Source organism: Rattus norvegicus, chromosome 1 (assembly GCF_021556685.1).
Source record: "Rattus norvegicus strain SHRSP/BbbUtx chromosome 1, alternate assembly SHRSP_T2T, whole genome shotgun sequence".
Lineage (NCBI taxonomy): Eukaryota > Metazoa > Chordata > Mammalia > Rodentia > Muridae > Rattus > Rattus norvegicus.
Window position 1 is genome coordinate 244601918 of NC_141534.1, and position 144179 is coordinate 244746096.

The 144179-nt window shown below is 40.1% G+C and overlaps 1 long non-coding RNA gene across 1 annotated transcript; it reads right to left on the reverse strand.

Annotated features, from left to right (window-relative positions):
* Nucleotides 1-114508: 114508 nt before the first annotated feature.
* LOC147997101 (uncharacterized) lies at nucleotides 114509-118279 on the reverse strand. Its single transcript, XR_015653241.1, has 3 exons — nucleotides 118126-118279; nucleotides 117640-117962; nucleotides 114509-116483 (listed from the first exon to the last, which is right to left on the reverse strand). It is a non-coding gene; the product is annotated as an uncharacterized LOC147997101 (long non-coding RNA).
* Nucleotides 118280-144179: the final 25900 nt, after the last annotated feature.

Consider the following 144179-nt stretch of genomic DNA (forward strand, 5'->3'; position numbering starts at 1 on the left):
ACAGCGTTAGGCAATATAATTCACCTTTATATCCTTTATAAATCTCACAATTGGGCCTTTTCTTCTTGGGCTTTGAAATTGAAAGCAAAGACAGAAATGTCTAAAACACCCATCCTGTCATGAGATTGATGATACAATATGATGTGATATAGAAAAACTCATTGTAAATCATTGTCACTGGCAGCTTTATTGGGCATGCCATGCATCAAAATTTGATGCTTTCATGGCCTTGAGAAAAACATGTCTTAGCTTCTTCAAGAAAACCAAATGTGGGTGACTAACACACACACCGATGCTGTGATTCAGACAACCAGACTTGTCTTACGATGCTTCAGTTTGCTGTACTCTGGCTTCACATTTTGCAAGAATGCATTGGAAATGTGAGTCAAACATCTAAAAGCCTACCTACTCTTTATCCCAATCGTTTAAAATATTTTTATAGTATTATGTGCCACAAGTTTGTAAAAAGTTTAAAATAGCTGGAAAAATTCCAACAACCAATACTAGAATGTTATCAAATAGCTTGTTTGATTTTATTTTAAATATACCTTTAAGTGGAAGTTTAGTTAGATGAAAACCATCTTGGCAGTACTAAGACAAGGCATATATACAAGCATATCATCTGGTCCATACTTCAGAGTAAATTAGACAATATTTATGATTAATATATTAGATAGGATCACTTGCTTTGACCAATGAATCTCTCTCTTCTGTTGTGTCATCCACACCTGAGATTCTCTCTTCCATCTCTTGTATTCTGTTGGTGATGCTTGTGTTTGTAGTTCCTGTTCTCTTACCTAGATTTTCCATCTCCCGGATTCTCTCACTTTGTGTTTTCTTTGTTGTTTCTATTTCCATTTTCAGCTCTTGAACAGTTTTATTCATTGCCTTCACCTGTTTGTATTTTCTTGGATTTCTTGAAGGGATTTCTTCATTTCTTCTTTAAGGGCCTCTATCCTCTTCATAAGACTGGGTGAAGGTCATTTTCTTGTCTTCGGCTGTGCTGGAATATCCAAGACTTGCTGTTGTAGCATAGGTGGGCTCTGGTGGTACCGTATTACCCTAGCTCTTGCTGATTGAATTCTTACACTGGCCTCTAATCATCGGGGATTTAGGGGTGATTATAGGTTGAGGTGCTGATTTCAGATTTTCTATTCGTTACATAGATTTTTTTTTTTGGATACTTCCCCCTTCATTTCCATTTCCACTCTGGTCTTTCTTGCCTGAGTGTCCTGGGTTTTGGTGATCAGCGAGTCTTCAGGTCCAGAAGGGATTTTGAGGCCTTCATGACCTCCAAGGTTTTGGGATGCCAATGTTGTCTCTTGGGGTCCTGTGTGGCCTCTGGGGTTCTGAGCACCTCTTTGGTCTCTGGGGTTCCTAATATGGTGTGGCCTCCAGTAAAGCAGAAGTCTTCTACAGAAGTTGTGGACTAGAATATGGAGCTCAGGGGAGGAGTACAGCTTGGAGCTGTTGGGTAGGCTTTAAGGAGAGTTGTTAGCAGGTGGTGGATAGTGTCTTAACAGAGGTCCCCAGTGCTGGTGTGACCTCCAGGAAAGCAGCAGAATTGTGGGTGATGTTTGAGATCATAGCTAGTTTTATTACTTAAAATTTTATAATTTTTTTATTTTAATGACTGAATTTCAAATCATGCACCCGAGTCCTCCTCATCTCACTGTCCCCTCATATCTGCCTTTCGCTCTTGCTACCTTCCCACCAAAATAAAAAAAAACAATCAATAAAGCAAAGAAAACATCTCACCGTGGAAGTTGCAGTCCATCACAGCATGTCTCACAGGTGACCCCTCTGTCCAAACATCTTCACTCGCAAATGTTGATCACAATGAGTCACTGCCTGCTTCAAGATCTCTGGTTTCTGTGGCACCATCGATATTTAATCCTCACTGGGCTTCCTGATGTTTATCCTGTTGTTTCCCATGTCATGGAGTTCCTCAAGCTTTGGATCAGCAGGCCTGGCCTTTTCTCAAATCCCAACCATTTGCCAATGATATAGATTTTAGGATGGGCCAATTCAGAGCCCTGGATCTGGACCTGGGTAGTAGCTGAACTACACCACCAAGGCCAGCTCTCCACCAATGCTCCAGCCAGACCACCCAATGCCTCCATGGGCAGGACACAGCAACAGTTCTCCTGCTCTCAAGCCCTCAGGCTGGCTTCTGCACTTATGCTTCCAGAACCAGCTCTACTGTGCTTCTCAGCTGAGGTACAGGACCCACTCTCCCAAGTGCTACATCCAGGCAGGGAGAGGACCAGCCTCACAGCAGACACATAAGTGGTAGCACTGTCTTGCCTGTATTTTCTCTCTAAGTCATCTCACCTGTGCTCCCACCACCAGGGTCAACTCTGCTCTGTTGTCCAGGCAAGAAACAGGACCCATTCTCCTGTATGCTATAGCTGGTGAGGTGTGGGAACTGCTCTCCCTTGCTTATGACACTGTAGCAGCTTTTCTGTCTGTGTGTCAGGGGGTGGAACCCCTCTGACTCTCTACCACCCCACCACAGATGAGTGGCAGGGTCAGCTCTCCCCCACTTATGCTCTAGGGAGTTCACCCATACCTCTGTCAGCAGGGCCAGCTCCAGTGTGCCTCTGGGTGGGGCACATGGCCCACACTCCTGCTCTCCTGACCACTATCATTGTTGAGTGGCAGGACCAGCTCTCCATAGCGCCACAGCTAGAGAGGGAGGGGGCATTTCTATACAGTCAGTCCCTGGACATCCACATAATCTCTTGTGGTTGCCATGACCAGACACTGACCCCTGCCACTGTGCACAGACCCAGACATGATCCTCAGTGGCAGTTTGGGCTGGGACCTTACCATGGCTCCCGGTGGTGGGGCTGGTGATTTCTCTCAACCCTCGAGGCTCTGGTCCTATCTCTTTTCATAATGCTCAAGTCACTCCACTTATGTTTCTTATTCATCTGTCCACCACATACTCACCCATTGTGGTGGCTCCCATTGCAGACTGGCCATGCTACTGGGGGCAACCCTTGGTGACATACTCTAGCAAGCGGGTGCCTACCATCCAGTGGGGGGAAAAAGGCAGTATTTTCAACAAATGATGCTGATTCAACTGGTGGTCAGCATGTAGAAGAATGCAAATTGATCCATTCTTATCTCCTTGTACAAAGCTCAAGTCCAAGTAGATCAAGGACCTCCACATAAAACCAGATATGATGGATCTAATAGAACAGAAAATGGGGAAGAGCCTCGAACACATAGGCATAGGGGGGAATTCCTGAGCAGAACACTAATGACTTATGCTCTAAGATCAAGAATTGACAAATGGGACCTCATAAAATTGAAGAGATTCTGTAAGGCAAAGGACACTGTCAATAGGACAAAAATGGCAACCCACAGATTGGGAAAAGATCTTTACTAATCCTACATCTGATAGAGGGCTAATATCCAAAATGTACAAAGAACTCAAGAAGTTAGACTCTGGAGAACCAAATAATCCTATTAAAAAAAATAGGGCCCAGAGTTAAACATTTTAAAAATGGGGTACAGAATTAAACAGAGAATTCTCAACTGAAGGAATCTCAAATGACTGAGAAGCACTTCAAGAAATGCTCCACATCCTTAGTCATCGGGGAAATACAAATCAAAACAACCCTGAGATTCCACCTCACACCAGTCAGAATGGCTAAGATCAAAAAACTCAGGTGGCAGGAGATGCTGGCGAGGATGTGGAGGAAGATGAACACTCCTCCATTGTTGGTGGGATTGCAGACTGCTACAATCACTCTGGAAATCAGTCTGGTGGTTCTTCAAAAATTGGAGATAGTTCTATCTTAGGGCCTAACTATACCACTCCTGGGCATGAACCTAAAAGATGCTCCAACATACAACAAGGACTCATGCTTCACTATGTTCATAGCAGCCTTATTTATAATAGCCAGAAACTGGACAGAACCCAGATGTCCTTCAACAGAGAAATGGATACAGAAAATGTGGTACATCTACACAATGGAGTACTACTCAGCTATCAAAAACAATGACTTCATGAAATGCACAGGCAAATGAATGGAACTAGAAACTATCATCCTGAGTGAGGTAACCCAATCACAGAAATCATACATGATATGCACTCATTGATAAGCTTGTATTAGCTGAAAAACTCAAAATACCCAAGATACAATTCACAGACCATATGCAACTCAAGAAGAAGAAAGACCAAAATGTGGATGCTTCAGTCCTTCTTAGAAGGGGGAACAAAATACTCAAGGGAGGTAGAAGTTGGTAGGGACTTGGGAGGGAGAGAAAGGGGGGAGATGAGGATGATATACAGATCATGAATTTGAACAAAGGTGTGTAGCAATTGGTGATGGGGAACTGGGGGTAGTCACTAGAAAGTCTCAGATGCCAGAGACCCAAGAGATTCCCAGGACCCAAGAGGGAGGACATTAGCCAAAATACACAACAAAGGAAAGATAGAATCTATAGAGCCTATATCCAGTAGATATGCACAGCTCATGGTTGAGGGATGGGGCCACCCACCCACATCAAAAATATGAATCCAGAATTCCTCTTGTCAAAAGGAAATGCAGGGACAAAGAGTGGAGCAGAGACTGAAGGAAAGGCCATCCAGGGACTGCCCCACCTAGGGTTCTATCCTATTTGCTGAGACCAACCCCAGACACTACTGATGATGCCAAGAAGTGCTCACTGACTGGAGCCTGGTATAGCTGTGCCCTGAGAGGTTGTGTCAGAGCCTGACCAATACACGTACGGATGTACACAGCCAAATATCAGACTGAGTGCCGGAGCCCCATTGGAGAAGTTAAGGCAAGGACTGAAGGAGTTTGCAACCCCATAGGAAGAACAACAATATCAACCAACCAGACCCCCCAAATCTCCCAGGGAGTAAGCTACCAACCAAAGAGTACACATGGAGGGACTCATGGTTCCAGTTTGATATGTAGCAGAGGATGGCCTTATTGGACATTACTGGGAAGGGAGCCCCTTGGTCCTTTGGAGGCTCTGTAACCTCCACAGGGTAGTACTAGGGTGCTGAGGTAGGAGTGGGTAGGAGGGAGCACCCTCGGATGCAGGGGGAAGGGAATAGGGGGTTTGTGGAGGGGAAACTGGGAAGGGGAATAACATTTGAAATGTAAATAAAGAAAATAACCAATGAAAATGCAAAAGTAATAGCCTCAAACTTAAGGAAACTCAAACAACCTTCATGAGCAGGATCAACACAAGAGTTAGACATTTTTATACAGCAAATGTAAGGTGGAGCTGCATGGAACGTGGATGTTGGTTTTCCTCAGTGCAATAAATAAAGAGGTGAGTACTGCATTCATCAATCTTATAAGGCTAAGTATTGCTATAATTAGTAGTTTTTGGAAGAGGGATAAACAGATATAATGATAATGTTTTAGTTCTTTATTTAAGGGTTAAATTATGACATGTTCACTTATTTTAAAAACTAACTTATTAAGTCGACTTGTATGCGTGTTATATATTAGTGGAACTTATATGTTAGGAAAAGTGGTAAAACATTAGTGAATTAGAATGTGATGTTTTTCCAATGTGAGGGAAACGGCATCAACAGAAAACATTATGTGGCCTCAGACTTCTGTCTGTGAAGCCTGAGAAGCTCAGCGGGAGAACAGGGTTTTGATTTGCGATTCCTGATCTCTGAGGTGTCTCTACCAGTAAGTATTTGAACTGGTCCAGCCTGGTGGCCATCTAGTTATGAGGCCCAAGTCCTCAGGTTCCCGTCAGACTCCAGCTTGCGTCAAGCACACAGTGTGAACCCAGGTGTTCAGGCTGACCTTTCAAAGGGTCCTTTACTTGCAGTATCTTAAGTTCTTGGTCCACATGAGCAGTCTCAGATAAGGTTGCAGCCTGGGTGGATGAAACAAACCACAGATAGGAAAAAAACATATTAAAGCATTTGTTTTATAAACAGCAATAGATTTTTCCTCCATTCTGGATGTTATAAAATGACCAGAATAACAGCCTAGAACTATGTCTACCACAGGCAGTAAACATAGCAATGTAAGACTGAGGTCGGGAAGTTCCAAAAGATTGGCTTTTACACACACACATAAAGTATTAGAGGAATTTTTTCTGAACTACACAGCTTTTGGCCTAAATTTGAGACCCAGAGAGATATGTTTCATGTACCTACGTGGGAAAAAAGGTGCAAAAAAACTCACTCGCTGAATTTTTTTCTTAAGAATAAGCACGGACCACTGTGAAGGGCACAGTCAAACGTCCATCTGGGGCAAATGGTTGTTGTTCTGGGTTATATTGCAGAAAATGCAGACTTTGTATAAGAAGATTAGGTCTTACGTATTTCATAGAGCTTACATATTTGGGCAGCATTTTCTTGCTTTCACTTTTTTTACATAAAACAATTTTAAAGTTTGTGGAAGTCAGAAAAACCATATTCCTGGGGAGATTTGTCTTGGATTCCATTCATTTGTAGCCTCTTCTAAGTGACATATGTCCATTCACACACACACACACACACACACACACACACACACACACACACACACACACACACATACAGAGAGAGAGAGAGAGACAAAGACAGAGACAGAGACAGAAAGAGACAGAGACACACACAGACAGAGAGACAGAGACAGAGACACAGAGACACACAGAGACACAGAGACAGTGAGGAACGCAGAGAGACAGAAAGAGACAGAGACTTAGACATACAGAGAAACAGAGACAGTGACACAGAGAGACAGAGAAAGAGAGAGAGACAAACACAGACAGACACAGAGACAGACACAGAGAGACAGAGACAGTGACACAGAGACACAGAGAGTGAGCAAGCACAAAGAGCAGAGGCTCATTCCTGCTGGAAAAGGCTGCCAAGCCCAGTGGGATGCTCGAGTGTAGGACCAACCAAGATGTTAACTAGTTTTCTCAATTTGGGTAGCAGGTTCTGATAGATGTACCTCTTCAGCCACTTCATCAGTTTTCCAAGAAGCTTTCACCAAAGAGCTGGCTGCCAGGTGTATTTCGATTTGGTTCCAAGCAAGTGATTCACTTTTGGAAGCTCTGCAAAGGCATTAGAACTCCAAGCCAGAAAGGCTTTTTGTTGAGATCGCAACCCCCTGCATTTAAGACTCAGGGATCAGTGGCCCTGCTCTGGGAAAGCATTTTGGTTTCTGTTTTAACGGGAGCTATTTGGGGGCTAGTTGTGGGATCCAGAGGGAAATTAAAGATGTCTATGAAGGTTGAACTTTAAACTAAGGTCTTGTCATTACTTAATTCAAATTTAAAACAGTGAATCATAAGGGAGGAAACAAACCACATCCGACGGATGAGTTAAATAAATCAAATAGTGAAAACTGATATTTAGAAGTAAAAACAGAAGCTAGGACTAAAATCCCAACTAACAAAACCTCAGAATTCCCTGTGTACCTAAGTGGTTCCTCTGTTCTTCCGAGCTTGTTTTTGTTTTAAAGGGAAGTAGCATTAAGAATAAAATATAAATCTTCCCAATATCCACAACAAAGAATAATCATTTGAGCATTCTTCTTAGCTTTTCCTATTGCTCATTTTGTTGCTGTTACCATCACTGTGTTTCTAGTCTTCCCTCGAGTATACACATCAAACTCTTAACAAATATTTCCCTCCTCCCAGAATCACTCGGGTCACTCAGGAGCCCAGGCATCCATTGTTTTTAACGTCAGTGATTACCCGTGTGTACAAGTAGCTCTCCAAGCTACTCAGGGGCTTCCCAGAGAATCTGGAGCTGCCCCTCAAGCCTTGTTGGAGAAAGAGCCAGGCAGTGTGGATCCTTTCCTGGAACAGAACTTTGCCTTTCTGAACTCTGTTTACAGAACTCAATTCTATTCCCTTTAGTTCTAGCAGAGCTGGTGACAAAGAAAAATGAGCACATTCTTTAGAAATCTAGAGGTCAAGATCACAGGACAAAAGGGCCGGGTAGTTTATTTCGTCTTATCAACATTTTGTACAGAAGTAAAAAGACTGCTAAATTTCCCTGAAATTAGGCAGTCGAGTTGTTACTAATCCCGGGGGGTGGGGGGGTAAGACAAACTTGGACTGAGCTGTAATGGCATGGCCCTCATTCTTATTGGACAGGAAAGCGACACACTGGAACATGCTTTCTCCATGCTTCGGGAACTTACCAGCTCTGTTTCCCTCCCCTATGGCAGCTCGTCTGGCCCTGCACCTGCAGAAGTGTATGCCTAAAATGATCATTTGGTGAGGACATCATGTGAGGCCCTGCCGCCTCTCTTTCTCAGCTCTGTCTGTCTCTATAAGAAGACCATCTCTGAAGCCACCCAGAATTATGAAAAGACTTTGGACTGTTTATGAGATTTCTAGCTGGATAAATCCAACCAATAGAATAGTCATCCAATAATTTTCTTGTCTCTGGAATGAGGATAAATGTCCACATCACGTGACTGGAACAAGGATTAAATTACATGAGGGAAAGGAATGGTACATTATACAAAAGATGTTCCTAGTCGATGAAGGATTAATTTGAATCCTTAAGACAAATAGTTGATTACAAACTTGCTTGTAAGACTTTGAGGCATGGAGAAAAGGAATTGCCAGCTAATGTGTCTATTCTGAGACTGAAAAGGATAGAACACTAGAAAATATTTGTGCGGACTGTTGACTTTGTGCCGCTGAGGGCTGGCATAGGATGGGGCGGCGCCTATGATTGGACAGTGAGAAAGTAGGGAGGGACCAAGTTTTGGTCCTGAAAAAGAGAAAGGAAAAAGAAGAGAAGAACCAAGATGGAGGCAGAGAAGGATGACCCAGATCCGTGTGGCCTTAAAGGGCCACAGGGAGTTATGAATACTTCTTAAGGGATGGATTTTTATAGGTCAATTCATCTCATCTAGGTGGGCGGTTTATATCATTATCAATTGGCTCTGAGTTTATTGTGTGGACGTTTTGTGGAGTGTAAATTTACTGAGATAAATTACTGAGACAAGTCTGATTGCTAAATTACAAGCTCATTGAGTCTTGATTTTAAGGGGTTGCTGGGAGTGGATACTATAACCATAGAGGGCGGACCTGGGAATGTGAGCAGAGTTCATCAGCAGAGAGCCAGGAGGGCAGCCGCCGCTGGGACCAGAGAATAGCTAGAGGTAGCTTGGCGTGTGGTGTCATAGAACCGGCCACTGCTGAGAAGACTATACCCCGCTAATGCCATATGGCTCCACGATGCCAGCTAGCAAGGGTTTCTGGATATTTTTAAAAATTACTACAACATTTTTGTATTATTTCTAAAACATACACAATCATACCAGTAGGGATGCCACCAAGGGAGAAGCTATATACACCTTTATCTCCCAAAGGAACACAAAAAGAAATACTTGTTTCAAATTAAATTACAGAAGAAGTTAGGGTAAACTAAAATCAAATAATTTTCCAATTGAAAGCAGTGTTGGTTTCTAAAAAATTCAAACACTTGGAATTGAAAAGTAGGTAAATTATATTTTACATATTTACCAGAGTCTATCTAGTTGTTCTGTGGGCAAAACACTAGGAATCTAGCTTAGTTCTGTTTTCAGAATCATGAGGTTTTTGTTAAGCAAGATTGAACTTACTCTATATTCTAGATTCTCAGCTTGCACTTTTTTTTCTGAAAAAGTGCAGGAGAATTTAGGGATATAATTTTATAACTTTTGTGTCCAAATACAAAATGCTTATGGAAGGGTGTACACAGCATCAATATAAATCAATAAATTTTAAGAAACAAATGCACACACAGAATCAGCAGCATTTAAAGCAGTGGTTCTCAACCTGTGGGTCACGACCCCTTTGTGGGTTAACTGATCCTTTCACGGAGGGGGGGGGGTCACAGGTCAGATATCTTGAATATCAGATGTTTGTATTATGATTCATAATAGAAGCAAAATTACAGTTATGAAGTAGCAATGAAAAGAACTTTATTGTTGGGGTTATCCTACCATGAGGAATTCTATTAAAGGGTGGCAACATTAGGAAGGTTGAGAACCACTACCTTCAAGGAAAGAAAGGACATCACCATCTCAGAGTCCTCATACACCCCTTCCCGTCACAGCCTGTTTATTCAGTGGGATTTGTTAGAGTAGCTTACAGTCTGTGGTCCAGCTAGTCCTGTAATGGCTGTCTACCAGCAAAAGGTTCAAGAATCCAGTAGTGGTTCAGTCCACAAGGCTGGATGTTTCCGCTGGTCTTCAGTATATGTTGGAATCCCAAAGAAGTAGTTTGAGTGAGCAGGCAAGGAGAGAGCAAGCTTCTTTTACCCCATCCTTTATATAAGCTGTCAGCAGAAGGTGGATCTTTCCATCTCAAAATATCTGGATTAAAAGTGTATCTTCCCACTTTAAAACATCTAGATCAGTAATGGATCTTTCCACTTCAAATGATTTAATAAGAAAAAAATAATCTCTTACAGGTGTGCTTAGCCATTTGGATTTTAATTCCAGATCTAGTCAAGTTGACAACAAGAATAGCCATTGCAAGTCCACTTGACACACAATCATGTCACCCTATGTCATGCTTTATTTCCAAATGAAAACAATAACCAGGTCATAATTATGCCTAACACGATATAATTATCCCTAGTCCTGCTACAAACATATTACAAATTTTATAATAAGTAACAATATCACCTTGAGGGATATTTTAACATCTTAAACAAATATTATAATAATTGATATTCTCTTATTTTATGATAAAGAGATTGAGGAAATAAAACATAAATATTGGTGCAAACATATTCTTAACATTATATGACGAAAATACTTATGTCAATTGTAATCCTTATTTCTGCAACTGACCGCCTTAGCTGGTAATTATAACGATCTTATTCTGCTCCTTTTTTATTTCCCTATGAAATTTCACAAGCCAAGCTTCTGTCATCTGCACCGCTCTCAACATTTCTATCTTCCAAGTTCCTGCAGAATGACTAAACTCTCAATATTCAATGACTTCTAGCCTGCAGCCCAATCCTATGCAGGTATTAACTTGGGCTCTTTGTTTTCTCAGATGACTCTAGCTCTCATCAAGTTGACATAAAACTAGCCAGCACAACTGACCCCTTGTCAACTTGACAAGCCAATGCCTCACTCTTAAGCCCCAACCTTTCCTTTCTTGTCCATTCTTAAGATCACACATTAATATTGGCATTGCAATATAAACCATTTTATAAACTTAAAAAGTCCCATGGTCTTTAAATATCCAAACACTTAAACATCTGGTCTCTTTAGAATATTCAATCTTTTAAAATTTAATGTCTCTCAGTTGTGGGTTCCTATAAAATAAAAAAATAAATTAAATACTTTCTTACTTCAAGAGGGAAGAACCAGGGCAAGGTCTCAATCTAAACAAAGGAAAATCAAGCTTCAACTGTAAATAACTCAGTGTCCAGTGTCTGGGATCCACTCACAGTCTTCAGTGCTCCTCCATATGGCTTGGTCCAATTCTCAGACTCTGCAGAACACAAGCTTGTTTTTAGCTTTTTACCCCACTGCTGCTGCCGTTCTTGACAGTCATCCCATGAAACCAGCATCTTCAAAATTGTGAAATCTCTTGCTGCAACTGGGCAATGTGCTCATCAATAGCCTCTTACAGAATCTTTTCATGATGTCAAACTTTCTTTTCATATACCTTTCTATCCTAGAACTTCAAATGCTACTCTGACTGTATCTTCCTACACTTGATCTTAGCCAAAGGCCGAGAAGCGATGACTGTATCTTCCTAATTACCACTCCTTACATAGTGCCAAGCGTCAGCTTCTCTCCCAATGACCCACTCACACCTTCAAAGCCAGTATGACCTAATAGACTTTCGCACAGTACCAAGTTCAAATGTCAGCACAAAGTACAACAAAGGCCACTTCTAGAATACAGATTCTATGTGCTACCTCTCAGGAACCACTTCCTAAAAGATGTTACCTCAATGATGGTGGTGTCTTACTAATCATGGCTGATTTTTCAGCTCCAGCTGGTCAGCACCCAGTGTTCCAGCCAAACAAAGGGTTCTACTTTAGCGGTTCTAGTCTCTTGTTAATCATAGCCAAGACTTCTGCTCCAGGTGAGTAGACACCACAGATATTTTACACAAATTTCCTGATTGAGTTATTTTTTCTTTCTGAAACTTCATAAGGAAGGCCTTCATCATCTGAACTTCTCTGAACTCTTTTTAATCTTCCACCATCCTACAGAACAGTCCACTGAACTATCAACACTCAATAACTTTTCTCACCCAAAGTTCCAAAGTCCTTCTGCAGTTCTTCCCAGAACAACATAGTTAGTTCTGTTACAGCAATACCCCACTCCTGGTACCAATTTGGGTGTTTGTTAGGGTTTCTATTGCTGTGATAGAACACCATGAGAATAATCAAGTTGGGGAAGAACAAGTGTATTTAGCTCATGCTTCTATATCATAGTTCATCATTGAAGGAAGTCAGAGCAAGAATTCAAATAGGAAAGGAATCTGGAGGCAAGAGCTGATGTAGAGGCCATAGAGGGATGATGATTATTGTCTTGCTCCCTTACTTTGCTCAGCCTGCTTTCTTATAGAACCCAGGACCACCAGCTTAGAGGTAGCACTTCCCACAGTGGAATAAGCCATCCTACATCAACCACTAATAATTAATAAAATGCCTACAGGATTGTTTGAAGCCCAATCTTATTGAGCCGCTTTATCAATTGAGGCCTCCACTTAGGTGATTCTAGCTTATATCAAGTTAACATAAACTACCCACTACACTGACCATATATGGGGGAATCTAATATAGATTAGCCCTGGTAGACTATTTAAATCAAATAAAATGACTTACCCATTATGTGCTTATTTTGTTCTGACTTCTTTTACTCAATACTGTACAGATAAGACTAATCCATCTTTTCAATTTATGTGCATATCGATTGAATTGAAATAACACATTTTGTTCAGTAATTATCTTGTGTTTGTAGCCTATGTAAATGCTGCTACCATAAACATTCTAGCAACTATCTTTTGGTGACATACATACACTTGTGTTTACTGTACACTAACCAATGTAATTTCCCAATGAGCAAATAACATTTGTAGACAATACCTGGTAGTTGTTCAAAGTACCTGTGCTAAAGTATACACCTATCTGCAGTATATGAGAATTCTGTTTAATCTATGTATTCATTAGTACTTGGTATTATCAGTTTACATCTTCATTGGCCATTTGTAATAAGTATGTAGGACTGTTATACAGAAATCACTTGTACGTTTCTTTGTTCATATGATCATAGCTTAGAGCTTCTGAGACCAAGGCTCAGATGGTTTGAAGCTACAAATAAACTGTCCAACTTCCTCTCTCCAGAAGTAGCATGCTGTTGTTTGTAGCAACCTTGTAAATAGAGGTTGGTTATTTCCAAGGGCTGTGGAATAGAATTGGGTTGATGGATCACCACTGCACCATCAAAGAGACCATAAAACCTCAGATTTATGGACTCTATGATTATGGTGCCTCTAAGGAATTTGCCATTACATATTTAGTACAAGAAATCCTTGCTATATTAGTGTGTTTGTTTAGTATAAAATTCGTAAAGGGCTGCCAGAGTTTACCATTTCCTATATGTCTGATCTTGTCCATGTTTCTTAGCTACTGTGCCTCAGTTTCCTGATATGTAAAACATAGATAATAGTATCAACTGTCATGAATATTAAATGTGAGTTAATATATATATTTAAGCCAGTGACCAGCATATTGCAGTTATTATATAAATATTTATCATTATTTCCTATTACTATGCCATAAAAATAGATTACATTATTAACAATTGTTCTACAGTTCTCAAAAATTTGGTATCTTATGTAGATGCTGCCTTTCTGGGAATTCCATGAGCAAAGGAAGAGAGTTAATAGCCTGGGGACAGAGGAATTACCAAGTTGACTGTGCTAAAAATTCTGGGATCTCCTACATCAATGGGATTCTCAAAACATTGAGAGGGAGCCAGGAATCTGATTTTAGAATAAATAATATAGTCTACTTGGGATTGCCAAAATTTTAACCCTGTAATGCTATGCTTCTTTCAAGGTTTAAAAATGAAGTAGCCCACAAGATAGCCTCCTAGGGGCACTTACCAGGGAGTCACTCTAGTAAAAAGGTTGTTATAGCCAGGCAGTGCTGTTAGGATACACTGTTAACACAAGTTTGTTGAAATAATGGCTCAGCATATCTTAAATGATAAAAAAAAGTATTAACCCTAAGTGAATAATAATCTTTAAACTTTACTTCTCTAAAAACTATTTCATCAAGATCCTCTTGTATTTCTTGAGATGACTGAGCAGAACTACAGCAATGTTTCTTGATTCATTTCTAAAGACAAAAAAAAAAAAAAAAAAAAGGTAATGTTTCCTACAGCCATTAACCAAAGGCTCAGACAATTGTGGTGGTGAAGAAGGTGGAAATGATCAGCCTGATTTAGCCACATGAGGGATAGAGTGAGGCACACCCAAGTCTCGATAGTGATGTTGTTGTCAAACTGTAATGATAAGTGGGCAGGGCTAAATGATGCCTATCAGAGGAAGTCATACCAGAGGGCATGGCAGTTGAGCAGGAAAGGGTAGAATGACTAAATACTGCCAAGGAAACTTCTTTGGGAGAAAAGTTAGGCAGACCAAGGATCCTGTAAAGGCCACACATGCAAGGAGTTCTTTAATGTGCTCTGAAGATGATTCGGAAGAGAGAACCAGCATTGGAAGTTGGAGTCTACCCTTCTGGTGATCCTGTTAGCGTATCCCTATGCAAACCACATAGGTTTTGGATAAACTCCATGTGGAAATACTGTTATGTTGATGATCTAGGGGAAAAATAATATATTTGTTTCAAAGTGAGCTATGTGCTTTTTAGGGCAGAATAAGCCTGGATCTGCTTTTCGAGAAAACAGCAGACAGCTGAAGTTCTGAAGTTCTGTCAGTATCCCCAGGGCAACTAGCATTCTGAATCCACTGCCTCCTTATCTTTCCTCTCAGAAAACTCCAACCCTGCTTTCAGCACTCAATGTAAATGCAGTCATTTATATAAACCATTCCCTGGTTTTCCCAGAAGGGGTAGACTCTCTGTCCCCATGTTATTAATATTACCGAGTAGTTAACAGTGTTAATACTAAGCACATACCAGACCATATGCACTTTACAAAAATCAACCAAATACACATAACAGCCACAGTGACTATAGCTGGTAATTAATAGTTCTTATTTCATAGATAAGCAAACATGCCATTTTTTAAGAATAACAAAAATGGTCTAAGAAGTATATACTTTTATGAAACACTTTTAAAATTTTGTTTATTATAATTTCTATGTATGAATATTTTGCCTGTATGTATGTATGTATGTATGTATGTATGTATGTATGTGCACTATGTGCATACTTGTGGAGGCAAGAAGAGCCATTGGATTCCCTGAATCTGGAGTTACAGACACATGTGAGCCCTGTGTAGTTGTTAGAAACCAAACATAGGTCAATTGCAAAGACAAGTGCTCTTAACTACGGAGCCAACTCACCAGCTCCAAAATCCATTTTAGTTGGGAAAGAATAAGTGAAGAGAACAGATTTTCCTAAATAAATCTTGGTATTTGGTCCTAGAGAAATATGTATCCTGGTCAGAAGTTGGAGGTTCCAGTTACAGCTGATACTATGCATCAAAATAACAGATGAAAAATTGCAAATAGCTCAGCTAAAACTAAACACATAGAAAAAAAATCACTCAAAGCCTTTTCAAAGAGGTCCATCGAGCACCTTTGGTAAGATGCAATAGGTATGAGTCACCTGGAACAACAACAAAATAAAACAATTTGTGACAGCAGGTGGCATGTCCTAAGTTCACTATGCCCCAAAGGATAATTTATGGTTAATGAAGTAATAAGCAACCAGATTAAAGACTACTTTCGTTCAAAATAACTTAGGGCATCTGGAAAGTCCATGGAGAGTCCCATTTCTTAATATCTGGTCTACACTCAGGGCTGGATGAATCAGAGCACTGAAGTCATCCACCATGGCTTTGCTTCACTACACCCTTGTGCCTGCAACATGATGGCTGTAACACCTTCTTCATGAGGCTATGTGGTTTCAACATGGGTACCGAGACTGCAGATGATTAAGCTAACACCTTCTCCAGTTTTGTAGGCACTGTAGAAATCTGTGACATCTACAAATTACCATAGATATATGTATAAATGTCTCTTTGAGTGCACAAGAAATGAGACAGCTAAGATCCATTCAAAGGCCAAGAGGCAACTCAATAAATCACTCCACGAGGTCAGAAATTTTTAAAAAGAGAATCTTTAAATAATTTGTGGGACTCTAGCCAACTTTAAAATCTGTATTTTGTGAGTTGAATCATCATAAAAGTAAGGTACAGGTCCATGGCTATGACAGATAATTTTTAAAACTCAGAATTATATAGTTGTCTGCTCTTGTTGGGCAAAGCCAGACAAGTCAAATAAGAAAACTTAATTTATGAAATAAACATCTCATGTAGTAGTCAAGAGAAAGCATGGTGTTAATTACTGTGGCTTTTAAAGTCCCAGTGGATAAACAACTCAAGTGAAGAAGATACATTGTTTCTTTAATAGGCACCAAGAGTGCTTGCTGCTTTAAATTGACTTCCTGGTTAGCTTATTTAGTGGAACACATTTTTCCAGAGGAAGTGGGTTAAGACACAATGAGTCACTTTTACACAGGCTACTTTTTTATTATTTCTGATGCTTTTCAGCATTTTCTCATATAATACCACTAGTAATATATCTTAAGTATAATTATCTACATTTTTTTTTGATTAACAAGGAAAAGGATACTCAGTTGTTCTAATTTCCGGTGTGATAAAAATTCCAGAACAGAATGCAACTTTGGGGAGGAAATGGGTTTTTTCACCTTACAATTCCAGGTTAGAGTCTGCCATTATGGGGAAGTCAAAGGAGAACTTGAAGTAGATACTCACATTCACAATCAAGAGCTGACAGAATGAATGTACACATGCCTATGCATAGCTTCCTTTTTTATAAAACTTATACTGCTCATGACCTACAGTATGATGCTGTCCACTTTGAGGCTGGGTCTTCCCAAACCAAGTAACATAATCCAGACAGTCCCTTACAGACATATCCACAGGCCAACCTAATTGAGACAATCCTTCCAAGGGACCCTCTCCAGGTGATTATAGCTTGTGTCACGTTGACAATTAAAACTAAACATCCAGTAAATATTGACAGCCCATCTACCTGTCTTCTAGCCATTAGGAACCCAGCCTCTAGTTATGTGTTATTTTCCCTTCCTGTTTTCTAAGACAGGTCCTAGGGCTTTCTGTGGGCCTTGGATTGTGGACTGGATATGGGGGTCATTGACAGACATATCTGAAGACTTTTGAGGTTCAAAGAATGTTAAATATTTCACTCTTGGAAAGAGGAGGAATGAGACCTATCTGAAGAAGGAAAAGTAAGAGGAGACGTTAACAAAAGGATTACTAAAATATTATTGAAGGAGGCCAATTCAAAAAGATATTTAGAGAACGTTTGATATTGAGAGTGCTCAGTGAAGAAAACACTGGGAACTTCAGAAAACTTTATAAAATTGTTTCAAAAATAGAATATTTGAGAAATACTCTAAGAAGTGTTGACTTAGGCTACAACGGTCTCTTCTTTTGAATATTTTTCGAGAGTGTTCCTTTGTTGCTTTAGATAGTTAACCACATACCTCCACAGAAATTAGATTTTGAAAAAAGTAAAAACTAACTTCATCAGATTATACTCTTTTGTGAGAGGAACCCAGAATCACACAGTAAAGTGGGGTGTCCATGGAAAGAATCTAGGATGTGACAAAGCTAGTATTTGATAACCTATCCATGTGACACCAGTCTATGTAGTTTCCCATTGCACACTGAAGCTTATCTTTTTACTCTTCACTAAAAGCCAAAGGACTGATGATCAGTGTATAAGAAGTTGTCCACCTTATTCTGGTCAGCATATGTGGTAAACCTCTACCTGTACCATGAAAACCTGAAACAAAGAATATGAGAATTTAAAAAGATCAGAGACCAAGCACATTCAGAAAGATGTACAAATTCAGAATCTGCAGATTCTTTCCACTCCCTATGAAGTCTTCATAACAACAGATCCAAGTAGCACTCCGTGAATTTCAAAATGTAGAAACAAACTCAGGCTTGCATTTTCCACAATCCAGTAAAAGCAAACATCAAAGCAAAACCAGACAAGAGAAAACATTCATTTCTGAAAAAACAATCTGTTCTTTCTTCAACTTCACATCGAAATGAAAGTAGAAACCTAAATTGTGAAAATACAAAACAATGATAAGAATACCACTTTCTTAAAGTAGAGTGGAGACACAGCTTCAATTAAAGAGAAATGGTGGGGGAATTAATCCATTTACGTTATTTTATTTTCTTAATTATTTTTAAAGCAAAAAAAATTCCAGATAGGTTGAAAAATTAAATATGCTTTAGTTTAAAATCTGCAGAGAGAAGAAGTGGGGCAGAAGAATTTGAAGGTTGACAGCACTGCCAATGAAAATAATCAGACGATGCACAAATTACAAGAAAGCATCTGTTTTCAAGCCCCATGGAATTGTTGAAGTACAGTAGTTAACCCTAGAAAGAATTCCAGAGAAAGAGAAACCTCCACAACAGACAGGACACCATTCTGCATGCAACCTTTCCTGAACGGAATTCCAGACTTAAACTGAGTGATGCTTCTTCGTCTGGGCTCAAGTCACTAACGAGGAGCAAAAGAAGCCAACAAAACTGGTCTGGCTTAGGTCGAAAAAAATTACAGATGTTGAGCATCACTTCCTCCTGAGTAGGATGGATAGGAATGTGTCTTGCTTCCTCCAAAGGACACTTGGCTGATTTTTGAAATAACAAACGGCATGTGTGATTGTGTCTAAGACGTAGGAAAGAAAATAGTCAAAAAACAAAAAAACAAAAAAACAGGGCGTATTGATAAGACGACTAGCAGAAAGCAGCACCCACTAGTGGCAATAGGCACAAGAGGTCAGCTCTAGATTTCAGCTACAATAGGATACAGCAGTCACAGAGTCTCTGAATACCGAGGACTGACATATACCTGTTGTTGTCAGGATGAAGAGGAAGCTGCACCTTCCTGATTAGAATTTTGGTTCTAATGACCCAATGCGACAGTTAATTTTATGTCAACATGGCTCGGCTCCAGTGCCCGAGTGGTCCAACATGAGATTGTATGTTTGGGTGATGCTCTTTGGCAGATCTGATTAACATATATAGTTCGTAAACTTTACATAGAAGACATTGCCTTTGTAACATAGATTGGCTTCATCCACTAGGACGTGAGAGCCAAAACTGATAGTTTCTAGAAAATTAATTCCACCTCAAAAACCACAATATGTTAATCCTTCCTTCCTAGCGCTCTGTGGGCATTTGTAGATTTTAGGCTTTGAATTTTGCCTCTAATGCCTGCATGATGTCTATCCAAGATGGTTTGGTTCCCAGCCCAGCAATCCTATCAACCAATTCTTTAAACTTCCTGCTTCTTCCATTCTTCTCGGGAACCAGTTTTCTTACGCAGGTGCTGCTTGGGCTACAGTAAAATTATGCCCCAATGTGTCAACTCTAAATTGAAATTGTACCTCTTTTATCAAATAATTTATTGCAGCTAGACCCCCTTTAAGTGTCATCACAACCTGTTGGCTGACAATTGGTCATAAGTACCTAACAAAATGCCTATTTTATACTGCACTATTAATTTTTTGTGTAGTCTCTTTAATAGTCCTGAAGGTATACCACAGAGTGGTTCTACTGGTAAACTTTTATACCACTGTAAAAGAAGAAAGTTCCAAGTCTAACCTTTGTAAGTAGGGGACACTCTAGGCACATAAATAACATGACCTGTTCCTAATCCTAACGCACCCTACATAAAGGAAATTCCTTAAAATATGCCGGAATTCTGTGGGTGCACAAAGAATGGTACCTCGATTCACTACTTGTCAACTCAGTACAGGAAACCTGCTAAAAAAGGGTAAAACTGTCATATTTCGACATGAAGTGCTTCAGGACAATCATGAAGTTAGCTATTGTAAGGCTGACCTAATCCTCACAGCTACTGCAGCAGTTGGAGAATCAGCTGCAGATTCCACTGAATGCAGCTGTTTAGACAGCTGCAGCGCCACAGCGATTGCTTTCAGACCAAAATGCTTACATTTTAACATAGTTTATAAACCATCTCAAGCGCTCATTTACAGCAAAGTCAACTTTCATTTTACTTAATATAAAAATATATTGTGGTGATAGGTTTGATTTAAGCTACAAATGTTTAATCATTACATAATGAATGGCCATGCAAAATTGAATTTTCATTCCGTGATGGCTATTCGTGGCTGTCAATTTGACTCTCTCTGAAAGGAACTGCAATCCAGAAATGAAGAGCACACATGCGAGATATTTTCTACTTGGTTTGAAATGTGTAAATTCGTTTCTAGTCCAGACCTTTGAGATAGGCAGACACACATTTGATCCAGATCTTCAGGCTGGAGGACACAGGCATTTCACTGGGATCTTGTCACAAGACATGCTTTTAATAAGGCCCATAACTTTTGCTGGAAGTCTATATGTAAGGAGGAAGGGATCTATAAAGAAGAAGGATTTTCTTCTTTGCCTGCTTGCCCTCTGCTTGCTTGCACGTCCATTCTTTCACTGGCACTGGAGCCTACTTCTGTAGGATCCCAGCATATGCAGAATACCAGCTGAAATATCCAGCCCGGTGGAACGAGGAACGACTGGATTCTTGGACTTTCCGTTCACCAGTAGCCATTATTGGATTAGCTGGACTACCGCCTGCAAGTCCCGCTAATAAACCCCATATGTACATACACGCATATAAACATATAAATGGATGATAGATACATTCACTTCATAAATTCTGTGACTCTATAGAACCCTGACTAATACACATTCTAAAGCAAAATTAAAGCATTGACCAAGGAGTAATTACAAAGTATCTCTTTTTGTTTTTTTTTTTCTGTTGTTTTTTTTTTTTTTTTCTGGGGATAGAATAACACAGGGTTTGGCACAGTCATAATAAGTATCTGATGTATCTTTATTGAGTCAAAATGCACATTTTTTTGTAAAAGCATCTTTTTATGTTAAGAGCCCCTTATCTGCATGAGTAGGTGTTGTATAAGTCACAGAAGGACCCCTCAGGACTACTGCTCCCTCGGTCCTTTCTCTTCATTTCCAACCCTCTACCCGAATGTCATACCACACCAAGCACTGGCTGTCTTAATTTTTCAACACGTGAAACTGCATTCTCAACTATAAAAAAGAAATCTCTCCACATTCTAGACAAAACACTGAGTCATGAATGCCTCATCCTAAAAGACTGTGATCAGAAAAGAGATCCTAACTAAATTTTCATTGTTTGTTCTTCTTAATGAAGAGCAAGGCCGAGACGATAGCCAGAAAACAAGTTCTGTGTCACAAGCATTTCATATTCTCAATAAATGTTCAAATATGGACTCAAATATTCAAATACTATGGAATTTAGTGATTACCATGTGTGAATGATTACATTTATCGGTATTAATATATGTTCTAGAACATTTGGTCTAAGAAGCCTTTCAAGGAACTTGTGTTACAGAGCCACAATTCAGTTATCAATTCAGAAACAACTCCGATATAAGGCCATGGGACTGCCATACAGAAAGGAAGCACAGCTTTCTGGGTGTTGTAGTCAAGTTAAGGTGAGCAATTATCATCAAACACCTGGAAAATATGAAACAACCAGGAAGGGGATGCTGCAAGTGCATTGGAGGTAACTGAGCACTCCAAGCTCCAGGAGATGGGCTACTGAAGTTCTTCAACAGGCTCTGGGACCAAGATGCTCAGTGAAATGTTATTCTGGGAATTGTTTGAGGAGGGTTGTTTACAGACAGCATTCGAGTAAATAAACCAAGGCAGCGAGCTGCGCTCTTCAGTGTGGGTGGGCAGCATGCAATTTGTTATGGGTTTAAGTAAAGCAAAGAAGCAAAGGAAGCAGGTCCCGTTCTCGCTTGCAGTTCAGTTTGAGCTGCACTGTGACACCTTTCCCTACCTCACATCAGGATGCACTCCATGGGCTGTTGTTTCCGGAGCTTTGGCGCTTAGACTGAGCTCTACCATAAGTTCTCCATCTCGCTGACTGCAGCTCACGGGACTTCTCAGCCTCCTTCATCACACGAGCCAACTCCTCATAATAAAATAAAGTCACATTCTCGAGGTGGGGGGAAGGGGGTTGTATCTCTATGGTAGTGTTTCTGAAGAAATTGCAATGTGCTGGGTGAGGGAGGAGACTGGGCATGCAAATAAAGCTCGGGAGTAAGTAAGGAGACAGAAAGGAAGGGGAGAAGACCATTTCCTTAGCTCTTCCCAAAGATGCCCTAAAACCGGCTTTCCTTCACCCTCCAATTCAAGGAGCTCTCACTTTTCACCTCTCCAATTGACCTTAGTCCTGCCACAATGTTTACACCAAGGGCAGTACACATCACGCTCTGAAGTTATTTCCCAGTCTTTTACGTGGGGCTTATTGTAGGTGTCATGGCTGGTGGCACTTTTGAAAGGTGATTGGATCATGAGTGCACAAACTTTATCAAAGGCCTAATCCATTGGTTAGTTCACAGTGAGCGGGATGTCCGGTATTGGAACCTCGTTATGTAGATTATTGGACATGTGTTTTCTAAAGACTATGCCTTGCCATCGGCTCCCTCCTTTACATGTTGTTTTCTGGTCACCAAAAGTGAGCAGTTTTCCTTGGGCATATCCTCCCTACTATCATGTTTCTGATAAACCTGAGTATAGCAGCATGGGCCAGCCACATAACGAAACCCAAGTAACCACAAATCATAATGAGCCTTTCTTCACTTGATCTGGTTGCCGGGCAGAAGGATGACTAATGCAGAGAATCACACTCGACTAGGAACTCTGTGAGGCACCTTGGCTTTGCTAACCAATGTCATCCTCAGAGTGGTTCCAGGTACGTTGTTAAATGATGGTTTGGATAGTTGGATGAGTGAGTGAAAGTAGAAAGAAATTAATTGTGCTCATATTTGGCTTTCCACCTACTAGGTAGATGTAGTCAAATGATTCTCACAATTCTCCACTTTATGTATAAAGTGAAGAATATTCCTTACTCAGATTGAGGAGATAAAGGACAAGGTGCATTTCCAAAGCTTCATATATGAGGACATAACTTTCCTTCTCTTGCTTTACTTTTAAATAACTTTTTACATTTTATTTTTCTTGGATATTTTATATATTTACATTTCAAATGTTGTCCCCCTCCCATCCTACCTTCTCCCTCCACCTGCTTATATAAGGATGCTCCCACTCCCACCCACCCACTCCCACCCACCCACTCCCACCCACCCACTCCCACCTCAATGCCCTGGCATTCCCATATATTGGGGAAATTAGCCTTCACAGGGTCAAGGACTTTTCCTCCTATTGATGCTGGATAATGTCATCCTCTGCTAATATGTGGCTAGAGCTGTGGGTCCCTCCATTTGTACTCATTGGTTAATAGTTTAGTCCCTGAAAGCTCTGATGGGATCTGGTTGGTTGATATTGTTGTTTTTCCTACGGGGTTGCAAACCCCTTTAGCTCCTTCAGTCCTTTCTCTAACTCTTCCATTGGGATCCTCGGTGCTCAGTCAAATGGTTGGCTTCAAGCATCCTCATCTGTATCAGTAAGGCTCTGACAGAGCCTCTCAGGAGACATCCATATCAGCCTCCTGTCAGCAAGCACTTCTTGATATCAGCAATAGTAACTGTTTGGTGGCTGCATATGAGATGGATCCCCAAGTGGGGCAGTCCATGGATGACCTTTTCTTCAGTCCCTGCTCCACTCTTTGTTCCTATATTTCCTCCCGTGAATATTTTGTTCTCCCTTCTAAAATAAGACTGAAGCATTCAGATTTTGATCTTTCTTCTACTTGAGGTTCATATGTTTTTTAAATTGTGGAGTTTTTTTAGGGGGAGAGGGGAACATGATCTGGTTGAGCCCACTTCCAGCACCCCACAGCCTCAATAATGGTGTCAGGCCTTGGGGCCCTTGAGCTGGATCCCCTTTTGGACCTGTCCATGGACCTTCTTTTCCTCAGGTTCTTCTCCATTTCCATCCCTGCAGTTCTTTCAGACAGGAACAATTATGGGTCAGAGCTTTGGCTGTGGGACAGCAACCCCATCCTTTCTTGATCCCTGACTTTCTGCTGGAGGTGGACTCCACAAGTTTCCTCTCTCCACTGTAGGGTATTTCATCTAGGGTTCCCCGCTTTGAATCCTGATGGTCTCTCACCTCCCAGGTCTCTGGTACATTCTAGAGTGTCCTCCCAACCTCCTATCACCAAGGTCAACTATTTCAATTCTCTCCGCTGGCCCTCAGAGCTTCAGTCCTTTTCCCCTAGCCAATTCCAGATCATGTTTCCCTCCCCCTACATCCCCACCAGGTCCCCTTTCCCTGGGCAGTCTCCCCCTCCCTCCCACTTTGTGGTTGCTTTCTTCTCCCTCCCAAGTGGAACTGAGGGATCCTCACTTGGGCCCTTCAGCTTATTGACTCTTTGAGTTCTGTGGACTGTATCTTGGGTATTCTGTACTTTTTTTGGCTAATATCCACACATTAGTGAGCACACTGTGCATGCCCTTTTGGGTCTGAGTTACCTCACTCAGGATTATATATTCTAGTTCCATCCATTTGCCTGCAAAATTCAGGATGTCTTCATTCTTAATGGATAAGTAATATTCCATTGTGTAAGTGAACCACATTTTATGTGTCCATTCTTCTGTCGTGGGACATCTGGGTGTTTTCCAGCTTCTGGCTGTCACAAATAAGGCCACTATGAACATAGTGGAACACATGGCCCTGTGGCATCGTGGGGCATATTTTGGGTATATTCCCAAGAGCGTTATTGCTGGGTCTTTATGTAGATCTATTTCCAATTTTCTGAGCAACCTCCAAATTGATTCCCAGTGGTTGTACCAGTTTGCAATCCCACCAACAATGGAGGAGAGTTCCTCTTTCTCCACATCCTCACCAACAGGTGTTGTCACCTGAGGTTTTGACCTTAGCTATTTCAATTGGTGTAAGGTAGAATCTCAGGGTCGTTTTGATTTGCACTTCTCTGATCACTAAAAGCTTTGAACATTTTATAGGTGCGTCTCCACCATTTGTGATTTCTCTGTTGTAAATTCTCTGTTTAGTTATATACCCCATTTTTTTTATTGAATTTTTTGGTGTTTTGCTGTTTTGGTGGTTAGCTTCTTGAGTTCTTTATATATTTTGGATATTAGCCCTCTGTTGCATGTGGGGTTAGTGAAGATTTTTTCCCAGTCTGTAGGGTGCCCATTTGTCTTATTGGCTATGTCTTTCCCCTTGTAGAGGCTTTCTAGTTTCCTGAGGTCCCATTTATCAATTCTTGATCTTAGAACCTAAGCCACTGGGATTCTGTTTAGAAAATTTCCCACTGTGCCAATGAGTTCAAGGCTCTTTCCCACTTTCTCTTCTACTAGATTCAGTGTATCTGGTTTTATGCTGAGGTCCTTTATCCACTTAGACGTGAGCTTTGTACAAGATGACAAATATGTGTCTGTTTTAATTTTATACATACAGATAGCCAATTAGACCAGAACCATTTATAGAAGATGCTTTCTTTTTTTCCTTTGGATATTTTTGGCTTCTTTGTCAAAGATCAAATGTGCATAAATGTGTGGTTTTATTTCTAGGTCTTCAATTCTATTCCACTGATCACCCTGTCTGTCTCTGTACCAATACCTTGTAGTTTTTATCACTATTGCTCTGTAGAAGAACTTGAGGTCAGGGGATGGTGATCTCCTAGCCCATTCTTTTATTGTTAAGAATTGTTTTCTCTATTTTCTCTCTCTTTCTTTCTTTCTTTCTTTCTTTCTTTCTTTCTTTCTTTCTTTCTTTCTTTCTTTCTGTCTTTCTCTTTTGCCTTTCCAGATGAAATGCTTTTTTCATGTCTTTGAAGAATTGTGTTGGGATTTTGATGGGGATTGCTTTGAATCTGTAGTATGGTAGTATGGCCATTTTTGCTATGTTAATTCTGCTGATCCATGAGCTTTGGAGATCGCTCCATTTTCTGAGATCTTCTTAGATTTCTTTCTTAAGAGAGCTGAAGTTATTACCATACGGATCTTTTACTTGTTTGGTTAGTGTACCCCAAAATATCTTATATTATTTGTGGCTATTATGAAGGGAGTTGTTTCCCTAATTTCTTTCTCAGCTTGTTTATAATTTGTATAAAGGAAAGCTACTGATATATTTGAGTTAATTTTATATCCAGCCACTTTCCTGAAGTTGTTTATTAGCTACAGAAGTTCTCTGGAAGAACTTTTGGGGTTGCTTATGTATACTATCATATTATCTCTAAGTAGTGATACCTCTATTTCTTCTTTGCTAATTTATATCCCCTTGATCTCTTTTGTTCTACCTAGCACTTCGAGTACTATATTGAATAGATATGGGGAGAGGGGGGCATCCTTGCCTTGTCCCGGATTTTAATGGGATTGCTTCAAGTATCTCTTCATTTGATATTGGCTGTTGGTTTGCAGTAAATTGCTTTTATTATGTTTAGGTAAGGGCCTTGAATTCCTAATCTCTCCAATACATTTAGCATGAAGGGGTGTTGTATTTTGTCAAATGCTTTTACTGCATCTAAGGAGATGATGCTGTGATTTTTTTCTTTGAGTTTGTTTATATAGTGGATTACAATAATGGATTTTCTTATATTGAACCAACCTTGCATCCCTGAGAGGAAGCACACTTGATTATGGCGAATGAATGGTGGTTTTGATATGTTCTTGGATCCCGTTTCCAAGAATTTTATTATTTTTGCATCGATATTCATAAGTGAGATTGGTCTGAAGTTCTTTAGTGTGGTTTAGGTATCAGAGTAATTGTGGCTTCATAGAATGAACTAGGTAGTGTTCCTTCTGTTTCTATTTTATGGAATCATTTGACAAATATTGATATCAGGTCTTCTTTGAAGGTATGGTAGAATTCTGATCTAAATCCATCTGGTCCTGGACTTGTTTTGGGAAAATTTTAATGACTTCTATTTCCTTATGGGATATGGGCCTGTTTAGAAAGTTTACCTGCTCTTGATTTAACTTTGGTATGTAATATCTGTCTAGAAAATCATCCATTTCATCTAGATTTTTCTAGTTTTGTTGACTATAGGTTTCTGTAGTAGGATCTGATGATTTTTTTTAATTTCCTCAATTTATGTTGTTATGTTTCCCTTTTTATTTCTGATTTTGTTAATTTGGATACTGCATCTGGGCCCTTTAGTTAGTTTGGCTAGGGGTTTATCTATCTTGTTGATTCTCTCAAAGAACCAGCTTCTGGTTTTGCTGATTCTTTGTATTGTTTTCTTTGTTTCTATTTGGTAGATTTCAGCCCTGTGTTTGATTATTTTCTGCCTTCTACTCCTCTTGGGTCAGTTTGCTTCTTTTGTTCTAGAGCTCTTAGGTGTGCTGTCAAGTTGCTAGTGTAAGAACTCTCCAGTTTCTTTACAAGGACACTTAAAGCTATGGATTTTCCTCTTAGCACTGCTTTCATTGTGTCCATAAATTTGGGTATGATACATCAACCTTTTCATTAAATTCCAGGAAGTCTTTAAGTTCTTTATTTCTTCCCTGACCAAATTATCATTGAGTAGAGAGTTGCTCAGTTTCTACATGTATGTGGGCTTTCTGTCATGTTTGCTATTATTGAAGACCAGCTTTAGGCCATGGTGGTCTGATTGGGTGAATGGGATTATTGCAATCTTCTTGTATCAGTTGGGGATTGTTTTATGACCAGTTTTATGGTCGATTTTGGAGAAGATACCATGAGGTGCTAAGACAGTGTATTCTTTTCTTTTAGGGCAAACTGTTCTGTAGATATCTGTTAAATTTATTTAGTTCATAACCTCTATTAGTTACACTGTGTCTCTGTCTAATTTCTGTTTCAATGACCTGTCCATTGGTGAGAGTGGGGTGTTGAAGTCTCCTAGTATTATTGCTTCCGGTTCAATGTGTGTTTTGAGCTTTACAGAAGTTTCTTTTATGAATGTGGATGCCCTTGCACTTGGAGCATAGATGTTCAGAATTGAGACTTTATCTTGGTGGATTTTCCCTTTGATGAATATAAAGTGTCCTTCCTCATCATGCTTGATAACTTTTGGTCAAAAGTCTATTTTATTGGATATTAGGATGGCAACTCCAGCTTGTCTCTTAGGACCATTTTCTTGGTAGACCTTTTTCCATCCTTTTACTCTGAGATAGTGTGTTTCTTGTACGCAGCAAAATGCAGGATCTTGTTTGCATATACAGTCTGTTAGCTTATGTCTTTTATAGGTAAGTTGAGTCCATTAATATTGAGAGATATTAAAAATAAGTGACTCTTGGTTCCTGTTATATTTGTTTGTGTAGGTAGCTTTATGTGCTTGTGGTTCTTTTTTTCTTTTTCTTTCTTTCTTTCTTTTTTTAGCTTCTTTGTGATATGCTTAATATCTTGTCTTCAATACCTTCATTGTGTTGGAGTTTTCCTTCTAGGATCCTCTGTAGGACTGGATTGGTAGATAGATATTGTTTGAATTTGGTTTTGTCCTGGAATATTTTGTTTCCTCCATGTCTGTTGATTGAGAGTTTTGCTGGCTATAGTAGCCTGAGCTGGCATTTGTGTACTCTTAGAGTCTGTATGACCTCTGACCAGTCTTTTCTGTCTTTCATAGTCTCTGTTAAGAAGTCTGATGTAATTCTAATGGGTCTACCTTTGTATGTTACTTGGCCCTTTTCCCTTGCAGCTTTTAATCTTCTTTCTTTGTTCTGTGGGTTTAGCGTTTTGATTATTATGTGATGAGACAACGTTCTTTTCTGTTCCCATTTGTTTGTTGTTCTATAAGCTTCTTGTATATTTATGGCCATCTCTTTAAGTTGGGGAAGTTTTCATCTATGATCTTATTGAAGATGTTTTCAGGTCCCTTGGGCTGGGGATCTTCATTCTCCTCTATTCCAATTATTCTTAGATTTGATCTTTCATTGTGTCCTCAATTTCCTGGATGTTTTGGGTTAGGAATTTTTTTTGATTTGAATTTTCTTTGACAGATGTGTCAACCTCTTCTAAGGTATCTTCTACACCTGAGATTCTCTCTTCTTTTTCTTGGATTCTGTTGGTGATACATCTGTAATTCCTGACTTCCTTCTTAGGTTTTTCCACTTCCTGGTTTGCCTCCATTTGTGTTTTCTTTATTGTTTTTACTTCCACTTTTTAGATATTACACCACTTTATGGAATTCCTTCACCTGTTTGATTTTGTTTTCCTGTATTTCTTTCAGTGAGTTATTTATTTCCTCCTTAAAGGACTCTATTATTTTCATGAGATAGGATTTTAGGTCAGCTTCCTGATTTTCAGGTATGTTGGTGTATCCAGGGCTTACTGTGGTGGGCGAACTGGGTTCTGATGATGCCCATGTATATTGGCTTCTGTTGCTTGGTCTTGCACTTGCTTCTCACCATCTGGTTAGCTAGAATATAATGCGATAAAGCAGAAAGATGTTGGCAAAGGTAACCCAATGAGAAGAAAAGAGTTCCAAGAGCAAGCATAAGAGTCAGAGATCCATTTATCCTCACACTCAAGAGTCCCATGAAAATACTAAGTTAAAAGTTGTAATATAATAGTTGGATGACCTAGTGTAGACCTGTGACAGCCCTGTGCTTTCTGCTGCAGCCTCTATGAGTTTATATGCACCTTCCTTAGGTTATTCAGATGGCCTTGCTCTCCTGGAGTCCTTTGTCCCTTCCTCTGCCTCTTAAACTCATTCTGCCTAGCCTTCTGTCAGCTTCCCTGAGTACATGACTTTTGATGCAAGCAGTGTTAAGAAGTGGTGCTTCAGGGGAAGTGGTTAATTAGATCACGAGGGCACTACCTTCCTCAATGGATGAGTCCATTAAGAGATTCAAATTTGAATTGACAGTTTAAAATATTTTATTACACTCACTGTATGTGTTTTGGGACATGCATATAGAGGTCAGGCCTCAACTGGAAAGAATCAGTTCTCTTCTTCTACTGTCTGGAATTCAGGGATTAACTTCAGTTTTTCAGGGTTAGCAGTGCCTTTCCCCTCCAAGTCATGTGCCTGGCTCTTGCACAGACTCTTCACAGTTGGGATGGCTATGGAAGGTGGAACCTCATTGTGAAGATGTAGGTGGTGTGTGGTGAGATGTCGTGTGCCGATCTCCTTCCTGTTACTCTTCTTTGCCTCTTACTGCTGTATGAGTTTCTCCACCACACCCTGTCAGCATATTTCTGCCTAGCTACAGGCCTCAAAGCAATAAAACCAGTTGGTGACTGGCTGAAACCTCTGAACTAAATGGTGAACTAAAATAAATCTTCCCCTTCAATTGTTCATATCAGTTTGTCAGTTTTGTCACTGGGGAAAAAAAGGTCTGACTAATACAATTCCCATAGTCCTGTGTGGATGTAGAGTTATTAGTCCCATTGAATTAATGGGGATTCTGAGGTGAGGAAAGTTTAACTAATCTCCTGAAGAACTAATAACTTTTTTTCTTTTTTTTAAATTTTTATTTATTTATTTTTTTTATTAACTCGAGTATTTCTTTTACATTTCGAGTGTTATTCCCTTTCCCGGTTTCCGGGCAATCATCCCCCTAATCCCTCCCCCTCCTCTTCTTTATGGGTGTTCCCCTCCCCATCCTCCCCCCATTGCCGCCCTCCCCCCACTTTTTTTTCTTTTGAGACCGAGTCTCACTGTCTTTCCTTGGTTGTTCCAAAACCCATGTAAAGCAGGATGGCCATGAAGTTCTGAAAGAAAGGATAAAGCTCTGAGCCATGATAGCCATCTTCAGTAACTTTTACACAGTATTCTCCAATTTCAGAATCTATGATCCTCTGACCCAAGACAGCATGATCTTGACATCAGTGCTAAATTTTCTCAGATAATGTACTTAGGTAAATGGTGCTTGTTATTATTAAATACAAGGGCAGTTGGTATTACAAAGAAAATTAAACAAAAAATCCAGACTAATGGAGCAGGAATCCTGAAAAATAGAGATTAAAAAAATCAAGGTAAGAGAAAATGAGGCTGTTTCCTGAAAAAAATTAATTCACTTAAGAAAATGCTATTTTACCCTTTTATCTTTTTCCTCACACTTTAAAGTATTATTTCAAAATTTATCTATGACAAAAGGACTAAGTTTGCAGAAAATAATAGTCGAGCATGTGATTGACACCTGACTGGTAGGTTAGGGACTCCTTATTGCTGTGGCAACACCCAGCTGTGAAGGGACAAAGCCACAGCTAGTCTTTTCTAAACTAAACCCCTGGTCAGAACACTTATCCAGAGTGCAGGAAATGGCATAAAAAAGTAATTTGGACTCAGTGCACTGGTGACATCTGGAAAGAGATTATTAAGGGAAATCACAACTAGTGCTTAAATAATGCATATGGTGCCAGCAAATTCGTAACAGAAAACAACAGAAAAGTTTCTTTTTGTTTTTTGAAGGAAAGGAGAAAGTTAATTCTTTTACTGTTCTTTTTAATAAAGATTGATTCCTACTATTTTTTAAAGTGTCCGTGTGTGTGTTTGGGGGGTGGGAAAGCTGGTATGTGCCTTTAAGCAGACATACCCACCGAGGCCAGAAGAGAGCACAGATCTCCTGGAGCTGGAGGTTCAGGCCATTGTGAGCTACCAGGTGTGGATAGTCGCAAATGAGCTGTGTCCTCTTCAAGAGAAGCGTTCATTCTTAACCACTGAGCCTCCTCTCAAGCCTCCTTTATAATTCCCAGATTCTGAAGTATAATGTAGATTGGAGATAGGTGAACATCACGTAGGCTCCTTTCTTTTCAAGATATACCTCATTTAAGCAATGCAGTGTTGAGGGAAATGCAACGTTTTTGAAAGTAGCCACTTTGCTCTTGTAAGTATTGTTTAGTTGAGGAATATTATGGCTTCAGAATTTCCTATTCCTCAAAAACTTGCTTAGAATTATGACTTTGCAAAATGTTGGAGTTGGAGAGAACACTGGGAGTCAGCAAAGATCTGGAAGCATTGCCCAGGAAATGGTGACTGAAGAAGGTCACATTGACACTTGTTAAGTAAAGTTTTACATAGTGAATCGTGAATCTGACTAGTCACAAATAGCTGAGGAGACCGCTCAGTGGGTAAAGTGTTAGGTTCTGTCTTCAGAGTCCTAACACCCATGGAAGAGCCAGTTGTGGCTGCATACATCTGCTGCTCCAGTGCTCCTCCGTTTGGGGGCCTACGTCGAGCTCGGGCTTCCTTTCAGTCAACTGAGTTGAAAATTGAGCTCCAAGATCAGTGGGAAATGCTGTCGATGTTTCAAACTAAGGTGGAGAAACAACTGAAGAAGACATCTTGATGTCATCCTTTGGGCTCCACATTTGTCCACATGAGTGACACTATTCACACACTGCACCAAATCATATCATAGTAAGATTGGGCAAGCAGTAGGCTAAAAACACCCATGTAATTTGAATCTCTTCCTACCTACTTAATGATTGTGCTTTTCTAGAAATATCTATTAAGACACTTTCAGAAGTCCTCTCATTTTTGAATTTCCTTTATTCAGACACAATTTGGAGGTGGTTGGTACACTTGGTGAGAATCTGAGCTAAAGATCCTGGCAAAGAGGTGAGATCTGAAATGTGAGGAACATGGAAGTCTATAGTTCTACAGGAGTGCATTTATGTTACTATCGTACTTCACAACCTCAGCCAGGATAAAACCTGCTGTTGGGATTGATCCCCTACTCAAAGTGCTTGCTGTATTGTTACAAATGTTGAATGGTTACATTTCTAGCATGTCCACAGGGAAGGCAAAGATCAGGTGCCCCATTCTTAACACTGACACATCCTCTTCTTAACCCCTGGGCACTCATGGTTGTATTAATGAATACCTTAGAGTACTGGTTTGTTTTGGAAAATATTTCATCTCAACCAGGGGTTTCTACACCGCCTTTGACCTCACAGTTCCTAGATAAAAGACACACAACCTTTATATACTAGGTGGTGAGCAGATATCTACCGTCTATAATATTAGAATTTTCCCCCATCATTAAGCCCATTTTATAATTTGCCATGTCCCATCTGGGCAGCTCTCACCTTCAGCTGCCCAGTTCTCATGGCCATCTTTTCTTGACTCACCTACCCTGCGGCAGCTTCCTCCTCTCTTCACTCTTTTCTCTCTCCTCCTGGTCTCCTCAGATCCCAAGCCCGGGAACCCAAGATCCCCACCTCTCTCTCTTCTTCCCAGCCATTGGCTATAGACATCTTTATTTAACAATCAGGGATAACTTGTGTGGCAAGGTTACGTAGTGTCACTTGGGTACATGCAGACTCTCTCATCCCTGGGAGCAACAACCAGGCCTGGAGTAGGGCAGTGTTTTTCATTACAATATAAGTAAAAGACTAATACCCTAACATGAAACTGTATACACTAGTAAATTTTTGAGATATTTATGGAACACCTGCTCTGCAAGCACTGCTCAGGTACTGAGGACCAAGATACTAGCAGGATTCAGAATTCTCTTTAAGAGGCATCTTCCTGGGGTTGGGGATTTAGCTCAGTGGTAGAGCACTTGCATAGCAAGCACAAGGCCCTGGGTTCGGTCCTCAGCCGTGAAAAAAAAAGAGGCATCTTCCTCTTATACATCAATACACATTCTATGTACACATTGCTGATCAGAAATACATTGGTTGCATTATTGTATATGTTTAATATCATTTATTTTAAAAACACCACAAACTATGTAATCTGTGGGTTATCTAATCGTTCTTATCTAATCTGTCTTATCTAATCTATCTTCAGGCTGAAAACATCAAGAGGTAAATGCTCCTCTAGAATAAATTTGTTTCAGCCTTTCTTCCATACTCTACGTATCTGTTTTCAGTAGTTTGCCAAATACATTCATATCCATTGATAATATGTTTCCCAGATTAGCTCTTTTTTTTTAATAGCTTAGGCAATGCACCGCAGGGTAGAGGTCTTGTCCTGAATATCACTTGTCATTCTGGATGTAATTATCTCCAGACTTAAGATTTAAGCTTCTTAGAAAGTTCTGGGGATGGGGGTCTGTGCTACAGGGGTAGTAGTCAGACGATGAAGTTACAGCTCCAAGGGCAGTAGCAGCATTTGGACTTTACCACAGCAACCCAATTGCAGCAGATTCTGGAGAAAGCATCCTCACAGCTGGCTGTAGCTACTGCAGAGTTCCAAGTAATGCTGAGCCTCAGGAAAGTGTCCTATGTCCAGCTCTCATGCGCCCTTCAGATAGAAACTGGTTGCCACATCCCATAATGATCACATGTGGATTTCTATGTAAGAGCTTGACTTTTCATTAAAATGCCATCTGGTTTGGGAACACCCCAAATGACTTCACTGGGTGTAAACTGCAGAGTCTTTGCTCTTTCCCTTGTCTTGGAAATAGTTAGACTTTCTTCTTCCATATTGGTTACTCCCAAAGACTGAGGCCTCATGCAGATTTCTACCAGAAAGCAGGCACTCTGGTTACCACTGTACTTGTTTTTACAGCAGGCTGTATATTTCTTAAAATATGACAGACTGTTTTTATTTGCTTATATTAAGAGAAAGGGTTAAAAACAGCCAGGATTAACCTATTTTGTCTTTAGAACAAAATGCATATTAATATAAAGATTTGAGGAATTCCTACACAACTGGACAATGTTCAGAGAGTGGGAAACTTCGGAGCACTTGGTCATGTATGGGATGTTTTCATCAAACCTCTCTTTTCAGGGTACTGGCATCTATGAGAAATCTATGGGAGGGATAGATAGGATGCAGAAAGTTTGTCAGAACCAGAGGTGATGGAGGATTCCAAGGAAACACTACCTTTCAGACACAAGACTGACGCTCATATGAACTCACAGAGACCGTGAGAGCACGCACGAGGTCTGCATAAAGTCCTATGGCTGAGAGGGGACATGAACATGAGCTTCCACTCCTAACCAAGCAGCTATCTGCAATTGAAACCCACTTGCAATGGACAAATTTGTTTCCTGCAAAGGAATCTCAGTTGGTATATTAATTACACTTCAGGGTCAGCCTCATGACCAAGAGCAGCAGCCAACATGAAAGGAACGTGAAGATAATTCTGTAAGGTATTTTTGTTTTGTTTTGCTTTGCATTTGTCTTATAATTGCTTTCTTTATTCGGGCATATTTTTACATCATTGACCATTTGCCTTTTAAATTCAATTTCTGGTATTCCTTCTTATTTAGTATTCTGCTGCATCTTTTTTCTGTTTTTAAAGAGAAATAGAGACGGAAAATGTGTTGCAGTTGGATGGGGTGGGTGGGAGAATCCGAGAAGAGCTGAGGGAAAGGAGAATCAAGATTAGAATCTAACATAAGAAAAACAGTCTGTTTTTCAATTAGAAAGATAAGACTGGAAGGACTTCTGAGAGACAACAAAAGGCTGATCCCGGGACAAAGAGCAAAGGCCAGGATAAAGGACAAGAATCCTTCAGTGGGAAGATGCCTTTCGCTGGGCAGCTTATATGCTGCTTGTTTCAGGATAAACATACTGCTCTGCACTCCACTGAGAAAGGCAGAGCGAGAGCAAAGCACTTCAGATAAAAAGTAATGCAGAGAACTCTCCCATTTCACTCAGCTCTGAAGTAGTCAACATTTGTAACGGTAATGAAAAGATTCTATAATGCTGACAAAACGAAGAGAATTAGAATTTATAGTCTTCCTCTCAAGAGAGAAAGGCACTGTTCTGTTTGCTTCCACAGGCTTCGATCCTAGCAACTAGTGGACATCTAGTAGTCACTGACTCTCAACAATATTAGGCAAAGATTTCCTTTTCCACTCTGCAACTCTAACAGTGAACCTCATAAATATGATTCTTTTTAATTGTAAATTTAAGCTAAGAAAAAAGGCAAGACTTGCTCACTTTAGGGGTGGTTTCCATGTCACTGGTCTCCCCATTACCTGGAGAAATGTCTAACACAGGGGACTGACAGGGGAAATTCTTTGAATAAATTATGACAAACTCACATATACCATCTAAACATAGATATCCTAAATGTAGTTTTTCTGCAGTGTCATGTTACAATTGGAAAGCTTTAGAAAAAAATTCCCTTCAGCAATTTAACATACACACACACCAAAAACTCCCCAAAACTTAAAATAACTTTTATCACAGATTATCAATCTCCCCAGGACTGTTTCATGAGAGGAAGCAAGTCAGATTCATTCATTTTTTTCTCAGCAAATACTTTCATATCAGACACTATGCACAGTACCAAGGGTACAACTAGAGACAAGGCAGTCTATGACTTAATGGAATTTTCTACTAGGTCTGTAAGCTGCTCGGATTAGGAAAGGAGCCAGATTCTTGACAAGAGCTCCACGATTCTCTCCAGCATATTACTCAAATACATGCTACTGTCCTTGGCTAAAAACTGTGAAAGTCAAGGCCATATGCTAAAGTTAAGCAACGTGGGCAACTAAAGCACCTAGGAAGATGGGCCTCTCTTCCTCGGACGTCAGTGAAATATTCTTGTCCTGAGAAGGTGCTGTCATGTGTATCCCAACCTTTTAATCCACAGAAGAATAAGTCAGAGCTCAGGACTTGGTCCATCTTCAAATTTTACAGCAAAGAAAGAGATATGTGATGTGTGTTTAGTGCAGTGGACACCCTGAGTTAATCTTTTCCAGAATGGAAATAGACTTTCATTATCTATACCACAGTCCTCTCAGCCAATTCTTTTTCTGGGAACAATAGCTAATATATAGAAGTTTGCTTATGGGTGTGATTTGTGGTGGGGAAAATGGTGGATTGGCTACTCACATTGAGCCAGAAATGATTCCTAGGAGTCTGGAACCACCACACAATCAGTTCTTGGATCTGATAAATGCCCAGTCTGGTCCATGGAGCTGTCTGTGTGTGCACAAAGCCTGAAGAGATGCATCCGTGCTGGCCAAGACACACAAACAATAATTATCACTGCATAACCACTTGTAAACTTATTAAAACCAAAGAAGACATCTAAGACCAAAGGGCTGAAAGGACAGACACCAACGGAACAATAGGCCAAGTGGGGAAGCATTTTTTTTTTTGTGGAAAGTCAGCAATCCATCATTAGAGAGAAAGGCTAATCAAAGACTTTGGCTTAACTGAAAGCTCGATACTCTGAGCATACCGCCTTACAGAGGTCCAAATGCAAGAGTTCAACAATGAGATTCTGATCACTAAAAAGAAAAAAAAGTTATCATGTTCACTGACAGAAAAGGCATTTAGTGTGCAGTGTGCAGAAGCACATTAGACAATACCTTCCTGAAAATGTGTGTGGGTTACAGGACTTTCTATAGGAAACTAAGGTATTATACATTAAACTTCCAATCTCAGCAGCCCTGCCTTTACCCCTCCTTCCTCCATTATCCACACTGTTATCCACAGAAGTCCGACATCAAATTTTGTCCCCCATCCTTAGCCTCCTCATGTAACCTGAAGTAGCGTTGAAGAACAGGATTGTCTAACTTTGATTAGTTTTGAGTTAGAAAATTCTGATTATTCCAATTCTTAAACAAATCTGGATTGTTGTCTCTATGCCAAGAAAACAGAGAAGATTTAGTGAATTTTCCATTTCTCCTCTAAGTGTGGGATTATGCAAACATTATTTGAGTATCTAATTATTTTTTAGTAAATGGAAAATTTTACCCCTACAAAAATGTCAAGATTCTCAAGTAAAGAACCTTACTCATAAACCCAACTTTTAGCTCAACTCAAATTCCAAGGTTCCCAATGAGAATTTTCCTCCAAAAGAAAATGTTTTAAGCATTTTTTTTTGAGAAGCTGTCCTTTCTGACAAGTTTGTGATGATAAGAACGTTCTAAATAGGCTAGTCTTTGTCAATCTCTGGCAGAGACACAAACAGTGTATTTACAGGGCCTGAAGATAAAGCCGTAATTGGTGAACTTGTTATGGTTGCTCAGGCCTGTTGATCTGGAAGCTTAATATATACCACAGCATGAACACTGGCACGCTGTGACCATGAATCTTGATGAACCTCTCCTGGCTTGTTGAGTAATGTTCTCGGTGAATCTTCTGCATATCTGTTTCAACACAAAACACCTTAGTTACTAACTATTTACACATGGACTTGGCGGTGTTTGAAAGGACTAAAGAACATGTTCCTACTCCCCCTATCTGGTCTCTCTTGAGAGCCTGAGGTTGTTCCAAAACTGTCCCTATTCAAGATACCATTCATATGTTACTAATTGCTCTAGAGTAAGGGTAAAACCACAAGTATAGTATCCTTGAACTGTGATTTTTAAAGTCAAAAAGAAGGGGTTCTATTACAAATTGTCCTACTTCATTTAAAAACCATTGGCTAAGAGAAGAGTTTCTGTCTGTTGGGAGAGAGAGAAAGACTTTTTCCATCTAATACACCATATTAAACTAGAAATAATTGTTTCGTCTTTCAGAGTCGCTCCTTCATTTTGCAAGTAAGTTCATGTCATCTGTGTTATTGTGCCTATTCACTTAAGGAATGTTCCCTCTCCTACTGGTTTTGATTTTAGAATGTAACTGACTAACCATGTATTTTTTAATGTGTTTAAATTTTAAAATTTGAAACTGTTACTATTGTAAACTTATAGAATGATGGGGTTGGGGATTTAGCTCAGTGGTAGAGCGCTTGCCTAGCAAGCGCAAGGCCCTGGGTTCGGTCTCCAGCTCCGAAAAAAAGAAAAAGAAAAAAAAACTTATAGAATGATTAATATAAACCAAGTGAAATGTTTTAAATACAGTGGAGTGAGAATGTGAGAAAATACTAGCTCAGCAGCCACCACAGCTCCTAGAGAACGCCATTGATTGTTTTAAATGCGATGAAGAGCAATTTTCAAATTCATTTGGAATACAGAAAAACCCAGGATTGTGAAAACTATTCTCGACAATAGAATAACTTCTGGGGAAAACCACCATCCCAAACTTCAAGCCGAATTGCACAGGAATAGTGATTTTTAAAAAAGCCTGTATGGTACTGATACAGAGACAGGCAGAAAGATCAATGGAATAGAATTGAAGACCCTGAAATGAGCCCACACACCTATGTTACTTGATCTTTAACAAAGGAGCTAAAACCATCCAGTTGGAAAAAGATGGCATTTTCAACAAATGGTGCTGGTTCAACTGTCAGTCAGCATGTGCAAGAATGCAAATCAATCCATTCTTACCTCCTTGTACAAAGCTCAAGTTCAAGTGGAACAAGGACCTCCACATAAAACCAGATAAACTTAAACTAATAGAAGAGAAAGTGGGGAAGAGCCTCGAACACATGGGCACAAGAGGAAATTTCCTGAACAGAACACCAATGGTTTATGCTCTAAGATCAAGAATAGACAAATGGAACCTCATAAAATTGCAAAGCTTTTGTGAGGCAAAGGACACTGTCATTAGGACAAATCAGCAACCAACAGATTGGGAAAAGATCTTTACCAATCCTACATCCAATAGAAGGCTAATATCCAATATATACAAAGAACTCAAGAAGTTAGACTCCAGAGAATCAAATAACCCAATTAAAAATTGGGGTACAGAGTTAAACAAAGAATTCTCAACTAAGGAATGTTGAGAATGGCTAAGAATGGCTATGAAGCTCCTAAAGAAATGTTCAACATCCTTAGTCATCAAGGAAATGCAAGTCAAAACAACACTTAGATTCCACCTCACACCAGTCTGAATGACTAAGATCAAAAACTCAAGTGACAGCAGATGCTGGTGAGGATGTGGAGAAAGAGGGACACTCCTCCATTGTTGGTGGGATTGCAAGCTGGGACAACCACTCTGGAAACCAGTCTAGTGGTACCTCAGAAAATTGGAAATAGTACTACCTGAGGACCCAGTTATATCACTCCTGGGCATATGCCCAAAAAAGATGCTCCAATGTATAACAAGGACACATGCTCCACTATGTCCATAGCAGCCTTATTTATGATAACCAGAAGCTGGAATGAACCCAGATATCCTTCAACAGAGGAAGAGATTTAAAAAAATGTGGTACATTTACACAATGGAGTACTAGTCAGCTATTAAAAAGAATGACTTCATGAAAATCAGAGGCAAATGAATGTAACTAGAGAATATCATCCTGAGTGAGGTAACCCAATCACAAAAAAACACATATGATATGTATTCAATGATAAGTGGATATTAGCCCAAAAGCTCAGAATACCCAAGAAACAATTCACAGACCACATGAAGGAAGAAGGAAGACCGAAACGTGGATGTTCAGTTCTTAGAAGGGGGAACAAAATACTCACAGGAGGAAATATGGAGACAAAGTGTGGAGCAGAAACTGAAGGAAAGGCCATCCAGAGACTACCACACCTGGGAATCCATCCTACATACAGTCACCAAACCCAGACACTATTGCAGAGGTCAAGAAGTGCATGCTGACAGGAACCTGATATAGCTGTCTCCTGAGAGGGTCTGACAGAGCCTGACAAATACAGAGGTGGATGCTCATAGCCAACCATTGGACTGTGAACGCGGTCCCCATTGGAGGAGTTAGAGAATGGACTGAAGTAGCTGAAGGAATTTGCAACCTCATAGGAAGAGCAACAATATCAACCAACCAGACCCCCTCAAGCTCCCAGGGACAAAACCACCAAAGAGTTCACAGGGAGTGAGTGAGCCATAGCTCCAGTCGCATATGTAGCAGAGGATGAATGTGTTTAGTGTTATAGGAGGAGAGGCCCTTGGTTCTTGGACATCTTGGAGATGTCCCACGGCAGGGAGATGGGAGGGAGAGGGTGGGAGCACCCTCATGCAGGCAGGGGGTGGTGGGACAGGGGGTTTTCCAGAAGGGAAACCAGGAAAGGAGATAACATTTGAAATGCAAATAAAGAAAATATCCAATAAAAAAGTCTTTAAAAATAATTCATGTATGCCTGTTTTACTTTGTTCTTCCTTCCTCTTAGTAGGTATTTGCTAAGAAGTGGAGGTTGGACTCAAATGCACTAATCCCCTGCCTTAACCATCCATGTTCTCGAAATACATGTGTGTTCTATCATAGCTGGCCATGACTGCCTAATTTAAGATTGTGTTGCTTTACCAGGACAATAATTGCCTTACTGTGCACGGTTTTATGCCGCTTGGTTTTATGGAGTTTGGTGACAATTCCTATTCAAATATATACCTGTAACATAAGTTGTTCATCTCCATATGCTAATCTTGGACATTTCATTGTTTTCAATTTATCGATGATGGAAACAATACCGGTAGGGACGTTCTTAGTCATACATTCATGCCTGCATCCCTTATCTGTTCCTTATGAATATGTCTTGGGAGTTTGCCTCTATTGACTTTTATTTCTACCTCATCTCACTGAAATGTTGTTGGGATTTTTCTTTCTTTCTTTTTGACTAATGATTGCCAATTCAAAATTGCATCCCAGAGTAATTCCATACTCTCAGCAGAACTATGTCTTGAAAGGGAAAAAAAGGTATGTTTTTTCCATATAAAAGCAGGTTCCTGGTCATAAATATTTCCAGTGAATTTATAGTATCAAAATCATAGTGGAAATCCCCTTTCCAAACCTTCCTGTCTTTCACCTACTGAGATGCTAGCATTGTCCAACCTAATGAACTTGTGGCTTCTTTTGAAAACCACAATTATAGTTTTTGAAGTATCTGAAGGACTTGAAATTCAACTTTCTTATCTAAGTGTAACTGGCAGCAACCTGGGTGTTCTATTTGTCCAGAGCCGAGATTTAGATCAGTATTACATGGAAATTAAAGAAAGACCAGATTCACCTTTTTATTCTTCCACTAGCCTGCCATTCATGCTTGAATACCTTGGGTGCAAAACAACACTATTTCTAGATCCCATTCAGGGCCACGACTGGGACACAAATGCAGCCCAGTGAGAGTAATGTGTAGGGCAAAGGTTTCTGACCATGCACTCACTTGAATTCCAACATTATACCCCTATAGTGTTGATGTCTGTGGTAAGGAAAAGAAGGGAGTTAACTTATGGGACAATAGGAGGAACAATAGTTTCCATTCTTCCTTATTCCACACTTTAATCTCCCTAGTCCTGTACTTAGCACAAAGTGATTCTTACTGTCTTCTACATTTCAGAAGAAAACCTAGAAAAAATCAGATATGTATGCTGTCAGGAAATACACTGAGATTTAAAATGGGAATTTAGAAACTCAAACCACAGTTCATGTAGACAACATAAGTGTGTAATTTCCTTCGATTGTTTGAGGGCGTCTTAGGACATAGGAAGTGAACACTAAAGATGTGACTCAATGACACAGACAGAGCATGAGGTCTTGATTGGTTCCCAGCACTGGATAAAAAAGGAAAAAGAATGAGAAAAACTATAAAAAGTGAATGAAATGGAAAAAGGTGAATGAAAGAGATGCCTTACCTAGAGGAGAAAATGAGGAAGAGAACTGACTTTCAAAAAGGAAGATGCCAACAGATATCAGTAGGAACTAGAATATTAATATCGGGCCCAACGTACTTCTATTACCCAAAGGCTCCGATGTCCATGCATTAACCTCAGACTGCTACAAAAAGCAAGAATATGATGAAAGCCATCAATAGACAAGAATATGTGTGAATATCAATAATATAACATTAAATTAATTGTAGGCATCCTGATACTTTTTACAGCAAAAAAAAAGTTCAAAGCTAAAACAAAGGAAAGTTGAACATACTATTTACTACACTGGTTTACTCAAGGGGGAGTGGTAGACAGGAGCTGGGATGGAAAGATTCAGCCTGGTCCAAAAGGGGCTGGTTTTAAGGCTTTTGCTTTTATTAAATGGGTATATTTTAATAATTATTCTAAATCACTGAAAGGAAAAGAGGTCGGAATATTGAATGTCATTGTATTAGTTACTTGACTCATTGCTCTGACAAAAAGTCCCTGGTGAAAGCACTTTAAGGAGAGAGGGGTTTCATTCAGATTATAGCTCAACGTCACCATTCATTCTTTGGTAGAAAAGTCACAGTGGCAGGAGCCTTAGGCAGCTGCTCATATCATATCACAGGGAGCAGAGAGCTTGTGCCCAACTCCCTGCTTATTCAGTTGAGAATGTTAGCCCATGAAGAGTGATAGCCATAGCTGAAGTAAATCCTCTCTGTCAGTTAACTTAATCCAAATAATCTCTCACAGGCATGGCCAGAGGCTGGTCTCCTGGCTAATTCTAAATGATGTCAAATTTACAGTCTGGGTTAACCATGACAGCTGCAAACTAAGGTCTGTGGCTGATATAATTCTGTACAGAGTTATGCATGTCCCTTGGATTGACGAGTTAGTGATATACTCATTGGTGGCTTTCAACAATGATTTCAGAGATCCCATCAGCAGAAGACAGTTTTCATGGTAAGAAATGAATGCGAACATGCTATCTGCTTTCTGAAAACCTTACTAAAAAATCAAGAGCAGATTATATGCTAAAGGAAGACCTTGGCTGCCCTTCTCTGCCTGCCTCAGCACCCATTCCTGAAGACTTTGGGAAGGTTATCGACCTCAAGACCTGTCTCAAATGTCTTCAGCACTGAATCACAAGTTACAATTGATATTGTCATTAGACTTTAAGTAGGCAATAAAATATTGGGAACCATGTCTGATGTGAAGCAATTACCTTCCATGTAAGGAGATACAAAATCAGAGGATTTATTTTTTTTTAATTTTAGAATGGGATACACTGGAAAAACAGTTTGATTATTTAAGAAAAATGGAGTCATGGTAGGGTAAAGTATGGTAAGAAAGAGATGGGCAGAAACGTCATCTGCGGAATGGATGAGATGTTTTTAAAGAAAAGATAAAGGCTAAAGCTGGTCCATAAAATACAGAGAAAGGGATAATGGTGATCATGGCAGTGAAAACATTTAAGCTCTAAACTATATAAAGAAAAGGAGTTCAGTGTGTGAGAGACGACACAACTACTGGTATTCAGGTGGCCCAATGTGTGGGCAACGTGAAGGAAATATTGATGATTTGAGATGTCTTCCTTGAGAAGTGGGGCCAGAAGCTTACACACACACACACACACACACACACACACACACACACACACACACATACACACACACACGAGGGGGGAGAGAGAGAGAGAGAGAGAGAGAGAGAGAGAGAGAGAGAGAACAGATAGAGACAGAGACAAAGACAGAGAGACACAGACAGAGGCAGAAACAGAGGCAGAGACAGAGAGAACTGTGAAGTGAATACCCAGCTCAAACTGGATGTGGACAATCAGAGAAGCAATAATGTATGCAATTTTGTGTGACTCAAGCGGTTATCGAGACAGACAAGTATGGTGGTTGGACGGCTACAAGGTTTGCTACTTACAGTTTGAACGCTTTTGGAGGGAAAGAAAACAGGGATCTTGAAGAGTCTAACCTGGAGAAGTGAATGCAGTGTCGCTAAGACTTGCATAAATAAACACATCAGGAGAAAAGTGACATGTGGTGTAATAGGCCTGTGGTATAAGGAGTAAAAAAAAAAATCTCCATGTAAGGGGAGAGGAGTCTCCAATCAGCCTGAAACACTAGAGTCTTCCACTGAACACTCAGTTGATATGAAGATCAGGTGTGAGTTTAAAACACAGAGCAGAGCAGAACATAAATACAGTTGTAGAAGAAATAGCGTGGCAGTTTGGGGGTGTCAGAGCAGCCTTGGCGATCCCAGTGACTGTCTCCACAAACAACAGAAAGTCTCCACTGGGCCTCCAACAGACTACAGGCCACTTGCTGAGAGTAGGTGTGGCAGTAGAACCGATGTGTCCCATTGACAAAAATACTATATATTCCTTAGCCAATGGTGTGGCGCAATTCGAAGAAAGCAGAATGGAGCTGAGAGTCTGTAACTCTTCAGAGCTCTTGGTGAAAACAGCTCATGACACAAATCATGAATGTGGGTGGAGCGGCTGGGAAACTGCTGAGATACACAGTGAGTCAGTGAGGCACTTCCCAACAAGCTGCCGTTGTTTTGTGGAAGTTCTAAAAATGATCAGGGGATAGCACTGTCCCCAAAGCAGTACCTTGTATGGTAGACAACATTCTTCTTCCCTAAGTGTCTGTGGTCTCTGGAAGAACATTCGAAAGATAAACAACGTTCGGTCCTGAGAGCTGATGATGTCAAAGGCTCTGAAGCCAATGGCCCCTTTTTATGGTGTTAGAAAGTTTCCCCAAGTATAGCATCGAATCTCTTCAGTATGCTGTCCCACGCCACTTCACTACGTCGGCATGGTCAAGTACAGTTTCTTCTAGTCAGAATTTAGTAATCCTGTTTTCTTAAAGACATGGCCTGTGACTGCAGAGCATAGAGCACCTTTTCCCACAGCCAGAGACAGGAAGACAGAGGAAAGGGAGAAAGGACAAGGTTATGAATTTAAAAAAAATGAATCTCAGAGACTACTGTGTATAAATTTCTACTCTGGTTCCTCAACTAATAGCCTCCAGCTCGGAAATTTGATTTTTAACTCAGTTGTTCCTCTGGAAAATGGAGAAAATAGTGGGGACTTTATAGAATCCATGATAAGGTGAATTATAGAAATGTATATAAAATACCATGTGTGACTTTAGGGGATCAGATCTTTTCCTCCTATTATTTGGTTTGGTCATGTGACTATAACAATATAGAACATAATATATAATCTTATTTTCTAATATTAAATACTCAAAACTCCGAACATCCCCCCTAAGTTTTCTTCTATGAGTTGATTTTGTATTATTTCAACTTTTACTTGCTTACATGCTACCCTCCATGTCCATGTGTGATTCTCCTGTCTGTTGAAGGTACACAGCATGGTAAGATGAGTTCTGGACTTTTAGCTGCCAGCAACTCCAAAAAGGATGTGAGATATTATGTCACAGCCAACCTTATATCCCCATGAGGTTTTAAACTGTTTGTTTTTAAAAAGGTATTTACATTTTTTTCAGAGAATTTCGTCTATCCATACAGCATATTCTAATCATATCTACCCCTCCTCCACTATTACAGCTCATTTCAGACCACCCCCCCAAACCTCCCTACTAACTTCATGTCCTCTTTAACTTTTTTGTAGTTCATTGAGTCAAATTAGTATAAACCATTCATTGTTCTGGGATTTCACTAACAAGTACCATATTAGCTCAATTCACATGCACACTTAATGTAAGACAGATTCGTTACAATACCTAATCTTTTTCTTTTAGAAATTAAACCCAAGCTGTTTAGAACCGAGAAGGATAATAAATGTGAAAGGGTGGTTTTTTTCAGATGGCATACAATCTCAAACCAGGATATAAGTCAGGTATAGAATTATAGTCTTTTAGGATAGATGACAAGGTGCTTTAGTAATGGGCAAAATTGACGGACTGGGTGTTGAATGTATCATATGTTTTATAAATTGTAGAATGGTAATAATTGTACTTTATTTATATATAAGTGAAAAGGCCTTTTAACTGGACAAAAGGGGGAAATGTGGTTTGCCCTGGAGTTATCTGCATTTTGATGCTAATTCCACTGCCCCAAGGACTGCTGCCTAGTCAGTACTCAGGACTCAGGTGACTTCACCAGAACCTTCTCCCCATTGAATTTGTAAAATACAGGTGAGGGGCAGGTACAGAGTAAAAGGAGGCCTGTCATTGGAGGAGAAGGAAGGATGGGTGGGAGAGAAGTTTGAAGGAGGAGTAGGAGACGAGAACGGAAAGGAGGAGACAGGAGGGAGAGGGTGAGAAGCCGTGCCAGGTGCCGTTAAGATTCCGCTCTGTGTGTTTACAGGTTGTTATTAATGTTCTTAAGGGATGGATGGTACTGGGCTCTGTATGTTTAGGTGGGCAATTATATCTTACCAATTGGGTCTAAAAAAAGAAATAAAAGTATTACGTATCTACATGAAAATATTAACTTATTGTTAGCTAGTATCCTTTGGTCCTATTGTAACAATCTACTAAAACAGTTCTAGACTTTGTTGAACATTCAAATAGCCTGGGGATCTTCAAAAACAAAACAAAACATATAAGTTCCTCCTAAGCCCTTGTACACCTTGTGGCTTAATGGTTATGGAGTGTTCCTGGGCCTGGGCCTTTCCCAGATGACTTTAGCACACAGCAGAAATTTGAAAACTGCTGGTTGGAGACGCTCTCAACTCAAGCATTAAAAACTGCTTACTTCTGCACAATCTGTTTACATTGGTATCATTTAGCTTGTGTTTGTTGATTCGCTGAATAAATACTTGTCTAAAATAGTTTTGGTGTATATCCTTCTTAAAGTCTGTTGTTTTTAATAGTGCTGATTCATCTGCGTCTTCCTCCCTAATCAGTGAAACCACTTCACTGCAAGGTAAAGAAGAACTCTGGAGTTTAATGGAGACTCTATTGGTAAAAAAGAGAACTTTATAAGTTCCAGGCCAAAACATTGCATTGTTCTTTCTTGTTCTCTCTGAATTATCTCTGAAGATATTCTGATTTTCTAAAATATGAAAGTATAAGTGTTGTGTTTTATATAAAGATGAGGAGAGAAGGAATATGTTTGGTGGATGTGTAGTCAGATGTGGGGAAGGGGGTGCCTCCAAGGGTCCATGCTGAGGCATTGCTTCCCCCTGAGGGACCAGCCACACTACTGTATACTGTAGAATAGAGTTTTTTCAGGGCATGGGGAGGGGAGTTGAGAGGGTAGTAGAGACAGAGAAAGGCAGAGAGAAGGAGTAGAGGAATAGAGGCTGGCTACGATCATGTGAAGAGAGAGGTTGGGGAATGGGGGAGAGAGGGTAAGGGACAATAGGACAGAGCAGGAGCAAGAAGGCAAGAGAGAGAGAGAGAAGAGGAGGCAAGCAACCCCATTTATAGTGAGTCAGGCACACCTGGCTGTTGCCAGGTAACTGTAGGGTAGAGTCTAGACAAGACGCTAACAATAAGAGCAATTCAAATATAGTGTTTTTTCTAGGTTTCATATTCCAATGATAGGAACACACAATATATGCATGAAACAAGTACAAAATAATATGGGGGCATCCCTTCTACAAAAACAAAGCAAAACAAAGACCCCCCAACATTAATGGCTAAAGCAATTGCAGGAACAACTCAGGCAAGGACTTCTCAATGAATAAGCAAGGGAAAGGATACATAGAACTCTGGCTAAATAAAATGATCTCCAGGTGAAATGAAGTGAGCTGAACTTGGAAATCTTGGCAGAATTTGAAAGGTGGGAGAAAGTTTTCTCCAAAACAAGGACAAGTATCGAGAGATGGCGAAGATGATGTAATTTTCAGTGATGTAGCAAAGAGCTCACTGCTCCCATGCAACTAACAATAGCAACTGTGAGCTTAAGAAAAAGGACAACAGTAAAATGGCTGCATTTGCTCACCATTTTCCTAGTTTGCAGCAAAATATGTGGTGTGCCACGGGTGACCCAGCTTCCATTACTACAACAATTACCTGCAGTGATCATCTTACAAGGACAATGGCTCACGGTTCTCCAGGTTTAAGCCAGTGACTAGCCTTTTGCAAGACAGAAAACCACGCATGCAGGAGGATAAAGCAAATTTACTCACCTCGCACCAGAGAAGCAAAAGTGAATGAAAGCATCTGGAGTCCACAGTCCATTCTGAGGGAATTCGCCAAGACTCAGAGACCACCCAGTGGACCCCTCCTCTAAAAATTTTCACAACTTCCCAATAGCACCAACCTGGGGGGAAACAATCCTTCTTTACCTGGGGGTTTTGGGGAGACATTCCAAACTCAAACATTGACACAGTAAGTGCTTAATTTGTGTAGAATAAACAACTAAATGAGAATCAGACTTGGCATTTATTAAGCACCAACTGAATGCCCAGTCACGTTCTAGAAAGTAGGAACACATCCACAAAAGACACATCGTCTGTTCTCCAAGTTGTGTCACTAAAGTGGCGGTAAGACAGATTTCTCTCTAATCTCTCTGTAGCAAAAGCCGGCCATAAACTCACAATGGCCTTCCCGTTTCAGCACCCCGAATGCTGGGATTGCAGGCATGAGCACCACACCTGGCATTAATGTCTTTGTTCTTAAGTGTCCAGTTTTCTATAGGTCACTTAAAGAGTTTACTTAAGGAGGGACTGGCATTCATGCCCCTTCTAGTCCACAGATTCAGAGAATGTTTTGGTTAGGTTTAAAGAATATGCTTTCAAAATAATACATTCCTGCTCCTCCCAGTATTCTGATGCCACTGGTCTAGTAACTATACTCTAGGAGTTAATAAGCTAAAAGGGTAAAAGGCTGTTTTATTTTTCTTTTTCTTTTTATTTATATATTTATTTATTCATTCATTCATTCATTCATTCATTTGTTAAACTAAAGAATTAGTTAAAATGTTGGGCAGTGGCTCCCTCAGGAGATGACACTTGGACTGAGTCCTGAGTCAGTGCTTGGACAGTGACTCTCTGTGTTCCAGACAGTCAGGGTGAGAAGGGGGATAATATTCCCAGCAGAAGGAACGTTATGGAGATAGAGGCCAAGCAGAACCTTGAAGAGACAGGGGTCCCTGTTACAAAGGCTTGCTGTGTCTGGATACATTGCCTCAGTACCACTGTGGTCTGACTGTGATGAAGAAAAGGCCATCAGTGCTTACAGGATGCTAGGAAACAGAAGACCACCATTGCATGGCCTGGAGTGTGTTTCTCAGAATCCAACCGCACTCCATCTGCCTAGACTTGGCTTTACCCATCAGTAGAGTCAGTTGGATATTTAGTTCTCACTTTACAAAACATTCTATAATTTAATTCCAGGAAAACTGGGACATGAAAAGCAGAACTACTGTTTCTAAGTACTGACTTCCTCTCCACTAAGCATATTGAGACTTAATCCAGAATATGTGACCTTTCATGCTAATTATGAAGGATGGAGCAAACTGATTTCCCAACCGAATGCAGATCATTTGGATGTGCTTCTCTAAGGAGGAACTCGGACTCTTAAACACAGTTCTACGCAGCTCATGATACCCTGGGCATCTACCCAGATCCTCATGCTAAGTAGTATCAGCTTCTGCCAGACAGCACACACACAAGAATGATCCCAACACCATGCCTGGTTGGTCGCTTGTTTTCTGTACATCCCAATTTTCCCCCTGCGGGGTAGAAATGTGGTGAATTATCTAAGGAGGAAGAACCAGCTTGACAGGACATAGTTTTAAACTTGAGATTCCTCTATATGTGTTCCTCTTACATAATATTTGTTTTAGCTCAGACAAGCTTGATGGTCTTTCAAACATGCTACACGCTTAGGAGGGAAAACGTCAGCCATTAATTGGAGGACTTTGAAGACATGCAGCTCCAATATATGCATCCCTCAAACAATTATTTAATTTAAACTCAGAAGTCTTCTGGAGCACCTGTGGGAGTTAAGCCACAGCAAGGTATGACGTCAGTGGTAGCATAGAAGGTGTCTACGTAACCTAAAGGAAGCTGGAAGTTCTTCGTTTCCTGTTTCTTCATTCTGAGGCTCTGCCAGAGACCCTCCCACCTGCGAAAGATGGGAGTGGCAGCCCTTCCCATGTCTCTTCTCATGCAGAAGCTTGTCACTCCACCCATCTGTAGCATTTTGTGAACATTCTGTTCGCATGGTATAAAATAGCTCTTTATCTGTATAAAATATGCCAAAAGGTGCTTATTCTTTCTTTCAACGGAAACAACAGGATACACCCACCACACAGAAAATTTCCACCTTTCTTTAAAGGGATTTCTCTCACTGCCACACTAGCCAAACTGGTTGCTACTATCTACTGGAGAGTGAGCTCCTCCTTTAGTCTCTAAACTTGTGGAAAACAATGTTAAGATTTAAGATGTGGATTTGGGGAGTCTGTATTTAAAAGTGCGTTCTTTATCGTCTCTCTATGAGACCCTGTTTGTTGGGTTCTCTAGCATGGGGAACTGGACTCCCACTTGAGCTGCAGTGATTGGACAGACCTAAACCTGTCTTTCCTCTTTGGTCCTCTTCATGTAACATTGCTGCTTCTCTTTTGTGTTTTTTTACTTTAATTGAATTTTTGGGTTAATTATGTTATTACTTTTTTTCCAGATTCATAGGTATGTACAGTATATTCTGATATATTCATGCTTCCCTTACGCTTTTCTGTCACCCCACCCCCCTTTCCTCTTTCCAACTGCTTTCCTTCCTACTTTCACATCTTTTATTTTGGAGCAGGTCTTGCGCAGGTCGCCATAGATGCGGTGTGTTCCGTAATGGCAGCTCCTGATCATATGGAAGTGATTCCAGTGGAAAGACAGGAAATGAGTTTCATTCTTGAGGAGGCCACTGGGGAGATGTAAAACGGAACCTTGATCTTGTCACATTCCTGTGGCTCTGGATTCCTCTGGGAATTAAATTAAATTTCAGGTTAAATTTGAAGTTCAAAATGTGTAGTGGTACATTTCTTTGTGGAAGTCTTGACAATTGCATAAAAATCAACCCCTTCTTGTGTTAGGCAACCTGGCATCCGAATCACAGTGACTTTATTGTGCCAGTAACTGTTGAAACACTGTCGACTTTTCATGATAACTCCGGACTGGGGCTCAGAATTCTCCATTGTAGGATGGCTGAGTTTGTTTCTTAATTTCCAAGGCCAACCACAGTCAGCAGACACATTTGTACATTGCTTCTCACGAGGGACACTTGCGTATAGTTCCCACTTCAGAGAACGGGTGTCGGTCAGTTCTCTACCCAGGCACAGTCAGTAACGTTGTGGACAGCCAAGTGTCCGGTAGTGTAGTCTCAACAATTACTCGGAAAAGAATTGAGATTCCTTTTTCCTCAGAAGACAAATGGAATTGTGTTCTGTGTGACTTCTCAGAGGATCCCCATATGGTAGAATGGAATACCACGTGCCATTAGCAGTTGCTTGGTCGTTCACAGGCTCGTGACTAACTCTACTTTCCACATCCTTGATTGCTTTCTAGGGCCATCTACAAAATAGAACCACATAGCATATGTAACTGCAGCTCTATAAAACATAATGGAGCTAAGAGATTCACTTCACTGTCACTCACATGTTTGTGCTGAAGCTAGTAAAAACAAACTTTCTGTGCTATTTGTCATACAAAGGATAGTACCTATGGCATACATCATATAACGCTTATTAATTATAACTATTAATGCTGGTGTATGTGTCTCCTATGTTTGTAAGTTTTTGAGAATGTTATACGTGAGCACTGCCTCTGTCACACTATTATTGTTCCTCTCTCTGACCCAACTCCTCCTGTGCTACCCCCACCTCCCAAAGCCTCTCTCTCTCTCTCTCTCTCTCTCTCTCTCTCTCTCTCTCTCTCTCCCTCTCCCTCTCTCTCTCCCTCTTCTCCCTCTCTCAACTTAGGCATGTCCTTGACAAGTTTGGTAGACAAGTTAGCTACAAACCAAAATCATTCTCTTTAAGACCAAGAACCATAGCAAAGAAAGAAAGACTATGATTTTTGCAAACCTCCAATTCTGACCAAGGTTTCAAATAAATGATTGGCAGCAGTCCTACATGGGTGTTTTTACCTAATCTTCAGCAACTAGCATAATAGCAGACCAAAGCAAGTGAATACAGTCTCATCTAAGAATGGCTCCAGTGCCTTAAGAAATGCTTTGTGCATGAAGGTGTAAATGAATGTGGATGTTTTTAAATCTTTTTTCTCAGGAGATCCTTGGACAGTGTTCCTATTCTACACCAGGAATATCAACTCTTGACCTGTTTGTACCACATCTGTACTGCCTGATGAGACTAATGACTTCGAGTTGTGATCAAAACTGTGCAATATTTGGCAAGTCCGGCTCCAGGCAAAAACCCTGCATGTGCTCTTTCAGGTATAAACACAGGTAAAGAAAGGGCTTTGACCATCAGCCCTTGCAAGGGAAGCTGCCTCCACCACTGGCATGGAGAGCAGTGAGTGTAGTCCAGGACTCAGGCAGTACTCTCCACTTTCAAACCACACAGGCTCACATGCCCTACTCCACTCTTTCTTCCCGGGTTCTTAGCTGAGGCACCTCCTACGGACACTGCCTTCTTCACGATCTTGGCAAACGAACCTGCCCCCTTCTTTCTGACTCAGGACTTTTTCTCTTCTAGAGTTCTTCTCTCACCCCATTTAGACTCTGCCTTAAAGAGGTGGGAATCCTGAGTTCTGGATTCTTCAGGGGTGAAGTAACTTTTCCCATCTGCACACATATGTGATTCTCACTGGTGATTTTTCTCTGGGGAAAATGAAACACCAGTAGAGTCCTGGCACACTTTTCTTTGGAAGCCCTTGTTTGTACAGTTACAGCAGGTAAACAAAGGCTTTATTACAGTAAGTGAATGCAGGCTGAATGGCCTTTCGGTTTGGCTCATTGCCATAATGAATTACCCATCTGGAAGGTCAACAGTGCCTTGTAAGGCTATCATGGACCACAAAACTGTTCCAGCCCAACCCTTTCGCTGTCACAGGGCATATACTCTCCTGGAGTAATATCAACGGTGGACTGATGTTATCTGAGATGTGGTAAATCAAAGCTCCTTCTTTTAAACATTACTACCACGTTTCTAACAGATCAGTGAGTTATTACATGAGATCTTCCCTGGCCTTTGGGTTTGGAAACTCAAGTCCAAGTGAAGGTCCATAGACATCTTCATGAGAGTGCCTGGTTAACAAACTCCATGGATCTTAACAGAGAGGCTTTTTATTCTTTATCTTCCCTGTGCTCACATGGGGCTTTCACACTGTTGAAATCGATAGGGAATAAATCCTATCACCATTTCTCTCAATTTCTCCCAATGACACGGTGTTTTGTTTGTTGTTTTTTTTGTTTGTTTGTTTTTTTGGTTTTTTTTTTGTTTTTTGTTTTTTTAAGATTCACTTGTATTTGTGAGCTCACAGAAAGGGATTTCAACATTTCCTTTAAGAGTCCTTTCATGTTAATCAAAGCCCTGGAATGTATTTTCCACTCTTTATTTCTGAGGTTTCTTTTTTTAGGGAACAGGCCTGGCAACTACTCTGAATTCTCTGGGTCCCTAAGGAATTGTACTGATAAAAATGACATTTTCATAGAATGCCACTCTCAGTGACCTTGATGGTAGCGTCTCCCGGGAGATGTTGTTAAAGAGACATAGAGACATAATCAAGCAAACAAATATAATCTCAAGGAAACCCCAAAATCTTGAAGTTTTTCAAATACCACAAGTGGTATGAGCTCCCGTGGAGTGTAGTCAAGTTAGCTAGGGACAAGACTCTTAAATTAGACCCTTCCTCTCCCAGTGGCTATCATTGGCTGATACCCTCTCCACTAGGGAGCAGGAGTGGGGCCTCACACTGAGTCTCCTCTCAATCCTGGAATTAGTCTGGGTTGATCTTGCACAGGTCCTATGCCAGTTATCACTGTCTGCTGTGTGTGTGGATGCACAGTTGCCCAGTTGCATCTGGAAGATACTGGTTCCTTGTAGTCAACCACCAGTTCTGCTCTATCACTCTTTCTGTCCTCCCTTCTGCAATGATTTCACTGCACTTCAGCCCTTCCTCGGGCATTGTTCATTTTACCTCTTTATACCACCTCATTCTATTTTCTGTTTCTTGGATGCCCTGCCCCCACACAAGGCCCTTAAACTAACTTACAGAACTCCATGGGTTTTTCAAAAGGAGACATACATATCTGACTCAAAGCTAACATTCACAAACAAGAGAAACTATATGATGTTTGTCTTTCAGGATCTCAGTTACCACAGTCCAAGTGAATGATTCTAGAGTGATAGATTTATCTGCAAGATGTTTTATTTAGTTTTTCTTAGCAGCTTAACAATATTCTACTGTGTAAATCTATCATGCTTTTATTATCGATTCATTAATTGATGGATGTCTATCAACTGTTTCCATTTACTAGTTATTTTGAATAGGAGAGCAGTAGACATGGTTGAATAGGTTTCTCTAGAGTAGAAAATAGAGACCTTTGGGTATGCCCAAGAGTGGTGTAGTTGGACCATGTAGTACACTTAATTCTAACTTTTTTTGAGGAGTCTCTATACTGATTCCCATAGTGGCCATACCAATTTGCACTCCAATAAGCAATGAGTAAGTGTTCTATTTTCCAAGATCCACACCAACACCTATCATTATTGATTTGTTTTGCTTTGTTTTGTCTTTAATCTGAGCCATTCTGAATGGTTTAGGATGAAATGTCAAAGGAGTTCAGATTTGCATCACCCTGATAGTTTATGATATCAAACATTTTAAGAAATGTTCTTCAATATTTGTATTTCATACTTTGAGATCTCCATTTAGTTCTGTATCCCATATCTAACTGGGTTGGTTTTTTTTTTGATGGTTGGCGTTTTTATTATCTGCATATTCTATATATTAACCTCTGTTGTATGTATAGTTGATAAAGTTTTTTTACATTCAGCAGGCTGCCTCTTAATTCAAATGACGATGTCTTTGTTGTATGGTAAAGTTTTATGAAATCCTCCATTTGTGATAATGAAAGTATCATTTCAGAAGAAAATAAGATTTCAATCATCCAGACATGCTTTCAAGCTAGGTCTTGACTGAAAAATTGATCTCAAAGACTCTTCTCAATGCTATCCAAAAACTATTCTGTAAAATTAGTTGCACCAAAGATGTCCAATCTCTCTCCTGTGAGTCATTGATTCCTAGTTCAGTCAACATTTGGAAAATGACGCTTAGTGGCCCTCAGTCATGCTGTTCAAAATGCCTCCTCAATCTACTGTGTTAAAACCCATGCTGAAATAAGTTGGGAGCCAAGCTTTTGCAAGTGTGGAAAGATAAGGAAGACACACCCCGGGAACTGTGCACGTAGACAGACTTGGCTGCAGGCCCAGCCTACACAGTAGCTGCCTGAGAAGCCTCCACTTGGCCTGCATTATCTTGCTTTGTAGACTTTTCCTTAAATGGGTCTTTTTCCTGTTTTCTGAAGACCCAAGTTTCTTTCAAGAGTTTCTGCCTGATCCTTATCACAACTGTCAAGAACTTGTGTGACACTCTCCTTGCCTGTTTGTAATACAACCAGAGACGATCCTTGGCTCTGGTGTAATGAAAAAGTTCCACTTTCATGAGGAGAACTTTTGCTCATCTGCAGCCCCCCCTCCCCTTAGAACTGATTTTCAAATGTCTCTATCTGACCTCCGAGCAGTAGCTCAAGACTTTCTTTCCACCTCCCACACTGCTGTGGGAAAAAACCAGCAATGGATGAGATGCTGGCTTGAGGACAAGAGCCATCTCTCCTCTCTCCCATTCATGTGCAGGACTCTGAAACTGGCTGAAGGGATAAAATGCACAGTGGAATAAAGATAAACAAAGTGAACAAGAGCGATTACCAAGGCAGGAAAATTCTAGAAAATATAGAAAATGGGACTTTTCTCTGTAACTTTGCTGAGACTAACCCTGCAGGGTCAATCTCACTTTCCAGACACTTCAAACCTTTTTTTAAACAAAGTCAATTGCCCTGCTTCCTGAGTATAGTCCCGAAATATACAATATCAATTGTTAAAATCCTAAATGTAGAAGCTGAGAAAAAATAAATTTTAAAAATGTAAAAATATACTTGTTTACACATTAAAACAGAAACTATTTTGGGAAACGTGAAAATATGACAGAATGCTTTATAGTCTACTACACTGAAGAGTAGATAACATTCACGTATTTTCATAAATATAAAAAATTTTCAAAAGTTGTATGGGTATAGCAGCCAAATTATTATACAAACATGGCAACAATGTAGTTATTTTCAGATAGTGGAGTAACTTTAAATTTATTTTTAATTGAAATTTTCTCATACAATATAATTTGATCATGTTCTTTACCATCTCATTGAGGTTTTGTTTGTTTCTAAATTTATTTTTATATATTTTCCATACTCACTGTTGATAGTATCCATTGAATTTTATATTGATATTTGAAAAATATTATGCATAGGGATTTTATTTATTTTTTTTGTGATGGAGAATCATTTTTTTATTTTTTTTTTAAATTTATTTAATACTTAATAATAATTCTTTGGTTTCCGGGCAAACATCCCCCTCCCACCTCCCCTTCCTTATGGGTGTTCCCCTCCCAACCCTCCCCCCATTGCCGCCCTCCCCCCAACAGTCTAGTTCACTGGGGGTTCAGTCTTAGCAGGACCCAGGGCTTCCCCTTCCACTGGTGCTCTTACTAGGATATTCATTGCTACCTATGAGGTCAGAGTCCAGGGTCAGTCCATGTATAGTCTTTAGGTAGTGGCTTAGTCCCTGGAAGCTCTGGTTGCTTGGCATTGTTGTACATATGGGGTCTCGAGCCCCTTCAAGCTCTTCCAGTTCTTTCTCTGATTCCTTCAACGGGGGTCCTATTCTCAGTTCAGTGGTTTGCTGCTGGCATTCGCCTCTGTGTTTGCTGTATTCTGGCTGTGTCTCTCAGGAGAGATCTACATCCGGCTCCTGTCAGCCTGCACTTCTTTGCTTCATCCATCTTGTCTAATTGGGTGGCTGTATATGTATGGGCCACATGTGGGGCAGGCTCTGAATGGGTGCTCCTTCAGTCTCTGTTTTAATCTTTGCCTCTCTCTTCCCTGCCAAGGGTATTCTTGTTCCCCTTTTAAAGAAGGAGTGAAGCATTCACATTTTGATCATCCGTCTCGAGTTTCATTTGTTCTAGGCATCTAGGGTAATTCAAGCATTTGGGCTAATAGCCACTTATCAATGAGTGCATACCATGTATGTCTTTCTGTGATTGGGTTAGCTCACTCAGGATGATATTTTCCAGTTCCAACCATTTGCCTACGAATTTCATAAAGCCGTTGTTTTTGATAGCTGAGTAATATTCCAGTGTGTAGATGTACCACATTTTCTGTATCCATTCCTCTGTTGAAGGGCATCTGGGTTCTTTCCAGCTTCTGGCTATTATAAATAAGGCTGCAATGAACATAGTGGAGCACGTGTCTTTTTTATATGTTGGGGCATCTTTTGGGTATATGCCCAAGAGAGGTATAGCTGGATCCTCAGGCAGTTCAATGTCCAATTTTCTGAGGAACCTCCAGACTGATTTCCAGAATGGTTGTACCAGTTTGCAATCCCACCAACAATGGAGGAGTGTTCCTCTTTCTCCGCATCCTCGCCAGCATCTGCTGTCACCTGAGTTTTTGATCTTAGCCATTCTCACTGGTGTGAGGTGAAATCTCAGGGTTGTTTTGATTTGCATTTCCCTTATGACTAAAGATGTTGAACATTTCTTTAGGTGTTTCTCAGCCATTCGGCATTCCTCAGCTGTGAATTCTTTGTTTAGCTCTGAACCCCATTTTTTAATAGGGTTATTTGTCTCCCTGCGGTCTAACTTCTTGAGTTCTTTGTATATTTTGGATATAAGGCCTCTATCTGTTGTAGGATTGGTAAAGATCTTTTCCCAATCTGTTGGTTGCCGATTTGTCCTAACCACAGTGTCCTTTGCCTTACAGAAGCTTTGCAGTTTTATGAGATCCCATTTGTCGATTCTTGATCTTAGAGCATAAGCCATTGGTGTTTTGTTCAGGAAATTTTTTCCAGTGCCCATGTGTTCCAGATGCTTCCCTAGTTTTTCTTCTATTAGTTTGAGTGTATCAGGTTTGATGTGGAGGTCCTTGATCCACTTGGACTTAAGCTTTGTACAGGGTAATAAGCATGGATCAATCTGCATTCTTCTACATGTTGACCTCCAGTTGAACCAGCACCATTTGCTGAAAATGCTATCATTTTTCCATTGAATGGTTTCGGCACCTTTGTCAAAAATCAGGTGCCCATAGGTGTGTGGGTTCATTTCTGGGTCTTCAATTCTATTCCATTGGTCTATCTGTCTGTCTCTGTACCAATACCATGCAGTTTTTATCACTATTGCTCTGTAATACTGCTTGAGTTCAGGGATAGTGATTCCCCCTGAAGTCCTTTTATTGTTGAGGATAGTTTTAGCTATCCTGGGTTTTTTGTTATTCCAGATGAATTTGCAAATTGTTCTGTCTAACTCTTTGAAGAATTGGATTGGTATTTTGATGGGGATTGCATTGAATCTGTAGATCGCTTTTGGTAAAATGGCCATTTTTTACTATATTAATCCTGCCAATCCATGAGCATGGGAGATCTTTCCATCTTCTGAGGTCTTCTTCAATTTCCTTCTTCAGTGTCTTGTAGTTCTTATTGTACAGATCTTTTACTTGCTTGGTTAAAGTCACACCGAGGTACTTTATATTATTTGGGTCTATTATGAAGGGTGTCATTTCCCTAATTTCTTTCTCGGCTTGTTTCTCTTTTGTGTAGAGGAAGGCTACTGATTTATTTGAGTTAATTTTATACCCAGCCAGTTTGCTGAAGTTGTTTATCAGCTTTAGTAGTTCTCTGGTGGAACTTTTGGGATCACTTAAATACACTATCATATCATCTGCAAATAGTGATATTTTGACTTCTTCTTTTCTGATCTGTATCCCCTTGACCTCCTTTTGTTGTCTGATTGCTCTGGCTAGAACTTCAAGAACTATATTGAATAAGTAGGGAGAGAGTGGGCAGCCTTGTCTAGTCCCTGATTTTAGTGGGATTGCTTCAAGTTTCTCTCCATTTAGTTTAATGTTAGCAACTGGTTTGCTGTATATGGCTTTTACTATGTTTAGGTATGGGCCTTGAATTCCTATTCTTTCCAGGACTTTTATCACGAAGGGGTGTTGAATTTTGTCAAATGCTTTCTCAGCATCTAATGAAATGATCATGTGGTTTTGTTCTTTCAGTTTGTTTATATAATGGATCACGTTGATGGTTTTCCGTATATTAAACCATCCCTGCATGCTTGGGATGAGGCCTACTTGATCATGGTGGATGATTCTTTTGATGTGCTCTTGGATTCGGTTTGACAGAATTTTATTGAGTATTTTTGCGTCGATATTCATAAGGGAAATTGGTCTGAAGTTCTCTTTCTTTGTTGGGTCTTTGTGTGGTTTAGGTATAAGAGTAATTGTGGCTTCATAGAAGGAATTCGGTAGTGCTCCATCTGTTTCAATTTTGGGGAATAGTTTGGATAATATTGGTATGAGGTCTTCTATGAAGGTTTGATAGAATTCTGCACTAAACCCGTCTGGACCTGGGCTCTTTTTGGTTGGGAGACCTTTAATGACTGCTTCTATTTCCTTAGGAGTTATGGGGTTGTTTAACTGGTTTATCTGTTCCTGATTTAACTTTGGTACCTGGTATTTGTCTAGGAAATAGTCCATTTCCTGTAGATTTTCAAGTTTTGTTGAACATAGGCTTTTATAGTAAGATCTGATGATTTTTTGAATTTCCTCTGAATCTGTAGTTATGTCTCCCTTTTCATTTCTGATTTTGTTAATTTGGACACACTCTCTGGGTCCTCTTGTTAATCTGGCTAAGGGTTTATCTATCTTGTTGATTTTCTCAAAGAACCAACTTTTGGTTCTGTTGATTCTTTCTATGGTCCTTTTTGTTTCTACTTGGTTGATTTCAGCTCTGAGTTTGATTATTTCCTGCCTTCTACTCCTCCTGGGCGTATTTGCTTCTTTTTGTTCTAGAGCTTTTAGGTGTGCTGTCAAGCTGCTGACATATGCTCTTTCCTGTTTCTTTCTGCAGGCACTCAGAGCTATGAGTTTTCCTCTTAGCACAGCTTTCATTGTGTCCCATAAGTTTGGGTATGTTGTACCTTCATTTTCATTAAATTCTAAAAAGTTTTTAATTTCTTTCTTTATTTCTTCCTTGACTAGGTTACATTGTTCAATTTCCACGTATATGTGGGCATTCTTCCCTTATTGTTATTGAAGACCAATTTTAACGCGTGGTGTTCTGATGGCACGCATGGGATTATTTCTATCTTTCTGTACCTGTTGAGGCCTGTTTTTTGACCAATTATATGGTCAATTTTGGAGAAAGTACCATGAGGAGCTGAGAAGAAGGTATATCCTTTTGCTTTAGGATAGAATGTTCTATAAATATCCGTTAAGTCCATTTGGCTCATGACTTCTCTTAGTCTGTCTACATCTCTGTTTAATTTCTGTTTCCATGATCTGTCCATTGATGAGAGTGGGGTGTTGAAATCTCCCACTATTATTGTGTGAGGTGCAATGTGTGTTTTGAGCTTTAGTAAGGTTTCTTTTACGTATGTAGGTGCCCTTGTATTTGGGGCATAGATGCATAGGGATTTTATCATTTTCCAAGTGGCTTGTGATGCCTCAAAGATTTAATACTTTTTAACTTTAATCACTTTAATTATCTTAAGTAAGTTATCTCTTATTCTACCTTTAACTTTTTACATACTTTAATTTTTAAGGGAGCTATAAGCACTGTCTGGTATCTGATGGCTCTAATGTGTTTTTTTTTCCTCTGAAGAAGTATTTTTTCAAATATTTCTAGGTAAATATATATATATAGATTATGAATTTTTCTGGGGACTTTTTTTCTCTCAAGGTACACTCTATAGTTTAAATTTTCATTTTTCCCATCTCTGTCTTCTAAATTCTGAGATTATATGCCTGTAATTTCCAGAAGATTCCATTTTAATACTTTGGGACTATGGTGGCTGGCTGTAGGTAACTGAAACCTCAGCACTTGCTAAATGTCCAAATTGAAACTTAAAGATCTGATCAATATATCTACATTGACCATTTAAAATTCACACCTGAGATAATGAAGTAGGGTTTTTCAAAGGAAAATACTCATACACGGCATACACGACAGTCTTGACAGAAACATTTGCTGAACAAGGATTTGCATTTGTAATAAGCTCACTGACCGAAAGCAGTCCTTGGCACCATGCCAGATTCAAGAATATGTTGGTAGCAACCACAGAAGCAGTATGAAGCAGAGGGCGCTGAAAGGAAGGAGAGAGATAACCAGTGTTAGGATAGTGAATGAGGGATACAGGTAACATGAGCTGAGCCTTGAAGGAATAAATATTTGGAATGGACCTACCAGGATCTGAAACTAGGCATTCCAAGGAGGAGGAGAAGGAGGGGGGGGAGGGGGAAGGGAGGGGGAGGAGGAGGAGGAGGAGGAGGAGGAGGAGGAGAACGAGAAGGAAAAGAAGAAGCAGCAGCAATAAAGTCTGGTCATTTAAGCACCAGTCATGATTTAAACTTGATATGCTCATCTCAAAAGTTTTACTATATTTTCATTTTGAAAAAAGTAATGTAGCATATACACCTCCCTGAATATACCTAAAAGTGCATGAATGTTATCCATTTGTTGAAATCTTTTTACTATGCATCAGGACCAGTGCTGTTGTCTTCAAGTTAGAGAAGAAAGCCCATCTCTCAACATTGCTCAAGTTGACTTCTTCAGTGGGACGACGATCATCACACTGTTAATTACAAACATTCACGTAAACACCCAATTTAAACTTTTCCAGGCTTAAAAATAAAGTTACTTCTGTAAGAAAATAATTTTTAACTTTGACGATTCCCAAAGGAATCTACTTTCACATTTAAAAATACTGGTACTTAATAATGAACAATGGGGTGTGGAAGGCAAAGGAAGCCAAAGGTCTCCGGAGAGGAAAAGGAAAATGAGTCAGCTGAAATTACTGAAAGAAACTGAGGTGAGCTTTGGTTTGGGAAGATCAGTACAGGAGCAGGAAATGCCAATATCAGGACAAAGGCAAAGAACAAAGACAAGACCATTACCAAGAAAATGGTGAAGTGTCACATCAAAGGAAACAGTGGGAGGTGCTATTCCAGGAGCTTTCATGCTTGGCTGGCCTCAGAATGTGATTTGACACTTGGCAAATCAAGACTAAATACTGGCACCCACTGTGACAGCTATCACAGACACTTATCTTTTCTGATGCTGATAATCTCCACTTCACCTCACATCTTACAAATGGAACATTGCAGAAAAGAAACATATCCAGGAAGGTGGCATCACAGGGCTTCAGTTTACCAGCATTGTAGTGGAAGTTGAAGACTGAAGAGGAAACATGTGAACCGAGGACTGTAGCTGATTTCTGGAAGTCCTGAAGCTCTCCAGGCTGCGAAACTAACCGATAACCAGAAAGACAAAGGCAGACATCTGTGCAAAACACAAAACTCAATTGCCCATCACCCATACAAGCCCAAACGTGGAGCTTTCCCTAGAGCCACCTAGAAGAATGCAGTGGTCTTCTCAGTACACCACTATGAGTCTAGTGAAACTGTGTCACACCACAGACCTGAGAAATAATTCACTGGGTTGTCTTAAGCGACTGAGTTTGTAAGATTATGTTACAACATGAAAATACTGAGAAAGAAAAATATCAGATAAGTGATAAAAAAGCATTTTTATTGTACAAGGATTTCACATAGCCCAGGCTATCCTTGAATTCCCAGTCTTTCTGCTTACTAAAAGCTGGGGTTACTGGTGTGTGTCATCACACCCTATTACTTTCTTATTAAAATTTTGAGACTCTTAGTTTATTAGGACATGACAAGGAGACGAAGAAGGTGGGACTTTTCCTGGGAGGTATTAAGTTGCTTTAAGGTTACCATTATGCAGCTAGATAGTACTGAGGAGACATTTGGCCAGGTCTTTGACTTTACAAGGTTTATACAAGTAAACAGATATGTAGGTTGAAGGCTAGAGCAGAATTTAAAGATAAAAATTGGTATAATTCTTTCAAGCTAGTCTTTATGTGGAAGCTGATGATGTAGTTTGTTTAGCAGAGAATTTGCCTAATATTCAGGGAGGTAGAGGCAGGAGAATCAAAAGTTCAAGCTCATCCTGCAGATGAGATTTCTATTTTGTGTGTGTGTGTGTGTGTGTGTGTGTGTGTGTGTGTGTGTGTGTGTGCACAAGCACGCACATCAAAACGGAGACTACGAGGAAGTCAGTTTTCTCCTTCTGCTGAGCGGATCCAGAGGAACAATGTCAGGCTTAGCTACAGGAACTTTTACCTACTGTGCCACATCACCAGGCCATACATAGGGTCGCTTAGGGCTAGATTGGAACATGCAATATTGTCTCAAAAAGAAGATGTCCGTGTTTTACTCATTTCTAATATGAAAATTATTAAATAACTTTACTTGACAATGCTGCTTTGTAAAACTTGCTGGTGAGCTCCCATTCTTTCCCAGGAACTTACATTCCCACATTCCCAAGTTTCATTTATTAATCACATTAATTTTCATATTCAGTCTTAACCACAAAGACAGTGCTCACACCTTGAGCACCGATAACCACACAATCGTGAATATGTTAAATTATCATTTTGCAATTACTATGTTAAATTGTAAACTTGTGTGCCCCCTTAAAAATGTGGGAAATTTAATGGAGAACAACACTTCTGTTACAAATCTGAGGGAATATGGTTAACAGTTACATGAGCTCCTGGTATTGCTAATGATTAACCATCTATGGCTTGAGTGTAGTCATGAAATGTGGCTTTTCATGCTCATTAAGGATTATAGCATCCATCACATGACCTGCACTCTGTAGTCCTAGAGGTGCATCACTAATGATCCCCCAACAAATGACCTTATACGGAGCTTAAGTTTAGACACTTACTCTACAATGGGCTACAATGGCTTATCCAGTGCCTACTGTGGAGCTGGTACTGAGCTAAAGCTGAAGAAACAGACCAATTCCCCAGATCATGGGCCAACCTTAGAGACTCAGGTTCTGAGAATGTGACACCCATTAGGCTTCTTGATTTCCAAGGTCAGCCGTAAAGATTAATCTGCCTTCACTGGGTTCTTCAACCTCTTGGGAAGCTTGCCACCATCCTGAAGACCATCCAGGCAAGCTTCCTAGGACACAGATTACACCAGAGGAGGGAGCCAAGATTTAGGAGGACAAACATAAAATAGTCAGCAAGCACACATGCAGTCTTATGAGTTCCAATCAGTGAGATAAAGACATGCAATACAGAGAGAGCCAAAGCCAAGTGCTCCTACATATTCTGCGAAAATAGTTCTCAGAATAAACCTTGGTTTTTCTTCTTTTCATTAAACACAATATTCATTTAACTGAAAAGAATCATAATCAAGATCAAGTTTCCAAGAGGAAAGTATCCATATATTGATCATTCAGACGGACATACACAGCATGAATAACATCCCCATATCTCTAGTTACTTTCTCCTTCATGGGTGCTGTTCTCTATGCTTGTGGTCTGGTGGTTTGAATGAGAATGACCCCTGTAGGCTCATGCATTTGGACGCATAGAGAGTGGTACTATTTGAAAGCATTGGGAGGTGGGGCCTTTTTGAAGGAAGTGTGCCACTGGGAGTAACCTTTGAGGTTGCAAAAGCCAACGATGTTACCTCTCTCTTCCGGTTGCCTGCGGATCCAGCTACTTCTCACAGCACCATGTCTGCCTACATGCCTTGTGCTTCCCACCATGCCAATGGACTAAATAAACCTGTGAAAATGTAAGCAGGTCCCAACTGAATGCTTGCCATGGTCATGGTGTCTCTTCACAGCAATAGAATTCTGACAAACGCACACTACGCATTGATTCTGCCTGGTTTTAATTTGTTTTCATGAAGAGAGTCATAAACCATCAATTTCTTTCTGCATTTCTTGTTTTGCTGAGAGCTATTTGGGAGAGTAGTCATTACATAGTGTGTAGTTGAAGTCTGATCTGGTGTGTGCTTGCTTGTGTGTATGCATGCGTGTGGGAAGGGGCACTTACGAATACCAGTTTTCCATGTCCCGAATTCTTGAACAATTAGGAATTGCCACTTGCCAAGACAATGAATAGGCGAGGCTTTCCTAGAAATGAAAGAACAAAAGTCAATGTAGCAGTCACTAAATACCACTGCAGCCTCAAGGCACAGATGTGGAATTTTCAATGGAGTCCTATTTGGTTTTAAGGAGATGTGGCTTCCTCCTATATCTTTAATATTTTCTTGTCCTACAAAGATTCACTTCTTTATCAAAACTGTGCTCAGATCTGACTGATGTTTTAAACTCTTACAGATAGCTGGTGTAAACATTGAAAACATTGAAGATTAATGTGATCGATGCACAATTAAATTGGTTTACCATCATTCAAATGTTTCTATTTTTTTTTAGTTTTCTTTTCTACTCTTGGAGTTTTGTACATGTATTTATGAATTTTAGACAATTTCACTCCTTACTCTCCTCTCACTTCTCCCTCTCCTGATGAAATCCGCTCTTCCCAAAAATGCCCCTCCTACTTTCATATGTTCCTTTCTTTTCCTTTTTTTTTTCTTTTCTTTTTGACTGATGGTGTTATACGTTTTATTTTTACCTCTCTGAGGAATGTATCGCACAATTGAAGATACGTGACCCACTGAATGAGTTAGTGGGAGGTTACTTACTGGAGCATGGGCAACCTATTAGTGGCTAGATCATGGAAAATCAATCTCTCTCTCTCTCTCTCTCTCTCCCTCTCTCTCTCTCTCCCTCCCTCTCTCCCGCCTTCCCTCCCTCATCTCTCTCACACACACTACACAGCACACCTACATGCAGGTATGTGGACAGAAGGGGAGGGGAACTTTTTAAAAGTTAAGATAGAATGGTAATATCTGTCCCATCATAGAACGTGGTCATTTCCCTTTTAAGAGGCAGCAGGATCCCAGTAGCCCTAGCCAAAGTTGAGTAAAGAAGCTTTGAAGTCACTCGGAGGAAGTACATCGTCTAGTAATTTTGCTGTAGGCATCAGGGAAAGAGCACTGGATTTATGTTTACTTTGTTGGAAAGCAACACTAATTTAAGAATCATCTGTCAGTAAACTATCAGGGTCATGACACACACCTATATGTGCTAAGTTGAAGGAATTTATAAGTTGAAAGTAATTAGTTGAAATTTATGTTGAAAGTATTTAGTGAGCTGTGACTGAATAATGAACACAAAACATAACAATGAAAGACCACCGGGAAGGAGCAGGGGAGGAGAAGGGGAGGGGAGAAGGAGGAGAAGGGGGAGGGGAAAGGGAAGGAGAGGGGGAGGGGGAAAGATGAATCTAAACCAGCCCCAACTGAGCAAGCACATAGAAAACACCTTTACACGTCAGGGAAGTGCTACCTACAGAAAATAAATGAACAAACAAACAAACAAATAGTGAAACACTGCCGTCCATGTCAAACATGAAATTGCCAAATAATAGCAGGGAAGTGTCAATTCCAGTATAGTTGATCCAAGGAACAGAGAACAATTAACTTTTGGAAGTGCAGACTACACAGAAGAGATGCATGACTATAGCCTAACTTCCCTTGGCATGAAGCAATTTCAGGAGCACATTGAGCACAGAGTCTACTGTTAGCTGAACTTCATGGCTTATGTTGGAATCCAATGCTCAGAAGCCATGTATAATTTAATTAAGTATTTAATCCTGAGATTAGGTTCTCCCTGAAGCTACAGGAATCTGTCAGGTTCTCATACTCAGTAAGGAAGTCTAGACCAAAGAAAGGCAGTTAAAAATGCTGGTTAGAGAAATTAAGTCAAAAAGTTATTTTTAAATTCAACGATTTGTCTAGCTCTGACATAGACACAGTGTCTTGTTTTTCTAACATAAATCTAATTATCAAATATGCAGCTGCTTTGTTCAAAAAATAAGAAATCAATGAGTATGAAATAATCATATTCATAAGAGAAAATTGTTTAGCACAATCAGGAAACTCTAAGATTTGTTGGGTTTAATTATTAGGCTGTGTGGAGGGAAGGAAACTGATTAATAGCAAGAGGTGTGTGTGTGTGTGTGTGTGTGTGTGTGGTATGTGGTGTGTGTGTGTGTGTGTGTGTGTGTGTGTGTGGTGTACGAATAGATGGTATATGAATGAGTGCTTATATTCAGTTATTGATGGGTATGTTTAACTATTGTGTTCTGGGAGCTTTATATGGGTTGTAATGACACCTGTGCTCCTAAAATGCATAGCCTATGCTAAGGCTCAGATGTGAAACTGGACTAAAATTCAAGGTCTTGGTAGGTTTATAGCTACAAGTCATTTGGTTTACTAGAGAGGAGCAAGTTCCAATATATTTGTTAGCATTGCATGGATGAATAGAGAATTATACATGCCATAGCTTAAAAGCAACACAGGTTTGTTATCTTATGGTTTGGGATATTAGAAGTCAAAAAAAGAGCACTGGGCTAAAATTAAAGCAGAGGTAAGATGGCATCCTTCCTAACAGACCTAAGAATCAACTTGTTCCTAGTTTCTGGAGGCTACCCGTGTTTCTCAGATTACTGTTCCTTCCTCCATGAATCACTTCCCCGTAGCCTCTGCTCCCATCCTGCCCACTCCTTCTTCATTTTGTCAAACCCTGCCACTCATATGTCTATAGGTATATATGTGGCACCAGGTCTCTAGAAAAGCTCTCTGCTGCTGGACTATGTCCCCAGCTCCTTTCAAAATTTGTACTTCGAAACCTTATATAGATCAGCTATGCCTTGAACTCATGATCCCCCTGCATCACCTTCTGAGTGTTGGATTGATAAGCGAGTGCTACCACACCAGGATCTTCCATTTTTGTAAAGACCTTGTGATTATCCTGGGCCAACCTGGCTCTTTTACTTTATGCCCTTTAAATGACTAATTTAATCAGATCTCCACAGTCTTTTTGCCTTCAAAAGTGACATATGCATAGGTGCTGGGGAGCAGACATAGATATTTTGGAGAAGTTGCTTAACGGTAAACCTGAATCGTCAGCTCTATTCCCAGGATGATTCTAGAATATACAACAGGCCTCCTTCTTTACAATGGCTGCTTCTGTTGTCACTCTGTTTCTGACATGTAAAGAAATACCAGAAATATAAACAGAGAGGAGAGTACTGTGTCCTAAAATATACACCTACACTAGCCTTCAGTTCCGAATCACAACAAATTCAAATTTCCCTGTGACTTGGGAATTCTGTCAGCAATTTGGAACACCCTAATGGCTGGGAAACTGATGTACACTGCTAAGGCTTTAGGAACCAGTAAAGACAGATCTGAAATGAGTGGCCACCAGAAGGAATTAGGTCATATTAGCAAACATACCAAGAGATTGATTTCACTTCTTCTTAATGGTGGCTTCATTTACTTTCCTCATCACTTTCAAGTGCAAGTGGTTATTTTGGTCATTTGAGTGTAGAAATTGTCTGTGTGCCTTCCACTGTGACAGGAAGTGACTACACTTCTCCATGACTTCATAGTCACAACTAAGTCTATTATTTATTTAATGAAAGCATATTGCAAGCGAACAGTGCCAGGCACAAAGAACATAAAGAAATGAGAAATATCAGTCCATAATCTCATGAACTGATAGACTTTATGATCCTCACATGAGGTGGGTATGTTATTCTCTGCTTCCAGAAAAGGGAATAAAGTCTCAACAAGGTAAAAAATTGTACAGCTAAGGAACCACAGGACATGAATCCAAAGACTTGTCCATAAGGGACTAAGGCATTTCTTTATTCGGTATTTTATACCTTTCTTTGTCCTCAGATCCTTTTTGTAAAGTGTATCTTGACCTTTTGCCAACTTTCTATCAGAAATTAATATTTAAATTGAAAGAGTTTGTGAACTTGCAATACATCTACAAGTCTCCATTTTCACAATTCTACAATCTAAATCCCTATGATTCTGAAGATGACTGGCTCGCTTCTCGGCCTTGGTTATAGCATGCCTCTCTCACCTTACACTGATGGACACTGGCAATAATGTTAACATTGGAAGGAGAATTTTACAATCATACAATTGCTGTAAGGAATTGCTCCCAGAGGAAGCACAAAAAATAGTGGTCAAGGGGTCAGTAAGAGAAATTGAAAGATCAAATGTATATGTCATCTTACTATCAAATCCATGACATGGGGATTATGGTGGAATGCCTTAGTTACTGTTTCGTTGCTGTGGAAAAACACTATGAGAAAAAGCAACTTGAAGAAGATAGAGTTTATATTCCAAGTCACCGTTCAAGGGTTGAATCCATCATGACAGAGAAATCAAGGTACAAAAGCAGCTGGTCACATTCAATCTGCAATCATGAAGCCAAGAGTGATGAATGAATTCTGCTGCTCATCTCCCTTCCCCACTTTGTACAATTTGGTATCCCAGATAGAGAATGGCATGACCCATAGAAGGTGAGTCTTTCCACCTTAATTTATGTATTCAAGATAATTTCCCACAGCCTTACCCAGAGGCTCATCTCCCAAGTCATTCTAAGTCCTGTCAAGGTGATAACCACAATAAGAGCAAGAAAGGACGATGGGTTAATTGAATGAATGAACTTCCTCCTTTTGCTATGAACTCTATGGATGAGGCATGAGTCTTGTTCACCTCCATGTATCTATCTCTGATCCAGTGCCTCTAGATTCTCAATAAATATTCACAATAATGAATCAACCCGACTCCTATTTATTCTTCAAGGCTCCATTTGTTATTTTTGTATGTTTATTCCCTCATGCCCTATGGAGTCTTACTTATTCACTAGCAAGAGAAATATAGCATGCAGACACAATCTAGAGAATCATTTTTTGTTAGTGATATCCTGGAGAAATGTATGCTTTTTATAGTTGTGTTCTAGGGCCAACTCATTTTGGATTCTGAAAACCAATTGTAAAATGTTCAGGAATTTTGTGAGCCAGTTATTAAACCTGACACTATGTAAACTTAAATAATATTTTAAAACCTACCATTTCCCAGGGCTAGAGAGATGGTTCAACAGTTAAGAGCAGTTGCTGTTTATGCAGAAGTCAAATCAAAAGAGAGTTGGTTACCCCCCTAACCATAGTACTATCTACCATTGCACAAATGCCTATGTCTTCCTTGGAAGGCTGGTCTTCTAGATCTTTTTTCCCCTAATGGCCTTCATAGAATCTTCTGGTATATGAAACATAGCTGTCAGAGAGAGCTTCCTGTGTAATCCCAGCTATTGCACATTTTACATAAATTTTTATTCATATGACATCTTTCCTCTCACCCCAACACTTCAACCATTTTCAAAATAGATATCCTGTTCCATCTATCTCTTTAATGTGAGAGCCTAGGAAAATAGTTGACTCATTTATTAATAATTCAAGAGGTATATATTTTAGAAGTGATTATGTTAATAATTATCATATAAATATCATAATGCCAAAAAGTATGTGTAATGAGCTTTTGCTATATAATGGAACAGTATAAATTGCTTGTTTAATACTCATAACAACCTCCAAGCAAAGAATTTTTTCTCCATTTTGTAGCTGAGGAAACTGAAGATTTGACACCATAAGTAGCCTGTATATATTTAGCCATCAGCAATGCTAGGATACGAAACCAAGAAGTCTTTCATCATACCCTTGAGCTCCACAGAGCGCCTTTGGTGCTTCTGCTTCAGTTCCCATCTGCACTATCACTTTCTTAATGGTCTTTCTTTAACTCTCTATTTTCACTCTAATGCATTTAACCTCACTTGTAAAACAGGGGTGGTGGTGGTGGTTTGATAACCTGCCCATAGTTTCCTCAGGTGTGTCCTAAAATATGTGTGCAAATGCAAGATTAAACTAGCTCACCTTTCTTGGATCACTTTTAGAAACTCTGTCCTATCCTGTAGCTTTCACAATGTCACTTGTGCAAAAATCTATTGGAATGTCCCATGCCACAGAAGACAGGTGGGTCTCTATTCTGTAGGCTCTTGGTCTTGTTAATAATGAGTCACTTGCTTGATACATATCCTAAATGACAGTGACTCTCGTTTTCTGGAGTACAAGGTAATGAGGTGAGGTCTCTTGGGACTAGGCACAAGGAAAGGGTTATACAGTCAGGCCACTTTCTCCTCTGTTACCAGGACCCCATAAATTATGCTTTTGTACCTGAGGTAAAATAGAATGATATGCTTTTTGTTATATCGTGGTTGTTGATTGAAGATTAGTCTCTCTTACTTAGAAAGTGGAATTTAGTAGAGTTCCTCATCAAATGTTGCCACATAGAATCTTAGTCCCAAAGCAACACCCAAAGCACAAGTTTTCAAAGATTAAACTGAGATCTAATGAGGAAAACTAAATAAACTTGAAGAAATTAAAACTCTTTAACAAATGGCTCCTATCCCATCTTGTTTGTATTTTACCATCACAGTTAATCCAGTTATCTTTCATTGCATGGAAACAAAATCAATTTGATTAAGCCCTATTTCCTTATCCAAACAAAGGGCCCAGTCTGGACTAGGATATCTTTTAAAAGGGCAGAGGTGTTCAGTCATGCAATCTATTCTTCTGTTTGAAGAAGTCATTGTCTTTGCCAGGAAACACATTCCTGGTTTGTTCAAATTATTTAAGATTAAAAGATTAGGCAATTGCTTTGATTTCAAATGAAGTTTGGATGAAGAAAATGCTGAGGTCAAAAATCTCCTCACCAAACATAGATGGTAGGGAAGAAAAGATATGGCGATCTGGCTGCTTGGTTTCACTCTCAAACATGTCTCTAAATTGAAGCATATGAGCAGTGTCCTCAGCTTAGAGTCCTCCACCTCTAAACACTGAGCAGACTACAGAGGCACCAAGGAATTGTAATTCACAGCCTCTTCCCCCCAGAGTACCAAAAAGAAGACTCTATTCAGGCAGCTAACATACCATACTGCCTTTCTTTTCCTGTCCATTGTTCTTTCTGTGGACAACTTAGCAATAAAAATTATGTCCTATTTGGCTTTGCAAACCAATTCCTATAACAGTGGCTGGCAGGTACTCAATGTTCCATGAAAATATACGAAAATAAAGTAGGTTTAAGTGTCTCGTTACCAACTTTAGACTGTGATGTCACTTGAATATCCTATCTAGCAACACCATGAAACCAAAGAGGAAGAAATTAGTAAACTGATCTTGTTTAATGAAGAAAAGAACACTGAAACACAGAGAGGTTGTATTTAACTAGTTATAAAGAGTGTATATAGAAAAAAAATCAAGACTAAACTTCCAATCTTGATTCAAAATTGAACTGTTATAATGACATTACAACTCACTAGATACAAGAAGCCTTACTTTTCTAAAATTGACTTTGAACTGTGATAATTCTCTGTCAAGAACATGTCAGCTTTTTTGCAGTTTCTTCTTTCTTTTGAACAAATTGCAGCCACTTCCTGACCCCAAACTGTCTTTGCACTGTACCATATTCCGACCACAAACAGGATCTGAATTCACCACAGATGTTGGAACTGAACATAATTCAAGAAAAAATCATGCCTCTGGGTAAAGTTAAGTAATACCATGACATATCTGTGGTTGTTCGTAAAACAGAACATTTACTAATGTAATCTTAGAGATGAGATTATGCAGAAAACTAATGAACAAATGAATCTACTAACTCATCTAGTTTTTCCTTAAGAACTCACCTTTCTCTGTTCCTTTCTGTTCACGCGCCTAACTTATTTCAACAAACACTTAATAGGGACTTCCATTTCCAGCACTGCAGTGAAATATATACACTGAAAAGCTTCTCTCTGTAAAACACCAGATATGATAGATGAAAAAGAAATAAATATCCACAAAATGACACAACTAAGCTTAAAATTAAGTCGGACAAATGGTTGCAGGAAAGCTAGACACATACAAGTAAATAAGAAATGTAAACACAACACAACTCACAGACTATAGGAAAGCCAAGAAAAAAGAAGATCACACCCAAGTGTGGATGTTACAGTCCTACTCAGTAGAGGAAAGAAAATTATCTCTGGGAAATAGGGGAGAGAGAGAGAGAGAGAGAGAGAGAGAGAGAGAGAGAGAGAGAGAGAGAGAGAGAGAGAGAGAGATCTGGGAGTGAGAGAGGAGAGGGATGGAAAAAGAGAGGCCAGTTCAGATATAGGAGGAGATGGAGGAGACGTACAGAGGGTCAGGAATTTGAAAGTAGGTATGTACCAGTAGGGAAGAGTAGTCACTAGAAAGTCCCAGATTCCAGGGACCCAAGAGGTTCTCAGGACCCAACAGGGAGGACTTTAGCTGAAATACCAACAAAGGGGAGATATAACCTATAGAGATCATATCCAGTGGATAGACATGGCCCCCAGTTGAGGGATTGGGACACCCACTCACCTCAACTATATGAATCCAAAATTTCTCTTGGCAAAAGGAAATGCAGGGACAAAGAATGGAGCAGAGACTGAAGGAAAGGCCATCCAGAGAGTGCACCACCTACGGATCCATCCCATCTGCTGACACCAAACCCAGACATTATTGCTCGTGCCAAGAAGTGTTTACTGACAGAAGCCCTGTATAGCAGTCCCATAAGAGACTCTGCCAGAGCTGTACCAAAGCAGATGCAGATATACACAGCCAAACATTGGATGGAGCACAGGGACCCCAATGGGAAAATTAGGGCAAGCAAGGACTGTAGGAGCTGAAGGGGTTTGTAACCTCATAGGAAGAATAACAACTTCAACCAACAAGACCCCCCAAAGCTCCCAGAGACTAAACCATCAACCAAAGAGTACATAGGCGGTATGCATGGCTCCAGCTGGATCTGTAGCAGAGGACTGCCTTATCTGGCATCACTGGGAGGGGAGCCCCTTGGTCCTGTGGAGGCTTGATGACCCAGGATAGGGGAATGCTAGGCCACTGAGGCATGAGTGGGTGGGTGGACGGGTAGGGGAGAGCCCTCATAGAGGCAGGGGTAAAGAGGAGAGGATATAAGGGTTGTGAAGGGGAAACTGGGAAGGGGGATAACATTTGAAATGTAAATAAGTAAAATAACCTATAAAAAAGTGAAAAAATAAAAGAAAATATGCATATATGTGAAATTTAAATATACACATTATACCCTTCCCCAAGAGTTCATGTAAAATAGAACATGGCTTAAATTTAAAATGAAAGGCCATAAAAATCCTTCAAAGATAACAAAGGAGAAAAGCTGGAGGGCCTGGGAGTAGTGATAACATTTTAAATACGAGACCAGAGATATGCTCAATGAAAGGAATACCTGATAACTAGAATCTCTAAAATTAGAAACTGCCCCACAAAGATTCTTAAGAGGCTGTGAAGACAAGGTACAGACCAGGGGAAATGTTTTGATAAGCATGTATGATCCAGAACTGTTTTCCCAAAACATACAAAGAGTCGCTGGAACTCAACAAGGAGCCAAGCAACTCTAAAAATCAAGAGAGATCGGAATCAGTGCCCATCCGGGAAGACAGAGAGTTAATGAGCACAGAAAATGTTCTGCATCTCCTCTCAGGAGCCACTCAGGAGCCAGTGCAGACCTCACTGAGCACTGACTGAGCCTCTGTGCTCACTAACTAGAAAGGTGATTGATTACAAGCACTGGTAGACAGAACCTGGGGAGAAGGCAGAGCCATATGCCTCTGTTGCCAAGTTTAACAGCTTCTCACAAAACTAAACCTAGTCTTAACATAAAGTGGAGAAATTTCACTCCTAGGTATTTACTCAAATGAATTGAAAACTCATAAAAACAACTCTAATAATAAAGTCCAAGCCAAACTTCGGAGAAGCTTTGTTTACAACAGAAGCAACCTAGCGTGTTCGTCTTTTGCACGTACAGGATGGACAATAGCTATCGTCATTTCCCCATCAGTAGAATTACTCACCCTCCTAATTTACTTTTTATCTATTACCCAGTATCTAACAGTATAAGTAATTTTAATACAACTTCTTAGTCATGATCCCATATAGGAAATAGATTACCATAAACAGTTTTGGTTAGCCTGACATTCATCCTGCTCAGAGGCTACTTAACAGGGCCTTTTGTGAAAATGGATATTCATTCAAGAAAACAAACAAAAACCTCACAATAGTCTGCTATCATTCTTAATATATATGCTAGCTTTACTTAACCTAGTCTTTTATGAATGACTTACCTACTCTACATTCCTAGACCTATTTCCATCTACCAATAACATGACAGCAAACGACCATTTGAAAGCTCAACCCCCATTCTGTTGGCCTTTCTACGTACTGTCTCAGATCACCACTTTCTGCTAGCTCCCCAGGTATTTTTGAATAACTAGAAATTTAGATTAAACTCCAACCACTCAAAGTTCTATTTTCAGTCCTTTAACTAATGGTCTTATTGATGACAGTAATTTATCCTACTTTTTTGACACAAATCAAATATGTTAATTAAGCTAAATCTGGATGAAGGAGATCTGACTTTACAGCAATGTAGTTATTACCTAAATATCCTGACCAACTGATTTCGATCACCTTTTACTGATAGGTGGTAGGGTTCAGGAGAGCTCTGGCAGAAGGAAAATGGCTCTTTTGAATTTGCAAGTCAATGTGAAATTTTACCCCAGGACTTGGTAAAAAGAAAATTATATATGTTCAGTCTAATGCTGACTCAGCCATCTGACTCTGCATTAACAAGTATTAATGTTCTCAGCAAACCACAGAGATTAGGGAAATAGTTTTTGGAACTTAACCCAAAAGAGTTGATATAAGCTTAAGTCTTCTCGTGCCCACAGAACTAACACTGAAATAATGCATAATTCTGATTTTATAGAAAATGTATCATAGCATTTAAAATAAAAGAATGTATCAGGACTCATTTTATGAGTCATATGTTATTGACCACAAACTTCAAAGAATGAAATCTGTCTACAGCCATAAGAATCCTGGATACTATGAAGCCCAACGGCATCCTAGAGTCTGTGCTAACACAACTCCATGCTATTCCTTTGCCTCTCTTAGCATTGCATCTTTCTCCCTGTAGTAGCCTACTCAGCAGCCCCTCCCCACTCTTCATTATATTTCCTGAATAGCTGGTCTCCCTGTAGTCACTTTCTACCCTAAGGTTACTTCAGCCTTTCCTAAATAAACTACTTCATCTTCTTTATCATTCTGCCTCAATTCTGAGAGCCACACCCCTTTTGCCTTAAGTCAAATTGTCAATTCAGTCAATTCTGCCTTACCTCCCTCTCTTGAGAGACACTAGCGGTCTTCCCTCACTGAAGTGAACAGGAGTCTCACCAGAAGATTGTGTTGGAAATGTTTCCAGGGTGAGCTTTTGACCTATGGAAAGAATAACGTGTTGAAGAACACTGTCCATCAGGGATAACGTGGTCATTTTTTATCTCGGAGAGAGCAATGCCTAATGCATAAGATCAGGTCTTCTCATAATCCTTTATAGAAAAGGTGCTACAGAGAGTCATTAAATCACCTGAGATTCCAGCCACTCAGTCCCTTTTGTACCACACTCTCAGTTGTTCAAGATTCTGCTCTAAATACATGTGGTTTTGAGTAATGCTGGTGTATGAGGAGGGAGAAGGCTAGCCAAATGGAGGACTCCATCTGTGTAGCTTTAGAAACATCATCACACATGCTAGTTGGTATAGGACTTTTCTGTGATGTAGCTGCCTTAGACTCACCATGTGCCAATAACTAGTCCCTTCTCTTGTCTTATAAACAAGTCCAGTTGGGCACACCCATACATAGTGCTTTGTTTTATAGAAACTTTCTTTGCAACTCACTAGTCTTAAAGATGAACGAAAATATTAGGCATTGATACTAAAAATGGGAATAACAAAAGTTAGGACATTCCTGGGCTGTGTACCAAGGTTGCTTAAGACAGGACTGCTGTTTGTCTATTTGGCTTTCTAAAATGAAGTATATGCTTTGAAAATGTTACATTTAGCTACCATAGTAGAATATAGTAGGCATAAAACATGGGTTTAAGTCACAATGGAAAGTAAAACAAAACTGTAATACACTTAAAAGAATTCTTGAAAAAAAAGTTAAAGCAAAAATAATCATTTTACATAGCATTAAATAAGATCTTCGACAAAAATTCAAATAAGTCCATATATCATAAAATGTGTGAACTCTGTTTGCCTAGAAAGTGAAAGATGATGCCAAGCTGGGGTATCTATAGTCTAAGAATTGCACATAGCCTGGAGTAGAAGCAAGGGAAAATGAGTCATTGGGCATGTGGTGACTCTACCTGAACTATAGAGGACTATGTCTGAGGGCAGAGGTCATAGCAGGCTGTTACAGGACACCAGCCTGGTAAATAGCAAGTGCACTAACTTACAAGGAACTGTCTCATGGAAACCACAGACAAGAGATTGGCTGGCTCCTGTAGGGCCATGAGTAATTTCACAACATTGAAGGGACACAAGTTTCAAGCAAATCTCGTCAACTAATGAAGATTCACTCACTCTCCCTCTGGAGACCCAGAAGACACTCATTTCAAAGGAAGTTCTTGACTCAGTGAGTCAATCCACACATGAAATCACTAGTCATTGCTAATGGGGCATCTTTTATCTTCAAAACGATTGTCTAGGGGTTAATTCAGTTAGTGTCCACCAACCCTTGTCTGCAGTTGCTTTTCCAGTGGATCCTTTTTTTTTTTTTTGGATTTTTTTTATTTATATTTCAAATGTTATCCCTTTTCCTGGTTTTCCCTCTGGAAATCCCCATCCCACCCTCCTTCCCCCTGCTTCTATGACGGTGCTCCCCCACCCACCTATCCACTCCCTCCTGCCTTGGCATTCCCCTACCTTGGAGCATCGAGCCTTCACAGGACCAAGGGGCTCTCCTCCCATTGATGCCCAAGAAGGCCATCCTCTGCTACACATGCATACATGAATGTGTACTCTTTGGTTGGTGGTTTAGTCCCTGAGAGCCCTGGTTGGTTGCCAGTTCACTTCTCCTTCCTACCTTACTCTTAAGACTGATCATGTTCTGTGAATCTCTTTGGAAACCTTTCCCCTTGTGCTGTGACTGTATTTGCCTTTGACTTAGGAAATGTATACTCTCCTACTTCATTGTTCTCATCAATGTCTGAAGACTTCGGCCCTTTCAGAAGATAGAACCCACTCCCATTTGCTCTTACATTCCACAGCACACTGTGGGTTGGGAGTTTGTTTAATATGACAAAACCAAACAAAACCTTGAATTAGCTCCAAAAGAAAAGTGGATGAACTTTTGTAGAATGACTATCTGAAAGATCATCCTAAAGTGATAGTTTACTCAGGTCCTTAGTGGGAAAGTAGGTTACTCATTCACTGTTTTATAAATTTCCCGAGAAAACCAAAGAATATTTTAAAATATGTCTGGTCATATCCTACTTGAAGACCTAAGAGTTATGTTAGTGACATTTCAAATAGTATAAATTAAGTCTACTGGGAGATATTTCTGCAAAAATAGGATATGGATCTCAAAACTGCATGCTTCCTGGTGAAGCCCTTCAGTGGAGGTGTGACACTGGCTGGGAAACCAGAAGGCTTTCTGTAAATGTTTCCAAAAAATATTATGAAAACATACTTCTAAGAAAGTATTAGTCTTCTAGTTTTTTCTGGTATTTCCTGTTGCCCAAAAATGATCTCTCTCTCTCTCTCTCTCTCTCTCTCTCTCTCTCTCTCTCTCTCTCTCTCTCTTTCTCTCTCTCTCTCTCTCTCTCTCTTTTTCTCTCCCTCCCTCCCTCCTTTTCCTTTCCTCTCTCCATCCCACTCTCCCTTTTCCTGTGACTTTTAAATTCCTTTTATTCCTCAATTATTTCAGGCTGGATTAATTTTTAATGACTCAATTCTAGATCTTTAAACTCCTTCTTTCCCTTCTCTTGTCCCTCCTCTCTCCCTCCTCCTCCTCTCCTTCTTCTTGCTCTCTCTCCTTATACACCCTTTCCCCCCCTGATTTTCCACTAAAAAACTAATATTCAGTGAGCTGAGAGGTGACTGACTGCAGGGAAAGAGAACAAGAATGCCTTCCCATGTCTCGTACTGTTTTCTGTGATCACATATACATCTCACAGATCCTAACACCACCTGCATACAGCATTGATGTTAACAATGAGATGCCATTTGCCTATATCTTCAGGGTATACTTCCCTTTCTTTCCACACTATTCTCTCCAAGTGAAACACCAAGGAGTTAAGAACACTGCTGTTTTTAATCTTCCCAAAAGCCAAGTTTTTGTTTTACCACAATACAATACTGATTAGTTTCACTGTAGAGACAAGGAATGTTCTCATCTTTTTATTTTTTTTTATTTATTTTTTGTCCACTTTACATAATCTAGAGTTATTCAGGAAGAGAAACCTCAGCAGAGAAAATGCCTCGATTGTTTATAGGCAAGTCCGTAGGACATTTTCTTAATTAATCCTTGATATGGAAAAGCCCAGACCATGGGCTCAGGAGTGGCATCCCTGGGCAGAGGATACTGAGTTGCATATGCAGCTTGTGCAAGCCATAAGGGCCATACCAGTAAGCAACACTGCCCACGCAGCCTCTGCTTCTTCCAGGTTCCCGTTTTGAGCTCCTATCCTGACTTCCTCAGGTAATGAAGTGTGACCCAAAATTTCTGGGAAGAAATAAATTTTTGTTCCCATGTTGCTTTTGATCATAGTGCTTTGTCACAGCAACAGGAACCCTAACTAAGACCTAGGTATAGATTAAGAATGTGCTGAAATGACATTTAATAAATAGGAAAGCCAGGGATTAAACTCAACTGTGTCCACTCTCAAATTGGCACGTTCTGCCTTGCTCTGTGCCTAGATTATGCAAATAGCAAGTTTTCAGATTGAAATATATTATAATGTTGTCTTTTTTTTCCTGTCGGGTCTTAGATGTAGGACTAACTTTGAATTGTTGTGTCAAAGAGGCAGAAACCAGGAGGAGAATGATTTGGGTGGCAACCCTCCTCAGAAGTAGAAGAGCCTGTTGGACACAGACACTCTGAGAACTGGTCAGTGGTCAGTGGAGGAGTCTTGCAGGCTCAGGTAGACAGATGATAGGCATGGGGTTTGAGCTCCAATTTGACTTTGTTCACTTTCTTCTGGATTCTTCTTTTTTAAACTTATGTACTCTGATTTATGTGAATGGGGATTATGCTTCATGAGTGAGTACACACACTGCTTCATGCATGTCTGGGACTCAGAGGGGCCAAAACTGGCACCCATCCTAGTCCCTGGAACTGAAAGTACCTATGGTCTGTGAGCTGCTGTGTGTGTGTGACTGGGACCGGAATCTAAGTGAGTCCTCTGCAGGAGCAGCAAGTAGTCATAACTGCTGAGCCATGTTTCCAGCCCTTCCTTCTAGATTCTTCTTCCAAGAGAACAGAGGACATTGTTGTTTTGCTTCCCATTATGCTTTGAGCTTCCCACCCACTTTGGTTTAGTCTATGGCCCAACTAAAAACATAAGAGGACACATGCATGGTGGAAGCAGAGTTTTTTTGTTTTTTTTTTTTAATCAAGGAGGCCAGCACCACCCATGTTGTTTACTTCAGACTCTGACGTTTCCTATGTGGCTCTAGAATCACTTTGAACATTTGAAATGGGGATGCCCAAGTTCCAGGCCAGAATCAGGGAATCAAAGCCTACATTTTAGTAAGTGCTTTCCATGATCCCTGTATGTAGTGAAGGCTAAGAATCCAAACTTTTGACATTCAGTAAGACTAGTACAGTCTTCAGTGTCCAAAGCTTAGAACCACATAAGCTCCAAAAATACCTGAAAATCTCAAAAAATAATTGAACTGTGTTCACAGTTCATGCAGCTACATGCTGCTCACAGGACACAGACTGGGCACAGCTAATAGAATGTTGTAGCAACATTCGAAATCCAGTCTCCTCAATCACCAAACAGGATTAATAAGACAGTATATAATTTACTTTCATGTTTATATATGCGTTTATTTTATTTTACATTGGTTTCCTAAGACAGGCTCTCACTATGTCACCAAGGCTAGCCTTCAACTTACAATTGCCCTGCCTCAGCCACTGAAATCCTCGGATTATAGACATGAACCATCATACTCACTCAACAAGTGGGTAATTCTAGAGAGTGAGAAATGAAAGAGGCTGGTGTTGTTGTAAAAATATAAAAATAAAAAAATCACAGTGGTCTTTTACCCCGCTAGGTCCACACCGCGGTGTCCCAAGATATCTGCTAGATATCTTGGCGGAAACACATCCCAGCCGCACACTTTCCTACACTCAAACCCTCACATAAAAGAACATACAACACAATAATCTTTGACCCAGTTGGTAAGATATAATTGCCCACTTAAACATGCAAAGCCCGGTACCATCCATCCCTTAGGAACATTGATAACAACCTGTAAATACACAGAGCAGAATCTTAACATCACCTGCCATGGCTTCTCACTCTCTCCTCCTCCTGTCCCTCCTCTGCTCCAGTCTCCTCCTCTTCCTTCAAACTTCTCTCCCGCCCATCCTTCCTTCTCCTAATGACAGGCCTCCTTCTATTCTATACCTGCCCTCACCTGTACTTTACAAATTCAATGGGGGGAAGGTTCTGGTGAAGTCACTTGAGTTCTGAGTACTGACTAGGCAGCTCTCCTTGGGGCAGTGGAATTAGCATCAAAATACAGTAACTTCAGGGCAAACCACAACAGGCTGGCGCTATTTGAATGATATGATCAAGTACAACTGGGTCGTCATTCCAGTTCTCTGTGGATATCGTTCAATTTATTTATTTTTTTTTTAGAAAACTCAGATATTTTTCTGGCTCCGCTCAGTTTTTCTTTTACTTGCCTACGAATGTTTATCATAATTTTCCCCATTTGAACAACAAAAGAAGCCTCTGCTAGGTCTGCTTTGTCTTCCTTGTAGCCACATTTCCTTCTATCCCTCACAAGGACGGAGCATCTTGAGAGAGCTGGACTCAGTTTCTTTCTAGCCTCGCTCTTGCACCTGCTCAGTAGAGTTCTGACCTCAACAGTCTCCTGAAATAGCTTTTCATCAAGACACGGGAAAGCACTGTGGCTAACCCAGATGACATCGAGGACACTGGAGACTGCTGTTGCTAATCCCAGATAGTCACTCCTCCATCCTTACACCACTTACTTCATGCAACTTCAGGTTTCATTTCCCTGGAAATGCACTCTCCATCTGATTTCAGGACACCGCACCCACGTGACTCTCCTCTTGGGTGACTTTCTAGTCCTTCTCACTTTTTTGCCAGCCATTTTTCTCCCACATATTTGTTAATTTTAACATGCTGCAGGGTGCTATGTTTGAGTAAATTCTGTCTCCCATGACTGAATCCCTGGTAATCTCATAAGGCTAAAGGATTTTATTGTAGTAAAATATTAGGTGATGGTTTCTATATCACATCTGCAGCCTGAACCTAAGGGGAGACCTTAAGTTCTTTTGCTGACCTTTGAGCAATAATTACATGCCCTACACTTTTCCGGGCACACCAGATTTGGTAGAGAACAAGACCAATGCATCCTATATTTCAGTTAAATTGTATATTAGGTAGGGGTCAGGAAGACTAGTACAGTCTTCAGTGTCCAAAGCTTAGAACCACATAAGCTCCAAAAATATCTCAAAATCTCAAAAAATAACTGAACCCTGTTCACAGTTGCCATCGGCTACATGCTGCTCACAGGACACAGACTGGGCACAGCTAATAGAATGTTGTAGCAACATTCGAAATCCAGGCTCATCCCTAAGGGGAGACCTTATGAAACATGACTGTCTATAACTGCCTACTTGTAATTTCCAACAATGTTCAAAGCTTGCTTTCTCACTTCATTTTGATTTTTACACACACACACACACACACACACACACACACACACACACACACACACACACATATACATATATATATATATATATATATATATATACATATATATATATGCAAGGTATAACTCCTAGAGGGTCCCTAGGCATCCAAAAAAAATCCATGATTCCCCTCTACACAGAGGTTGACATCTTTCTTTCTGTTTACATATTCTTCTCAGCACTGACCACTGACCCCTACCTATATACAATTTAGCTCAAATATAAGATGCATTGGTCTTGTTCTCTACCAAATCTGGTGTGCCTGGGAAAGTGCAGGGCATGTAATTATTGCTGAAAGGTCAGTAAAAGAACATAAGATCCTGTTTTCTAGGAAAGGATCTCAGATTCAAGACTGTTCTCACCAGGGTGACAGGGCTGTTTTATTTTTAAGGCTATGAATCGAACTTGGCATGATAGCAGCACGCCAAGCCCCAACTTCCTCCTTCGTAAGATGAGAGTACTAAGTAGGGCCTTTGATTTATTAACATATGTCTTTACTTGTGCATCTATTTTATTTTGGCGGTGTGACGCCTCATCTCTTAACCACACTCAGTATCACATCCTGCCTCTGTTTGAAGGGGGCTGCCTGGTCACTTTCTGGGTGAGGCTTTAAGGTTATCAATGGTGTTTTGAGGAAATCAGTGCTGTCCTCTTGAGAGCGGTGTCATCCTCTACCAAAGCATGTTAAAACAGTCAAAAAATCCGGAAGTGTCTCAGTGACATCTTGCCCTAGGCATTTTACTTCCAGATAATTTTTCAGAGAATCTGAGTCAGAGAAAAGGGGAAACGTGTAAAGCTTCCACTTTGTCCCCTCCTTTCACCCTCTTCCTTCTGACATTGCAAATACTCTGATTCTTTCCACAGAAAGAAAATGGGAAATAAAGGCTTGTTACATGACATGATTCCTAAAAATAAGGCCTGGTGTAGCTCGTGGGAAAGGACATTGGCTTTCTATGACTGGCAGAGAATGTCTCGGCAGCCTCAACGCACTGACTTCATGGACACAGGCATAAAGAAAATTAATTTGAGGGCTGCTGCAGGCTTTAAAAACAGGGCATACGAAGAGCTTTGGAAGGGTTTATAAGTTGGTGTGAAACTTATCTGTGACTACAGGCAAATCAGATTTTATAGATGAGAGTTGTCACTGGTTGGTCTCAGCAGTGAAGCACAGCGGTTGTCTCTCTGGGGGCGGTGGGGGTGTGGGAGAAGAGCAAGAACTGGACTCTGCAGACTCAGTGTGCCTCGGGCTGTTGGAGCAAAACTTAGCACACTCCAGCTGCAGGCTTTCCAGTGACTCTGGAAATTGAGTGAAAGTGATTCCGTCTCAGAGATGAGGAAAAGTCAAGCTCTGAGACAACTGGTCATTTAGTAAGTGGCACCATAGAGTTTCAGGCTCAAGTCTAATTCCCTTATATTAAGGGACTCCCCATAAAGAAGTCCCTTAACAAAGATTAAAACAGAGACTGAAGGAACACCCATTCAGAGCCTGCCCCACATGTGGCCCATACATATACAGCCACCCAATTAGACAAGATGGATGAAGCAAAGAAGTGCAGACCGACAGGAGCCGGATGTAGATCGCTCCTGAGAGACACAGCCAGAATACAGCAAATATAGAGGCGAATGCCAGCAGCAAACCACTGAACTGAGAATAGGTCCCCTATTGAAGGAATCAGAGAAAGAACTGGAAGAGCTTGAAGGGGCTCGAGACCCCAAAAGTACAACAATGCCAAGCAACCAGAGCTTCCAGGGACTAAGCCACTACCTAAAGACTATACATGGACTGACCCTGGACTCTGACCCCATAGGTAGCAATGAATATCCTAGTAAGAGCACCAGTGGAAGGGGAAGCCCTGGGTCCTGCTAAGACTGAACCCACAGTGAACTAGTCTATGGGGGGAGGGCGGCAATGGGGGGAGGGTTGGGAGGGGAACACCCATAAGGAAGGGGAGGGGGGAGGGGGATGTTTGCCCGGAAACCGGGAAAGGGAATAACACTTGAAATGTATATAAGAAATACTCAAGTTAATTAAAAAAAAAAAAAAAGAAGTCCCTTAATATATTTCTTCACTTCTAGTCTTCCGCTGGCCCAAAGAGCACCACTCACTTCCTTCCTTCTCCCACCTCCTTCCTCACAAAATTTGCCTCTAATCAAATCATCCAGTCTCGTAAATGTGTCATCGGGCAGAAAGGGCCAGTCAGCTGCCAGACAGGAAGGATCCAGTCCTGTTGGTTTCCTCTCCTAAGGCTTCTCACATCTGCTTTGTTCTCTCTACCCATGATGCCACTGCCCAGCCCCATAGCCTGCCTCTCACCAAATCATTGTGTCTTCCTCACTCGTTCCTGTGCCTCCAGAGTCACAGCTGTACAGCATATCCTCATTGCCTTCTAATGGTGGCTCAAAGAACACAAGTGGACTTCTCTTCTCCTGCCCTGAAACCTCTATTTGTAGAGTGAATAGCAAACTTTCCACTGCAAAACTTTGCCATTTTTCCAAGTTCATTACACTTCACATCTACCATGTCCTCCTTGCTTTTGTCTGAATGGATCTTTTATTATTCCTTTTGTATGCCAGACCCAGCCAGGCTTGTCTCTCACTGTGAACTAAAGGGCTGTACAGATGAGCAGCTCACATTCACCCCACTGCGAGGATAACTGATAGAGTATGTATCTGCTATAAGATTAAAACTAAAATATCTGTATATTTTTAAACCTGTCATTATATATATATTTTATCTCTAGGAATTTCTGATAAAGATCCTTTCAGAGATGAATTCCTCCACAGTTGTTAACAATCTAAATACATAGCCTAACTTTTGAAAAATTGTGAAAGTATATAAATACACACACACACACACACACACACACACACACACACACGATGACTTGTTTGTAAAGTTAGATGATTGTTATAAACATTTAACACCATAAAAATGTTCTCACAGATCACTCCTTTTGGAAGTGTGGCCACTGGTAGGTTGCTGGTGCGCCAGTGGGTGTCTTTTTGACTATGTTCACATTGGCAATGCTAGCTGAACTGACTGGGCTATGGGGAAAGAGAAGAAAGAATGGAGACAGAGTGGGGCTGTTGAAGGAAATGGAAGATGGAGAAGGAAGATGTGGGTAAATATGATATTTCATTGTATACATATATGAAAATTTTAAGAATAAAGGAAACTAGTAAATGTTCTCACAATAGAAAAAGAGGGAACAATGGCAGGTTTAAAAATATGCACATATTTTAGTTCTAATCTTGTAACAGCTGTATATAAATGCATATGCCCATTAAAGTTTTTAAAAAATATAAAAGTAAAATAATTATATATAACTTATAATAAATACAAATATATAAATATAAATAATATAACATAATATATTATACTATTACAAAATACATAAATAAATATGAATATTAATTATCTTTTATTGTAGCAACTATAAACTTGTTTAATTTTCTTCTTTATAGTTTCAAAATGTATAGGAAGACTTTACCAGGATTCGGATATAGTCCCTGAAAGTCCAAGTATGGTTCACATAATCTGCAAAGTCATGTGATAATGGTATATGGAGGTGAGGCCTGTGGAAGCTAATTAACTTTAGAGGAAGTCATGAACTTACACCATTAAGTGACTCTCAGGAAATGAAGAGTGGCCAACGCAAGCTTAAGTTACCCAGCGTCAGATATTCAGTTATAGCAAGATAAAATGATATGAGATACCATTCAGTTTTACATGAAAAAAATTTGTATTTCTCTTTACCCCGCTACCTGTTGTTGTTGTTGTTGTTGTTGTTGTTGTTGTTTTTGTTGTTCTTGTTCTTGTTGTTTTTCAAGACCGGGTTCTTTGTGTTACAGCCCTGGCTGTTCTGTAGCTCATTTTGTAGACCAAGATGGCCTCCATCTCACGGAGGCCACCTGCTTGTGCCTCCTAAGTGTTAGGATTAAAGGTATGTGCCACCACTCCCAGATTACATCTATTGTTTAAAGCCATACACAGCTACCCCTCAGAAGTGTTTCTTAACCTGATAATCCACTCTTTCTCCAGACTCCCAGACTAGTCCTGTTCTGTTTTGTCTCTTGGAAGAATGAGCTTTTCTTTATCTCCTTCCACTGGTTGAAACTAGGTTCTCTTCTCCTGGCACAAGCTTTACTCATTGCAGTAAGTATCTTCACATGGAGCTTAGTGCAACCTTCAGTGTTCAGAATATCAAGGCAAAAGAAAGGTGGATGAGGTTTTATAGACAGGGTTTTTATAACTGACTTATGCATAAAATCTATTCAGAATAAGAATAAACTCATGTAAAAATATCACTTAGAAGTTGATGCTCGGACTTGAAATCTCTATCTTCTAATTCTGTCTTCTAATAAGTTTAGTTCCAGCCTTCAGGGAATGTAGGACTGCGAATTCCTCACAACTGTGGCTCCACACTCTCTCCAGACCTCAGGATAGAGGTCTCAGCTTGTGACTTACAGACTCCTACCATATATGACCTGGGACAAGGATCGCTGGACACATTTCAGGAGACTTCCTTACCCTGTTTGAAGTTGTTTGGTTGTCAGTGCTATTATTTTCAATGTTTCTTTACAAAGGAGATTTCAAAGTTAATGTTTCCCACAATCCTTTTAAATCGTTTATTTCATTTCAGGTACTCCTTTCTGATATGGGATACCTTTTCTATTCTTTCTTGCCCAATCAATCTTTGTAATCTTGGCACTTCAAACTCTCATTCCCAGGCTCTGTGTACTTTCATGGCTAATTATGACTGTAATTGTGATTTTTGACGTTGGTAATTCTATTCTTTTGTTTCCCTACAGAACCATAAACATGAAATTAGAAGTATTTAGGAAAAGGGTAAGATCTGCAATCATAATATGTCTTGATTTTCTTCTTCTCAATCCCCATTTAAATCAAGGCTGGTGATAATGTAGACTTTCTAAATAGCTTCTTGGGCTTTGGGAAAACTCTTTAATTGACTCCTGGTGCTCTAGAGGATGGGGACAATGACAGCTACCTGGGATGAGACTGTGATATAAACACTTAGCACTCTCCCTCTTGCTTAACCTGATGCTTCTCTCATTGCTGTAATTAAACACCTGTAAAGCAAGTTAGAGGAAGGCATGCATATTTTAGCTCTTAGTTTCATGGGATTTTGGTTCATCATGGAATAGAAGGGACAGGATCAGAACATGAGGTAGCTGCTTATTACATCTTAGGGATGGAGAAGCAGAAAGCAAGACTGAATCAGTGCTAGGCTAGGGCCCTCGAAGGTTGCACTCCTCCCTTCAACCAAGGTTTTCCAGATAGATACTCAAGATCCATGATTTCCTTACACATTACTACCAGTCCTTCCTATTTACTCTTCTCATTTTGCTGAAGGAAAATGAGTTTCTGGTTATTCTCAGTCCAGGTGTGTTCATTTAGGTGCTTGTTTTGGGAAGAATGTCCTCATATTTTCAGTATGAAAATATATGAAGTTCCTGGATTCTGTTTCCAGGACAGCTACCAAAAGTACTTAAGAAAGAGTAAGTAAAGTTTGGCAGGTGCATTAACCATTACTATAGAGCAAGAGTTTTCAAACTTGTTCTCTATCACATTCCCATGACCACAATAATCTAACAGGAAATCAATGAGTAAGTTCATGAATGGACAAATGGGTATATTAACATGTGTACATGTAGTTGAAAAACAAGTGTGAGCAAACACCCTGGGTGTATGAACACACTCATGGCACTTTGTACAGATATCTGAACACCATGTTATTAATATTATACACACCAGAGGACATGCACCAAAATAGAAAGGAGAAAGGTGAGATGAAATGCCAAGCAAGAATAGAGCGTCTGACGCTGTCCTCTCAAAGTGTATGAGAAAGGACATCATGGAGAAAAGGCTTTAGAGGAAGCTGAAGTTTGGTCAATGGGAATACCAGCAGTGACCCTAAACCTCCATTCTCCATCTTATAAACTGTGGTAAAAGGTGATGCTTCCCTAGTCTCCAGTCCTCTTACCTCTCCCTGGACACTAATTAGGCACCTGAAGCTCTTTGCAAACAGTGGACCCTTTATTTCTAGAATACCATGTTCCCCCATCCCTTCCTTGAGAAGTCAGTAGATAGAAAAACCATACCTTTACAAGGCTATAGGCTGTTGTTCATGTCTTCAAAGTGCCTAAATAATGGTTAGAAGGTACATTAAAACCTTCTTGAAATTGTGTGTGTGTGTGTGTGTGTGTGTGTGTGTGTGTTGGTAGTGGTGGTATACAAATGTTTATGTACATGTGGAAGCAGGTACGTGTGTGTACATGTGTGCATATAGGACAGAAATTGACATGGGCTATTTTTCTCACTCCTTCCTGGTGTCCCATGAAACCCAATGATTCTTTTAGGCAGATTGGCTACTGAGACATAGGGCTCTGCCTGACTCTGCCTGGCCCCCTTTATTCACTTTAAACAAGTAATATATAGGTACAGAGATTCATTCAATATTTTCTTTTCTTTTATTATTGATATTTTCTATTTATTTACATTTCAAATGTTATTCCCTTTCCCGGTTTCCTGTCCATAAACCCCCTATCCTACCTTCTCCTCCTTCTTCTATGAGGGTGTTCCCCCACCCAATCATTCACCCATTCCTGTGTCCCGGCCCTGACATTCCCTACACTGGGGGGGGGGGGGTCCAGCCTTGGCAGAAACAAGGGCTTCTCTTCTCATTAGTGCCCAACAGGTCCATCCTCTGCTACATATGCAGCTGGAACCAGAGGTCTATCCATGTGTAATCATTGGATGGTGGTTTAGTCCCTGGGAGCTCTGGTTGGTTGGTATTGTTGTTCTTATAGGGTTGCAAACCCCTACAGCTCCTTCAATCCTTTCTCTAACTCCTCCACTGGGGAGCCCATTCTCAGTTCAATGATTGGCTGCAGGTATCTGCCTCTGTATTTGTCATGTTCTGGCAGAGCCTCTCAGGAGATAGCTATATCAGGCTCCTGTGGGCATGATCAATATTATCTGGGTTTGGTGACTGTATGTATATGGGCAGGATCCCCAGGTGAGGCAGTCTCTGAATGGCCATTCCTTCACACTCTGCTCCAAACTTTGTCTATGTATCTCCTCCTATTAATATTTTTCTTCCCCTTCTCAGAAGTACTGAAGCATCCACACTTTGACCTCCTTCTTCTTGAGCTTCATGTGGTCTGTGTATTGTATCTTGGGTAATCTGAGCTTTTGGGCTAATATCCACTTATTAGTGATGCATTAGTATGTTTTTTTGTGATTGGGTAGCCCCACTCAGGAAGATATTGTCTAGTTCCATCCATTTGCCTATAAATTTCATGAAGACATTGATTTTAATAGCTGAATAGTACGCAACTGTGTAAATGTACCATTCCTCTATTGAGGGACAACTGAGTTCATTCCAGCTTCTGGCTATTATAAATAAGGCAGCTATGAACATAGTGGAGCATGTGTCCTTGTTATATGTTGGGGCATCTTTTGGGTATAGCCTTAAGAGTGGTATAGCTGGGTCCTCAGGTCGTACTATATCCAATTTTCTGAGGAACCTCCAGACTGATTTCCAGAATAGTTGTACCAGTCTGCAATCCCACCAACAACAGAGGAGTGTTCCTCTTTCTCCACATCCTTGCCAGCATCTGTTGTCACCTGAGTTTTTGATCTCAGCCATTCTGACTGCTGTAAGGTAGAATCTCAGGGTTGTTTTGATTTGTATTTCCCTGATGACTAACGATGTTGCAGATTTCTTTATGTGCTTCTCAGCCACTCAATATTCCTCAGTTGAGAATTCTTTGTTTAGCTCTGTGCTCCATTTTTTAATAGGACTACTTGATTCTCTGGAGTCTAACTTCTTGAGTTCCATGTATATTTTGAATATTAGCCCTCTATTGGATATAGGATTGGTAAAGATCTTTTCCCAATCTCTTGGTCGCTGTTTTGTCCTAAAGACAGTGAGTGTCCTTTGCCATACAAAAGATTAGCAATTTTATGAAGACACATCTGTCGATTCTTGATCTTAGAGCATAAGCCATTGGTGTTCTGTTCAGGAAATTTTCCCCAGTGCCCATGTGTTTGAGGCTCTTCCCTTCTTTTTCTTTTATTAGTTTGAGCATATCTGGTTTTATGGGGAGGTCCTTGATCCACTTGGACTTGAGCTTTGTAAAGGGTCATAAGAATGGCTTGATTTGCTTTTTCTAAGGTGTAGTTTCCCTTCTTGTGTTGGAGTTTTCCATCTATTATCCTTTTATGAATGGATTTGTGAAAAGATATTGTGTAAATTTGGTTTTGTCATGGAATATCTTGGTTTCTCCATCTATGTTAATTGAGAGTTTTTGCTGGATACAGTAACCTGGGCTGGCATTTGTGTTCTCTTAGGGTCTATATGACATCTGTCCAGGATCTTCTGGCTTTCATAGTCTCTGGTGAAAAGTCTGGTATAGTTCTGATAGGTCTGCCTTTATATGTTACTTGACATTTGTTCCTTATTGCTTTTAATATTTTTTTGTTTTGTGCCTTTGGTGTTTTGACTATTATGTGACAGGAGGAATTTCTTTTCTGGTCCAATCTGTTTGGAGTTCTGTAGGCTTCCTGTATGTTCATGGGCATCTCTTTCTTTAGGTTAGGGAAATTTTCTTCTATAATTTTGTTGAAGATACTTACTATCCCTTTAAAATGGAGTCTTTGCTCCGTTCTATTCCTATTATCCTTAGGTTTGATCTCATTGTGCCCTGGGTTCCTGAATGTTTTGTGTTAGGAGCTCTTTGCATTTTGTATTTTCTTTGACAGTTGTGTCAATGTTTTCTATGGTATCTTCTGCCCCTGAGATTCTCTCGTCTATCTCTTGTATTCTGTTGGTGATGCTTGTATCTATGACTCCTGATCTCTTTCCTAGGTTTCCTATCTCCAGAGTTGTCTCCCTTCGTGATTTTTTTTATTGCTTCTATTTCCCTCTTTAGATCCTGAATAGTATTGTTCAATTCCTTTTCCTGTTTGGTTCTGTTTTCCTGTGTATAATTCTTTAAGAGATTTTTGTGTTTCCTCTTTAAGGGCTTCTACCTGTTTGCCTGTGTTGTCCAGTATTTCTTTAAGGGAGTTATTTATGTCCTTCTTAAAGTCCTCTAACATCATCATGAGTTGTGGTTTTACATCAATATCTTGTTTTTCCTGTGTGTTGGAGGATCCAGGACTTGCTATGGTAGGGAAACCAGTTTCTAATGATGCCAAGTGGCCTTGGTTGATGTTGCTTAGGTTCTTGCCCTTACTCTTGCCTTCTGGTTATCTCTGATGTTAGCTGGTCTTCCTGTCTCTGACAGTGGCTCGGTACTGAGAGTTGTGTCACAGTGTCACTTAAGGGCCCAGGCAGAAACTGGAAGACTCCTGTCCCAGACTGCTGCTCAGTTCCTGTGTCCAGAGGACTCCAGGTGGGTCCTCTTGGGCCAGGAATGTAAGCAGAAGTGGTGGTCTCACCTGTGCTCTCAGGATTGTCCGCACTTCTTAGAAACCAGCTCTCTGCCCACGGGATCTGGGTACAGAGAGCTGTGTCAGGATTTTATTTTCTAAACAGGTAAAACGCATCTCAATTCTCAATGAGTCTGAGCTGGTCTCAAATAGGACGTTTCCTCACTTTGCACTGTTCTTGGGCAAGTGAGAGCACCTGCATTTGCTTACTTAGCCTGGTCAGAGTGATATATCCAAGTCTGTGACCTCATGCCCACCAATAAAATCAAATGCATTTATTATTAAGTTCTATTTGATAGTGACAATTTAAATCCAGAAATGTCTGTGGTTAAGAATAATAAACAACACCAGCTTTAATGTTAGAAAGAAAGAGCAAGTGGATGATCTAGCAAGCATAGGATTCTGTTGAGGAAAGGAAATGGAAGGATGGTAAAAGCCAGAATACCAAGACCGCTACTGCAAATGAGACAGCCTCTTCCACAAACAAACAAACAAAAAAGGTAGAAGCTGCCAAGGGGGTGGGAAAGGGGACAGATCTGGATCTGGGGAGAGTTTGAGAAAGGAGTTGGGGTGCATATGACCAAGGTACATTGTATGATCTTCTCTAAGACCTAGCAAAATATTAAATTAAAATGAGATATAGAGCTTGAGTGCAAGGACACTGTTTCTGCCTGTATTATAAGGAGGATGGTCAGCTGCAGGAGCGATTACTGCCACAAGAGCTTCTTGTCAGTAAAAGAGGAAACAGCCCAGACTGGAAGTCTTCAAGGTCAGAACAAAGTATGTGGAACTCAGATAAGGCCTATCTTTCAAAGACCGGATATTAATTATCTAGCTTATATCCATACTAATCCTATAGGCAACAAAATCCTCTTCCTAATTGCTTTTAGGTTTGCTTTAGAACATAAATATTTAAGATTATTACATAAAGTAAAGCCCTGTGTCACAGGTTTTGTGATAGCAACAAATATATAAGTACATAGGTGATAGATATAGACAAATGATTGATACATAGAAAAATAAATGAACAAAGCATGCTAAAGAATTTTACTAATAATTTAAAGGACTAAGGTTGAGTTGTATGCAATAATTTATAAGGTCTTTAGGATATATTACAATGTGGAATAAAAACAAATTCCAACAAAATATATACAGCATGATTCTAATTTGGTTTTTGGTCTATAATATCATGCTCTAAATTTCTGTGTATAAAAAGGCAGTTTTTAATCATATGAAATTCATGATATTTTTGATCTCTAAAAGCAACTATTTTTATGGTTCAATCTAACTGATTATTAATAATGGAGAATGTGGAAGAATATATAGGATACAGAAGAACAAGCATGTTGATATTCTCAAAGGGGATGGACAGGGACTGAACTGGAGCTCCAGGTGACTTGTCAGTATTCTGAACTGTTTGAAATTTAGTAATGTAAGTCATGTATATGTGCATTGCTCATATAATCACTTACAAAAAGAGTGAGGTTTACATCTTATAATAACGGAGGGAAGAGACTGGAAGCTGGGAAAACATGTACTTGGAGCAATGGAGAGAAGCAAAAGGAAGCATTTTGAAGACAGTGCCCCTGAGGTAAAAGGGTTAATTCAGAAGAATTTTACAGAACTGTTGCTGGGATCATGTAAGCTCTTCTTGATTTCTCCCTCCGATCATACTGTAGAAGTCATTTCCTTGGAAGACTAATCACGGGTTTAAATTGTACCCAGTTGATTGGAGAGTATCAAAAAAGAAGAAAGAAAGAAAAAAGAAAAGAGAAAAAGGACAGGAGGTATTTTTTTCTCATTGTGCAAGAAAGAACCAGGATTAGAAATGAAATTGGCCAGTGATCAGTGCCTCAGGGTGAGTTCCAAACAGTTACGTGAGTCATATATAAAGTGTTAATAGTTTCCCACAGAGGGTTGATTGATTATGACAGTAAAGAGGAAGACTTAATCAGCCACATACTTTATGGAGGCGGCAGAAGATATAGGGAGGTTGGGGAGGTCCAAAAAACCTCTCTGAAGCAAGGCTGTGATTTCCAACACTCCAAAGACAGTATTGAGTCACAAACTGGGCATCACAACCATTTTGTGCCTGAGCATCAGTAAGATTCACTTTTTCTTTTTTTATTTTTCTTTTTTTTTTTTTTTTTTTTTTTTTTTTTTTTTTTGGAGCTGAGGACCAAACCCAGGGCCTTGCGCTTGCTAGGCAAGCGCTCTACCACTGAGCCAAATCCCCAACCCCGAGCATCAGTAAGAATGTGTGTACATAGTCAGCCTGCTGTGTCCACGAGCCACACGCTGAGACACTTAAGTGGTCTCAGATCAAACCTATTTGGAGAAAATTCCCCAAAGTGTACATGTGAATGAAGTCATGAGTGGATGTTACCCAAGGCATGCAAAGCACTGTAGAGATAATGGGGCAGGGGTTTATTGGTGAAATGCAAGAGCTACATTAGTGTGTGCATGCATGTTTGTGTGTGTGTGTGTGTGTGTGTGTGTGTGTGTGTGTGTGTGTGTGTGTGCCTTCAGTATTTCCAGATTAAAAGACTTGTGGGGGATCCTAAAGCCAACCTTTCACAAATATGAGGGACAACATTTATTCTCTGTTCATGTAAAAGGTTCAGTAATGGCTGCTTTGATTTTAGGACTCGACATAGCTATGTGAACACTATTGTGTTAACTCACTCAAAACCCTCACCAAGAGGTGTGATATTGATTCCTAAAAGAGGAAAGCGGGGATGAGTGATGCTAAATAACCCATCCAAAGGAAAGACTAATGAATTAAATGTAGAACTATCTAATCTAAATCCCAGGTCCCATCTCGTGAGAAAGCCATATTCAAGATGACTGTCCACTCCCTGTCCCTAGCATGGAATTGGTTGGCTGTGTCACACCAGTGACTCCATCCCTAGCCTACTTTGTGTTCCTCAGCCTCTGTGTTTCAAAAATTGGAGTCTTCTCATCTGTGTATGAATAACCATGAAATATTATTAGATAATTTTTAATTATTTAGAATGGTGGACTTATAAAATAAATAAGTACTTTAAAAATAATTTAAAAAATACTATGTAACTATTTGTATGTTTATTCAAAAACAGGTGCTTAAATACCTATCATAAGTTAATTTTTATGTTTACATATAAATAATGACTTCTGCTGTGGTGTTTACTAGGGGGTGTCCTTAGATTGTCTCTAGTATATTTCCTCCCACACTACTCTCCTCTTGCTATCTGCTCTCCTCTGACTGTTTTTTCCAGATAGTTTTCACTTCCACTTTCATGTCCCTGGCACCCCATTACCTTCTCTTTTCCACCTCACTTAAGATATTTGTAACATATCACATGCAATTTATTATACATATGTGTGTATGTATATATGCACAGATATATCACATGCAATTTATTATACATATATGTGTGTATGTATATGTATATATATATCACATGCAATATCTGTATAAATTTCTGAGAGAGAAGTAACTAGGCACACAAATATGTGCTACCACTCAAACATGTCTACACAGACTAACCTTTCAAACTGACCCTGTGAACATGCTGCCTGGAACTCTCAGCGGGAGATGAAGCTAGCCAGATAATTGATAGTCCTTTGCTTAGCCTATCTAAGCATCTCGGGATGTCCAAAATTAGAAGAAACTGTAGGCTGATGATGTGCTACTCTGAGATCTCCCAGAAGGTTGCCTGAAGGATGCTGATCTACCATCCCAAAGGCAAAGAAAGGTAGAGATAAGATTCTACCCACATGAGTCAGAGCCTCTTGCTCTCTGGCACCTCCTGACTTAACTCAGGCTTGGTGCTGTACCAGAAGGCACTGGTCCAAGTGTTCTAGTTCAGAACTCTTCAATGTCACCTATAAATTGTACCTTTACTTTACTCCTTGGAACTCATTTCCTTAGCTGCAAAATGGGCAATCTGACCCAGATCAGCACATTAATGACTATATATACGCTGTTGTCTAACTGCCCTCTAAAACGTTCCAACTTATGCCCATTTATTAGAAGAAACTCTCTCATTTCCCTTGGTCTCCTACATCTTCTGACAACCACCATTTTCCTCTTTCTGAGTTTTCTTATTTTAGATGCTGGATGTAAATAGAATGGAATAGTATTTGTCTTCTTGTGAACGGCAAGTTACACTTTCATTACATTTAGCATGACTGTTTTCTAGAGCCATCATGAGAGAGAAACAGGCACATCACGTGGGGGAGAGGGAAGGCAATTCTTTTGGCTGTGGGTATTTAGGGATGCAATTGCATCTTCACTGTTGTAAATAATACCCCAGTGCAAATGGGTACATAATCATCTCCCTAAGATCCTGTTTTAAAGCTGGCCAATAGTGTTTCCACACTGGAGAGGCAGAGGCAGACAGGTCTCTGTGAGTTCAAGGCCAACCTCCCAAGGCTACACAAAGAAAACCCGTCTAATAAAACAAACAAGACAAGGCTGCCTACTCTCTCCATATCTATTCAATATAGTACACAAACTACTAGCCAAAGCAATCAGACAACAAAAGGAGATCAAGGAGATAGAAATTGTAAAAGAAGAAGTCAAGGCATCACTATTTCCATATACATAAGCAACCCAAAAATTTCTATAGCTGATAAACAACTTCAGTGGCTGGATATAAAATTAACTCAAACGAATCAATAATTTTCCATTACACAAATGATAAACAGGCTGAGAAAGAAATTAGGGAAACAGCACCCTATACAATAGCCACAAATAGTATGAAAAATCTTGGTGTAACTTGCCAAGCAAGTGAAAGGTCAGTCAGACAAGAACTTCAAATCCCTGAAAAAGGAAATAGAAGAAGACTTCAGAAGATGGAAAGACCTCCCATGCTCATGAATTGGTAGGATTAATGTAGCAAAAATGAACATGCCACAAAAAGCAACCTACAGGTTCAATGCAATCCCCACCAAGATTCCAGCACAGTTCTTCACAGACATGGAAAGATCAATTCTCGATTTCATATGGAAAAATAAAAAGCCCACGATAGCAATTCTTAACAATAAAAGAACTTCCAGGGGAATCGCTATTCCTGACCTCAAACTGTACAACAGAGCAATAGTGATAAAAAAAAAAACAACACATGGTACTGGTACAGAGACAGACAGGCTGATCAATTGAATAAAATGAAAGAACCAGAAATAAGTCCTCATACCTATGGACACTTGATCTTTGACAAAAAAGCCGAAAATGTACAATGAAGAAAAGAATGCATCTTCAACAAATGGTGTTGGTTCAACTGGCAGTTGGTGTGTAGAAAAATGAAAATAGACCCATATTTATCACCCTGCACAAAGATCAAGTCAAAGTGGATCAAGGACCGCAATATGAAACCAGATACACTGAATTGAAGAGAAGAGAAAGTGGGAAACAGTCTGGAACTCATTGTCACATGGGAAATGTCCTAAACAGAACTCCAATGGCACAGACTCTATGATCAAGAATTGATAAATGGGACCTCATGAAATTAAAAAAGCTTCTGTAAGGCAAAAGATACAGTCAATAGGAAAATGAACTGAAGAATCTCAAATGGCCAAGAAGCACCTAAAGAAATATTTAATATCCTTAGTTATCAGGGAAATGCAAATCAAAATGACCCTGAGATTCTACCTTACACCAATCAGAATGACTAAGACCAAAAGCTCAGAGGACAGTAGATGCTGGAGAGGATATGAAGAAAGAAAAACACTTCTCCATTGATGATAGGATTGCAAGCTGGTACAACCATTCTAGAAATCAATCTGGCAGTTCCTCAGACAATTGGAAATAGTTCTACCTGAAGACCCAGCTATACCACTCCTGGGCATACACCCAAAAGAAACTCCAACATCTAACAAGGACACATGCTCCACTATGTTCTTAGCAGCCTTATTTATAATAGCCAGAAGCTGGAAAGAACCCAGATGCCCTTCAACAGAGGAATGGATACAGAAAATGTGGTTCATTTACACATTGGATTGCTACTTAGTTATTAAAAATGTCGACTTCAAAAATTTTGCAGGCAAATGGATGGAACTAATCAACAAATGGGATCTCATAAAACCGCAAAGCGTCTGTAAGGCAAAGGACACTGTGGTTAGGACAAAACGGCAACCAACAGATTGGGAAAAGATCTTTACCAATCCTACAACAGATAGAGGGCTTATATCCAAAATATACAAAGAACTCAAGAAGTTAGACCGCAGGGAGACAAATAACCCTATTAAAAAATGGGGTTCAGAGCTAAACAAAGAATTCACAGCTGAGGAATGCCGAATGGCTGAGAAACACCTAAAGAAATGTTCAACATCTTTAGTCATAAGGGAAATGCAAATCAAAACAACCCTGAGATTTCACCTCACACCAGTGAGAATGGCTAAGATCAAAAACTCAGGTGACAGCAGATGCTGTTGAGGATACGGAGAAAGAGGAACACTCCTCCATTGTTGGTGGGATTGCAGACTGGTACAACCATTCTGGAAATCAGTCTGGAGGTTCCTCAGAAAATTGGACATTGAACTGCCTGAGGATCCAGCTATACCTCTCTTGGTCATATACCCAAAAGATGCCCCAACATATAAAAAAGACACATGCTCCACTATGTTCATCGCAGCCTTATTTATAATAGCCAGAAGCTGGAAAGAACCCAGATGCCCTTCAACAGAGGAATGGATACAGAAAATGTGGTACATCTACACAATGGAATATTACTCAGCTATCAAAAACAATGACTTTATGAAATTCGTAGGCAAATGGTTGGAACTGGAAAATATCATCCTGAGTGAGCTAACCCAATCACAGAAAGACATACATGGTATGCACTCATTGATAAGTGGCTATTAGCCCAAATGCTTGAATTACCCTAGATGCCTAGAACAAATGAAACTCGAGACGGATGATCAAAATGTGAATGCTTCACTCCTTCTTTAAAAGGGGAACAAGAATACCCTTGGCAGGGAAGAGAGAGGCAAAGATTAAAACAGAGACTGAAGGAACACCCATTCAGAGCCTGCCCCACATGTGGCCCATACATATACAGCCACCCAATTAGACAAGATGGATGAAGCAAAGAAGTGCAGACCGACAGGAGCCGGATGTAGATCGCTCCTGAGAGACACAGCCAGAATACAGCAAATACAGAGGCGAATGCCAACAGCAAACCACTGAACTGAGAATAGGACCCCCGTTGAAGGAATCAGAGAAAGAACTGGAAGAGCTTGAAGGGGCTCGAGACCCCATATGTACAACAATGCCAAGCAACCAGAGCTTCCAGGGACTAAGCCACTACCTAAAGACTATACATGGACTGACCCTGGACTCTGACCTCATAGGTAGCAATGAATATCCTAGTAAGAGCACCAGTGGAAGGGGAAGCCCTGGGTCCTGCTAAGACTGAACCCCCAGTGAACTAGACTGTTGGGGGGAGGGCGGCAATGGGGGGAGGCTTGGGAGGGGAACACCCGTAAGGAAGGGGAGGGGGGAGGGGAATGTTTGCCCGGAAACCGGGAAAGGGAATAACACTCGAAATGTATATAAGAAATACTCAAGTTAATTTTAAAAAAAAGGAAAAAAAAAAAGAAAATATCATACTGAGTGAGGTAACCCAGACCCAAAAGGACAGTCATGGAAATACAGGGATGGAGCAGAAACTGCAGGAAAGGCCATCAAGGGACCACACTCTGCCTTGAGATCCATCCCATTCCCCAGACACCAAACCCTGACACTATTGCTGATGCCAAGAAGTGCTTACTGACAGGAGCCCAGTAGGGCTGTCCTCTGAGAGGATCTGCCAGCACCTGACTAAGACAGATGCAGATACTCACAGCCAAACATCAGACAGAGCCCAGGAAATCCAATGGAATAGTTAGGGAAAGACTGAAGGAGCTGAAGGGGATTGCAACCCCACAGGAAGAACAACAATAACAACTAACTAGACCCCCTCAGAGCTCCCATGGACTACACCACCAACCAAAGAGTATACATGGGTGTTTCCATGGCTCATGTATAATGGATGGGGTGGCATTTGTTCCTGTGGAGGCTTGATGCCCCAGCAAAGGGGGATGCTAGAGGGGTGAAGCAGGAGTGGGTGAGGAGTGAGGCAAAGAGGAGGGGGTATGGGATGGGGGAATTGGGGAGTGGAGACTGGGAAGGGGGACAAGATTTGAAATGTAAATACATAAAATAATCAACGTTTTTTAAAAAGAAAAACAAAAGATCATGTTTTAAGTCTTTTATATCTATATACAGAAGTGGAATTCCAGGATCATATGGCAGTATTATTTCTGATTTTTTAAGGGACTCCATTCTGTTTTCTCTCTCCATTTTCCAGCCCTCCCATAGCATTCATGGATGTCATTTACTTAACATCTGCTCCAACTCTTCCAATTAATATTTTATGGGCTTTGATAGTAGTCTGAAATGGTTAGAAGTAGTTTTCCTTACTTGGTTTTTAAATTTTATTTATTTATTTTGTGTGTGTGTGTTTGCCTTCATGTACTTCTGTATACTGTGTGTGCAGTGCTCTTGGCAGTCAGAAGGAGGCATCAGACCCTCTGAAAGCAGAGTAACAGATATGTAAACCACCACGTGGGTTCTGGAACTCTAACCTGGGTCCTCCTGAAGAGCAGCCAGCGGTCTTAACCACTGAGCTGTCTCTCCAGTTCTTTCCCTTAGTTTTGATTTGCATTTCTGTAGTGATTAATGGCTTTGAATATCTTGCTATATGTATGGTTCTTGTTTTTGGGGTTTTTTTTTTTGTTTATATTCTTCGGAGGAATATCTATTGAAATATTTTGTCCACTTTAAAATCACACAGTTTTTATTGTTACAGTACATTTCAAATTAACAATTAAAGAATAACCAGCACAATTTTGGTCCTAGTCTTCTTTCTTTTGTGTAAAACATTCCAAACATAAATAACTTGAGGATTTACTTGTCAGATCTGGGCATCTCGCGGGAATCAAGCAGAAGCCATGGAGGAATACTGCTTTTTGTACCCATCGACTTATGCACAACTAGTTTTCTTATAGTCCAGTCTTATATAGAGACCTTCCTAGGGATGGTCTCTCCAACAGTTGGGAAAAATCCTTCTATATCAGTTAATCAAATTAATGTGCCATAGCTATGCCCATGGACCAATACAACTGAGACAACTCTTAGGTTGAGGTTTTATCTTGCTAAGCGTCTCTAGGTTGTGTTACCTTGACATTAAATATCAGTGAGTACAATCCACCTTTTGTCAGTTTGACACATAAATACATCACTGTCTTTGTAACTGTGGGACCTTGTAGAGTCAGAAGCAAATTATACACTTTCATATTCTAAAAGGGAAAAAGCAGCATGTAGGAAAAAATCATATAAAAGGGAACCCAAAATGCATAAGTATAAATCCATCTCCTCTAACCCATTGTCTGGCATATGGAACTCACTCATGATTTTCGGGGCTCCACAAAGCTTCTCTGTATCTGCCAACCACAGCACATATGACTTACGTCATACTTCATGCTGCTCCACTTCACACTTGCTGCTGTCCTCAGCAGATATCCCATGGTTCTGACGTCTCTAGTATACTGGGGCCTTCACTGGGACTGAGGCTGCATGTGATAATGTCCTTTTTTGACTTTTCTTCCGAGAGCCCAACCACATTCAGTGCCAGCCTTCAGATATTCTCCATGACTCCTTCAGTCTTATCTTTCTTGCTTTCACAACTGATGTCATGGGGAAGACACTTGCCCATTGCCAAAATTAGCTGCTTGTCTCACATGCATCATTGGCTGCCTTCGGCAGTAGCTACTGTATGCTGAGTTATTGTTCCAAATGAAGCAGATAATATTTATTGACCCTAATACACACACACACACACACACACACACACACACACACACACACACACAACTTTTCAGCTCAATATACAAAAACTCCACTGATCCACTGAAGCACCAAAATTTTTATTCAAGTGTTGGTCCCTTGTTTGTTAATCGCAGTTGATTCTTCTGTCCCAGCTGACCAAAAACCACCAATTCTTAATCCAAAACGTGACACAAAACATTCAAGATATTGCTGCCCTCTGAAACTTCATAAGGCAGGCCTCTAGTTTCTGCTTTTCTCTCAGCTTCTCATCTCCCAAGCTCCCACATTAATTCACTAAGCACTTTACATTCAAAGGCCTTTTCTAACCCAAAGTTCCAAACCGTCCCACAGTATTCCCCCAGAAACAACATGGTCAGGTTTATTACAGCTACAAACTGTACAATAAAATATTTTATGAACAACAGCAAAAGAAGAACCCGAGGACATCTTTTAGATTTTTAGATTGTGCTCTATGCCTAGAGTGGTTTTGACAGGGTAACCGGAAATAGATTGAAATCCTGTAGATCATTATCAAGCACATATTCAATAAACATGAGGCTCTTTTTTCTTTTAGTACCACGCGTCTAACTTTAGCATTTCCCCCTCTCTCCGTCAATTATACTTTTATATCGTCCTCAGGAATAGATTAGTCATTCTTGGCACACTGTCACGACTAAGAAAGTAAGGCACTTTTACGGTGTTTTAAAGAGCTCAGTCAGATATAGATCTGTTCCTACGAAATTACTAGTTGAGTAAGATACTGGATAGTGTTTTCCCAACATACAAAAAAAAAATTCCAGAGAAATGCTTAGGCACATCTGTTTCTTCTTCAAGGCATTCATATGGTTATACAATAAAGACTGACCCTCAAACACATCACCCATTGTAAGAGTTAATTTTCTCAGTTAAGTTGGTTAGATTTAGAATCACCATAAGTAAACCTCTGGGCACATCTGTGAGGGTATTACTGGATTAACTAAAGGAGTACTTAACTGAAATGATCTCAAGCATTCCAAGATGCCTTGGAATCTTCGGAAAACAGGCAAAAGGGCCTAATTTTAATCCACTAGCAACATTCCCTCTCCCACTCTTTGTTGAGTATCCCTTGTTCTCACCACCTCTCCCAATCCAACGCTTTCACGCTCTCTGCTTTCTTACTCTCCCAATTTTGATCCAATACAAACTTCTTCGAAACCCAGGCCCATGTGGTTCTTGACTTCCTTGATCCTTATTTCTGTTTCACTCAGTTTCCCATAAGACGTTATCCCCCTCCCCCTTTCTGTTCCAAGGACTGCTGTCTTAATCTCCCAGAATAAGAAAGCCCTGCTTGTCCCTAGCTGTGTGTGGCAGAGAGCAACCTGGCACTGGCAGGCCTGTGCTTCTCAGAGTAGGAGGAGCTGAGGTATGCGAGGGAGGCTAGAGCAAGTTCAGCTTCTGAAAACAATGCCTGTGAAACAATAAACGTTTGAGGTAATGAACGCTCTGATATTGCCCCGATTTAAGCAATTTAACCCTTGTACGTGTAGATAACGTGCTCCTTGTGTTAATGTTTTCAACTTCTTAAATCCACCCACAAGCAAGTAGTGAATCCACCCTTAAAAATGAAGGCTCAGCAGGGCTGAGACCACATTTCAGCAGCTCATCTGACATTCGTAGTAAGTTACACAACCGTATGTGTAAGGCGTAGCTAGCCTTTCTTCCTCCGTGAACTCTACTCAAAAGCACTTTCATCCTCAATCAGTCAAAATCTCTTCACACACATGAACGCATTCAGTTATCACACCATGGGCCCTCTACTAAACTGGTCCCTTCTTTCTTTCTCTTTCCTTTTCTTTTTTCTTTTTTCTTTTCTTTTCTTTTTTTTTCTTTCTTTCTTTTTTTCTTTTTTTTCGATGTATGTTCATCCTTCTGTGTCTGTATCCAACTTTCTCAAGAATCTTCCTGGTCTACTTGCCCTTCTTTTTAAATTGGGCCTTAAAAGTGAAGCCTGTACGTAGGGCGAGGTAGATTTGCTGGGTTTGGGTAGTACATTCAAAGAATTCAGCTGCTGATGAGAGGAAGGATAGATAGAACGGAAGCAAAGTCGGAGACAAAGAGGTCAGAAGAACTGGGTGTGTGAAACCTAGTAAAACGTTGGTACAGGCAAGACGGCTGAGCAGTTAGGGTGCTTGCCACCGAGCCTGATGCTCTGAGCTCCATTGCCAGAATCCACAGGAAGGTGAAGGGGGAGGATTCGAATTCGTCCCCACAAGTTGTCCTCTGACACCTGCATTCTCACCACTGCATTTACTCCCCTGACCCACAAACAAATACGTAACGTGTTATAAAAATTAAATATTTTGGAAAACTCTTTAGAACGGTCTGGAAAAGGGAAGGAAATGAACCAAGCCAAAGAGAGAGGATAGAATTATAAGAGCTTTGTCTTCTAGTGGGAGAGGAGGGGATGGGATCCTGAAGGCGAGTGGAGGGGTCAGCTTTGTGTAGAGATCTGAATGTTCATCCTCAGTGGCGAAAGCAGATGCTGGCATGCGGCACGGGGAGAAAAAAATGTCCCACAAAGAAATAAAAGATCAGGTTAAAAATACAAAGAAGGCACCAAAGACCGAAGGGTGATAAGAAACATCATAGAAGACAAATGTAAATCTTTACAGCTCTGAACTAAACATCTTAACCATTCTCCTGAGGTTAGTCACATGTCACCTATACGGAGGAAAAACACCAGTCAGTAAGATACTAAGGTTGTAATACTAAAGTTGTGATGCCAACTATTGATATACTTTTGAATATTTTATTAATTGTTGATTATATTATTATTAATTATTTCGGAATGTGCATATAATCTCTTTTGATCTTATTTACCCCATACCCCTATCTCCTCCAAGACCCACCTCTACCTCCCTAATCATTCCCCCAACATTATGTTCTTTTTTAAAATAAATTTTTAAAGGGAAAAGAAAAAACATTGAGGCAAATTTAGCTGCTGACATATTCCTTGGTAGGGGACCATCTACTGAAGTGTGAAAGATGGGCCAGGGGCCACACCCTTACACACAATTGGCTCTTGCTTTCCCAATAGCTATCAACCACCAGTACATTCCTCAGCTGGTAGAAGCATGGGAACTCATGCCCACCTCCCCACACCATGCCAAGATGTATCTGGTTTCTACTTGCACCCCTTGGGCATGCTGTCATAGCCACTGTGAAGTCGTGTGTGCAATTTCCCCAGTGTGTCTGTTTTCCCCAGTACTCCTGTTTTCTTGTAACTGTCTCCTGCCTCTGGCCCTTACAGTCTTTCTGCCCCTCTCTCTCAACAATTCCTGAGCCTTGAGAAGGTGAGTGGAGGACAGCGGAGCCCCCTTTAGTCATTAGCCTCTGCAAGTTGACTAGCTGTGGATCTCTGTGTCAATTACCATTCACTGCAGAAACGATTCCATCCGGTGAGGGTTGAGGGATGTGAAGGATGTGTTAATAATTTTAAATTAATTAAGATGAAATTTTTCTCAAAGAATATCTATCTAGGTCTATATGTATTGACAGATAAAGTAGATCACTCTAAAGGATGTTGTTCCCTCTCTTAGGAGTCCTGCTTTGGGGACCCTTGTCCTCCTACTGAGTTGCCTCATCCAGCCTTATGCGGAGAGGTACCTAATTTTATTGCATTGATTAGCCATGTTTGATTGACATCCCTGGGAGACTTGTTCTTCTCTGAAGAGAAAGGAGGAGGAGTGGGTGAGGAGGGAGGAATGGGGAGATTGAGAAGGTGGGGGTGGGCAAGAGGAAGAAGATACTGCTGTTGGGATGTAGTATATGAGAGAATAAATTAATAGAATAAAATTAAAGTTTCCATCTTAAACAAACAATGTTGCTGCAGTGAGTTGGGAGTTTAAAAAATTTAAAAATATATATTTTTTATTTTTCATTATTTAATTCTTTTTTACAGTTCTGACTCCATCACTGTCCTTTCTGCCCCCCCCCACTGCTTCCCATTCCATACCTGCTCCCCCATCTCCAAGAGGATGTGCCCACACCCACACCCCAACCCCATCAGGCCTCCATACTCCCTGGGGCCTCAAGTCTCTCAAGGGTTAGGTGCATCTTCTCTCACTGAGACCAGGCAGTTCTCTGCTGTATATGTGTCGGGGGCCTCATATCAGCTGGTGTATGCTGCCTGGTTGGTGGTTCAGTGCCTGAGATATCTCAGTTGAGAATGCTGGTCCTCCTGTGGGGTTGCCCTCCTCCTCAGCTTCTTCCAGCCTTTCCCTAATTCAACCACAGGTGTCCCCAACTTCTGAACGTTTGGCTGGGTGCTAGTATCTGCATCTGACACTTTCAGCTGCTTGTTGGACCTCTCAGAGGACAGCCATGCTGGGCTCCTGTTTGCAAGCACACCACAGCATCAGTAACAGTGTCAAAGCCCTGGGCCTTCCCTTGAGCTGGACCCCAATTTTGGCCTGTCCCTGAACCTCTTTTCTTTCATGATCTCCACTTTTGTTCCTGCAGTTCCTTCAGACAGGAACAATTCTGGGTCAGAGTTTTTAACAGTGGGATGGCAACCCCATCCCTCCACTTCATGTCCTGGCCCTCCCTCCACTGGAGGTGGACTCTACAAGTCCCCCTCCCCACTGTAGAGCACTTCATCCAAGGCTGTCTCCCTTTGAGTCCTAAGCATCTCTTACCTCCCAGATCTCTGGTACATTCCAGAGAATCCCCCCACCTCCTATCTCCCAATGTCACCTGTTTCCATTCTTTCTGCTGGCCCTCAGGGCTTCTCCCCCAGCAGCTGATATGTTCCCCCTCTCCCCCCATTCCCTCTCCCATCCAGGTCTGTCCCTCCCTCTGCCCCCATTGACTGCTTTCTTCTCCCTCCCAAGTGGGATTGAGTCATCCTAACTTGGGTCCTTCGTCTTGTTAACCTTCTTGAGTTCTGTGTTGTGTCCTCAGTATTCTGTACGTTTTCGACTAATATCCACTTACTAGTGAATGCATACCATGCATGTCCTCTTGGGTCTGAGTTACCTCACTCAGGATGATATTTTCTAGTTCCATCCATTTGCCTGCAAAACTCAGAATGTCCTTGTTCTTAATAGCGGAGTAGTATTCCATTGTGTAAATGAACCACATCTTCTGTATCCATTCTTTCATTATGGGACATCTGGGTTGTTTCCAGCTTCTGGCTATCACAAATAAGTCTGCTGTGAACATAGTGGAGCACATACCCCCGTGGCATGGTGGGGCATCTTTTGGGTATATGCTCAAGAGTATATAGCTGGGTATTCAGATAGATCTATTTCAAATTTTCTGAGGAACCTCCAGATTGATTTTCAGAGTGGTTTTGCCAGTTTGCAATCCCGCCACCAATGGAGGAGTGTTCCTCTTTCTCCATATCCTCAACAGCATTTGCTGTCACCTGAGTTTTTATCTTAGCCATTCTGATTGGTGTGAGGTGAAATCTCAGGGTCATTGTGATTTGCATTTCTCTCATCACTAAGGACTTTGAACATTTCTTTAGGTGCTTCTCAGCCCTTGAAGATTCCTCTGTTATGAAATCTCAGTTTAATTCTATGTCCCCTGTTGTGATTGAATTGTTTGAGGTTTTGGTTGTTAGTTTCTTGAGTTCTTTATATATTTTGGATATTAGCCCTCTATTGGGTGTGGAGTTAGTGAAGATTCTTTTCAATCTGTAGGTTGCTGGTCTGTCCTATTGACTATGTCCTTTGCCTTACAGAAGCATTCCAGCTTCATGATACCCCATTTATCAATTCTTGATCTTATAGCATGAGCCATTGGAGTTCTGTTTAGGAAATTTCCCCCTGTGCCAATGAGTTCCAGGCTCTTTTCCACTTTCTCTTCTGTTTGAATCAGTGTATCTGGTTTTATGTTGAGGTCCTTGATCCACTTGGACTTGAATTTTGTGCAAGGTGACAAATATGTATCTATTTTCATTTTTTTTACATACAGACCGCCAGTTAGATTGGCACCATTTATTGAAGATGCTTTCTCTTTTACATTGTATATTTTTGACTTCTTTGTCAAAGATCAAGTGTCTGTGTGTGTGGTTTTATTTCTGGGTCTTCAATTGTATTCCATTGATTGTGGCTGACTCTGTACAAGTACCACACAGTTTTTATCACTATGCTCTATAGTAGAGCTTGAGACTAGGGGTGGTGATTTTCCCAGAAGTTCTTTTATTGTTAAGAATTGTTTTTGCTATTCTTGGTTTTCCAGATGAATTTGAGATTTTTGCTCTTTCCATGTCTTTGAAGAACTGTGTTGGAATTTTGATGAGGATTGCATTGAATCTGTAGATTGCTTTTGGTAAGATGGCCATTTTTACTATGTTATGTCTACATTTGCTGAGATCTTCTTCAATTCCTTTCTTGAGAGAATTGCAGTTCTTGTCATACAGATCTTTCACTTGTTTGGTTAGAGTTACCTCAAGATATTTTATATTATTTGTGAATATTGTGAAAGGTGTTGTTTCCCTAATTTCTTTCTCAGTCCATTCATCATTTATATAAAGGAGGGCTGCTGATTTATTTTAGTTAATCTTATATGCAGCCACTTTGCTGATGTTGTTTATCAGCTGGAGAACTTTCTGGTAGAATTTTGGGGATTGCTTATGTATACCGTCTATTAATATATATCATTTGCAAATAGTGATACATTGACTTCTTTTTTTGCCAATTTATATCCATTTGAACTCCTTTTGTTGTCTTATTGCTCTAGCCAGAACTTCAAAAACTATATTGAATAGATATGGGGAGAGTGGGCATCCTTGACTTGTCCCTGATTTTAGTGGGATTGCTTCAAGTTTCTCTCCATTTAATTTACTATATATTGCTTTTATTATGTTTAGGTGTGGGCCTTCAGTTCCTGGTCGCTCCAATACTTTTAACATGAAAAGGTGTTGTATTTTGGTAAATACTTTTTCAGCATCTAGTGAAAGATCATGTGATATTTTTCCTTTGAGTTAGTTTTTTACAGTGGATTATGTTAATGGATTTTTGTATATTACACCAACCTTGCATCCCTGGGATAAAGCCTCCATGATCATGGTGGATGATGGTTTTGATTCATTCTTGGGTTCAGTTCGTGAGAAGTTCATTGTGTATTTTTGCATCGATATTCATAAGTGAAATTTTTCTGAGACTCTTTTATTGTTGGGTCTTTGTGTGGCTTAAGTATCAAAGTAATTGTAGCTCCATAGAATGAATTATAATGGTGTTCCTTCTGTTTCTATTTTATGAAATACTTTGAGAAATATTGGTATTAGCTCTTCTTTGAAGATCTGGTAGAATTATGCACTAAAGCCATCTGGCCCTGGGCATTTTTGGTTGGGAGGGGGTTTTTGTTTTTGTTTTTTGTTTGTTTGTTTGTTTGTTTTTTCATCTTTATTAACTTGAGTATTTCTTATTTGCATTTCGATTGTTATTTCCCTTCTCGGTTTCTAGGCCAACATCCCCTTAACCCCTCCCCTCCCTTTCTATATGGGTGTCCCTCTCTCCATCCTCCCCCAATTACCACCCTCCCCCCAACAATCACGTTCACTGAGAGTTCAGTCTTGGCAGGAACAAGGGCTTCCCCTTCCACTGGTGCTCTTACTAGGCTATTCATTGCTACCTATGAGGTCAGAGTCCAGGGTCAGTCCATGTATAGTCTTTGGGTAGTGGCTTAGTCCCTGGAAGCTCTGGTTGGCACTGTTGTTAATATGGGGTCTCCAGCCCCTTCAAGCTCTTCCAGTCCTTTCTCTAATTCCTTCAACGGGGGTCCTGTTCTCAGTTCTGTGGATTGCTGCTGGCATTCGCCTACGTATTTGCCATATTCTGGCTGTGTCTCTCAGGAGAGATCTACATCTGGTTCCTGTCAGCCTGCACTTCTTTGCTTCATCCATCTTATCTAGTTGGGTGGCTGTATATGTATGGACCACATGTGGGGCAGTCCCAGAATGGGTGTTCCTTCTGCCTTTGTTCTAAATTTTGCCTCCCTATTCCCTGCCAAATGTATTCTTGTTCCCCTTTTAAGGAAGGAGTGAAGCATTCGCATTTTGGTCATCCTTCTTGATTTTCATGTGTTCTGTGCATCTAGGGTAATTCAAGCATTTGGGCTAATAGTCACTTATCAATGAGTGCATACGATGTGTGTTATTCTGTGATTGGGTTACCTCAGTCAGGATGATATTTTCCAGGTCCATCCATTTGCCTATGAATTTCATAAAGTCATTGTTTTTGATAACTGAGTAATATTCCATTGTGTAGATGTATCACATTTTCAGTATCAATTCCTCTGTTGAAGGGCATCTGGGTTCTTTCCAGCTTCTGGGTATTATAAATAAGGCTGCTATGAACATAGTGGAGCATGTGTCTTTGTTATGTGTTGGGGCATCTTTTGGGTATATGCCCAAGAGAGGTATAGCTGGGTCCTCAGGTAGTTCAATGTCCAATTTTCTGAGGAACCTCCAGACTGATTTTCAGGGTTGGGAGGTTTTTAAAGGCTTAGGGGATATGGGCCTGTTTAGATACTTTACCTCCTTTTGATTTAACTTTGGTATGTGATATCTGTCTAGAAAATCATCCATTTCATCTAGATTTTTCCAGACCCCTAGCCAAACTAAATAAAGGGCCAAGGACTGTATCCAAATCAACAGAATCAGAAATGAAAAGGGAGACGTAACAACAATAACTGAGGACTTGTCTTTTTGGTGTGGATGTTTGGCAATTTAGGGGCTAGATAATGTAAAAAGCATTTTGCTTTTCTGGGTCTCTCTCTTTCAAATTTAAGCATCATTTATTTTTTGCATTGTTTTAAAATATTTTTAATTTATAAATTTATTTATTTATGTACTTTATATACCAATGTCAATTCCCCTCCTCCCACTACCCCCTCATGCAAATCCTTCCCTCATTCCACCTTCCCCTTCTTTTTGGAGAATAAATTTTGCTTACACATAGACTCCCTTGTGGACACACATACACACATACTGGCACACACAGCCACACATATGTGCACACAGAGATACAAGTATGCACACAAGAACACACACACACTCATGCACTTTTTGTTTCTATTTTGATCACCACCACTATATCAATATCTCAAGGCAGTTTCTCCGCCCCATGAAAGTAATCATAATTAGTGTGTCTGAAATTTTGTTTAGATTGTCTTACTTGATAGTTATTATGTAGAATAACATTTGAATGGATTGTTTCCATTTCCTGAAATAAATAAATACCTTAGTCTCTTTTGGTAAATCTGACCCTTACTTGGAAATCCCCCTATTCACCCCTAACTACTGGAAGTTTAAATAAAATCTTAGGCTACCATATCTCCTTTTTAAGCAAGAATTCAAAAGTATAAGCTTATTTAAATAACTATGATAAGCTTTGTAATTATAAAATAATATTTTAATAAAAATGTAAGATTAAGTGATGATGAAAAACAAAAATTCTCAATTTCAAGGACTGATTAAATAGAAGATTCCGTATATTTCTTACCTTGGGACAAATCCTGTTGCTGCTTCATAATAATCAGGAATTTTTCAAAAAGAAAACCTAAAAGACACTTACTCTGCTCGGAAAGTTCTTTTGGAGCTCATAAAGGTTAACAATTTGTTTGCTTTTCATGTAAAGATAAATTTTAAAGTGTGTTTATTTGCCCTTTAATAGCTCTCATATTTCATGAGGTCCAACAGACGCTTCATTTTTATGACACTCTTGGTGAAATGGGCTTATTTACTGGGACAGAGATAGATTGCATGCAGACAGCAATGGATTAGAACCGTGCATGTCGGGAATGCAGTTCACATGTGGCTCGCACGTGCTTTGCACAGCTTTCAAAAGCTCCCCACACACATTCTTCATGAGGAAATCTGCTAGGCGGTAAGTGATCTGGTTCCAGTTTCTCAGTAAGTCCAAGTTTCTGATTTACTGTCTCATGACTGTGAGGAAATCCAATCTTAGAAATGTGAGCACCAGTAAGAATGAAGAAAGTGTATGTGTGTTTTACAAAGAAGAAGGAGGCCATTCAGGGAATTCACAAGCTTAGCTAAGGGTTCTTAAAATATCTGCAGCATCCTGGGGAAACCAAGCTTTAAAGAAAGGGTTGAAGACTAGTTCTAAAATGGTATCCTTCTTGTATGGATTAAGAAAGGCCTGGGCATTAGACAGCTAAGTTGAGTCTTAGTTCTGTATCTTACTGGTTACATGATGTAGAGAAGAAGGTTTACTTAGTCAGGTTTCTCTTCAGTGTGCAGATGAAGCTGACTCTAAAGGCTGTTCATAGACTTGTGGTTCAGTAATCTTAAAGAAGGTTTTGTAAATTGTCATTTTTCAGTATGGGTTTGTTGCTCACATCTCTGAACATGATTGCTTTAATGGAGTGGCTGAGTTTATTTCTAATTCAGATCATCCTTGAGGATCATGACTTGAGTTTGAAGAAATAAAAGGAAACAAAATATGTCCTCCGGATGCACCCTGGGAAGGTATATTAAACTTTTGCTAATGCTCCCTGGTGACTCAAACATGTAGCTAATTTGGGAACATATTTGGAGCTTATGTTTATCTTATGGCCCAAGAGAGCACCAAAAATGTTGATATCCACATGACATTCTAGAAACGTTTTTATTATAATACCCACAAATACTATTTCTAAGACACATGTTCCTCTGCTCTGTATCTGCATGTGTGCCTTTGGGGTTCCAGGGCAGACCTAGCTTTCAGCTGAATCAGTGATGTGTTGGAAAATGAAGGTGTTGTTATTCTAGGGTTCATGTTATTTGATAATTCGATCATAATTAGTAGGAGTATTTCTAAGTCATATCACACACACACAAACACACACACACACACACACACACACACACACACACACACACAAGGTTAGTGGAAATGAATGGTTATAGGCTTAGAGACCTGTGATTTGGCAATGACACCTTTGTTAATCATCACCCCTTTCCATACATTACACCAAAATTTTACAAATTTTCCATCTCATAGACTACTCTTAACATTTCTACCATAATAATGAGACATTTTTAATGACTTCCTTTTTGGAAATTCCTGGGGATCCCTATGGCCAACTTCACAACATTGACGGTATCTGAGACTTTTCATCCATGCTGCTGCATAGGCACATCAAGGCTAGTCACAATTCTGTCTTTTAATAAATAACATTATCTACTTTAAAAGGCAGGATTCTCTGTCTCAGTGTTGTCAACCAAAACTTGGAATGAAAGACACAGATATGTATAGTCAACTAGAGGTCTCAATACTCAGGATATTTGACTGTATTTGCTGCATACAGGTTTTCAAAATGGCAACTCTCTTGCCAATCAAAATATTCTCACCAGTTAAATAAAATAGACTTTTTCTTCATGAAAAAAGTGCTGGCATGGGGATCTTCAGAAATAATGACTAAAAAAAAAAATGTGCTTTCTGACATTCTCCAAAATAGGTACAGAAGAAGAAAGAAATCACCCAACCGAATCTACCATAAAAATAGACGGTAACAGGTTGGCTCCTGACTCTGACTCTCTTCTGCTCTGTTTTGTGAAGCAACTAAATATTTTCTTTTCAATCTATCTCTAGAGTCTTTAGAATTAGATGTGTGCAAAATTGCAAGTGTCTGAAAAACGTAGAGAGCATATTAGGTACTGGATGTCCTTCTCCCATCTCCATTCTCTGGAGGAAACTGTTAGTAGTGTTACCTGTGTTTTGTAGCATAAACAACATCACATTGTTCAGCAAAGTCCTTCTGATGAATACTCATGAGAATGCGCCAACCAGTACTAGTGGCTAAAAAAAAATCCATCATATGGGATCACGATGGCTTATTTAATCAATGTTTTGGTTTTAAGGTTTTTTTTTATTTTTCTCTATTTATATAGTACAGTATCAAACCTTTATGAAGTTTTGTATTAAGTGGAGGAATAGTTATTAGAATATAGACTTGAATTCAAAGATCTCCGCAAGCAAAGCATTTACAGTTAAATCATTTTGTTGAGATTTTAATACTATTTCTGTGTGTTGAACAATTTCTGTTACGCTTTTAGACTGGAAACATTAAGAAATAACATGATTTTGATTTGTTATCATTAGTAAAATTGATGGGTTTATTGTGACTATCATGTTCAGAATGTTAACCTGTTTTTCCATTTGCTTATAGTAAATATCAGACTTTTGATAATGATAGTAAAACATTTATGTCTAAGTTATCAATTACCTTTTCCCTATTAACATTTTGAACAGTCCTATCAGTTATTACTTTCCTTTATCACATACCATACTTATAAAATACTTCCTTTCTCTTGAGTATATTATAGATAGATATAGATTTAGATAGATAGATAGATAGATAGATAGATAGATAGATAGATAGATAGATAGATAGAGTAGAGATAAGATAGAGATAGATATCCTACATTATACATTTGGACAAGCAGAAATTTATTCACAGACAATATAAATTTTTAATTACTTATTACATTTATTCAAAGACAGTTTTATTGGTACGTGAAAGACATATGAAATGGTAGCTAGTAGCACATAGTTTTCCATGTATAGCGATCTCTCCTGGAGACCGATTCACCTTCTGTATAGTATGGCTTTAATTAGTCATTCTCCTGCTCTTAGTCCTTTCATCTTTAAAAATAAGGATTTGAAACTACATATTTGGTAGGATTTGAAGAATAAACTAAGACACCTGCTAATGTGCTTTGTCACTTGTAATGAAATATGCCACAAGCTCCCATTGCCGTGATAAATAGAACCCCAGCTGTCAAGCTTTCACCCATGCAATGAACTACATCACCCCAAACTGTGAGCCAATATAGATAGTTCTTCCCTTAAGTTGTCTTCATAAAAAGTTCCGTCACACTAATGAGAGAGGTACTTAGTGCAGAAAGTCAACACTGATTAAAGGAGTGATTCTGTGAAAAGCCTAGTGCTGTGGTTCTTGGGCCTTAGAATATGGTTTACAAGAGGAATGTGGAAGAGTTTAAACTGTGGAATGGATAAATCCTGGAAATATGTGAGAAGAGATTGGTGGGCCTTCATGGTAGAAGTTCAGAATACGAAAATAATAATAGAAATATAGATAGGAAAGATTTTGCTCTTGGGACAAAGACTCTATAAGGAATTGAACTCATGACCATTCATATTGTCCTCTGGCCATTGCCAGATCCTGTCTGCCTATCCTAGAAATTTAAGTGAAGCTGAAACAAAATAGAGAAATTTGATTGGTGGAGGACAGGTAAAGCTGTGGAATGGTTACTCCTCGCAACTTTTAGCCTAATTTATAATGAGAGAAAGCAGAAATTTGAAAGAGGAAGATGTGGGGAAAGTAAAGGTGCGTGAGTGAGTTCAAAGGTGTGAGCAGAGTGGCTACTTACAAAACAGTCATAGGCAAAGCAGCAGTCATTGCTAATGATTAGTATAATTAGAGAGAAACTTCTCCGTCTGCACCGGGATAATACATTAATGGTCCCTTGACTCTTGTCCATCAAATGCTCCAGTAAGACCAGAAGGGAAGCGTTTTCCTGGACTGAGTGCAAAAGTACATCAGGACCACTAAAGTTGCAATGAAGGAGGAACACACAGTATCTCAACCTGCCAGCCGAAGTCATCATCCATAAAGGCTTGAAGAGGAGAAGGTGTCACAGAAGCGTCTTTACCAAGGCTTCAGAAAAGCTGCTGAGGCCGGACAGCATGTGTCCGGTGAGCTTCTCAGTGTACAACCGCTGAGTGAGGTCGTTCTCAAGTCAGGAACCTGAAGCTTGAGTTTCAGCAGCTTCTAGAATAAAACGCCAAGGCTGTGAGACATCTCACAAGGGAAGTTTACATACACTGAATGGGGCTAGTCAAAGGGAAAATTGATGTGTAGGAGGTAACAAGGCCATGGTATCACTGGGATACTGAAGCTTACTGGGTCCCAGATGATGCCACTACATGACTCCAGATACTGAACCAGGCACTGTACATTTTTGTCCTTTCACTGCTGGGGTTCAGTCCTGCCCTGGTCTTGTCTTTATTCCTATTCTCCTACTTCACCACCTTGAACTAGGAATGTTTAATGTTTTATTTTCACATTTTGTTAAATTTTACAGAGGCTCATAATTAATTTAAAAGTTTGCTGTGGGACAGTGGACCATGCCAGGAAACCTGGTAAGGCAGAATGGGTCTGAGACCCTGGAAACTCACTGGATACACACCTGAGATGGTAAGCATCTCCCTACTATCTGTTAGATTTCTGGCCTCTCTGTCAGATTATGGAACCTGCTCCATACTCTCCATGTTGGAAGCCCAAAACAGAGTTCTCCATGTTAATGAGGTAGTGAGAGGCCCTGAGGGTTTAGCCAATAAGCTTCCCTTCTGGGACATTGCTTCCTGCAACGGGTATTTAATCTCTGGTCCAACCCTGAGGGCTGGTATACATCCATTTTCCACAATGAAGTTAATAATTAATATGGATAAACATAGATTGTCTCTTTCATCAAGATCTACAATGGAGAGCATGAAGAAAAGCCTTCACCTATAAAGCCGCAGCATAAGACTTCCATAGAAGGCCTCTATGCACTTCTGGCCTACCCCTGCCAAGCTAAGAACAATCACCACTGAGCTAAGCCAGAGCTCCCATTACACCTGGCTCAGGGCTAGACACTATCCTCAACCTTATGAGTCCCCAATGGCCCCAGTCTCGCCCTGAGCCTGTGGACCCCTGATCCTTCATTCCCAACTCCTCTGTGCGATACCCCAGGGACGACCAGAAGTCCAGGGGTCTAGGAACACCAACTGTTTGCCTTCCCCCATTTTAGACTGCGTTTTTCCACCCCAAAGCAGTGTCTCAGCACTTCCCTAGAGCCCAACACCCGACAGCAAGGACATGGGATGAACACAGTCAAGCTCCCTGAGTTTTGCCTCTCAGGGTAAAACATGGACCCACCGTTTACCTTGAATCTTAGAGGAGACTTTGGAGATTTTAAAGGTGCTGTAACGGAATACATTTTGCCTTATGAGATTGCTATAAGCCTATGGGAGTTGGTATGAGATTGGACCATGAAAAGAAGTTAATAAACATCAACTGTCCATGTCATTGTTTGATTCCTAAATAAGAATTACAATTAATTTCTGTGGTGATGGAAGCGTCTTACGAGGGAGAACGTGTCTGGTATGTCTTCATGGCAAGCTATCCATTATGCTACTGGTGAGGTTAATCTTACTGAGGCAGAACTGGCTCCCAAGTCAAGCAAGATAATTAGTTTCATATGTTTGCCTGCAAAGATAAAATAGATACTGTCATTCTGTGTGAAAATGATATAGCCTTCCTTCAACAAATTCGGCCAGATTGTGAGCCGGCCAGCATTATAAAGATAAATGGGTTACAATTAAAGCTCGGAAGGAAAGAATGACAAGGCATCCAACGTAACTGGCATCACCTGTGGAGTGAGTTTCGTTTTTCCTGCAGCTACAAGGCTTCCTGTTCACCCTGGCTAGATGCCTCTGCTTGTTTGTAGTAGGTGAATGGCGGAACGTGTCTCATTGGGAAACTGAAACTTTGAATCAAATAGAGAAGCCACTGCCAGATAGCATGTCCAGACTCTACCCTACCATGTCACAACTTACATAACCGCCTGCTTGCGCAACAAGATGCCTGCATTTAAACTGAGGACATGTTAACACTCTTTTCTCGATCTTCTCATAAGGAATGGTTGGCTGGAAATTCTGTGTGCATTCTGCAAAGAACTCGTGGATTCCAAAGCCACTTTAGATAACTAGGGATAATATAGTCTACAAAGCCAACCTATGAAGGTTTTTTTAAGTAAAGAAATTCATGTAAGATGTCCCATCTCTGTTTAATCAGTATTCTTGGAAAGGAGCAGGTGTGCAGAGGACCATCTCTCCAGAGTCTCAAAAACAAAGTTCTGGGAGATCTCAGGAGATACTTGTCAATAGAAGTGGGCCCCATTGCACAGTTACATATGTGTGTTCAATTAGTTCTGCAGTAAACACATTCTGAAAACTTAGAAATAGTTCTAGTGACTGAGGATTGATTTTAGTTGCCTCCTGAGATCCTTCTTCATTTTCCATTTGGCAAGATGATCTTGGTAGCCTTCATGTCGACATTTCAGATGGGAAAGGACAGAAGGACGGCCAAGATGATTAGCTTATTAATAAAGGATCCATCTGCCTACACGGCACTATCTGTTATCTTCATCAGATAACACCTTGCCCTAAACTACCCTTTACTGTTGAGTGTGTCATAAACATGAATCCACAGATAGTCTACTAGCCCTTGACAGTGAAGTAAGATAATACAATGAAGAAAAGATGGTGCTTTCTACAAGCGTCTCTGAACCACCACTTCCACATCCTGCATGCCCATATGCAATCCCAAAACCTGTACAAAAACCAACTCCAAACAGAGCATAGACATATATACAGTGAAAAGCCCTGAAATACATCCTAGGAAAAATCCAGAGAGCTTATGGGCACAGAAAAACCAAAGATGCAACATACAGAAACAATAACTCATTTTATTTCTAGTTTGCAAAACTACTGTCAAAGGGATGAGAAGACCAGCTACACACTGGAAAAAATACCTATAGAAATCCTATCTGCTAAAATTGCATATATCCAAATTAAAGAGAAAAACAAAACAAAATAACCCTCATAGTTCAAGTGCAAGAAAAGAGACAACTCATTGAAAAAATAGGAAATACCTGAACGGATCTTATTGATGAAGATGTAAGTGCATCAAGTTAGAACAATGTCACTTGTATGTTATATACATGAGGACTAGACATTTGTCAAATGAATAACCTTGGGTTAACAATAAGTGAATCATCACACCTTACATGTAAGACTGACAACACCAACACCACAGAGAATCTCAGCCAAATTCTCATTTGTTGCTGGCAGGAATGCAAAATGTTAACATTGTTTTGGGATACAACCTGGTTGTTTCTTACAATACTAAACATGTTTAACTACATGGTTGAGGAATCATAGTCATCGGTATTTACTCAAATGCTCATGCAATTACCTATATCAGAAAGTATATAGCAGCTTTTTTCGTAATAGCTAAAATTGAGAGGTCACTACAATGCCCTTCAGGGAGTGAATAATTATTCTTAGTGAATGGATGTTTTCATGTACCTTCAGAAAGGAGACCTGTGCCTCACAGATAGCATATTGACAGACAGTGAATGAAAAGTCCATATTAGAACATGAAAGCCTAAAATAAAGGTCCTGTGAATGAGCAAAGTCTCTATCATTAGAAAAGGATCCATGACAAAAACTACTGGCTAGAGGTTGGAGAAAGGCTTCTGAAAGATCTATAGATGACAAGAGTCTCAAAAACTTAAATGAATTATAAAGCAGAGAGTTTGTTATGAGAACAGTCAGTATGAGTTCACACAGGATACATTGGCATTCTCAAATCAACTTAAGTATCAGATCTCTAAGACACCTCCTCCTAACACCCTCGAGCCCCAGGACTAACTAGGCACATGCACTGTAGTACGTGAGTGACAGCTTCTGTTACCATCTGTGAGAGCCCAGATACACTGTATTAGCTTGTTGTTGTACCCAGCAACTTGTTTGTCACTCTTTGCACAAGTGTGGAAAATGCATGAGGGAAGGATTTGAATCTCATTCGGGTCATGACCCCAGAACCAAGCTCAACCAATGAACAACTCAGCAGCATTGATTGACGGAAGTATCTTAGGCCATGCAAAGTAGTAATGATAAAGCCAAAGAGCATCAACCCCAAAGACTTAAGGGGAGGAATAGGAGTGATGATAAAGAAGAGGGATGAGTAAGGAGGAAGAGGAACCACAGGAAAAGGGGAAGAGGAATAAGAGCAAGAAGAAGGACTTCAATGAAGAAAGGCAGGAATAATTCTGCCCCTTGGAATACCGTGACAGACAAGTGACTCATTACTTAGATGAAAAGGGAATATATTTAAATGAAAAAGGCTGTCAGACCCTTCTAGGTCCTACATTGGTCCAGATCCTGAAGGAAGAATGGTGATAGCTGCTTAGAATCTTGATGTGATCACTACAGAGAGTGTGCTTCAAGATACTTTATCTTACCTCACTGTTCCAACCTGCAGAGTTGGTGCAGCATCTATAGACTAACTGACTGACTGATTACCTTAAGGAATGAAAGCAGTTTTGAAAGTTATATGCAGAGACAGCTACCATGGCCTCTGATGGCCAAAGTTAGAATCTGAATTCTATCACACTTGTTAAATGGCCTTTCACAGAGACTGCCCCACCTAGGGATCCAGCCCATATACAGCCATCAAACCCAGACAATATTGCTGATGCCAAAAAGTGCATGATAACAGGAGCCTAATAGAGCTGTCTCCTGAGAGGCTTTGCCAGAGCATGACAAAGACAGCTGTCTCCTGAGAGACTCTGCCAGAGCATGACAAATACAGAGCCGAATGCCCACAACCAACCACTGAACTAAGAACGGGGTCCCCAAAGGAGGAGTTAGAGAAACGGTTGAAGGGGCTGAAGGGGTTTGCAACCCCATAAGAACAACAATACCAACCAACCAGAGCTCCCAGGAACTAAACCACCACCCAGTGAGTGCACATGGCTCCAGCTGCATGTGTTGCAGAGGATGGTCTTGTTGGGCATCAATGAGAGGAGAAGCCCTTGGTCCTGCCAAGGCTCAATGCCCCAGTATAGGGGAATGTCAGGGAGGGGAGGCAAGAAGAGGTGGGTAGGAAGGTGGGGGAATACCCTCATAGAAGCAAGGGGGAGGGGATAGGGAATTTATGGACAGAAAACCGAGAAAGGGGATAACATTTGAATTGTAAATAAAAAATCCAATAAAAAATGGTCTTTCACAAATAGCCTCATATTTCATAACTTGGTTTTCCTACTTGTAGACTCAGTAACACCTTCCTCTTCGAATGGTAGTGGGGAGTAATGAAGCAATGTAAAATAAGGGAGAGTCCCTACCTCTTCAGGCCTACAGATTTACAGCAGACACTGAGCATCCGTTGTTCTTACCTACCTTGGCTGCACAGTCTGTTTGCTTTATTTCTCCCTTTATTTCACTTGGAAGCATGGCAGCTGCTAAATAAAGGTAGGAGAATTAGAGGCTTGCTAGCCTGTGTCTATCTGCACCAGCATCTTGTTTAAATGTTCTCTTAGTGACTTTGATAGAGAACTTGCAGGTCAAAATGTGTAGAAGCCAAAGAGCCAAGGTGAACAGGACTAGAGATGTCAGTGGCACCCAAATTAAAAACAAAAGCTTGTGAGTATGTTTATGTGGTTGATCATGACTGAGAAAGGTATATATTCCATATAATATGCAGATAACAAATTGAAGGAAAGGGTCAACTATCAGTCAGTACAATAAAGGAGAGGATGTGAGCTCTCTCATCTGTGCCCTAGAGCCAAGCATGCAAAGTTAAACATACTATATGCATGGACTAAAATAAAAAAGTAGGCTTTGTGTTAACTTGCATGGCCCTGATCTCTCTGACAAATAAGGCTATATGATCTGGAACCTTATTGTTTGTCCAGGAAAACCAAATGAAATCTGTGTCTTTGTGACTCACGATGGCCGAAGTGGTTACTTTCACTTTCTCTATGTGTGTTCAGGCTGTTGTCACAGGACACAGCCGGGATGACTCAGAAGACACAGAAACACGTCTCACCCTTCTACATAAGCCTCCTTTTCCTGTTAACTGCTTCTTATCTACTAGCATATGTTCATGAAACTCACCCAGAAAATGGAATAGAATAATTGATAACAGAATTTTGGAGTGCCATCATAAAAATGTATGAGCAACAATAACATTTATCTCAATGCCAAGACACAAACCATATTAAAAATAAATCTCAGCTCTGTGCTGAAAATGGAGATCACTAGTCCCTTTAGTGTGGCTCCAGAGGTATGTGAGGACAAAAGTCCTTCATATCCAAGGATTAGGGAAAGGAATAAATTTTAGAGTATAAAAAGGAAGAAAATGTTCTAAACCCACAAACATGATTACTCCTGTGGGATTGCATCCTTAGATGGATGAAGAGGAATGTAAGCAATTGACAATCGTGAGAACAGGGAGAACTTCATTTTGGAAAGGGAAGAATAAAAGCAGTCTAGGGGAGTGGGGGAGAGTTTATCGGAGCTAGTACAACGAGGGAGCAAGCCCCTCGATGCTAACTCAGCTTTCTTGGTGCTGAAGCACTGAAAAGTGTACAACGTTCCTTTGTAAATAAAAAAGTAGGATACTTATTCATGAAAACCTGGATTGACTTTAAGATGCTATGTGATGGAGAATTCACTTCTATTTGACAAATATTGAGCTCCATTGCCCATCATTATGAAATAAAACACATGATTATGGGGTTTGTAATCCAGTTTTGTGCTTAAGATAAATGTCTTCATTTGAAGTCACCTGCTGGCTGGTAATAAAAGGTTGGAATAGCAAACGTTATTCTTCCAGCCCCCTAAATATGTTAAGTCTGATTGCATTTTGCAAGACAAAAGCCAGAGATTACATTCCTACTCTATAAAGCTTTTAAGACATTCAGTCGGGGTTTTCTGCCTACTCCCACAGCTGAAAGCTGGTCTCCAGGAGTGTTGACACACCTGAGAGCAGAGGTAAGACTACCACTTCTGCTACAAGGAACATGCCTGGAGCCATCAGGACACAGGAACCGAGGACCAGTCTGGGACAGGATCCTTCTGGTTTCTGCCTGTACCTGGAGCTGACGCAGTGCCACAGATCTCAAAACTCAGATCCTGTGGGGAGGGAGCTGAATACTCAGAAGTGCAGACAATCCTGAGCAAACCGATTAGACCACCACTTCTGCTCATATTCCTGGTCCAAGAGTAACCCTACTGGGGCCCTCTGGACACAGGAACCAAGGAGCAGTCTGGGACAGGATCTTTCCAGTTTCCTATGCCCAGAGATGACCCTGTGACACAGCTCTCGGTACCCAGATCTCACTGGGAGAAAGCTGGTCTCCAGGAGTGCTGACACATAGGCTAACATGAGGGTCAAGTAACTGTCAGAGACAGGAAGACAAGCCAATACCAGAGATTACCAGATGTTGGGGGAAGCACAGGAACCTAAGCAACAGAAACCAAGACTATTTGTCATCATCAGAGCCCAGGTCTCCCACCAAAGCAAAAAATGAATATCCAAACATATCGGAAAAGCAAAATTTAGACTTAAAATCACATCTCATGATGATGACAGAGAACTTTGAGAAGGACATTAAAAAAAACTCCATTAAAGAAATATAGGACAACACAGGTAAACAGGTAGAAGTCCTTAAAGAGGAAACACAAAAGTCCCTTAAAGAATTACAGGAAAACACAATCAAACAGGTGAAGGAATTGAACAACACATCCAGGATCTAAAAAGAAAAATAGAAACAAAAAACTCACAACAAGTGACAACTCTGAAGATAGAAAACCCAGGAAATAGATCAGGAGTCATAGATGCAAGCATTACCAATAGATTATGAGAGATAGAAGAGAGAATCTCAGGGACAGAAGATACCATAGAAAACATTGACACAACTGTCAAAGAAAATGCAAAATGCAAAAAGCTCCTAACCCAAACATCCATGAAATCCAGGACAGAATGAGAAGATCAAACATAAGGATAGTAGATAAAGAAGAGAATGGGGATTCCCAATTTAAATGGCCAATAAATATCTTCAAAAAAATTATAGAAGAAAATTTCCCTAACCTAAAGAAAGAGATGCCCATAAACATACAAGAAGTCTACAGAACTACAAATAGATTGGACCAGAAAAAAATCCTCCCATCACATAATAGTAGAAATACCAAATGCACAAAACAAAGAAAGAATATTAAAAGCATTAAGGGGAAAAAGTCAAGTAACATACATATAAAGACAGACTTATCAGAACTACACCAGACTTCTCACCAGAGATTATAAAAGTCAGAAGATCCTGGGCAGATGTCATACAGACCCTAAGAAAACGCAAATGTCAGCCCAGTCTACTATATCCAGCAAAACTCTCAACCAATATAGATGGAGAAATCAAAATATTCCATGACAAAACCAAATTTACACATTATCTTTCCAAAAATTCAGCCCTACAAAAGAAAATAGATGGAAAACTCCAACACAAGGAGGGAAACTACACCCTAAAAACAGCAAGAAGGTAATCTCCTTGCAAGAAACTGTAAAGAAAAAAGCCACACAAACATAATTCCACCTCTAACAACAAAAATAGCAGGAAACAACACTCATGATTTCTTAATATCCCTTAATATCAATGCAAAAAATTCCCCAATAAAAAGACATAGACTAACAGACTGGGTAAGTAAAGAGGAACCAGCATTTTGCTGCATACAGGAAACACACCCAAGTAACAAAGCCGGACACTACTTCAGAGTAAAAAGTGGGAAAACAATTTTCCAAGCAAATGGTCCCCAAAAGCAACCTAGAGAGCCATTCTAATACCAAACAAAATCAACTTTTAACCAACAGTTATCAGAAAAGATAAGGAAGGACACTTCATATTTGTCAAAGGAAAAATCCACCAAGATGAACTCTCAATCCTGAATATTTATGCTCCAAATTCATGGGCACCTACATTCATAAAAGAAACCTTACTAAAGCTCAAAGCACACATTGTACCTCCCACAATAATAGTGAGAGACTTCTACACCCCATTTCCAATCAATGGACAGATGATGGAAACAGAAACTAAGCAGAGACATAGAGAAACTAACAGAAGTCTGAGCCAAATGGATTTAACAGATATCAATAGGACACTCCGAACTAAAACAAAAGACCTTCTTCTCAGCACCTCATGGTACCTTCTCCAAAACTGACCATTTAATGGGTCACAAAATAGGCCTCAACTGATACAAAAAGATTCAAATAATGCCATGTATCTTATCAGAAGACCATGGACTAAGGCTGTTCTACAATAACAACAAAACAACAGAAAGCCCACATACACAGGGAAGTTGAATAATGCTCTATTCAATGATAACTTGGTCAAGGAAGAAATGAAGAAAGAAATTAATGCCTTTTTAGAATTTACTGAAAATGAGAGCACAACATACCCAAACCTATGGAACACAATGAAAGCGGTGCTAAGAGGAAAAATAGCTCTGAGTGCCTCCAATGAGAAACTGAAAAGAGCATACACTAGCAGCTTGACAGCACACATAAAAGCCCTAGAACAAAAAGAAACAAATTTACCCAAGAGGAGCAGATGGCAGGAAATATTCAAATGCAGGGCTGAAATCAACCAAGTAAAAACTAAAAGAACTATACAAAATAAATCAACAAAACCAGGAACCAATTCTCTGAGAAAATAAAAAAGATAGATAAACCCTTAACCAGACTAATCAGGGGACACAGAGAGAGTATCCAAATTAACAAAATCAGAAATGAAAAGGGAAACATAAGAACAGAAACCGAGGAAATTTAAAATATCATCAGATCCCACTACAAAAGGCTATACTCAAAAAAACTGGAAAATCTGGAGGAAATGGTAATTTTCCAGGCAGATACAAGGTACCAAAGTTGAATCAGTATTAGATAAACCAACTAAACAGTCCCATAACTTCTAAAGAAATAGAAACAGTTATTAAAAGTCTCCCAACCAAAAAAAAAAAAAAAAGAAAGAAAAGAAAAAATCCCAGGACCTGATGGGTTTAGTACAAAATTCTATCGGACCATCCTAAAAGAACTAATACCAATACTGTCCAAAGTAATCCACAAAATAGAAACAGAAAGAACAATAACAAATTCCTTCTATGAAGCCACAATTACACTTACAGCTAAACCACACAAAGACCCAACATAGAAAGGGAACTTCACCCCAATTTCCCTTATAAATATTGACACAAAAATACTCAATAAAATTCTCACAAAACGAGTCTGAGAACACATCAAAATCATCATCCATCATGATCATGTAGGCTACATATCAGTGATGCAGAGACAGTTCAATATATGGAAATACAGCAACATAATCCACATAAACAAACTCAAAAGGGGGAAAAAAACACATGATCATCTCAGTACATGTTGAGAAAGCATTTGAAAGAATTCAACACCCTGTCATGTTTAAAGTCTTGGAAAGGTCAGGAATTCAAGGCCCATACCTAAACATAGTAAAAGCTATATACAGCAAACCAGTAGCTAACATCAAACTAAATGGAGAGAAACTTGAAGCAATTTCACAAAAATCAGGGACTAAATGAGGCTGCCCACTCTCTCCCTACCTATTCAATATAGTTCTTGAAGTTCTAGCCAGAGCAATCAGACAACAAACGTAGATCACGGGGATACAAATTGGAAAGGAAGAAGTCAAAATATCACTATTTACAGATGATATGATAGTATACTTAAGTGACCCCAAAGGTTCCACCAGAGAACTACTAAGTCTGATAAACAACTTCAGCAAAGTGGCTGGATATAAAAGTAGCTCAAACAAATCAGTATCCTTCTTCTATTCAAAAGATAAACAGGTTGAAAAAGAAATCAGGGAAACGACACCCTTCACAATAGTCCCAAATAATATAAAATACCTTGGTGTGACTCTAATAAAGCAAGTGAAAGATCTGTATGACAAGAACTTCAAGTCTCTGAAGAAAAAAATTTAAAAAGATCTCAGAAGGTGGAAAGACTTCCCACGCTCATGGATTGGCAGGATTAATATAGTAAAAATGACCATATTGCCAAAAGCAATCTACTGATTCAATGCAATCCCCATCAAAATTCCAATTCAACTCTTCATAGAGTTAGAAAGAGCAATTTGCAAATTCATTTGGAATAACAAAAAACCCAGGATAGTGAAAGCTATCCTCAACAATAAAATAACTTTTTGGGGAAATCACCATCCCTGACTTTAAGCAGTATCACAGAGCAGTAGTGATTTAAAAAAAAAAAAAAAAAAAAAAAAAAAAAAAAAAAAAAACCTGTATGGTATTGGTACAGAGACAGGCAGATAGATCAATGGAATAGAATAGAACACTCAGAAACGAACCCACACAACCATGGTCACTTGATCTTTGACAAAGGAGGTAAGACCATCCAGTGGAACAAATATAGTATTTTCAACAAATGGTGCTGGTTCAACTACAGGTCTGCATGAAGAAGAATGCAAATCGATCCATTCTTATTGCCCTTTACAAAGCTCAAGTCCAAGTGGATCAAGGACCTCCACGTAAAACCAGATACACTCAAACTAATAGAAGAAAAAGTGAGGATGAGCATCGATGAGCACTGGGGAAAATTTCCTGAACAGAGCACCAATGGCTTATGCTCTAAGATCAAGAATAGACAAATGGGACCTCATAAAATTGCAAGACTTCTGTAAGCCAAGGAAACTGTCATTAGAACAAAATGGCAACCAACAGATTGGGGAAAGATCTTTACCAATCCTATATCCGATAGAGGGCTAATATCCAATATATACAAAGAATTTGAGAACTTAGATCCCAGAGAATCAAATAACCCTATCTAAAAAATGGGATAGAGAGTGAAACAAAGAATTCTCAACTGAGGAGTATTGAATACCTAAGAAGTACCTTTTAAAAATGTTCAACATCCTTAGTCATCAGGGAAATGCAAATCAAAACAACCCTGAGATTCCACATCACTCCACTCAGAATGTCTAAGATTAAAAACTCAGGTGACGGGGTTGGGGATTTAGTTCAGTGGTAGAGCGCTTGCCTAGCAAGCGCAAGGCCCTGGGTTCGGTCCCCAGCTCTGGAAAAAACAAAACAAAACAAAACTCAGGTGACAACAGATGCTGGCAAGGATGTAGAGAAAGAGGAACACTCCTCCATTGTTGGTGGGATTGCAAGCTGGTACAATCACTCTGGAAATCGGTCTGGAGGTTCCTCAGAAAATTGGACATAGTAATACCTGAGGACCCAGCTATACCCCTCCTGGGCATATACCCAAAAGATGCTCCAACATATAACAAGGACACATGCTCCACCATGTTCATAGCAGCCATATTTATAATAACCAGAAGGTAGAATGAACCCAGATGTCCCTCAACAGAGTAATGGATATAGAAAATGTGGTACATTTACATAATGGAGTACTACTCAGCTATTAAAAATAATGACTTCATGAAATTCATAGGTAAATTGATGAAATTAGAAAATATCATCCTGAATAACATAACCCAACCACACAAAAAAACCACACATGATATGCACTCACTGGTAAGTGGATATGAGCCCAAAAACTTGGATTACCCAATAATACAATTCACAGACTACATGAAGCTCAAGAAGAAGGATTTCAAAAGTGCAGATGCTTCAGTCCCTCTTAGAAAAGAGAACAAAATATTAATAGGAGGAAATATGGAGACTGAGTTTGAGCAGAGTCTAAAGGAAAAGCCATCCAATGACTGCCCCACCTGGGGATCCAGCCCAAATACATACAGCTACTAAACCCAGACAATATTGCTGATGCCTAGAAGTGCCTGCTGACAGGAACCTGATATAGCTGTCTCCTGAGAGGCTCTGCCAGAGCATAATACAGAGGCAGATACTCGCAGCCAACCACTGAAGTGGGAACGGGGTCCCCATTGGAGGAGTTAGAGAAAGGATTAAAAGAGCTGAAGGGATTTGCAGCCCCATAAGAATAACAAAACCAACCAACCAGAGTTCCCAGGGACTAAACCACCATCCAAAGAATACACATGGACAGAACAGTGGCTCCAGCTCCATGTGTAGCAGAGGATGGCCTTGTTGGGCACCTATGGGAGGAGAAGCCCTTGGCTCTGCCAAGGCTCAAACCCCAGTGTAGGGGAATGTCAGGGGGAGAGGCAGGAAGGGGTGGGTGGATGGGTGGGGGAACACCCTCAATGAAGAAGGGGGAGGGAGGATGGGATAGGCAGGTTATGAACAGGAAATCGGGAAAGGGGATAGCATTTGAAATGTAAATTTTAAAATATCCAATAAAAAAAAGGCAATTACATTGCTTTCTATTAACTTTACAGTCCTTCTCCTTGATCTACCATAGTTGAGATGCTACCCATAACTAAACCAGACATGTTGTCAATGGATAAAGAAAAATCACTTAAACATTTTTTATCTGTCTCATGGAAATATTTTAATTTAGTTGTATCTTTTAATGGTACTAACAGAGCCATTTCTTTTTTGACAATGGTTTCATCAACAAAATAATAAAATCTAAGTTGAGTTTAAAAAAAAAGGCACCCTACCCATCTCTTAATCCAGCATGAGCAACTGGACTCTATTCTGTAGGTTGACAATAGTGTCAGACCCTCCTGGGTTCCCTGCAGTGTTTGACCCCCTTGTCATACCCTCCTGGGCCCCCTGCTGTGTTTGACCCCTGCTGAGCCCTGCTGATGCACATAGAAGCCTTTTGTTCTTAACAAAGGAACGCCATGGCCCAGTAACAACACACTTGTGCTTACACCTGAGTGATGGTCCATTTGTTCTTGTCTTTTGTTCTCGGTCTTTGTTCCTGGGACTCAGGCTGGTCTTCTTGGATTTCTCACCAGTAAATTTGGGGCAGTGTTTGGTCTTTTGTTCCTGAAGCCTTAAGCTGGGTTTTCCCACCATGCTTCCTGGAATTTTCGACTGGTGAACTTGGGGTATATATTCGGTGAATAAAGCTACAGATTTGGCATTCTTATGATATGAATGACCCGAATATGTGTGTTTTTTAATCCCACAGGCGTATGCCTAGTTTTCAGTGCAGCCATAGACAAATGGAGGTGAAAGACCCCCAGACTGGGGAGACCCTCACTCAAGTCTCGGGATGACGCGACCCCCCAAGAACTCACACAAGACCGTCCTTGCTGTAATCACATGAGGTTTATCGATAGGAACCAGTGCACTGGGGTCAAGACTCGTATCCCACGCAGGGGCACAGGAGCTGGGAGAAGGGGTATTTAAAGGAAGAAGCCACAACCCAAGGGGGCAGGGATGGTGTCATGTGAAAAATCACAAGGAGAAGCTTCCTGTCTCTCAGGATTGTTTTAAGATTGTAATCTAACTTTATGGTCAGCTAGTTCCTGGGAGAAGCTTTCTGTTATCTTTACTAGGTCAGGAATCACGTATCTAAGGGTCTTATCTTTAAGCCCTTTTATCTAGTTTCTGGGAGAGCAGGCTCAGGAAATGTGACCTTTTACCTACTTACAGGTAGAGAGCAGGGTCTGGAACTTGAGGTATTTAGGGCTTCTTAGGGGTGAGATAGCATTTCTAAACTTCTGACTTTTTGCCTGTACTTTTTATTCTTTGAGAGGTCCCACCGAGATTGGGAAAGAGAAGGTTCGTCCCAGAAAGCCGGCTGGCAAAAGAGGAGGGACATATTGGGGTAAGATGGGCTAGAAAAGGCCTCAGTGATTTGGGCTAGGGTAAGTAAACCTTGTAAAAAGGGGGGGGGGGCAAGGTAATGGTAAAGTTTTTTTTGTGTGTATGTGTCCTTTTAGAGTTATGTTTTAGTCTTTGGACCCTGACTAGAGAAAGTTTACACCCTAGACATGAGAGAGAATGGGTTTGGGAAAAACAGTCCTCCTGGACTCTCCACGGATGCTTTGGAGAAAGAGAAGGAAAATGAGCTTAAGCTTTTTCAGAGCTCTCCTAGGGACAGAAGGAAGGCAGGAGATGTCCTACCTCTTTGCTGGCTTCTATTGGAAAAATGCTTATTTCTGGTTCTGGGTTCCATAGGTAGGATATCTGGGTCCCTTTGGTGGGACACCATCTAGTTCTTTCCCTGTATGTCTATTTTCTGTACTTGGTGCACCAAGGTGTCCACGTCTGTCAGTTTATGTCTGTGGTTTTTGTTTCTTGTTGCTTAAATGTTTTATGTTTCATGTTCAAAAGAAAAAATGGCAAAAACTTTATCTACTGGTCATTCATGCCTTGATTTAGTTTAACTCATTTCAAAAAAGGAACAAATAAATAAAAAACGGTTTCAATCGGCCTTTGGAGCCCTGCACCTGTAGCTAGAAGCCTAGGTCAGCTGGAGAAGCTCCCTAGGAGCTTAGCATCTTCACCGGCTGATCTTAAAAGTGCCAGCAACTTCTCAGCTTCTATGGCAAGGGAGCTGATGGCTATTTCTCTTAGAAAAATCCCTGACTGATTATTGAACTTAGCAGGTGACAAGGTACTTCTCTTAAAATTACAGCTAGAAAAAGTAAAAATGGTGTTTGGTCTAAATATTAAAGATATGTGTAGCTACTTCATTTTTGTTTCTGATTGGTCTTAAATGTTTAAATATGCTCTGCATGTCTTCCTTAAAGACTATTGGCTTTTAAGTTATTGGATATGGTTAAAAAATCGTAACATTGGTAACAGAAAGTTAGCTTAAACTGGTAATTTGGATAAAGTCATTCTAGACAACATGTCCCATGAGCCAACCCACAGAAACAGGTCGAAATTGGGATATTTTTATGGAATTCTTATCCTAGAAACCAGGCTTATAAAAGAATTTAGGGCAATGTCTCTTTGTTGAGGTATTGGAGACCGCAGCATCATGCATTCATATGCCGGAATTAGCAGTCAAACTTTATAGCATGAGGGATAGACTCGGTGTTTTGGAGAGACCGGATTTTTGAGACTAGATTGTTGGAGGTTGAGTTTTGCTTTCCAAAGTTGTGGTTGTGCTCTGGTATTACAAGGAGAACGTAAAGATTGTGGTTAAGGATTGCCAGTGTTACATTGGCTAACACACTTATTTGTAATCAAAAAAAAATTAAACAGATAAAGATTGTTATGGAACTTGTGAGAGCATTACAGCCTCTTTGCTTACTACTACTGCCATTTCAAGATAGATTTAAAGGATTTTTTTATGTCGTTTCTTTACATCCTGGCGATTGTGAAAGGTCTTCATTTAGTGAGCTTGCTTATAATTTTAGAGAGGCCATGAAGTGTTATCATTAAAAAGTTTTACAAAAGAATGGCCAATAGCCCTACATTATGTAATTTTGTCGCTGTTTCAAGATAAGTTAGAACTTTGAATCTTTTGGTGTATGTGGAAATTTTTACTACAAACCTTTACTCTCACAATGAACTTTAATATTTGGGGAGTAACTGTTGCTCCAGAAAAGATTCAATATTCTTTTTCAATATTTGAAATTATTTTTAAAGCTTCTAAAATATGTTAATTGGCTAAGTACCTCACCTTAAGCTTACCACTTGAGGACTTAAGTCTGTGTTTGATATCCTCAGAAGAGATAAAGCTGTTGTTGTGTTAATACAGAATTGTAGGATAGAGTCATGGAAGTATGTTAAAAAGAAACCTGGTGAAACACACCTTATTCAAAACAGCAATTAAATTGGTTATTACAAAATACTGATATTTGGCCTATTCAAAATTTTCAGGCAAAATTGTTAATTGTACTCTATGCATGCTTTTATATTTCCCATAAATTTGTGCATACAGCCCATAAAAACGCACTTACTGTATTTATAGATGGTTCATCTAATGAAAAGGCAACATATATGATTGGATCACATGTTTACTCTCTTGAGTTTCCTCTTGTTTCAGCACAGATTATTAAATTATGTGCTTTATCCGCTGTTTTTTAAATGTTGAAAAATCAAGCTTTCAATTCATATACTGATAGCCAATGTGTGGTTATGGTTTGCAACTGATTAAAAAATTTCCTTTTTTTGGATAGTGATAACCCTCAAATTTTACAATTATTTATGCTATCCAACTGGTTGAAGGCAAGTTTTCTGCATGAAATCAGTGAGTGATGATTTCAGTGTGAATGTCTGACTGCTTGCTGTCCTTTCAGAGCTCTGGCTCAAGCAACTGACTGAACAAAACCATAGACTCACACCTAGCTCTTTGGAAATGGTAATGGAGTTGATAGCACACCCTCACAGAAAGAGGAAGACTCCCTTTTCTCACTCTCAACTCCCAGCCTCGCCCTGCCAGCTCAGGGATTTCTAAGTAAGGCTGAATCTGGACAATATTTACAGGATTGGCATTTCTAATTAATGCTTATGTTTAGGTAAATAAAGCTTGTGAGGAGCTAGAGAGATGGTTCAGAGGTTAAGAGCACTAACTGCTCTCCCAGAGAATGTACTGTTCCTTTATAGGCTATTTAAGAACTCAAACTGGATTGCCTGGACCCATCAGCAAGGGCAATACCACAATAAATTTATTGCCAGGCAGATTATAGGCCTTACATAGGAACAATTAGCCAAACAATCTCATTCTTTGTATCACCAGAACAATAATGCTGGAGACAATAATTTGGTATACAAGTCAAATTATAAATACAAGTCCTCAGTGTCCTCAATTTCTTCCTGTATCACATAATACTGTTAATCCTCAAGGACTTATAAACAATATCTTAATAAGTAAAAAAGGAGAGTTATATCCCTGTATGCTATACAATTATTTAAATAATGCTCTTTTTATTTTAAATTTTAAAATTTGGATGCCAAGGAACTCTCTGAGTGTCTATGGCACCCTACAACTAGGCATACTTCTGCCTAGGTGAAATGGAAGGATCCACATATTGGCATATGGCATGGTCCTGATCAGGTATTTTATATGGGGAAGAGGGCATATTTGTGTTTTTCCTGCAGGATATTGCAGGAGTGTGCTAGGTGCCAGAGTGGCTGGTGAGACATGATGATGCTGGGAACATGAAGAGTCAGCTCTTGTGTTTTGGGAGTCATTCCTGTGCCCTTGGATGAAGAGGGAGGATTCCCCCTCACCTTGTGTCATCACGGAGATTTTGACATTGTTGCAGTCATTGTTACCACTGCTGTGTGTCCCGTCTCACCATGGCCTGCACTCCAACCCTCTGTGCACTGCTGCTTTCCAGAGGAGAAGACTGGACTTCAGCCATTACCCCTGCCCCTCCTCATTCCCCCAGTGGCCAGTGTTGCCATTTTGCAGTCTCTGGCTTCGCAGGAATGCCATCTGCGTGAAGCTGCTGGAGACCAGGGAACTCTGCCCTGGTCATGTGGATCTCAGGCATAGTACCATTCCCTGCCTGTCGACTGATCCTGAACTATCATGGGAAAGACCTTGACATCTTCACTGCTATTGTAGCAACCATTGCTGCTGCAGCCACTATGTCTGCAGTGTCTGGGATTGCCCTCCCCCAATCTGATGTTAAGGCAAGCATAGTGAGTAAACTTTCAGGAGTAGTTGTTGATAATTGGGAATTCTAAATTTAAATCAACAGAAACAGTTGACAATGGCCCTTAATGTTATGGTCCTCAGTGTCTTGGCCCTAGAGCACCACAGTAGTCTGCTTTGTACTTCTTATCACATGCACAAACAACACTCCCAGTCCTGAGCAGTGACTAAGTAGGTGTTGCTCTCCTTGGTAGGAGACAATCCCTCTTCCCATATTGGGCTCAGCCTTCACAAGAAGCAGTTAGCCAAAGATGGGCAACTCTTTGGGACCAATCCTTACCTAAGACAGGAAACTCTGAGACTGGCAGAGTTTTTTCAGAGACAGGAAAGAGTGCCAGACAGGCACTGCTTAATAAAAAATAAAAAGGGGGACTTGTCAGACCCTCCTGGGTCCCCTGCAGTGTTTGACCCCTGTTGAGCCCTGCTGATGCATGTAGAAGCCTTTTGTTCCTAACAAAGGAATGCCCTAGCCCGGTAGTGACACACCTGTGCATACACCTGGGTGATGGTCCATTCGTTCCTATCTTTTGTTCTCAGTTTTTGTTCCTGGGACTTAGACTGGTCTTCCTGGATTTCTCACCAGTAAATTTAGGGCACTGCTTGGTCTTTTGTTCATGAAGCCTTAAGCCGGGTTTTCCCACTGTGCTTCCTGGGATTTTCCACCTGGTGAACTTGAGGTATATATTCGGTGAATAAAGCTATAGATTTGGCATTCTTATGATATGAATGACCCAAATATGTGTGTTTCTTAATCCTGCATGTTTACACCCAGTTCTCGGTGCCGTGTTGGTGCGGGCATTGACACAATAGAGTCTTGCTCTCCCTAAATAATGTATACCTTGTTCTTTACTTTGTGTAATGGAAATCCTTAAAGAATGAGACAAGATTTTAAAACAAAGAAAAAGAAAAAGAAAAAGAAAGTCAAATCAAACAGGTGATTGATAATATAATTGCTAAGTTTCAAGAAAGAAGCATAATATGTAAAGAAAAATACATTTCTCATTGAAAGTCCTGGCTTAACTCTGAGATAAACCTCTGTAAATCATTTTGTTAAGAATTTATCTTCTGGACACCTGGCTATGCAACTTGACAAAGCCAGTTTACTCAAACAAGTAATAAGGATAACCCTGCTTTCAGGAGTCCAGGTGTGGACTTAGCTCTGCAATCTACACTTACAAGGTCCTAGCGAGCCTGTAACACTGTGAGGAAAGGAGTGAGAACTCTTTCATGGTTTGCAGAAGGAGCTCTTATGTCTTCTGACTGGACCACAGCTGGCTCATCAGAATATCCGGCTCCACAAACCGGGACCAATTCCTTAAGGAGAACAAATGATTTTTCAATACTTGACTCTTGTGGCTCCTCCCCAAACAGATGTTCAAACAAAACTACAGCTGCAGCTGGGTCAAGGGCAGGAAGATCTGAAAGTAGAAATGAATTAGAGACTGGTGTTAGGACACTATTAGCCAAGAGATACTGTGTACAGAAACAGTCTGAAGCTAAGTAAACTTAGAAAACCTCTAAAGCCAAAACAGTCCCTCGATGACGCCCATATCCGGAAGACCCATCCTTCAATAGCTCTTGGGCAAAATGGCCACACCTTCAATCATGCTGCCAAGGACCTTTGAGATGCACAGTCTCCTCTGCCTTGAATCATCTGCTTCCAGACTACCACATGTCTACTTCCCTCCAGTTAGCAGTGCTTTGGACTGCATAGTAGTTGATCAGGACAGCATTTCTGATCAGTAAATGCAGCTACCTCTCCACACTCCCCCACGCTAGCGATGCTTGTTTAATTTGCTTCAAAGGAAAACAAAAACAAAAACCTCTTTGCTTGGTGTATTGTTCCTTGGTGTACTGATGAGTTCTGGGTAAAGTTTGTACTCATTGAGAATGTCTACATAGATTGCTGGATAAACAGTTACCTCACCATGGTATATAGTTTAGAAAATTAACACCAGCTTCAACCTGTTCTTGTACAAGTGGGAACATGTTTGCTCATAAGTGTAAACTGGCTTTCTTAGGTCAGAGAATCCACCCTTAGCCACAAGAAACAAGTCAGATGTCAGTGCCACAGTAGGTAAGAGGTGAGTAAGAGTACTTACTGAGTGACTCCTGAAAGCCTTCCAGTGTTAGAATGTATTACTGCTTGTTTTTGTACAATTCTGTAGAGAGAAGTTGTTAGTTCCTTCGGAGGAAAACAAGGGCTACAGGCAGCAAAGGCGTAGCACCACCCTGCCTCTAACTATCTGGGAATGGCCAATGGCAGCATGTCCTCACCAAGGGATGGGAAAGTGTCTACAGATGTCTGCTGGCCTTCTATACAAAAGGGCTTCAATGTGAGAAAAGGAACTGAAGCAGAGCACTAGGCCAGGAGTGGTCTTGGAGAACACTCATCTGAAAATAAGCATTTTTTTTGCTTTTGTTTTTGTTTTGTTTTATGATACTGAAACAGAAGAAGGCCACTTATCCTTCATTCATTTGACAAGTATTTGAGTGTTTGCCACACCCAGGTGCTGTGCTGCACACTGGTAATTCAGAGTGGGGAAGTCCCATTTCTGTTAAAGAAGTATTTCATGAGTTTGGGATCAGTAAAGGCCTTCGAAGGTTGGTCCCTCATCTTGCAAAAGTAAGAAACTCATCGTTAGCAAAATGAAAATCCTCCAAGGAAAAGCATTGGAGTGTGTCTTTTTTTTCCTCCAGAGAGTACAGCTTACCTTGGCAAATCTGACTGTGGTTCTGCTTGGAAGAAACCATTCTATTGTGCTTCTGGCTACTGAGGGACTTGCTAACAAGTATCATCAACCAGCCGGTTTTTCCCTGCCCAGTATACTAGTAGCCAAGAAAGTTACCTAAACTCTCTCACTCTGTCAGAAGATATGGTATGACTTGTTTACCAGGCTAGTTCACACACACACACACACACACACACACACACACACACACACAAACACACATCTTTATAAATAGATATAGATATAGAGATTTTATATTAAGAATTTCATGGATAAGTTATGAGGGCCAGTGATTCCTAAATGAGGAGGTCAGACAGAAAGGTGAGGACTTGGAGAACATTTCTGTTGCTTTTAAATCAGAATTCTTTCTTCTCTAAGAAATCTGTGTTTGTTCTTAAAGCCTTGAGCAACTGAGTTCAGGCCACCCACCACCCACCCCCATTACTGATGGTCCTGATGGTAACAATCACATCTTTGAGACGAATTCCTGGCAATGGGAAGAACCAATGGTTGACCAAAGAACTGGTGTCACAGCGCAGGCCAATTGGCACTACCACAAGCAGCCACACAGTCAAAAGCATTTGTTGAAGCTGCTGCATGATTTTTAGTGCTAGTTCCAGAGTCGATAACAGATAAAAGCCCTGCTAAGGAAAAACAAAACAGGCCAAGTTAGCCAGGAGAAGAAACAATTGTTTTTATGGTTTACAGACGCTGCTAAAAATTCCACTGGTCCTCAAGGGATTGTTGCAACATGTTTACCCCAAATAAAAATACTGAAAAGGAGCTGTGCCACTTATTGCAATCAATAACATAGCCAGGACATTCACAGATGTTCAATTATCAAAGCATGTTGGCTCCCTCAGCAACTTGGGAAACTTATAAAGAGGCAAGTGGACTTCAAGTTAAGCACTAGGTAAAGATATATAAAGAGAAAACGGAGGGGGAAGGAAAGGGAAGCATGCAGGGAAAAGAACAAAGGTGGAGGGGAGAAGGGAGAAGGGGAGAAGATGAGTGGAAAGTGCAGAGTACACACAGCTAGGAAACAGGGGAGCTTGGGGGAGCCTTGAGGGTAGAAACCAGTGATGCATAAGCAAAAGCAGAGTAAATTCTAGTTCTCTCTATTCTCTTTCTCTACAGAACTCTGAAGCAGAGTGTAAGTGCTGAAAAAAGGTTTTCAGTAGTGCACAACAAGCCCAGACCTGTGTGTGTGCAGAAAGCAGGTGGGACCAAATATCTTCAGAACTTGTACCTCCACAGTAGCCTTGGAGTCCCACAGACTGGTATGTTAAACAACCCCAGGACTGCTGACACTTGAGGCCAGGTGATTAATTAATGTGTGTAGACTGTCTTGTGTGTGTCAGAATGTTTAGCAGTAATCCTGGTCTTTTCTGCATGATGCAAGTGATAACTATTCAGACCACAGAAGAGCAAGAAACTGAGAGTGAAACCAGAAATAATTGTCATACTGCCAAGGGCCTGCTCCTCAGACCTATTTCCCCAAGGATCCACACCTAGTCATGTACTTTCTATAGTTAGGTCCCACAAAGTTGCTAGAACTTTACAACATAGTACCACCAACTAGAGACCAAGAATTCAAAATTTGATGTGCTGGACAGATCTCTAGATTCAAACCATACCATTCTCTAAATTATTACCAATAAGTATACTATTTTGCCATATTAAAATGTGTTAAATTTTAATTGTATTTCATCATAACTGAATTATTATAATTTTTAAAAATTTTCTATACAGTTTTATGGTGGCCAATCTTATGGTGCAGATATCTTTAATCTTGATTAATTTCTTAAACTCAGTAAGACAGTTGCTTTTACATATCTAGTTTAAAATTCCTACATTCAAAATCAATCATAGGCTTTGCTGGAACCTATTGTGTATACATGACAAGAACAATCCAATCCCTGTTACAGCACATACTCACACATGCACATATACACAATCACACACACACACACACACACACACACACGCACACACGTGCACACATATACACATTCCCAAATGCACATGTGTATGAACACCCACATACACATGTGTATGTGAACACCCACATTCACTCATGTACATCCACAAACACATTTTGCTGTACATTTCCAATTGATGTATTGTTGGAAAATGATACAATTAAATGCCAAGAAGGAACCCCTGAGGGTGTTTCCTTCAGACAAGAGCCCTTCATTGTGAACAGGCTTCTAGTACCTAGCAAGTAAATCTCAAGTCTTCCTGAAAAGGACAGTGGTTTTTTTTCCTGGGATGAATTTGGCTTTCTAGTCAGTCATTTACATGTTGTTTCATTTGTTTCTCCTGTGCTGAGTCCTTTAGAATTGATGGATGGCAGCACTCCTGACTCCTCAGCCTCCTCTCTGTCTTCACATCTCTCAATCCCACCTGATCAGGGAACACCACTTGTTATTTTTTCCCTTGGTCCTGATTACAATCTGTGATCTTTATGTGCCATATCACAGCATTCCAAAGCTGGATAAAAATATATAGAGAAGCTAATCACTTAAAATTAATCAATTAATTAAAAAAGATTAAAAAAGAAGTAATTGATCAACTCTGTACGTAGTAAAGGGAGATAAGTAAAATCTTTCATTTTCCCTTTCTTTTAAAACTTCTATGCCAGAGTCATATTATATGTATTTACTCTAATAATAGAACATAGTATTATTTTTAAGACTCTGTGTTAACATTACATCCCACTGTGCATGGTGAGTAAGGAATGATGATTTGCAAAGGAAAGAGTACATGCTAGGATTCAGAACAAGATGGGACTTGAAGTTTTAATGTCAATAACAAGGGAGATATATGCTCACAGGTCTGTGAAAACATTTCGAGAAGAGACTCTACTTAGCTATCATAAGGTTTCCTGGCATATGTGAACCCAGTGCACACTATTTCACAATTCTAATGCATGCAAATTTATTTTAGAGATTCTCACTCGTTTCCTTTGGTGCTTCCCATGCAGCTGTTTATAAGGAAGAGCTGACAGAATTACGGGGTAGTTGAGACGCCAGATCTCAATGACAGTCTTGAAATGCTGTGGCTGAAGGGACTGAGTACCTTTAGTGCAGCCATTGCTGAAAACAGAATGGTACTTTCTGAGTCAAACAAACAAAGCCTATAAATAGAATTATTACACAGTAGTCTATCCTACTACCTGCCATTTTCATTTCTAAAGGAAATAAAATCTGTATACCAAAAAGTTATCTGTAGACCCTTCTGTATTATAGCACCCTTCATGACATGTAGAGTCAACTAGAATTGATGAATGAAAGGTAAAAATGTTGCATGCTAGCTATATACACACACATATATATTGAATTATTATAAAAGTAAAGTTTCCATAATTTGTGTCAATATAGGTGGAAGCAGAGGATATTGCACTAAGTGAAATAAGCCAGGCATTGAAGAAGAATAATAGATATTGCTATCCATGTAAAGGCTGAGAATATTCACTGAGTTCATACCTGAGTAGTGGTCCTAAAAACTAGGAAGGGTAGCAAGGAAATACAAAAAGGTCAAATCACAGGTAACAACCAACACACAGTTAGATGTATGGATAGATTTGCCCATTGTATTGCATAATATAGTGGTCATATCTTAGAACAACATTGAATATTTAATACAAACTAAGAGAGAGAGAGAGAGAGACTAGTGTGTTGGCTCAGAAGGTTAGGGCACTCACTGTCAAGCTTGACAGCCTGAGTTCAATCCCAACTCATAGTGAAATGGGAGACTTAACTCAGTTTCTTTTGAAGTCCACATGCTTACCATGAACATGAGTCAGCAAAGAGAGAAAGGAAAGGGGCAAAGAAATGTGATAACATATAGACCAGAAGAGCTCAAAGTCTCCCAACACAAATAATTAAATATGTTGTGGTAAAGAAATAAGTACTTGTGACCTGGATTTAATCATTCTGCTCTGTATACACAGATCAAACATCACAACATAGACGTAATTAAAAAAGAGAAGTCTGTACAGTCAGTGAATTGAAACAGATATGGCATGGTTGATTCATCGGAACCTGATCGAGCTAACTTACGCCGCCTGAGGCTAATGGTTGCTTAGGACATTCTGGAGCTGATTTCTTTCAAAACTACCTTTTGTGTCCTGCATATTTTTGAACCGTCTTCCAATATATTTAAGAACTACTTTTTGAGGCTGATGCATATCTCCTACTTTTTATCTTGTGATGTCAGGACTTATCAAATTGTGACCTGTGAACTGTTTGCATGAAAATCTCTGATCCTAATCCTTCCTCTAGACATGCTGTATCTAACCTCTGTAGTTCGGCCCACAAGTCTCTGTTCTTTATGTTTATTCTCATACATATGTTTATTCAGGACGTATATTCTCATACGTCCTGATGTTAAGGAACTCTGCCTGGTAGGAAGATGAACATGGTTGAAACACAGCTTCTAGAGTACAGCACGAACTAGACACGAGGATGTCAATATGTCAGGGAAAGCTTCATTGAAATTCAAGATTCACCAATGCTATATTCCACTCCTCATTAATAACAAACATGAAGATCGTTTCTCCAGAAAGGAAAATGTAAGGATATGAAATAAGCATGAGAGCTACAGCCTTTCTCTTTGAGCATACTCTCCTATGCTGGCTTGGCTCTACACACTCTTTGGGACTTCAAGGCAGATTGTGAAAGTTATACTTATTTATTCAACAAATATCGACTAATCCCTACCATGAGTCATGACTTATTCTGGTCAGCACAACACATAGTTAAGGTAGTGTGTTTCCCTAGAGTTGAATACACTTTCCAGGTTTCCCTTGCAATTCCAACAGGGTGAATACTTCATTCCAAAGAGTGAAATGCTAGAAATTCCCTAGTCTAACTGCCTTTATTGTTTCTATGATGTGTTTCTTGGTGTTCTGTGCTGTGTCCTGAAGGTGATACTGTTGCCCTGGGGAGGTGCCGGAAACAGAACATAGAAGGTAGGTACAGCTCCCACCCAAGCATAACAAGTCCAGCTTTCTCCGATGTTGTTATAGGTCGATGTTGGACTTTAGTTGAGACAAGAAAGTTTCTTAAAGTAGACACAATTTTAAAACTTTATCTTCAACAAAGACCTTCTAAATCTTTTAAAAGAGATGATAAATTATCAATTGATTTTTTCAAAGTAGAATTCATTTTTAAGTTTCATGGAGACTTCATAGTGTTGTCCATGGTTGTATAATTTATCTTCTCACAAAGTTATGGCTTAATTTTTATGAGCTCTGGGTTTTTTCTTTGTGATAATAAGCATTGTGAAAAGAGAAATTTAGAAACCAGCCTTTAGGTGAAATTGCGAACATTTTATGAGCTCAGAGTTTCTTTCAAACCTCTTATTAGCATCTCAGCCACTTCTGATTCAAAGAGACACAGTAGAGAGAAGTGAAATCATAAATGTTAAATGAATAATTTAAATAAATTTTTGGCTTTAGCATATACATTTATAAAATCAAACAGAAATTCATTAGATTTAATTGATTGTCATTAGCATAAAATAAAAGCTGTTTATCTCTGAAAGAAACAATTTACTTCATCATTTTGCTGGGGATTGAACCCAAGGCCTTCTGCAGGCCAGACACTGAGCCACATACCCAAGCCCATCCTCTGTTCTTTTGATATTCCTATAAAACAGAGAAAACATGACAGATTAGCAGTTACTTGGTATGGACTCTTTCCTGACTAGCTGATCTCAGTGCTTGATCGGAAGGAGCTTGAAACAGTAGAACACTGACTTTCAGAGACACTCTCTCTCTGACACTCACCAGGTGTTTTGGAACATGGTCAACCCACAAAAGGAATTCCTTAGTCACATGCCTTAATTCTCCCATTTCCTGAACATACATTGTCTCGTCTGAACATGTTTCAATCTTATCTGGCCTGATTGTCTTTCTTAGTCTCCTTCGAGATATAGGTCAGAGCCAATTCCCCCCACTGAATTAAAACACCTACTTTTTTTTTGTACATGTAGGCCCTTGTTTCAAATTTGTCCAATTGTTCTCAAGAACCTAGATTTTGAAACAAAGCAAGAAAGACCATGCCCTGTTTTTACCAGCTAATCTGCATATTCATTCATGTATACGCTTCAATCAACCTACTCATTTTGACACAGCGTACTTAGGCAATTAGCAAGGATAGACACGAACGTGGAAAGCACAGAAAGCACCCTTTGCGTGGGTGTAGGGGCATATTTCTCTAAGAAGGTGTGGGTGCCTGAGCGTAAATAGAACTCCTTGATCCAGTTGAGTAACAATGAATGGGCTTGGCTGTTTGCACTCTTTCTTTCAGTCAATAGATGCTCCACATCTACACTGGAGTGTGCATTATCTACCTATGCTAAGGAAAGGTCCTGTTGAAGCAAATCCTAGTTAGCAACAGTAGCCAATGTTCTGCCATTTACTATTAATGCTGACACTTGAGACGGAGAAAAGGTCATAGAAAGGGCAGTTTCAGGATAAAGTCATCTGCATGGTCATGGCATTATTTCACTAGATTAGTCATCCTCAACTCTCCCTAGTATAAAATTGCTAGGGGAAAGATAACGTAGAAGAGTCTAAATGTTTTCCATGTTATAATAGTCTCTCTGTCTTTTTCGTTAAAAA